The 144,179-nt window shown below is 42.4% G+C and overlaps 2 protein-coding genes across 4 annotated transcripts; one reads left to right on the forward strand and one right to left on the reverse strand.

The window, feature by feature from the left end:
* Positions 1-19,601: 19,601 nt before the first annotated feature.
* Bltp3b (bridge-like lipid transfer protein family member 3B) lies at positions 19,602-93,229 on the reverse strand. 2 transcript variants are annotated; one of them, XM_052164768.1, is made up of 22 exons: positions 92,933-93,229; positions 83,159-83,291; positions 60,116-60,278; positions 58,927-58,965; positions 56,911-57,002; positions 53,899-54,088; positions 52,654-52,794; positions 51,165-51,335; positions 47,979-48,159; positions 45,960-46,043; positions 43,968-44,150; positions 43,049-43,167; positions 41,509-41,650; positions 36,206-36,399; positions 32,493-33,985; positions 31,933-32,105; positions 29,322-29,464; positions 28,252-28,402; positions 26,867-27,120; positions 26,455-26,563; positions 23,065-23,267; positions 19,602-21,888 (listed from the first exon to the last, which is right to left on the reverse strand). In XM_052164768.1, the coding sequence occupies exons 3-22, from the start codon at positions 60,176-60,178 to the stop codon at positions 21,769-21,771; spliced, it is 4,245 nt and encodes a 1,414-aa protein (XP_052020728.1). In that variant the 5' UTR covers positions 60,179-60,278; positions 83,159-83,291; positions 92,933-93,229; the 3' UTR covers positions 19,602-21,768. The 2 variants fall into 2 exon arrangements, with proteins under 2 accessions (XP_052020728.1, XP_052020727.1); XM_052164767.1 differs by lacking the exon at positions 83,159-83,291.
* Positions 93,230-108,397: 15,168 nt separating this feature from the next.
* On the forward strand, positions 108,398-130,809 carry Actr6 (actin related protein 6). Of its 2 annotated transcripts, XM_052165564.1 has the most exons (11): positions 108,398-108,532; positions 111,670-111,787; positions 112,491-112,559; positions 114,566-114,689; positions 115,774-115,909; positions 116,019-116,075; positions 116,518-116,616; positions 116,709-116,787; positions 124,367-124,538; positions 127,180-127,318; positions 130,222-130,809. In XM_052165564.1, the coding sequence occupies exons 1-11, from the start codon at positions 108,465-108,467 to the stop codon at positions 130,349-130,351; spliced, it is 1,191 nt and encodes a 396-aa protein (XP_052021524.1). In that variant the 5' UTR covers positions 108,398-108,464; the 3' UTR covers positions 130,352-130,809. The 2 variants fall into 2 exon arrangements, with proteins under 2 accessions (XP_052021524.1, XP_052021525.1); XM_052165565.1 differs by lacking the exons at positions 108,398-108,532; positions 111,670-111,787 and having other exon boundaries at positions 112,489-112,572; positions 130,222-130,808.
* The last annotated feature ends 13,370 nt before the right edge of the window (positions 130,810-144,179 follow it).

Raw genomic sequence — 144,179 nt, forward strand, 5'->3', positions numbered from 1 at the left:
TCCCTGTCATGATGGTCAGGGACCCACCCTCTGAAACTGTGAGCTCCCAATAAACAAACTATTTATTCCATAAGTTACTTTGGTCATGGTACTTTGTACAGCAATTAAAGTAGGGCAATAGAAAATTTAGTTACTTCTATTGGTTGATTGTTAAAAAATGATGATGGTTTGGGAACATTTATGCAAAAAAGTATTTATGTGGAAATGCATTTTTACCTCTCTGAGGTCAGCAGCCTGGAGTAGACTTGATGGGTCATATGGTAAGTATAGTTTCCATTTTGAAGACTCACTCAAACTACCTTACAGTAATTGTACCACTTTACACTGCCACTAGCAATAATGACATTCCAACTGTACCATATCCGCACCAACACTTGGAAGTCTGGTTGTTTGAAGCTATTCAAATAGAAATGTGGTAGTATGATGCGGATTTAATCTAAAGTCTCTAATAGCCAAAGTGTTTATGTTTCTTTCTGTTAACCATCTGTACAAATGTCTCGTTTGGGCTTACTGTTGTTTGATTTGATTTATTTCTATCTTGGTATTAAGTTGTATACACTCTCAATTAGAGATGAAAACAAATGTTCAGTCAGGAAAAATGCTCAGCAAATATTTTATCCCTCGTCATGGCTTGTCTTTTCATTTTTCTAATGATTTTACAAGCAAAAATATTTTTGAAATTTGTTTAACATTCTTTGGACATATTTCCTATTTTCTGGGTCTTAACCCAAGATGGCAAAGTTTTTCTGGTGTGTCTTCATATGTTTTGGATTAATTTTGATTTGATACAAATGAGAGCATCCCAGTTCACTTCTTTTTCTTAATTTACTTAAATGCATCTAATGCCTGTGAGTGTTGTACCTGCACGTGTGCCTGGGCTCCACCTGTGTGTAATCCCTGCAGAGGCCAGTGGAAGGTGTCATATTCCCCGGGACTGAAATTCTAAATTACTGTGAGCTGCTGTGTGGATCCTGGGAATCGAACCCAATGTTTCTGGAAGAGCATCATCCAATGTCCTTAACTGCTGAGCCATCATACCAACCCCCTTATTTTTTTTATCCAAATGAATATCTCGCTATTTCTCTCTTTCTTTCTTTCTTTTTTTTTTTTTTTTTTTTTTTTTTTTTTTTTTTTTTGATTTGGTTTTTTCGAGACAGGGTTTCTCTGTGTAGTCCTGGCTGTCCCGGAACTCACTCTGCAGACCAGGCTGGCCTTGAAATCAGAAATTCTCCTGCCTCTGCCTCCCAGAGTGCTGGGATTACAGGCATGCGCCACCACCGCCCGGCATATCTCGCTATTTCAAAATCACTTTCTGAAAACACTCTTCTTTACCCATTGAATTTAATTGGCCATTTAAGTGTGGGTCACTTCTGGATTCTCAATTCTGTTCCACTGATCTATATGCTTATCTTCATAAATTCTCCATGTGTAATCAGCCAGAAGAGGATCATATTTAGAGAAAATGAGCATATTGATACTTTCCACTGAAGCAAATAATGCATCAGAATTTAAATATAGTAATTGTCAAAGAAAAATAATCTCTGTAAAAAACATAGTCTTACCCACACATCTTAAAACAAAAATAACAAGTCAATTTCAATAATTTTTACTGGGGCCTAGGGAAAAAAACTAGAAAAGAATACTGCTTGAAAAAATAACCTCCTGTTAACAACTATCAAATTGCTTATATTCATCTAGAAAAATAACATATTTAAAGAGGATGAATAAATACTGTTATGAGACAGTTGTAGCATAGCAAGAATATATCTTCAAAATTTGGGCTAAGTCTTTAGGGAGCAGCAATTACATTAATGGGTATAAAAGAGTAAGACTCAGGATAGCTCAGTGTTTACCTAGCATTTGGGAAACCCTGGGTCTCCATCCCCAGCAATGCCTGCGATCCTCGCGCTGGGAAGGCAGAGGCAGATGGATCAAAAGCCCATGGTCAGTCTTGGCTACATGGTGAGTTAAAGGACAGCATAGAATATATGAGATGCTCTCTCAAAGAAAAAGACTCACTGACAGAAGCAAACCATTGTCAGAAATTTTGAGTTGTGAGAAAGAAAGGTCCAAGAGTTGCCATAGGCCTGGAGATGCTCAGATGTTTCTATTTCAAAGTATATGCACATGAATGCTAAGAAGCCATGTTATTGAAAGCTACAGTCACAGGACAGATGAAACATACAGTTTATCAATATGTTTTTGGTAGAAGATAAAAAGCTTTTCTTCACCACACTGAATGATTGAAATTAATATCTGAAGATACCAAACATAAATCCTGAATTATTTAAAGGAGCCAGTGAGTATGTCTTTATAAAAACAAAAAAAACAAAAACAAACAAACAAAAAACAACCTCAGACCTATCTCTGGAAACGTCATATAATAAAATGAAAACAGAGGTATAAAAGCAAAAATTCAGAAAGGAGCCAGTGAGTATGTTTTTATAAAACAAAAACAAAAACAAAAAAAACAAAAAACAACCTTAGACCTATCTCTGGAAAAGTCATATAATAAAATGAAAACAGAGGTATAAAACCAAAGATTCAGAAAGATTTGCATATTGATTTTTTTTGCTATGCTTAGCTCTGATATATATATATATATATATATATATATATATATATATATATATATATATATATAGCTCATTATTAGGGAGTGCATTCAATAAACCATCCCTGTCTAACTGAGTAGGGTGTTTGTGTGGTTCGTGGAGAGACTCCTGGACCCCAACAAGTGGAATAATTAAAGAAAATGCTTAGCACAAATGCCAAAAAAACCTGAGACAAATGGCTAAAGATGCTGTTAAAAAAAACTTTAGAATATTTTTACAATACTGCTAGCAATCAGGATACATGTCATAGGTGCAGGAACACATACTATTGGTAACTTATAAACATTAAAAACCAGTTATCAGTATATCCACACATATATATATATACAAATGCATATGCATACATACACACAAGTACAAGCTGCTCAGTCTGTATAACATTACTTGTATGTTTATATCCAAGGTGGACCATTTGATATTATATTGGTGTAGTCTTCCCTCTCAGTGTTCCTTAGTTGTCTGTAGTTCTCTGTGAAGGGTGGAAGCCTTGGGGTGATTCCTCTCTCCACTTTTGCATATCTATTGCTGTTCTTGCCAAGCTTGTGATTGGTAAGCTTCTATGGGTGTAGCTTCTGACGTTTCTAGGAAACACAACCTCACAGCAAAGGCCCTCTGGCTCTAACAATCTTTCCATCCCCTCTTCCTCAATGATCCCTGAGCCTTACACGTGTAAGAGTTATGTTGTGATGTATACACTTGGACTGGACTCCACAACTGCATTTGGCTGGTTTTCTATAATGCTCTCTGAGTCTGTTGCAAAGCAAAGTTTCTCTGATTTGTGGGGTGGGGAAGAGTGAGGGGGTGTGGGGGTTAAGAATTACATTTATCTGTGGGTGTAAGTACAAACATTTAAAATGTAGTTATGGATTATGCTGGTTTGCCAAAATGGTGGTTGTAGGTTCTCTTCCAAGATCTATGAATTTGCAAGCCCTAGGTAGTTGGCTTTCCAGTACTAGAATTAAGCCCCACTAGCCAAAGGAAGTCTGCGATTACCAAAAGCTAGAAGAGGCAAGGAGAAACTCTGTTCAGAGAGCATAGCCCTGCTGACCACTCCATGTTAATGTTCTATTGCTGTGATAAAGCAAAGTAACTTGACAAGGAAAGGATTTACTTTAGTTTACAGTTGCAGTTCATCATGAAGAGAAGTCAGGGCAGAGACCCAAGGCAGAGAGGTCTGGAGATAGGAACTGAAGCAGAGGCCATAGAAGAATGCTATTTATTGGCTTGGTCCCCATGGCTTGCTCAGTTACCTTTGTCATGTAACCCAGGACCACCTACCCAGGGGTGGCACTGCTCAGAGAGGGCTGAGCCATCCTATATCAATCATTAATAGAAGAAATTTCCCCTATGACCTGCACACAGGCCAATATGATAGAGACATTTTCTCAACTGAGGGTCCCTTGTTCTAGATGACACAATTTGAGCCAAGTCTATAAAACATGATACAAAACAAAACCACACTCACCAGCATGCACCCCTATTTGACTTCTAGCTTCTGCAATTGTGAAATAATACATTTCTATCACCATAAGCCACCCAGTTTGTGAGGCTTTGTCATGGCTACCCTTAGAGATTAATATATGAAGTTAATCCCTACATGATCAAATCATGATGGAAATTATTAAAAGGTCAACTAAAACCATTCCCTTGCATAGACTCTGAATTCTCATTTTTCCCTCTTGGACTTGCACACCAATAAAACATCATTAAGTTTGGTTTTAAACCCTTCCCATGATGACATCTGCCCAGTAAAACTAGCCAAGAGAAAGACATGATTACACTGACCGATTTTACTTAAAACACATGAGAAATTGGAGATGGATTCAGAGGCAGGTTGACAGTCATACTGTGGTCCTCCATTACATTTATTCTTCCACAAAAGTCTTTCTCCTCTTCCTTTCTCAAACTCTTCAATACCTACGCCTTAATCCCTGTAACAACCTGTCCCAAGAATACAAAACATCATGAAGATGTTTAGGCAAGCTCTCATAGCCACATCAGCCCACCTACCTTTGTGTGTTTTCATATTCCATTGTCTGCTTGTGCTCCTTGCAAACACTGACCCTCTCCATTGTGCCCTATATACGGTGTGACCTTCTTATGACAACGTAAAGAAATTGCTCCGAAATTCCCCTTTGTTCCTCTAACACAAAATATTTCCTGGTGAGTCATTCTCATTATCCAATATTTGACATACAACTACTACTACTACTACTACTAATAATAATAATAATAATAAGTTGTATGTAATATATTTTACTATATTACATATCTATTATATAATATTTATTATATACTCTATGTAATTATGTATTATTTTATTATATTATTTAATTGTAATATATAAATATATAATAATTAATATATTATTATTATTTCTTTTAGCCTACTTCTCTTCCAATCACAAACATACCCCTTTCTTCCACTGGGTGACATTTACTCTAGTTTATGCTTAATTAATTAACTCGTGGCTTAATTATTAATGGTGCCCTTTTCAAATGCTTCAGTTAGGACTTCAACCTTCTAAATGTAAAACATCTTCAAAGAGTTCTCTGATCACTCCGAGTTTCTCTACTCTTACCCTCCAGGGACTCACTGCAAATGGGACCCCTCCCCCATTACTGCTCCTTTGCAACTCTTGTTTTCACATCATCCATCTTGCTCATGTTGTGTAAAGGAACTCTTGGTTCTGGCCTTTGGGCAGCTGACCGTTCCCTTCCTCTCAGTCCCTGCGTTCAGTTGGCCGTCATGGCTGTCCCTTGTTCTCGGCTGTGACTTAGGAAGAAACACACGTTCCAACCAGTATCCAGGAGAAAGGAAGAAGAAGCCCAGACCCCTCCCTTTAAGGAAAGGCCCCTCAGCAACATAGAACTCTTCTCCTTTGTGAACGGGGACGCCACACTTGCATCAAGAGGCCTGGAATTGTATATACTCACGTATGTTTTATGCATATATATGCAAATACATCTTCAGGTTTGTGCACGCTCCAGAAAAACCACCTAAGAACTGGGAATTCCAGTCCCAAGTGAACATGCATGGTATGTACTCACTTGTAAGGATATTAGCCATAAAATGTAGGTACTCCACAGACCCAGTGAAGCTAAACAAGAAGGAGGGCCCAAGCAAGGAAACTTGAATCTCTCTTAGAAGGGGGGATAAGATAGTCATAAGAGGCCGACGGAGGGAGGGAACTGGGAGAGAAGAGGAATGGGAAGGGAATGGGGGTTCGTGATCAGGTGTGGGGAAGGACAGGAGAGATGGCTAGATGGCCGTGAAAATGAATGAAAATCTGCAACTGACGGGGGTGAGGAGGTGGGGAGCATCTCCAGGACGAGACAGAGACCTGGGGTAAGGGAGGCACCCAAGAATCAGTGGGGGTGAGCTTAGCTGTGACTCACATTGGGAATATGGAACTTGAAGAAGCCGCCTCTTGTAACCAGGCAGGAACCTCAGTGGCACGATAAAGACACCAACCCACCCACAAAGCTTTCAACCCCAAATATATTCTGTCTACAAGAAATGCAGGCACGGGGAATGGAGCAGAGACTGAGGGGGTAGCCAACCAATAACTTGAGCCAAATACCAATCCCCAACACTATTAATGACACTCTGTCATGCTTGCAGACAGGAGCATGTTGTCTTCTGAGAAGCTCCACCCAGCAGCTGACTCAGACTGATGCAGACACCCACAGCCAAACAGTGGGTGGAGCTTGGAGACTCTTATGGAAGAATAGGAGGAAGGATTGCAAGCCCCTGAGGGGATGGGAACTCCACAGGAAGACCAACAGAGTCAGTTAACTTGGACCCTTGGGGCTCTCAGAGTCTGAGCATACACAGGCTGGACCTAGGCCTCCCCACACCTGTGCAGCAGATGTGCAGCTTGGTCTTCATGTGGGTCTTGAACAACTGGAACAAGGCTGTCCCAAAAGCTGTTGCCTGTCGGTGGGATATGTTCTACTAGCTGGCCTCAGTGGGAAAGGAAGTGGCTTATTCTCACAGAGACTTGAAGTGCCAGGGTGGGGGGGGGATCCACAGGGGGCCCCCACCCACCCAAAAGAGAAGGGGAGAAAAGGTTGGGGGAAGAATTGTGAGAGGGGTGACCAGGAGGGGAGCAGTGATCAGGGTGTAAAGTGAATAAGTGAAAAATAAAATGAAAAAAAAGTGGGGATTTGAGTTTTATGGAAAAATGGAAAATATCGGAGAACAATTAGCACAATAGTTTTCAAGCTTACTATGGTATTTTTTTAAGAACATGATAAAAAACAGCCACACTTTAAAGACATGATGATGAAATGAGTGGTAAGCAAAAAACAATTCTGTTTCCCAAGCTTCGGTGAGACAGATCTGAGAACCCAGATGTAAGTTCATGCTTTTTAACAAAGACATCTATAATATACACTGCAGAAAAGACAGCATCTTCAACAAAAGGTGCTGGGGAAACTGAATTTCAATGTGCAGAAGAATGAAACTAGATCCTTAACATCACTGTGCACAAAACTCAACTCCAAATGGATCAAAGACCTTAACCTAAGACCCAGGACTTTGGGGGGGGGGGGGGGAGAGGGAAGGGTGCATCAGCTTTTGGGCACTGGCAGCAACGCTCCAAATAAGACGCCCATAGCTCTGGAAGGAAGACCCACCATCAACGGGTGTGATGTCCTGAAGCTAAGAAGCTTCTGCCCAGAAAGGAAGGTGTGACGTGACGTGAAGAAACGCACAGCCCGCAGAACAGGAGAGAATCTCCCCAACCATTCCCCTGACACTCGTGAGCTTTCATAAAGAACTGGGACACAAAACATTAAGAAAATAAACAGCCTGGGGCCTGGAGAAATGGCTCAGCGGTTAAGAGCACGGACTGCTCTTCCGAAGGTCCTGAGTTCAAATCCCAGCAACCACTTGGTGGCTCACAACCACCCGTAACAGGATCTGACGCCCTCTTCTGGCATGTCTGAAGACAGCTACAGTGTACTTACATACAATAAATATCTTTTAAAAAGAAAGGAAACAGCCCAATTAAAAATTGAACTATGGAACCAAACAAAATTCTCAAAAGAAGAAAATGCGTATTTCTAGGAAACACTTTAAAAAGTGCTTAGCACATAGGGGCTGGATCTAGTCCCCCAACCCCTTATACACATAGGTAGCAGGTGAGCACCTCCAATCTTCAAGGGGGGTGAGGGCTGTCCCTAAATCTCTTGCCTGCCTATGGATCTCATTTCCCTAACTGGACTAGTCCTACTGATGTGTCCGTAGGGGTGTACCCAGGGGGAGGCTCCCTGTTCTCAAAGGAGAGGGAAGGGGAAAGGGGGAGGGGCTGTGTGAGGGGCTATGGTAACCAGGAGGAGGGGGAGCTGTGATTGGGATGTAAAGTGAATAAAAAGTAATGGGAAAAAGGTGCTCAGTATTCATAGGCTCCAACTAAAACTACTTTAAGATTTATCTCACCTGGGTAAGACTGAGCATCCTCAGAAACACATGGATGTGTGGTAGAAAACACACACACACACACACACACACACACACACAACCTGATGGTGGGACTGAAAACATATGCAACCACTTCGGAACTCTAAAATGTAGACCTGTCACATGACACAGCTATACCATCCCAAGGACTTTAGATACGACTACAGAGATATTTGCACATCTATGTTCACTGTTGCTCTAATCAAACTGCGAGGCTATGGAATCCAGGCTGATGTCCATCGAGAGATCAGTGGGTATCTGGGCAGAGTGGCACACACCTTTAATCCCAGTACTCGGAAGGCAGAGGCATAAGGATCTCTGCGTTTACAACCAGTTTAGTTTACAGAGTGAGTTCCAGGACAGCCAGGGCTACACACAGAGAATTCTGTCTTGAAGAAACCAAATGGGATGGGTAAGAAAAATGTGACACATGTACGTGGTGTCATTTACTCAGCTGTAAAGAAAAAATGAAATCCTAAAATTCACAGGTGAAGAGATGGAACGGGAAAAGCTATTATCCTGATAAATCCCCAAAAGACAGATGTAGGTTTTCTCTCCTATGCAGATCCTAGCTTCAGAGTTTGGTTTGTATTTAACTTGGACTCAAGTAGAAACCAGGACGCTGGGAAGGAGCTTTTTGGTGGCATGTTAAGGGATCGAATATAGCAGATTCCAAGGAAAACAGAAGCAGAGATGTCGACTATTGGGGTGGAAATGCTTGAGGAGGCACAGGCATGGGGATATGTGGAGAAGCAGAGGGTGGAGGAGGGCTCACTCAAAGGAAGGCTATATGTGGAAACCAACGATTCACAATCGAATCTGAAAACTAACTGGACAGGCCAAAGGCTACATGGGATATGAACAAGGGGGAGTTCACGGAGTCGGAGGATTAAACAGGAACCCTGGCAGGAGTGTGTGAGAAAGAGAGGCGTTGGATAGAGGAACCAAAACAAAGGGGATCCCATGGGTCTCCCAAACAGCACACAAGATTGCCACTGCTTTGTTACTCTCTGTAAGAATGCATGCGGGAAGATGCTAGTGGTGAATAAACCACATACTTTGGCTGCAGTATGTTGGGGGGGGGAGGCGGGGGCTTGTACACACACAAAAGACCATCAAGGCAGCCAGGCACTTCTTCCCTGCTTGCACTCACAGCGGGGGAGGGTGCTACATAGGCTGCTTGAGGGAGAAGACCCAGGGCTCCTATCCCAACACTGCCCATCCCAGCTCAGGGCACACCACGGGAGAGGAGAGCCCAGCACAGAACCCACCCAGAGAGCCTTTAGAGTGCTGCAGAGAAAAACGCTGCCTTCCGGACGCGCAAGATCATAGCACTCCTGGGAACACAGCAGCTGTGGTTGCCTGCACAAGATCAAGCCAGCCAAGATCCTCTAGTGGATGGGATAGCCGGTCTCCAAGCTCTTTACCCTTCACCCTTCACAGAGGAGCTACCAGTAGTTGCTAGTTGCTGTGGGGGAGGGGAGGTCGTTCTTTAGATGTGCCGCTGGAAGGTTTCCCGGGTTCCAGTGGATGGTCCCACAGCCATGCATGTATGGGAAGCACTAACTGGGCTTTGTGGGTTATCAAAAACAAACTAACAAACCAAATACCCTTCAGTGCCGTTGTCATTGTCGTCGTCCTCCTCCTCCTCTTCCTCATCATCTTGGTTTTGGCTTTCCAAAACAGGGTTTCTCTGCGTAGCCCTGGCTGTCCTGGAGCTCACTCTGTAGACCAAGCTGACCCCAAGCTTATAGAGATCATCCTGCCTCTGCCTCCTGAGTGCTGGGATCAAAGGTGTGTGCCACCACGGCTTGGCTCTTCAGTCTCAATATTTGACAGATTTCCCTTTTGCTTTTCCTTCAGTGGAATTTAAAAGCATCAAATGTGTACGGTAGCAGATGTGCTGGATGGTATGCCCAGTAAAAGTGACCGTGTGTCTATGGCACAGACGCAGAGTTAATACAAAGATCCCAAAATAAGCGATTTGCACCCTCCGTCTCAATCTGATGCGCAGTAGCAAAAATCTACCACTATTTTTGTAGTAGAGTTGCCTACTATTTTAAAAACTCATTGCTTTTCAGGAGACTTTCATCGGTTCTTCCCATTCCTGAAGACAAGCTTCACGAACCCTCTGGAGAGAAAGCCCTGTGTCAGGATCAGATGGCTAGATGCAGCTATGATACAATTGAGAATAGATCCTAAGAAGCAAATGCAACAGACACTCTTTTGGCACAGATATGTGTGCTCAATTACGGAGCTGTGCACAATAGTGTGTGTATGAAAACGCCAGGTAACACCTACACAATAGAGGGACAGATAAAGTTTATTCCACTCCAGGAAGTATCACACAATAGTTACAAAGAGCTCAATCGTACTGGGAAATGTTCACAAGGAAAGAAAATCATGGTTGAGTAAGTGCAAATGTTACGTAATTAGTGTAATTAGGGAATAAGAAAATGAAAAAATCCTGAATATGCTCAAAAATATATTAAAGTGCTATTTCCAATACAAGCGGAGAAGCCAAGCACTTGACACATTCTCCAGTGGGCAAACGAGGCCAGAAGCATCAAAGGTAAAAGAATGTGTCCTGCTGCGGCCTCAGATAGACGGGCCTGCGAGCCCAGGAATGCCTGTGCTCTCTACAAGCCGGGGAGGGGAGCTCCGTCATGAAGCTAAAAGAGAACCGATTTTAGTCAACAGTCTGCAGGAGCTTGGAAGCGAGTTCACCTTGGGACCCCAGAAAGCAAGGCAGCCTTCCATGTCACCTTGATTTCAGCCTTCGTAACTTTACCAAGTGTGGATCCAGCTGGGCCACACTGGACCAGAAGATTGTATTGTGAAATAAACTTCTGGTAATTTATGATAGCAACAACAGAGATGAATAGAGAGAGAAATGCACAGTCTGTTGAATAGATGCCTGCGGCAGGTGTGAGGAATGCCTTTCAGCTTAAAGAAGTATGGAGACAGAGCAGACGTAACCTGCAAGAAAGCTTAGTGTCGGCCTTTCCTGTGTGCACATGGTTTACAGGGTTGATAAACTAATTAGAACATATGTGATTGTGGCTACTTGGAACGTTGGAGGTTCAGAGCCATATTATCCTACACTATCTTTTTAAAACTCAATCATATCGTGTGCGTGTGTGTGTGTGTGTGTGTGTGTGTGTGTGTGTGTGTGTGTGTCCCAGCACGTGCGTGTTTGCGCATGAACTCAGATGCCCATGGAGGACAGAGAAGAGTGTCAGAGGCCTGGGAGCTGGAATCACAGGCAGTTGTGAACCACCGTGTGGATGCTGCAAACCAAGCGCCAAGCGGCCGTCCTTTTGCAAGAGCAGAGAGCACTTTTAATCTCTGCACCATTTCTCCAACCCTTGAGCTATTTTAGTCCCTTTAATCGGCACGCGCTGCCCATCTCTGTTTGACCTAACATAATTGTGTTACATAAGCCCTTTCCAAATGGACTAACAAACCAGCAGTTTCCATCCACCCAAAGGCTACCTAGTAATGTCACCAGATAGCATCCAAGACCCAGAGCTGAGATCTGCCTGCTTTCCTGGAACCTGCTCACATGGTGTCTTCACCAATGTATTTAGAAAGTGCCCCAAGTTAGAACCGTTTGTTCTCTTACTACAATCACTTCAGTCCCCATGTTAGAACACAGGATTTGGGGCAACCTGAATTTGTGTTCCCAGGTCAAAGTTGCTCATACTTGGCTCCAGAACAAACTTTTATTTCCTTTGAGGCGAGAGCTGTGTTTTCATAGGGGCAACTGTAACATGATCATCAAGGGGGAAAAGTGTATGCTCATCCAAAGTGAATCTGGGTAGATCTCAGGCACGTAAGAAATACAACGTTGACTGGGTAAGTTGTTCTCAGCCGTGGGTCCTGACCCCTCTGAGAACCAAGAAGACTTTCACAGGGAGCTGCATATCATTTATTTACAGTATGACTCATAACAGTAGCAAAATTAGTTATGAAGTAGAAATAAAAATAATTTTATGGTTGGGGTCACCACAACATGAGGAACTACATTAAAGGGTCACTGCATTAGGAAGGGTGGGAACCACTGGGCTAGGTCAGTAGGCTAACAGAATCGTGTATTTATAGACCATTGCTTCACCCCATCGCTGGCCATGGCCTTCATATAACAGATTGGTAGGGATGATAGGAAAACTGACTTTCCTAGGTCTGGGTGTAAGTCACCAGGGGTAGTAGAGAGTGCCTTCTGCCTACCTATAGAGAGTTTTATGGACCACAGTATAGCTATTCATTTACATGTTGCTGATAGCTGACTTCAGTATTATGGCAGAGATGGGTACCTGCAACAGAGTCCACAAAATCCGTACCCTTACCCTCTGCAGGAAAAAAAAATGTGCTGACTTCTGTCCTAATTACCGTAACTACAGAGCATCCCCCAAATGATATAAAGATATTGTAAACTTAAAAAAAAAAAACCACAACTACAAATGTATATATATATATATATATATATATATATATATATATATATATATACACCCCATACATGTGTATATTTAGGGAACGTGACTCAGTAGAAATGACCATGTATAAATCACGGATTACACATGGAGGACAGTGGAAAACCAAGTAGAACTACTCATTGAAGACCCTAGAAGAACTGTGTGCTCCAGCAGCTGCTGCTCACCAGCCACATAGCCACTGTCTCCATCTTTGTTCTGCCTCACACCTCCTGGCCTGCAGGTGGCGCTTTTCAGGTCCCGTGGCACCTTTTTTTTTTTTTTTAATCTCAGTAAATCATTTTATTTCTGACTTAGTACTTAAATTTTCTATTCTAATGTCACATGACATTAGCTTTAAATGCAGGTGTTGCCAAAATTGAGTTTTTCAAATAGGATTCAGAATTACCATCTGCTGTTAAAGGATATTAACATTTTCTTTTCTTTTTATTGATATATTTACTTATATTTCAAATCATTTCCCCTTTTCTGGGTCCCCACTCCCCGCAAGTCCCATAAGCCCTCTTCCCTCCCCCTGTTCCTCCATCTACCCCTTCCCGCTTCCCTGTTCTGGAATTCCCCTATATTCTTGCACTGAGACTTTCCAGAACCAGGGGCTACTCCTCCATTCTTTTTGGACATCATTTAATTTGTGGATTATGTCTTGGGTATTCAAAGTTTCTAAGCTAATATCCACTTATCAGTGAGTGCATACCATGATTGATCTTTTGAGACTGGGTTACCTCACTTAGTATGATGTTCTCCAGCTCCATCCATTTGTCTAAGAATTTCATGAATTCATTGTTTCTAATGGCTGAATAGTACTCCATTGTGTAAATATACCACATTTTTTGTATCTATTCCTCCGTTGAAGGACACCTGGGTTCTTTCCAGCTTCTGGCTACTACAAATAGGGCTGCTATGAACATAGTGGAGCATGTGTCCTTATTACATGCTGAAGAATCCTCTGGATATATGCCCAGGAGTGGTATAACAGGGTCCTCAGAAGTGTCATGCCCAGTTTTCTGAGAAACCGCCAGACTGATTTCCAAAGTGGTTGCACCATCTTGCAATCCCACCAGCAGTGGAGGAGTGTTCCTCTTTCTCCACATCCTCGCCAACACCTGCTGTCTCCTGAGTTATTGACCTTAGCAATTCTGACTGGTGTGAGGTGAAATCTCAGGATTGTTTTGATTTGCATTTACTTAATGAATGATGTTGAACATTTCTTAAGGTGTTTCTCAGTTCTCCAAAGTTCTTCATGTGAAAATTTTTTGTTTAGCTCCGTACCCCACTTTTTAATGGGGTTATTTGGTTCTCTGGGTTCTACCTTCTTGAGTTCATTGCATATATTAGATATTAGCCCTCTGTCGGATTTAGGGTTGGTGAAGATCCTTTCCCAATCTGTTGGTTGACGTTTTGTCCTTTTGACAGTGTCCTTTGCCTTACAGAAACTTTGTAGTTTTATGAGGTCCCATTTGTCAATTCTTGATCTTAGAACGCCTCCAAAAAGAAATTCGAGAGAGCATACACTAGAAGATTAACAGAACAACTGAAAGCCCTGGAACAAGAAGAAGCTAATTCACCCAGGAGGAGAAGAAGACCGGAAATCATCAAACTCAGGGCTGAAATCAATCAAGTAGAAACCAAGAGAACCATACAAAGAATCAACAAAACTAAGCTGGGGGGCAATCCAAGAGGGCAGACAGCATCAAATTCCAGCTTCCATACACACATAAACGAAAGTATGTGTACACTCACACACACACACACACACACACACACAAAATCGCATAGCACCTCTAGGGATCAGCTAAAAGAAGATTGTGCTTCAAGGTCTTAGGCACAACTGAGATTGGGAGTGTCAGCCCCTTTTCTCAAAGAGAAAGCATTTCAGATGCTGCTTCCTAGACCATTTGCACTCTGTTTAGCAAATAGGATTGGCAGCTCTCAACAGCCGTACCACCATATGTCACCACAGATGCCAGGTGACACTCAGGGCAGCTTCCACAGGGATGTGCTGATTTTCCACCCTGTGACAAGCCAGCCAGAATCTCAGAGAATCCACACACCGAGGGCAGTGTGGCTCCCACTCCCACGCCGCTGCTTTCTCCACTGTGGACACAAAACCCCTGCATCCGCTTCTGATGACTAACCACCTCTCTGTCCGGGCTCCATCTCCCTTACATCCAAGTAAGGAGGAAGGGAATACCCAAAAAACCTCCTCAGCATCTTATCTTGGGTGTAATTCAAAGGTTCAAAAACTGTACTGAGCATCAGCGCCCAGCACTGTGTGAGGCACAAGAAATGCAGTTTAATGACACCAATGACAAAACCCTCCTGTCCTCGTGCAGGTTACCATCTAGTAGGTCAGACACTAATCAGACAGACGTGTCTAAGACCACAAAGGCATGCAGCAGCAGAGATTTGTGATCAAGTGAGAAGGTAGAACCCGGGAATGTTTCCCTTGAGAAAGGATGGAGGGGCTACGATCTGAGAATCAAACAGGGATTAGCCAGGCAATGAGACAGGACAGATTTCAAACCCCTGAAACACGCGTGCACAGAGTTTTCATCCCAAATGCTTAGAGCAGGATGATGAGGACAGGGGACAAAGTAAAATATGCTTTAAAAAACAAAAACAAAAACAAAGAGGCTCACCGGTAACAGGATAAGTGCTAGTCTCTCCTTTAGGTGTGCTGTAAAGATCCATTTTAACCCTTTGTGTAGTGAGAATCAATTCATTGGACAACGGTACTTACACGAGGCAGACTTCTCCTAATAGCAAAAAAAGTGTTTTAATTCTAGGGAGTAGAACAGCTTTGACTAGAGCTGCTTACAAGGCAGCTCATGGTCTGGTTGGCTATTATCCCCTGCTACAAGGAAACACCTTTTAAATTCTTGTTTAAATGTGAGTATGTATATATTTTAGGAAGCTCCTGTACTAGGTTTCCATATGGCTTTTTCAAGAGGATTTTTTTTTTAACTGCTGGTTATCCCTCCCAATATGACACACATATGAGCCCACAGTCACTGTGAGAGTGGCCACAGGAGTTATACATGCTCCAGCCAGGCAGAATTCCACCACGGAAGAGGCAAGTGGCGCCACAGCTCCACCCCAAGCTGACAAGCTAAGACAAGGCTTCTGATTGGCTTTAGCCTTTCCTTTAAGAAAGTCAGTTTTGTTTAATGATGTGACCCTGGTATACTGACCATGTCTAGGAACAGTTGGTCAACACAAACTGGATTTGATGGGTGGAGATCATAAAATTGGGTGGGTGGAGCAGCGGGGAAAGAACTAGGAGGAGTTGGGGAGGGGATGAGTATTATGAAAGTGCATTGTATTAAATTATCAAAGAATTAATACAAACATTATCAGATGGTAGAGAGAGCTCTGTTTAAAGACCATGAATGCAAGGAGAGTCAGAATCACTATAACCAGGCCAGTCAGGAGACAACTGCAGCAATGCAGAACAGAGTTGGTCATAGCCACTCAGGTGAGAAACGAAGCAAATTTGTCTACAAAGTGAAACCTAAGGACTTGGTGAGGAAAGGAGAACGTGTGTCCTGGTACAATGTAGGTAAGCGTCTCCCGACCAGGATTGGACACACACTGACTGATGCCCTGGGTATCATGGTGTGTACATGAGTATACTCATAGGCTCAGGTGTTTGGACCTTTGGTCTGGTCTCCAGTTGGTGGTGCTGTTTGGCCAGGTTTGGGAAGTATGGCCTTGCTGGGGGAAGTATGTCACTAGGAGCAAGCTTTGCAGTTTCAGAGCCAAGCACCATTTGTAGCTTGCTCTCTCAGATTCCTGCTCTGTTCAGACTGTGAACTTTTAGCAGTTTAAGCCGTGCCTGCCGCCTGCCTCTGTTCTGCCATCATGGATTTTTAACCGTAAGCCCAAGTAAACCCTTCTTTCTGTAAGTGCCTTGACCATGGTCTTTCATCAGAGGAATAAAAAGGGAACGAGCACTGGGGTTCATGTAGGGCGATTAGGTGGAGTGGGCGGTGATTATCATTAAAATCCATTGCACACATGTATGAAATTCTCAAAGAATAAAAAATACTATACTAAAAAAGAACTTAAGCCGGGCGGTGGTGGTGCAGGCCTTTAATCCCAGCACTCTGGGAGGCAGAGGCAGGCGGATTTCTGAGTTCAAGGCCAGTCTGGTCTACAGAGTGAGTTCCAGGACAGCCAGGGCTACACAGAGAAACCCTGTCTCAAAAAAACCAAATCCAAAAAACCAAAAAAAAAAAAAAAAAAAAAGAAGTTAATGCCTTGATTAGACAAAATATAACTTTCATACTAACAATACTACTCTTCTATAAGTAATATCAAATGGTATTTCTAAGATATGAGAAAAAATAAATATAATACACCAAATGTTTTGACATGTTAACTTAAAAAGCAAAGCATACCCCACAGACACACACACACACACACACACACACAGAGAGAGAGAGAGAGAGAGAGAGAGGTAAAGGCAAAAGGAAAATGATACAAATTATAAAATATAATGAAAAATAGGAAGCCCATAAATAAACCTGTAATTTATAATCAATTTTTTTTTACAAAAATACCAAGAATATTATAGAGAAAAGACAGCCTCTTCAATAAACTGTGCTGTGAAAAACCAGTCGCAGAAGAGTGAAATCAGACCATCATGTTACACTAAATGCAAACATCAACTCAAAATAGATAGGATACTTAAACAAAAAAATCAGTTGTCGGGGGCTGGGAAAATGCCTGAGTGTTAAGAGCACTGGCTGCTCTCCCAGAGGTCATGAGTTCAATCCCCTGCAACCACACGGTGGCTCACAACCATCTGTAATGGGATCCAATGCCCTCTTTGGTGTGCAGATGTGCATGAAGACCAAGCACACAAATAAATATAGCTTTTAAAAATCAGTGTCAATGTACTAGAGGGGGGTAAACACAGAGGAAAAGTTCTTTGACATCAGCCTTCAAAAAAAATTAGAATATAATTCTTGAAATACATGTAACAAAGGCAAAAACAGGCAGATGGGATAAAATCAGACTGAGAAGCTTCTACACAGAGGGCTATGAAGAGGCAGGCTACAGAATGAAGGACTCTGCAGCTATGCATCCAACAGGGGGTTAACAGCCATGACATATATAAAGAATCCAAGCAGCTCAGTAACAAGAAAGAAGCTTTTTCAAAATATGCAAGTGGCCTAGAGAGATAGCTCTGACAGAGAGCAGATGCCAAAGAGGACATGAGAAATGCTCGGAATCTCCACCATGGGAGAGCCCAAAAATTCTAATAAAGAAGCTGTGGTCGTGAGTATGCTCCGCCCAGGGAGTGGCACTATCAGGAGGTGTGGCACTGTTGCAGTAGGTGTGTCACTATGGGTGTGGGTTATAAGACCCTCTTCCTAGCTGCCTGGAGCCAGTCTTCTGCTAGCAGCCTTCAGATGAAGGAGAACTCTCAGCTCCTCCTGCACCATGCCTGCCTGGATGCTGCCATGCTCCTGCCTTGATGATAATGGACTGATCCTCTGAACCTGTAAGCCAGCCCCAAGTAAATGTTGTCCTTATAAGAGTTGCCTTGGTCATGGTGTCTGTTCACAGCAGGAAAACCCTAACTAAGACAGAAGCCAAACAATAACAAGCTCTGGTGAGGACGTGGAGAAAAGTGAACCCGTGTGTACTGCTGGTAAAAATACAAATTAGTATGGCTATTATGAAAAGCAGTGTAAAGTAAAAACAACCAGTGATCGCAGACCTGGATAAAGATCTAAAGAATACAAAACCAGTGTACTCAAGAGAGAGATGCAATGCCATGCCCACTATAACAATATTTACAACAGCCCAGATGCAGGATCCCCTAAATATCCACTAATAAATGGAAAATGTGATTTACACACAACAGAAAAATACTTGGTACTCAGAAAAAAGTCGCATCATTCATGGCAACCTGGCTGAGTCAGGAGGATGCAATGCAGAGTGAAATAAAGCAGACGCAGACAAATACCGCATGAGCTACACTCAGCGCACAAGAGACACACGAGACAGGCACTAGACATTAGGGTGTCTGAGGAAGTGGGGAAGAAGGCGTGTACTGATGGGTATAAAATTTCCAGTAGGAAAAATAAATTCAAGAAATTTATATCAGCTGGGCAGTGGTAGCCTGTAATCCCAGCACTCTGGGAGGCAGAGGCAGGTGGATTTCTGAGTTCAAGGGCAGCCTGGTCTACAGAGTGAGTTCCAGGACAGCCAGGACTACACAAAGAAACTCTATCTCGGAAAAAAAAAACAAAATCCAAAAATCCAAAAAAAATAAAAAAAATAAAAAATAAAAATCTGTATCATGACAACTGTAACTTATAATATGCTATATACTTGTAAGCTAATGAAAGAATAGACTTTATGTACTCTTGCCATACAATGTATATGATATAATATATATGTTAAATACTTTAACTATTCCATAATGTATATGTGTACATATATAAACATGCATGATTTTTAACTTATCGATTAAAATTTCTAACTTTCCCCAAACAAAACAAAAAGCAAAATATAATTACCACTTTCCACTTGTGACCATTCATATATATCTACTAGAGATTTAACCAAAATAAAATTCAAGATACAATCTGATTTCCAATTAATAGTATTGTTAAAATTCCTGCTATGTTTACGTACATTTACTTTTTTTCTTATTCTACTAAATATGAGATTAAATTAATGAAATAAAACTGTCCCAGTATCTTTCAATTAGTTTGTATAATACACAATGACACCTATATCGACACGCACGCACGCACACACGCACGCACGCACGCGCAAAGGAAGCTCACAATTTCCTGCTAAGCTCAGCCCCTGAGGGGTGGGGGGTCCCAAAACCCTCTTCTGGCTCCCACAGGTACTACGCTCACATGCACAAACCCACATTCACATACCTACAATCAAAAGTAAAACTGAAATCTTTAAAAATATATAGTCCTCTTTAAATAAAAAGAGGTAAGACGGTGACTCGTCTGTGGCAAAGACTGCCTTAGCAAAGTCTGGAAACAGATGACTGTGCTGAAATAAAGCATTTAATGGTGCACTTTAAATCAAAGCCACATCATTAATTGTGGTTCCACTAAACGTATTTTAAGCATCAAAGGTCTCTTTCCTCTCAAATTTCCAGCATCCCAATCACACCCACCTTCCACGTTTGTGGGGGGAATATACAGGAATATTTTGGGAGATGTTTCCTCAATTGTAAACCACTACCAAAACAGTACTTTTATCAATAAATAAAATGAAAAACCAATTGGACAAAATATATGGAACGCTCAGCATATTATCAGCTCTGTTGTTTATACGATTTCATGGGAAGGCCAAATACATCTTAAAGGAAGAAGGAAGACATTCAGTGTCTAGTAACATTAAACAGTCTAACATTGTTCCATAGAAAATTTGTATGTTTATGTAGAACAGGTCAGTCCTGAGAAACAGCGTCAGCTCGGAAGTTCATGTCCCATCCGTCCTCTGTACTCTTGCTGAATCCACACCAGACATCAAAGGTTAGCAGGCTGTGCATTCTGCAGCTCTGATTAGACCTCCACACTTCATCTAAGGCTACATACAGCTTAGAGTAGCAAAGTGTTCCCGTGGTGGTGTAAATACTCTGAGGTAATACAGTAACGATTTAATTTGTTCTTGGCTGTATGTTGGCTCCCAAACAGTGCCTGTTTTTTGTTTTTTTTTCCCCAAATGATGTCAACTGAAACGGATGATGTGGGGAGGAAGGAGGTAAATACCGTTCACAATAAAACACAACACGTGATGTCATGAAGTATGTGATTTCTGCCAAGTCCTTGGATACAGGGATGGCAGTAATTCTGGCCAACATGCAAAGCACCGTGAATGTCCCAGCAAGGGACAGGGTTCCCAAGTACCTCAGAGAAAGAGCAGCCCGGCTGTCTCATGGCCTGTCTGGGTATAGTTATATTGAGGAATGTGAGGTTTAAAATAGACACCACTTACTTTAATTCTATCAGAAATATACTGTCTTCAAAAACCTGTTTCTTAAAATATTCATGTACTTTATTTCATAATTGAGATTCTCTCATGGTGTTTTCAACCTGACCCCATAGAAAATAGATTTCAAAATTTACCAATAACTCTTATAGAAGACTGTGTGTGTGTATATATATGTGTGCATACACACATATATATACACACATAGACACGCAACACAGAAAGCTAATCCAAACTAGCCTTATATATTCATATGAGCAAACATGTGTGTAATATGATGCTACAGAAATGATATGAAATAGTTTTATGTGTGTAAAAAAAAATTCTCTGAAAACATTCTCCTTAAAGAGGAAAGATAAAGAATTATTAAAATAGTAATAATTAAAATTTTTATAGTTACAAATACTGCCAAATATAGCAAGATAAATTGCCTTTTTCCTTCTAATGACACACATCTAGTGGAATGTACAAGTAATGCTTTTCAGTCACTTGCCCATATGCCCTTATATTTGTGCTTTGATTTTGCGTGAGTGCCTTACTGAAGCCTCCCCCATCACGTAAGGTGATTTTCACATCTTCAAGTTGCTTCATATGCTCAGTAGGGTCAGGAGTTTTTCCATTTGTAAACTCGGTAATTATATAATTTATTAATCTGATTGGACTTTTTACAACAATTAAATAATTATAGATTAAGTACATAATTTTAATAACATCTAAAATGTAAGCCTACTTTTCTTTTACATTAGCCCTAAAAGCATCTGGTTTTTTGTTTTTTTGGAAATAATAGTAAATTATTAACAAAGAGAAATAATTCAACAATCTGCATGAGCACAACAGGTCTTCGTTTTTCTTATAAAAATGCATCTGCTGAGACACTGAAGCAGGAACTGCCAGGTTTCATAGGCATGTGCCTGGGTTCCGGTGTGCACACGGCCAGGTTTCATAGGCATGTGCCTGGGTTCCGGTGTGCACACGGCCAGGTTTCATAGGCATGTGCCTGGGTTCCGGTGTGCACACGCAGCCTTCACTGGGCCACCCAGCTGACTGTACCGCTTGCACCCAAGGTTTCCTCAACAGGGTTTGGAACAGCCACCACTTCAGCACACGCTTTATTTTTGTGTAAAGGAAAACGTCCCACTAACTGGTTACACCCTTCATGTAAACATAACCTTGCTTCTCCAGAGCTATAAGCCGTGCTCTCATGGCCACTGCAGCTACTCCAGGGCCAGCCTCTTCATCTGAAGGAGGAGCTCGTCTCTGGCCGAGCGAGCCTCCGCAAGCTCCATCTTAGCTTGAGCCAGCTTCTGCCTGAGACACTCGTTCTCCTCCATGAGCTGAAATGACATTTGGAAACAAGAAGTTTTAATCACTTCCGGAAAATGTGACTAGTTCATGTAGCATCACTTGGGACGATAAACCACCCAGTGCGGGTGAGGGGCCCACCCAGTGTTGGTGAGGGTCTACTTGAGCTGAAAATTGCTTCCAGGAGCTATTGGAAAGCATTTACTATGCAAGTAACGGTGTTCCTAAATTTTGACCCAGTAATTCAAAATACTCTTTAACTTCTCAGTTGCAAATGTAACGTGACCCTGTGTCACGCACAGCACTACCCTCAGGCCTCTGTCTTCACAGGCTGACTTCCCTCCTCTGACACAAGCCCCCATCTCCGCCTATCCCAGCCAGTTTTCAGCTTGCCACCTCCCCACCGCTCCTCTCCCCTCCTGGGATCCCTTAGGCTTTCACATTCTCTTACACTTCACAGTTGCCCGCTTTCTCTTTACGGAAGTCACTCTCTTAGGTGACCTTTACTAGTCCTAGAATTCAACTAGCTCATAGGCAAGAGACAGCCTGGCCCGGAACGGCACTCTCCTCATCCTCAGACTCGTCGCAAATACTCCACTAGGCATTTTCTTTCAGACAGTCAACACTTTCTAAGTCTTAATCCAGGTATTTTGCCGCCGTCTCTGAGCTACTTCCTATGAGGATAAAATAAAAACTAAGGGCGGGAACTCCATGTTCACAGAGCTCAGTTAGAGAGCTCGGCTTCTGTGCCTGGTCAGAGCAGCATCCAGCATCTCCTCCAACAGATCAGTGAGTTCCTTCTACCACCCTACCACAGAGAAGTAAAACTCTGCAGGACATTTTTATGTATAATTTCAAATAATCAGAGACAACTTGAATGTTAAATGTCAAACAGAATGGTCAGAAATGCTAACACATCCACATCACATCGCTCAGCCATTAAAATAAGCTTAAAGCAAATGTAATGATATGAGTGCCCGATGCTTAGCTGAATGTGGCATCCATTTTGTAAGGAATTGCTGAACAACAAGGTTCTGGAACGATAACAAGACTGAGAGAACTTCAAGAGAACAGGAGGCATTTTTTTTCTTATCTTGCTGCACACTAATAACTGTAGCATCTACTGCTGCCTAACTGAAATACATTAGGGGTGTTTTAACTGTTAGTAGTTTTGTCAAGTGCTGGAATTAAACCCACGGTTCCATTACCTGTTCCCTTGTGATGTCAGCCGGGCACTCGGGAAAGGCCGCTGGCTGTGAAGGCAAGGGAGCATCTGGGCTTGACAGGCTTGTCTGGGTGGCTTGGGTGACACTGCCTTGCTTCCTCACGTCACACGTCCCCTGGGCCCGCACCACTGAATCGCTGCTGGCACTGTCTTTGATATCAGTCCCAGGGTTAAAGAGGTGAGAATCTGAACAAACAAATAAAATGCTCAGATAACAATTCCAAATCATCTGACAAATCTTTACAGTTCTATTATGAAGAACTAATTTTAAAATGAGAAAGTAACTTAGTGTGAGGACAGTAGTTAATGATAAATAGGGGAAACACAGTAAACGCAAAAGTTTACTCTTTCTAAAGGTCCCAAAACAAGAACAACAACATGCTTAGAAATTAAAAAATAACATCAAGATGCTTGCAAACAGAGAAATAGCCATCCTGTACTAATTATCAGTGAAGTGAATATACCAACATATAAATACATAAACCGACCCTAGGCACACAGTATGAAATACAGGAGACTTAGATCTAAAGAAAGTGAAATACTTGTATATATCTACAGAGTAAAAAGAGCTTTGGGATAACTTCAAAGCCTATGGAAAGGGCACTTGAGGACCAGGTATGGGGCGCATGTCTTTAGTCCAGCACTTGGGAGACAGAGGAAGGTGGATGTCTGACAGTTCTAGGACAGCCTTGTCTACCTGTGAGTTCGAGGACAGCCAGGGCTATGTAGAGAGACTGCCTTAAAAAGCCAAAATAGTACAAAAAAAAAAAAAAGAAGGTACTTGAAAAATCCTACACCTTACTATGATAAAGTATAGACAAGTTAGGAGCAGAGAAGGACCTTTCTCGGACTGATGATGGATACAGGAAGACAACCTACACTTGTGCACTTAATGGTATTTTTTCCTCTTTGCCAAAATAAGGAACAGGACAAGGATGTCTGTTCTCACAGCCTCAATACTGCCCTAGAAGGTCTTAGCCACCACAACTGGACAGGGACAGGAAATCAAGAGACCCCAACTGAAAGGAAAGAAGAGAGACACTTACAGATGATGTAATCTTGTACACAAAAAATATAGAAGGAACTGGAAAAAAGCAATTGGATGGCTAGAGGGGAGGCGCAGCATTTAAGAGCACTGTTACTCCCCCATCAGTCCTTAATTAGACTCCCAGAATCCACATAGGAGCTCACAACTGTCAATGGGACCTGATGCCCTCATCTGGTGTGCAGATGCCCATGCAAACAAAACATTGGCTTATATAAAACAAATAAATCTAAATAAATAAGTAAATAATTGGAACTGGTAACTGTTCAGCAAAATTGTAGATTAAAAAAAAAAAACAGTGGCATGAAAAATAAATATTTATGTACCACTCTATGTAAAGCCTTAAAATGAAATTCAGAAAACACTTCCATTGAAATGTCTTCAAAATGGGCACAAGCCCTGGGTTCATCCCCCAGAACATATTTTTAAAGAAAAGAATACTTCAACTTAGAAAGACTGTAACATATCTTTTGATCTAGGTGCAACTGCAACTGAGCATGTCTGTAACCCAACCCTAGAGAGGCAGATGGGAGACTCCAAGTCCCAGGCTAGGCTGGGTTACAAAAGAATACAGGTAAAGCAGACTTCCTTAAAATCAGATATGGCTGTGCTTCAAAGCTACCTAAGTTCCTAAGACTTGTTGTATTCTCATCTTACACATGAGTGTTTCGCCTGCATGTGCATCTGTGTGTGTGGTGCTGTGGGAGCCAGAGGAGCACATTAGGCCTCTAAACCAGAGTGGGTTTACCCCTAGGGCCTATGTTCTCTCTCGTCTCAGGTCCTGGCCTCACTAACAATGCCAGGTATGGGCCCCATCTCACACAATGGGCTTATGTCCAACTGGGTATTGGCTGGTTACTGCCCTATCATTAATGCTACCACTGTAACAATGGGCATATCTTCAAAGAACACTGTCATTATTATAGCTCACAGGGTTTGCAGCTGGGTAAGACACATGTGTGTCCAGCACTGTGGCCATGTGTATAGGCGTGTGCCCAGCACTGTCCAGCACTACGGATGCCAGCTAGGAGGGGTGAAGCTTTCAGTTGAGCGCCAGTTCAAATTCGCCACTGTCTATGCCACAAATATGCAGTGTCTTCAGCAACAGGTCTAACCTTCAAACTGTGGAACGTAACCAAGTTGGTTACACTGTATGGACATAGGCTGTATTGTTTAGGTGGAACCCCGTTGGCCAAGAATTTAAGATTTAACCCATTCTGGGGGTTTTATTTGGTAATACATTATACCTAGCTGGGGTACTATCTTCTTCATTCTATGGTGACTATATATAAACTCTTTTCTAGGTGTAAATATTTTAGAAGCCTTCTATACTTTCATACTATATGGCTTTCCAAGAGGCCTTTAGTGTTAGTTATCCCTGCCTCATGCCCCTCTTCTAACCTGCCCTCCCATCCCCATCAACCCTCCCTTCTTGTCTCCTTTATCCCTTTATAGGCAGGGGAAGAACCATTCCTTCCCCTAGTCCCTGTCTAGCTACCTAACCCCTGTGCAATTCTCAATCAAGCACTCGCATCCAGAGCATATCCACATACCGAAGATACACGCAGGGTTCACCTCCCTGGGCCTCCGTTACTTCACACAGGGGGTTTGTTTCTATCTCCATCCATTTCCCTGCGTATTTCATAATTTTATTTTTCTTAACAGCTGAACAGTTGTATACTCCACCTATGGGGAGGTGGGAGGCAGAGAGCAGAGAGTTTCTGCCTTGTAGGCCAGGCTGCCTGAAGTGGGATGTGGTAAGGGACAGAGACTCTGCCTCAAACAAGATGGAAGGTGAGAATGATACTCGAGGTTTCTCTCTGACATTTGAGCACTCACTGTAGCATGAAGTATGTACACAGAGGGGGAGGGGGAGGGGAGAGGGGAAGGGACAAGGGAGAGAGGGGGAGGGAGGGGAGGGAGGGGAATGGGGAAGGAGGGGAAAAGGGAAAGGGGAGGGGAAGGGAGGGTAAGAGAGAGGAGGGGGAGAGGGGAGGGAGCCGAGGAAGGGAAGGGAGAGGGGAAAGGAAGGGAAGAGAGGGGGGAGAGGGGAGGGAGAGGGGGAAGGAAAAGGGAGGAGTCACACAAAACCACAAACGCCTTTCTTATTTTAATTCCAGACATATCTGCAGCACAGGTATGACGCTAACTCCTCCTGAGTTACTGCTGGGCTTACACATGGATACTGTAGACTGATGTGGCAAAAGCAATCCTCAATCATTACTACTGACAAGCCGCATACAGTGACAATGAGTGACAAAACCCAACAGCATGTGACTGCTATGGTGGCCGGCACACCGGTGCTCACTGGCCTCGTTTTCAGGGTACCTCTGATGTGGAAAGAACCATCATCGTTCCGCTCCACCACAAGATGGTCAATATGCACAGTCACGGGACTTGGCTGAAGGGACACTGTGCTACCCCGGGGACTGTCATCCTACAGGTAAGGAGAAAATATTGGCATGTTCTTATAAAAATAAATTAAAGTGTTGAAATAGTCAACTTGAATAAACATGTTATAGATTTATATAAATACCTTAGTTACTAATATCAAAAAATTGTCTGCACTATTTTCCCTTTCTAAAAAGGATTTGTAGCATTCACTGCAAATATGAGTCGTTCGATTTCATAAATTCTGACAGAGGACACAGTTTAGAGATACCACAATTTAAACACAAATCAAAGTCCAGAAAAGGTAATGTGAACATTTATGAAAATAAAAACTTAACTGTTAACGTACTTTCAAGTTTATCTGTGTGTTAGAAACTTGTATCTTCATTGGCATTACTGTTGCAACAGTTTCATCTTCCAGAAAGTGTTGAATATTCAAAAGGGAAGATGTGAGAAACTCAGTAGTAAAGTTCTCTATGTGGCATTGAAGAAATCCATTTTTTTCTGCAAGCAAAGAGTGTACGACAGCACCTGGGCCACTTTCAAACCTCAGAGAAATCTCAGGAGAGGATTTGGGATGAATTATAGCTTTCCGGTCAGAACCTGAGAAACAAACATGAAAAATTGTAACTTTGTAACTAACACTACCAAGAACATTATATGCCATTAAGATTATAGTAAAAAATATCAGACAGTGCATATTATAGAAATCTAGGAAACAGCTTTAATATTTACTCCTAATTTAAATGACTCTATATTATAAATAAAATATATCATAAACACCATAATTTCACTTTTTCTCTGCAATTTTCAAATACACTACTGGCAATTTTTCTCTATTTTGCACATTTTCAGAATAGGGAAAAATTCATGATGAACTCTGATAGGATACAGGCTTGAGATTCAACACCCACATGAGAACCCGACTCCTTAGACAGGTGACTGTGGTGAAGAGAGTCTTATGTAAGCCTTGCTTCTTCTTTATTTAATTAGGGTCTTAAACAATGTGAAAGTCTATAGGAGACATGTCATTGAAACATTCCCAAAGAACACTTAAAAGTGGAATTAATAGTAAAGAATACGTACTTCATGTATAATTGCATTTAGTTCCCCTCTCTCCCTCCCCTCTTCCCAGAGCCACTGCTCCTTCATTCTCCTTCAGAAGGGAGCAGGCCATCCCGAGGATAGCAACCGAACACGGCATAACAAGATACACTAAGCCTAGGCATAAACCCTCCTATATCAAGGCTGGGTGAGGCATCAGAAAGAAAAGGGTCCCGAGCAGGCAAGCGTCAGAGACACCCCCACTCCCACTGATAGGGTTCCCACAGAAACCCCAAGCTAAACAACCACAGCAAGTATGCAGCGGGCCGAGCACAGACCCACGCAGGCTGGGATGGCCACGCAGACCACGTGGGCCCCTGTGAGCCCTGCTTGGTTGTGTTTTCTTCCACCTCCCAGGATGAGACGTGACAGCATGCTTTCTGGGACTATGCAAAAGTGTATTCATTCTATACATTAGGTATCATATCATATAGAATTCTATACACACAGCAAAAAAAAAAAAAAACAAAAAAACAAAAAAAAACTACTGACATTTTATTCAATATGGTCTCCTTCGAGCTGAGCCCTAACGACAAGGACAAGACTATTAGTGAGCTGTGTATAGAACACAAAATACACTTAAACATATTTCAGCATTCTGTGTGAAACATGAGTTCAGAAAAACCTTACCAACTGGCCGGTTACCGAGGTAATGCCGCAGACTGATGTTGCCTAGCTGACTTGGCGTCACCTGGTTCACCTGAAGACAGACTTCTGTATCTTCCCCTCGGATGTCAATTTCCCCATTAACGCCAGTGATGTTAAACACCACAACTGACATCTGTCAATGGTTGTATAAATACAGTTAGTACCCCATGTAATTCCAAAAGAATTAAAGAAATAATTAGCAAATATTAACCTCAGCAACTACGGTTCTTACTTATCAGCCCAGCCACCCTCAGGGCCCAGAGCCCTCTACAGCTTAAGCATCTCTAGTTCAAAATTAGAAATGGACTACTCTCCACGGACAGGGCAAAGCCACGGGTAAGGACCTTCATGGCAACAAGTGCTTCACAAGACTCTGGGAACCTGTATGACATTATCTAGAGGCTGTGTGCAAGGAATCTATAAAACATAATCGACTCTGATTTAGAATTGGGTTCCATGTCCAAGACAGCACATAGGAAAAAGTTCCAAACCCACAAAACTCTTAAGTCCAAAAGCACTTCTAGACCCAAGAATTTTGGACAAAGGATGTTCAGTCTTTGTAGACGATCTCCAGAGGCTTTTGTTTCTAATCAGTAAAGAGAAAAGTTTACAAAGACGTATAGTATGGCATGTCCGTATGAATGGATGGTCACTAAACGTAAGATATGTCTACAGTCTTTTTCATATAATTTCACTGTGTCAGCAATGTTTAAAAGAAACTAGCATCCTATCTCCTTTGTAGAATGACTCTTACTGTAAGGACTGGCTGCCATCTGTGCTGTCAAACTTCTAAAAAGTTTACATGAAAGGCACTAAAATATCAGTCAAAACATAAATGGGAGAGAAGACAGAAAAAATGAACAGACCATTCCGCCTCCCTTCTTCAATACAAACAAAACAGACTTAAAAAGGTACAGCCCAGCAGCAGCCAGCTGACTGCACGGAAAGAACTGTCCAGAGAGAGGCAGGAGCAGATTGTCCAGCATCTTACACATGCATGCAGCAAGCACAAAGGCCAGGTGGCATTTCTCCCCCAGAGCCTGGGCTGTTACCAGATCATCACGGTTCTCCTGCGTGCCTTCTGAGTTGGTGCTGATCGCATCTGGAGAGGCCTCCCCGCAATTCTGCACATGTGCGCTGGTGTTCACACTCTCTGCAGGGCTGTGGCAACTTGTATTTGAGCTCCTTTTCATTGCTGAAATAATACAAGGTAAAGCAATGAACTAACATCTGTTTATACATGTTCCAACAATGTTTATATTTATCAAAAACTGGACTAGACCCTTTAATTCTTTCAAGCAAAGCCTTGTTTAAATATCACTAAGCAGTCTGGGTCAAATTATGGCCCCTTAGCAAATGAGAAACGATTTCCTACAGTAAAATGCCAGAGATACTGCGCTGACTAGATTTATGTCAACTTGATACAAACTGCAGTCATCTGAGAGGAGAAAAACCTCGTCTAAGGAAACGCCTCCATCAGATCCAGCTGGGGACCGAGCGGTAGAGCATGTTCTTAATTAGAGATTATGGGGGAGGGCCCAGGGCATTGTGGGTCATCCCGTCCCTGGGCTGGTGGTCCTGGGTTCTGAACGAAAGCAGGCTGAGCAAGCCATGAGAGCAAGCCAGTGAGCAGCACTCTCCAGGGCCTCTGCCTCGGGTTCTTGTCCTGTCTGAGCTCCTGCACTGACTTTCTCCATTGATGGTCTAGATCTAGAAGAGTGAGCAAGTTAACCCTTTAGTCACCAACCTGCTCTTGGTCATGGTCCTTTGTTACAGCAATAGAAACCCTCACTAAGTCAGACACTAAGGCCCTAAATGTAATAAGCTAACAAGGACAGTGATAGAATGAGCTGACACACAAACCTCCTCCCGCTGGGTGACACTGCTGTAATGGGGAAGCCCTGTGAGCCTCACATCTCCCTCCCCACACCGCACAAATCCAGTCTGAGTCCCTCCTTTCTCTTCTCCCCATTCTACTGCAACCCCCAGTCACCTCTTGCATGAATTGAATACCATGTGACTGCGCTCCATTATTTTCTAGCTCCCTCAAGCTATCTATGAGAAAAGGAATAAGATCATTAATTTTTTCTGTCTATCACAAATTAATACTGTAAATTGCCATAAAAGAACTAAAACTCCGATGAAGTTCAAGACACAAGAACTATAAGCCCCACTCAGCACTGTGTTTACTACTGCGTAACCAACTGGCTTCTACCCGACACTTGGCAGTGTGGAATGTTCAATAAGTTATCCACCAGATGTGGCACCAGAGAAGGTGTATGTGGCGGTAACTGTGGTGGATGAGGTTAACAGATCATTTCAGAATCTTTCTCAAAGTCCAGGGTAAGATGTCTATGATAATTTTTGCTAAACTGTAGAGGAGTAAAACAGCTGTCCAGGCAGAGATGTAACAATGGGAAACAGAAAAACATTCATTGCAGGAAAGTGAGGCCTGGGAACAGCAAGACAGCTTGGTGGGTCAGGGCCACCATGCCTGGTAACCTGAGTTTGACTCCTGGAATCCACACGGTGGGGGAGAGACAACTCCACAGATTACCCTCTGACCTCTACTCACGCCATGGAGCAAGTGTGCTACTTTACCCCACACACTCCAGTACACACATGAATGCAATTTCTTGAAAAAGAACTAAAGGAAGGAAAAACCACATGTAGAAAAACTAAACTTAGGTCAAATGATAAAAAACATGTTCAAACTGTATTAAGAATTCTAAATTTCACAGCCTTAGCAATGAGAAGTTCCTGAGATTAAACTGGAAAATAACATGATCAAATTCATACCTGGGGGGGTAATCTCTTTCAAGGGGTGAAAAATAATGCAAATGAACAGAAGTAGACATGAGGAGACCCACTAGCAAAAGGACAGCCACTAGGAAGTCACAGCTAGGACAGGGCTGGACGTACAGAACTGAGTCGTTTTGCCTGTCTGTTCGATGTCATTAATAACTGTGGGGTATAGCTATAGCTTTAAGTACTTACACAGTCCTTCTTGTAGCGTGCTAGTACCTAGCAGGAAGTCCTACTGTATGCTGACTTACCTTCCCCAGCAGGAAGTCCTACTGTGCACTGACTTACCCTTCCCCAGCAGGAAGTCCTACTGTGCGCTGACTTACCCTTCCCCAGCAGGAAGTCCTACTGTGTGCTGACTTACCCTTCCCCAGCAGGAAGTCCTACTGTGTGCTGACTTACCCTTCCCCAGCAGGAAGTCCTACTGTGTGCTAACTTACCCTTCCCCAGCAGGAAGTCCTACTGTGTGCTGACTTACCCTTCCCCAGCAGGAAGCCCTACTGTGCACTGACTTACCCTTCCCCAGCAGGAAGTCCTACTGTGTGCTGACTTACCCTTCCCCAGCAGGAAGTCCTACCGTGGGCTAACTTACCCTTCCCCAGCAGGAAGTCCTACTGTGCACTGACTTACCCTTCCCCAGCAGGAAGTCCTACCATGCGCTGACTTACCCTTCCCCAGCAGGAAGTCCTACTGTGTGCTGACTTACCCTTCCCCAGCAGGAAGTCCTACTGTGTGCTAACTTACCCTTCCCCAGCAGGAAGTCCTACTGTGTGCCGCCTTACCCTTCCCCAGCAGGAAGTCCTACTGTGTGCTAACTTACCCTTCCCCAGCAGGAAGTCCTACTGTGTGCTAACTTACCCTTCCCCAGCAGCGCGTGGCTATCACTTCCCTCGCTCTCCAGCCGCTCGTCCAGTACCATGCTGTCCAGGGAAAGGGTGTCCAGGGAGATCTGGGAGGCACTCCTTTTCATGTTCTTGTAGGAAACTGAGATTGGAGCTGGGGCGGGTGGGCAGCGCTCCTTAGATTTAACACTGTTAGCAAACAGAATTAATAGAAAATTACCCCAGGGATAGAAAGGACTTCACCTTCTACTCTTAGAAGGGGTGGGGAGAGTGGGGTGGAGTAGCCCGGGCAAAAGGAGCACTGGAGTCCTTTGTGGTCCAGCCAGACCACAGCACACACAGGAAGCAGGGAAAACAGCCTGTCGGAAAGGTAGTGTATTACGTGGCACCCCCAAGCTAGTACGTGCTAAAACGTATACCAAAGCATACCTGTTCAAGGGCTTTCTCAGATTCTACACACAGACTCTTAATCCTAACAATGCCACATTTTGTTGTGAGTTTTTCTGCTCCCAACAAAACAAACAAGCCAAAGAAATAAAAAAACTCAAACCACTTCTATTCCAGCTGCACCGTTACCTTAAGGACGGCTGGGATTTAAGTGCTCTGACTGGGGGCGCCTCTTCTTTACCACTCCCCTGCGTCTCAGGGAGCGAAGCTGCTTCAGGAAGGAAATCTTCAGCTTTGAAGATGGAGTATATGGCTTCATTTCCCTTACCAGCTACAGTATTTAAAGGAGGGTTCTGGTTGATGTCATTATCCAGGGAAAGCACAGCTGAGTTGTCTCTGTAGTTTAAGACACTATCTGAGTCTGTGCAGGCCACATCCTTCGTGTGACTCACTTCTGAGGCCATCTCTCCTGAGCCACTCTTGTAAGCAAGTCCGCTACTTTCGTCTTCACTTATTTTCCCTAAATGTTTATCTGATAAGTAGTCTAGAAAAGAAGTGCCTTTTTGCAGGTTTGTGTCACTGGCTGATTTAAAAAGCAAAGGATCCTTTAAAGGGGCATGGCTAAGGTCAACACTCATCGACCTGTTGTCTGACATATGATTGAGAGTAGCATTTCTAATCCGATGTATACCTTGTTTTCTCTTTGAAGACAAAACCCCCCCATTTTCTGCCGGCAGGAAGTCAGGAAGCAGCGGGCTCCCGCTTTCAGAAGCAGGAGAGCGCAGAGTGCTCGTGTGATTGACTGGATGAAGCAGCAAAGCCAACTCCGCGCTCCGAAGTAAAACTCCAATGCAAACAGAAGTCTGGGTAGCAGGGCTGCCAGTCACAGCTTCTACATCCTTCCGCAAGGTATCCGAAAGCAGAACGAGGGACTCGTGTATGAAAAGCAGCAGCAGATATTGGTAGTGGTTGATCTGCATACTGACATGTTTATGAACACGGACCAGGACGTGAACATCCGCGTCTGAAGACGAAGAGGAAAACCTTAAAAATGTGTCCGATGAAGGGCTCTGACTACCATTTGTCAAAGGCCCAGACTCTGTACTGTAATACTCCTTCAAGAGTTTCTTCCTCTTCATTCGGCCGGCCAGATCACTAGACTCACTTTGTGAGGTATTAAGGGTCACTTGATCACAAGTCTGTAGCTCTTTCTGTAACTCTGCATATCGTGTTGGCTGGCAAATCCAGATAGACAGCGGGAAAGCATCTACAAAGCTTATTGGCCGCCCCTTCCCGCTCTTCATCCCTTCATAGTCTATCCAAAATTGGGAGAAGTACACCGCCCACACATCGGTGGCAGCAGATGTTTTAAGAGTGTTTTTATTCAATTTGGGGATAATATTCCCTTTATAAACCTCATGCATTTTGGTATCTTGTTCGTGGGCATGTCTCTGGAAGATCGGATGTAGAAGATTAAAACTGTCACAGGATTTGGGGAATCTAGTATAAGTTTTGCTAAAAAAGTCACAATCTTTAAAGTCTTGAAACAAAGCCTCCAGGTCGGAGTGGCGGCAGTTTGGGCAGTGCCTCGTGTTGGTGGCAGTCATCTCAGAGCTCTGAATGGACACTGTGTGAGGCTGATCTTGATGGCAGCCCGGCTTCGCCTCAGAAGGAATGACAAACTGGAAGAGAAGACAATTTAGTTCAGCTTATACATCCCTACATCTTGAAAAATACAAGACTTGATATTATTTTTATTAAATCTTTCCTCTACAGATATAAATCACAACTTTCCTTCTGTCACATCTAATAAATTCAGTAAAAGCTGGCTAACGAATTAACCACTGAAGAAGACATAGTGTGTGAGATATCACATGTATTAACAATGTTCATGACTATGTATTTAATCATGCAATAATCAGAAAATGAAAATGCAGGTGTGAAGGCTGGAGAGAGGGCCCAGTGGTTAGAGCACTGACTGCTCTTCCAGAGGTCCTGAGTTCAGCTTCCAGCAACCTTACCTGGTGGCTCACAACCATCTGTAATGGAATCCGATGCCCTCTTCTGGTGTGTCTGAAGACAGCTAGTATGTACTCATATATATAGGTGTGTCTGAAGACAGCTAGTGTGTACTCATATATATAGAATAAATAAATAATTCATTAAAACTACAGGTATGGAGGATGTAGCTGACTGATAAAAATGTAAACTAGAATACACAAGGCCTTAGATCTGACATCCGGCACCACAGTACCTAAATGAATAAACAGATAAAAAGATGCATTTCTCAAAACTTACTAAATGTTTGCGTGCAAGAAGAAAAGCACTAAGTGTGAAAAAGCGATATTCGCTATTTTTGTTAAGCTATTTTTAAGTCCAAGTGTTCTAGGAGATGCCTGAAAGAAAGACAGCAACTGCACAAACAGATGTCACCGGGCTCTGTGTTCCGGTTACACAGCCGTAACCGAAGCCCTCTGGAGAACAGGCAGGGGTCTACCACGACAGCAAAGCTAAGATGGCAGCTCAGACTCACTGCAGGACTTCTCAGGGATAACCTGAATCTAGCCTGTGAGTGTTCCTAGCAAACGGTGCAAAATGGCTTCTGGGTACTGCTCACGCCCAGAAAATCTGATGATCACCTGTAGCTCTGCCTCACACACTGCTACAGATAATGTCCCTTCAGGCTAAGTTGACAAGATTTTTCCTTATGCTAGGAAATGCGGAATACGATCTGCACAATTAATTTTAAACAAGGTTACAGTACATAATCTATCAATAGGGACCCTGCAGTAAATTTTCAGTTATGTCCACATCTTATTCCATTTACCAAACTGTGTTGTCCTTTAATCTTTTCCCTTTAAAATCCTAAGATTGTACACAGATCAGATTAGTGACTAGTTACTTACAATACAAAGCAAGCTTTATTAACTTTGGATACTAAAACGGAATAATATGAACAAATGCAACCTATATACTTTAAAAAACTTTGTTGTATACTTAACCTTTTCTAGAAGAAAAAAAAAGTGTATAAACCCTATAGCAGGAACAAAAAGGACTGAAGATATTTTCAAACCATTTTTGTGACTGTCTGTCTGTCTGTTTATATGGGGTCAGAGGACAACTCGCAGGAGTCAGTTTTCCTTCCGTAATGTGGGACCTGGGGACTGAGCTCGGGGAGTCAGGCTTCACCACAAGCCCCCTTTCCTTGCTACGCCATCTCACTAAAGATTTACATTCTACTGCTATCTCTTACTTTCAAATGAACAGAAGTTAGAAAAAAATTAAAATCAGAAGTACACAAAGGTAGGGAAGCAATCTCTTAGATCTCCTAGAGCTGTGAATCAAAATTCAATCTTAAATTTCTTAAATTATAAAATTAAGATTATAATTAAGCTTATTGACATCTGAACAGTATGTTACATCCTGGGATTATAACAAGCAGTCAGTTTTATACCTATAAAGGTGGCTTTCCTCTCAGCTGGGTGTGGTGCACACCTTTAAACCCAGCACTCAGGAGGCAGAGGTGGCCGGGTGGGGCTCTGTGAGCTCCAAGCCAGCCTGGCTCACTCTACTGCAATCTCTCTCTCTCTCTGTCTCTCTCTCTGTCTGTCTGTCTCTCGTGCATGTGCACAAGACACACATACTCTCTCACAAACACAGACACATACATACTCACACAAATACACACACTTCCTCACATACACACTGACACATACTCACATGCACAGACACACACATATACACACTCTCACACAGTCACACACACACACACACACTCATGCGCACACGCACACACACTGGCACACACACACACACACACACTCATGCGCACGTGCACACACACTGGCACACACACCGGAAAGCAGAGGCTCTGTTCCCATGTCCACTTGTGCCCACAATACCTTGAGCATTAAGCCGTCTACCCGAATGTCCACATGCTCATCAGATTCTGAGCTGTCATTCAATTTGTACACAGCCATGAACTGATTAAGACTCTGCTTTAAATCCAGGATGAACTGGTTCAACCACAGAATGCTTCTTTCATCCACAGTAAACTGGAGAGCATTCAGCTGGCTGTATAGGTTGGGAGATGGAACTGTGGAGGAGAAAAACAGTGTTAAACTCCACCAATGAAAAGACAGTTATGCTTCCAGAGAAAAGACATTCTTAAGCTATCTTCTACCTTAACCAACATCCCACATGATATGTGACTAGCTAGATATGTGACTAACAGCAAATATAGACACAGAACATTTTTCTATGCTTCACTAGCTGAAAAAAATAGTTTAATGTAAAGTAAATGCATAAACAGGAAGTACTGTTAGATTCACAGCGAAGCAAAGTAATAAACATCACCTTCTTAAAACACAGTGTCGAAATCATGGCCTGCATGGCCTGCCTGTAAAGCCTATCTATCTGCATCACACTCTGCGTCCTCTGAAGAGGTATGCTGGGCAGAAAGCCCAAGAGGAGGGGGCATGCACCGCACACTCTCCTCTTTAAAAGGCCTAGAACAGAGCTCCGGTACGGCGGTAACTGAAATGTCTCAGACCATCTGTTACTACACGCTCCGTTTCCTCCTGCTAAACTAATGCTGATGATTACAGGTTATATCTCTTCTGAAACCACGAGTATATTAATCATAAAAACTACAGGGTTCAGAACAGCTTGATGAGGTCTTTTATTCTACAAGACTAAGAATCCTGAGAGAGGACCCCAATTTTCCAGTAATACCTGATACACCAAGTGAAGCTTTCTTCCCACAGTTTCTGATAACTATGGATATCCTTCCAATGTATTGGCACTGCCTCCTACAGAGCCAACTCTTGTTTTTAACTGGATACATATAGGCTTGGGTTTGTTTTTTTTTTCTGAAGCCCCTTTCTCCTAAAGATGCGGTCTTCCCCACCATACCTCTCCACCATGATGCTCTGTTCTCCCAAAGCCTAAGGCCAATGAGTAGGCTGAGGATGGGCTGAAACCTCTGCTACCACCCCCCAGCCATCCGCAGCAGGAGGTAAAGGCCCCGTGGTTGGAAGAACTTGAAAGACGGAAGGAGTAGACAGTGAGATGATTCAGCAGGGCCTTGAGGATGACAAAGGCACGATGCAGGTGGGCAGGCACAATTACTGGTCCAAGGATAAACCCTAAGAGCAGAACGTACGGCCTGAAAGTAAAATGAAGGCCTAGAGAGCAAGCGCCTTCTTCAGTCTGACCAAAAGTTGGTAGGAATGGAACAGGCCATTCTAGTGGGATGGTGGATGGTCAGAGCACATCACTGTTAACAAAATGGCAAGCTGACAGAGCAGGAAGTTCATATGCAGGACTAAGATATCCCAAAGACATCCCAAAGCTTCGACAGCCACCAGGACAGGCATACTTCATTTCAGTGATCTAAAGTTGTCTAAGATCAATAACCTTCTTTGCATAAAGATGTCTTGATCATTAGGTAAACATGCGGAGACATCTGTTAAGGACACACATGCTTTTAGGTACTCAGAGGGGATGCTGTTGTCAGGCCTGTAGTGTGAACACCAACCTGAAGTACAGGAAACCGCATTCAGGTTCACAGAGCAAAAACAAGACAAAGAGTTGTCAAGAGGCAGAAACTCTAAATGTTTCTGAGAAGTACAGTCCTAAGAAGTTGACTGGTTGTGTTTTCTCCATCCTGGAGCTACAGTGAAACCTTCTCAAACAGCAGGCTGTCACAGGCTATGGTAGGTCTTCACATGTCGTGGTGCTGACCACCGGAAGCCATACAAATAGGCTCGAGCTCATTCTGGAGTCTGCATTGAAGTCCAAGGTTTTATGGGACCAGACCATCGTTATGGCACATGCTCTTAATTCCAGCACTGGGAGTGGAGGCAGGAGGATCTCTGTGAGTTCAAAAGCCAGCCTGGTCTATAGAGTGAGCTCCAGAACACCAGTAATACATAGATGTTGTTTCCAAAAAATAAAAATAAAAAAAATAAGGGAGGCAAGAAAATAGGTATATGAGGTATGGATATGTGATGCTGAGATTAAGGCCAGTCTTAACAATGTTATTAAAAAAGAATGCATACATAGAATTTCAGGTCAAATTAGGAAAATGAAATCCCAACATGTAGAAAACCAGAATACTGTAAAAGATGATCTGTGTTTGACTTTGTGATGATCTCTTCACTCAATTCACAAAAGCAAAGATTCCCTGAAGGTCTACCCCATGTACTTTATGCTACGGACACAGAAGACAGAAGAAATAAGGTATGTCCAATTCCACTTAAGTTTCTGTACATGAGATAGACATAAAATGAAAAAAACTGTGATTCGAGGCCAGCTGTGATGCCGAGGTGCTCGCCTTTGGGGCTGAAAGGAAGCAGAGTGCACAGAGAAAGCTTCACACTCAGGAAGAAGGGGAATTTCTAAATAGACCATGAGGGCAGCAGCCATAGAAGACAGACGTAGTCCCCACACGGACAGCACAGGGCTCCGTGTGGCATTTCTAACAGGGTCTCCAGACGACCCCATAGCTCAGGGATACTTACCTGTTTGTTTGTTGTTTTGGGTGGAGTTTCTGCTTGTCTTGGGTTTGGTGGTACTGAGGACTGAAAGCAGGCATCACAGATGCCAGGCAGGCATACCACAAAGTTACACCTCAGCCCTCAGCCCAGTTCAAACTAGCTAGAAGGAACCTTTCCTGGGCTCCTAATATTAAGGGAAAGGGGCAGGATCCAAATCAAACAAAACATGACAAAGAGGTGCACGTATTAAAAACAAGATCAAGAATACTAAACTTTTTTTTTTTTTTTTTGGTTTTTTTGGATTTGGTATTTGGAGACAGGGTTTCTCTGTGTAGCCCTGACTGTCCTGGAACTCACTCTATAGACCAGGCTGGCCTCAAACTCAGAAATCCGCCTGCCTCTGCCTCCCAGAGTGCTGGGATTACAGGCGTGCGCCACCACCGCCTGGCAAGAATACTATTCTTATTTCTTGAGCAGAACTGTACACTCTACCCCATGCCTCTAAAGTGCTTCTGTTGACCTTTAAATTCAGCAACTCAGAATGTGACTTTGGAGACAGAGCTCTTGAAGAAATGAAGGCAAAGTGAGCCCACGAGTGGGTCCTTGTCCCCCACGGCTGAAGGATGCACAGTGGTGCACACTAATCCCAGCATTAGGAGGCTGAGGCAAGAGGCTAGCCTGGTCAACAGAGCAGGCTGGCCAGCCAGGGGTACAGAGTAAGGCAGTGTCTCAATTTGTTTTTTTAAAAAAAGTCACGCAACCTGGAAACTAGTCTCTACTCCAAAGAAAAACTATTTGGAGAATGAATCATTTTAGCTAGGCACAACAACACGGAGGGATTCCAGCAAGGTCAGAAGACAGTGAACATCCACGACGAATGCCCCGGGGGTTCACAACGCTGTGGGAAGGAAAACGGACAGACCGCGCCTGCGTTTCAGGTGTGCTCTTCGGTCACTTCTGGGACCCTGGGAATACACTTCAACCGATCTTAACCTTCTTAGTTAGAAGAGGAGCTGAGAGAAACAACTCTTATATGCACACACAGAAGAATGTTAAAGCAAGAAAATGAAGGATTCTGTGTCATCCATTTGGCGCAAATAAGGAATAGCATGGTAAATACATTTCTCTAAAGAGAGTTCCAAAGTGCCTTATTTTATAACAAAAACAATTATTTCAGAAGCGTAAAATTCCTGCTGAAACTAAGAGCCTACATTAATATTCCACACTGGGCTGGGTTAGTCGCTCTTTCAGAGGACCTGGGTTTGACTCCATGTGGCACCTCACAACCATCTGAAACTCCAGTTCCACGGGATTTGACACTGTCTTCTGGCTTCACTGAACACTATATGCAGGTGGTGCACAGACATACATGCAGGCAAAGTGTTCATATCTATATAATTATTTTTTTTAAATAAGTAAATCAGCATTAAAGAAAACAGGCAGTCTTACAGGTATGAAGACTTGAGTTCTTAGAACCCTGTAACAAAGATAGGTATCCCCACCTATAATCAATCCCAGGATAGGAGGCAGACAGAGGTGGAGTCCCTGGGATAGGCCAGTCAGCCAGCCTGCCTGACATACTTGGGAAGCTAGAAACCAGTGAGATGTCCTGTCTCAAAAACAAACTGTGTCAAGCATGGTGGCACATGCCCTTAGTCATAGGATTTAGGAGGCAGAGATAGATGGCCAGCCTGGTCTATACAGAAGGTGTCAGGCTAGACTGGTCTACAAAGCAAGAGTACCAGGATAGGCAGGACTACATAGTGAGACCCTGTCTAAAAAGGTCAAAGCAAAAACAAAGTGGACAGACAGAGAAAAAACCCAAAGTGGACAGTGCCTAAAGAATGACTTCAATGTGAAGTTGGTCTCTGACCTCCATGCACACAAACATCTGTGTACCTATATGTGTGCACACACACATGCAAAAATTACAATATAAAGGAAGATTTCATTTCAGATAAAACAAAACAAAGGTGAATAATTTTAATATTCAAATAAACAAATACACAATCGTTTTAACTTTAGGAAGCTAAAATAGCTTACAAGCGCCAAGAAAAATTCTTAATAGCTAGAGAGAAACTTCAATTATTCCTTCTTTAATAAAACGGATTTTTATACATCTGACTTTGCTGATGGAATTTTATAAAAGAAAATGACCATTGTGTACCTAACATTCATTCATACTTCATTTAACAAATAGCTAGTGAACATAAAAAAAAAAAAACAGGATAAAAGCACAATAAAATCAATCACAAGTGCCACAAGATTCCTGCCATTAAAGATGCCACAGTGGAAGAAAAAAGGACATACAAACGACTATTAACAATGTGTAGAAGTGCCGGGCGGTGGTGGCGCACGGCTGTAATCCCAGCACTTGGGAGGCAGAGGCAAGCGGATTTCTGAGTTCGAGGCCAGCCTGATCTACAAAGCGAGTTCCAGGACAGCCAGGGCTACGAAGAGAAACCCTGTCTCAAAAAAAAACCAAAATCAAAAAAAAACAAAAAAACAAAAAAAAAACCAAAAAACCCAAACAAACAAACAAACAAAAAAAACACCAAATAGTGTGTAGAAGTATAAGGTACAAAGGTGTGCACATGAGAGGGAGGTCATAAACACAGTAAGTAAACTTTCCTGCATGAATTTATCATACCTAAAACATGCATCAAGAAATCCAATATTGAACAAACAATAACAAACTCTCTTACTTGGAAAATCCTTTCCATCTGGATAGTAATATTCTGTGAATTCTATATAGACAGCTGACATTTCTTGTGGAAGATACAGAGATTTTTTGTTGCAGGAAATCATACTTTTAGGGGAAGAACGGCATTGTTCTGCTGTAGAGACCTGAGAAAACAAGTTTGCTTAAATACTGGAAAAAAAATAAAAAACTTTGCAAAGAATTTCTGCAACCTACATACCCATCACTTTCAAGCCCTTAAAATCACCTGTGGGCCAGCAAGAGGGCTCTGTGGGCCATGGGCTTGCTGCCAAGCCATGACCCGAGCTCAGCCCTGAAAGCCACACAGTGAATGAAGAGCACTGTCTCCTCCAAGCTGTCCTCCGATCTCTACACAATTCTAAGTTGTGTGCAGGGGTTTGGGTGTCAGTGACACACTAAATATATAAATAAATGTACAAAAAATAATACCCAAAATGACATATCCATGAGACATTCAGAAAAATCTATAATCAAATGTATCTTTATCAACTAAAAACCCTATTTTTATACTATCTTCAGTAAACTTACTATTTTGAGTCTTTAAAAATGACAGGGAAATAGTAATAAGTATCTATTATTAGTTAATATAGATAAGTAAGTGGCAGATTCAGGACACAGATTGGAATCAAGGTCAGAATGTTTTCAGTATGTTCTTTATAATGCTTCATCAATTGTCTATTAACATGAGTTTGTGTCCTCTTAGGCTATGCTGTGTATCACAGTGATGACTGCGTACAGGACGGTTGCTCACAGTGTGACCGAGGGAGACAGGGCATGTGAGGCAGAGCTCGACACAGAAAAGTCCATCCCAGCAGTTAATCCAAAAGGGCTGAGCACAGCAAGAAAGGTATTTCAGCTTCTTCCACACATACCACTGTCTCTAAGAAACTTGGTCTCCAAGTGCTCTGGGCTTCGCTCCTGCTCCCTAGAGATAACCAGAAACTGTGGGTTGTGCTGGTGACACTGGATGAGGTCAGGGAAAATGCTGGGTCATCTGCCATCAGCCTACTCCAGGATGGGTCAACCACAAAGGCAATACTCCAACCAAGCACACAGCACACACCAGGACTGTGGAGCGAGTGAGGAGCCTGGGCCTTCTGGAAGCTAAGGAAGCTCTCGACCACTAGCTACACGGACAGCCTGAATTTCACTCTAGGTTCCCAGACTGCACCCTGTGCATTGTTTCTGTGGTACAGGTACATAGAATACAAAGGTATTCTCTTTCTTTCTAATCAAAATGAACATATCAGATTTCAGTGAGCCCTGTGAGGCTTTTAAGCACAGCACTAAGCTGAGTTAGGTAAGCCCAAGACTAACGGGTGAAGAAGCCTCAGCGATGATGACAGCCTCAGAGGACCACTCTCTAGACTTCAGCTTGTGTCAGATAACAAAAATCAGCGAAAACTGATACTTTCTATCCCATATAATTACATTTCATAAAAATTAGTCTAGATCTTTAAAGATAAATGGTGGTATTAGTTAACTGGGTTGCTGATACAATGAAAAGATTTATTAATACATACCTGATATATATTGAAATCTGCAAGTCTAACAACAACAGAACTAGACATCAGCTTAGCTTTTGATGGTTGAGATAATACTGAAGGTGCTTTAGGGGTTCCTTTCAGAGTTGAGTCTTTCTCTGTGAAAAACAAAAACTCCTTTTAATTTATTATGAAATTACTTTTCATAGGTAATCTGCTGGAGAGAAAGCTACTAGAAACATATGAAAGCTAAATTTCTCAAACAAGGTAATACATATAGTACAAGAATGCAAGCTTTATAATGATTATTTTTAAAACAAGAATCATATTTTTAATTATATTTTAAGCCACTCTCTCAGAATGTTAAAGTGAAAAATTAACAAGCCACTTAAGAATATAAATATTATAAGTGCTACTACTGCCGGGCGGTGGTGGCGCACACCTTTCATCCCAGCACTTGGGAGGCAGAGGCAGGCGGATTTCTGAGTTCGAGGCCAGCCTGGTCTAGAGAGTGAGTTCCAGGACAGCCAGGGCTATACAGAACCCTGTCTCAAAAAACAAAAACAAACAAACAAACAAACAAACAAACAAAAAGTCCTATTACTATTACTGGTTATATTAACCTGCAGAGCACTGACTCGGCAGGTAAAACCCCATAGTTCTCTTACAGAGGACCCAAGTTGGGTTCTCAGCACCCACATTAGGCAGCTCACAACTGCCTGCAACTTTGATTCTGGGGGATCCCATGCCCTCTGACTCCACAGGCACTGCACTCATGAACCCATATATAAACATACACACATGCACATTATTAAAAATAAAATTATTTAAAGGTGTTTCAGTCTATACAACTTAAAATTTTAAAATAATGCTTAGAAAAAATATTTATAAAAATATATCCTCATCCCCTTTTCCCTCTCCCCCCCATTTGAATATCAGAATTCATTAGGTGAAATACCTGTCTGTGTGTGCTGGGGAGAGGCATGTGTTGGGGATTTCGGAGGTGAACCTAAATTATGGTCCTTCATCGCCTGCTTAAGCATTTCAACGTTGCATTCAAATTCATGTAACAACTCGTTAGCCCATCCGTTTTTTGTTTTAGTTGCATCACTAAAATACATCCAGTGATTGCAACTGTCTCCTGCAAAGTGAATACGAGGAGCTTTACTGCAAGCGTGATTTTTATTCTGTTACAGCAATTCTTTTTACAAAACAGCCAGTTTACTTTTCTTTTGAGACAGGGTCTTGATAACAGGAGAGCTCACCATACCAGGCTTAAGTTATACACACACACACACACACACACACACACACACACACACGTAGGTTTACTTCTCTAACAAAAACACGAGCATGATAGGAAGAAAGTATCAAAAGCAGACACTTGGGGAGACGATGCTCAATTGAAAGCTAAAGTATCGGCCAAGTTTCATTAGATGCTCAATTAACTGTCAATCATCAACTATAAACAATCTTAGAAAAATACGAAAGGAAAAAATCTTTCAAAGACTTATTATAAAGTGACTAACCATAATCTAGGACATGAAACTTATAAGCTGACAGTTATCAAAACATTTAAGGAAACAATAAAACTTCACAATACAGTTACCAATCACAAACAGTTACACCTTTTGAGAGGACAAAAATCAAGGGTATGCTTCTTTGTAACAACTTGGAAAAGTTTTAGGTACATACAAAAGTTAAGAAAACAAATCTGGTCTATGATTAGTCTTGCCCATAAAAATGATCTCCATAGTCAGAAGGCTTTTCTCTTCCTTTAAGATAATGCTTCCTAGTGTGCCTGAGCCTTCTCAGCTATCATCCTCCTGCCTCGCCAGTGCTGGAACTAAAGGCAAGTACAAGGCTCACAGGCCTGTGACAGCACAGCATCCAGAGGCCAGGTTCTATAAACCTTACCCATTAGGACAGGACCGGAACACAGCCCTTCACAAGAAACCAAGACAAACAGCGGCGTTCCTTAATCTGTCCGTGCTGATATAGAAATGTCAGGTACGGTCAGGGAAAGCCTGAACAAAACATTGTGACTGCTTTTTAAAGTCCTGTAATATTTTGGGGTTTTTTTCTTGTGTAAATTACAAAACAAAAAGTGATATACTACCAAAATTCAAAAGATTGGTATGATTGTCAAATTACTTAATTTGGAAACAAATTATCCTATTTTAATAGTTTCGGATATTTGGAAGAAAAGGATATATATTTTATGACTAAAGAGCCTATTAAATCTTACTGATAAATTTATAAAATATAAGAAAATGGAAAAAAGTTCCAATATCATTTAAAAATTAAAACTACTGACTAACGATTTGATTTGTCACAAATAACAAAATAATACAAATTCATGTTGCTATATTCTAAATTTTTATAAGCTGTAAAAAATGTATTTATGGTGGGTGTTACAGAAGATGCCTTTAATCCCAGCACTTGGCCGGCAGAGTCTCTGTGAGTTCAGGACAGCCTGGTCTACAGAACTAGTTCCATTGACAGCCAGGACTACAGAGAAACCTCTCACAACAAAGCAAAGCAAAGCAAAACAAAACAAAACTGTACTTATTATTTAGATAATTTTAATTATTCTCCCCCCCCACTCATGTGTGTGTGTGTGTGTGTGTGTGTGTGTGTATGTTTACGCACGAATGCACATGCATGTGTGTGATGCTGTGGATCTAACCCATAGCCCAAACACACTATTCAAGTTCTCAACCATTTAGTGATACTTTAACCCAAATTGGTCAATTGCAGTTTCTAATAATCTATACCTCAATACGTTTCTAAGGCAATTTCTATATTCTTGGTAAAATGCTGCCAGAAGAAAAATAATAATATCTGATCTCTTTTCTTAATAAGTTAAAACATACAATTAAATTTGAAAAGAAACTGGCTATGCCATTTTAAAAGCGAGATTTGCATATTTTAAATCAATTCTACACACCTGCTTTATGATAAGGATAGTAGTCTACGGTCAGCTGTGTGAAAGAGAGCTGCATAGCACCTCCGCTAATGCGTCGATTTGACTCTGGGAAGAGGAAAGAGGGAGGGAGAAGGAGACACACAAAGCAAGTATGAGAAACACTGCATTTACCGTTAAAAAAGCATCACGAAAGTCAGAGTCCAAATAGCAATGGCATGCATACACAGCCCATGCCACCTGTTAGCCCAGTTTCCATCCGTCAGCACACTGTGGCAAAGTCCACGGTCCTCGCCTGGACCTCTGAAGCAGTCCGTGAGGTCCTCGGCAGTCAGAGCACCTGCCCTGCGCCTGACCTCAGGGTGGAAGGACTCCCACATGCTGTCCTCTGACCCCCACGTGTTCAGAGTTGTTTCAGAACTCAAAATGTTTTCTGTTTTGGTTATTTGAAAGTGGTATGATACGTACATAGCACACTGAACAGTTTCTGAGCTAGTGCTCAGTAATAAAAAGTATTCTGCAGCAAAACCTGCCACACAGGTAAAATAAGTGCGGTAATAGATACGTCTTGGTTAGATTTTACCACAGATGAGTTTTCTGCAAACTACTGAGTGTTTCAGAGCATTTAGAATTTCACAACAGCGGAAGTAACATGGCAGGGGTAGAGAGCAAAGAGACCATGTGGGGTTTGTAAAGCAATCTGTGGTCATTTTCTTTATTTTGTGTCATTTGGTTTATAGTTGTCATTTTCTGCTATAGAGATTGAACCTTTAAAGCACAGTAAGACAACGTGACGTTAAAGCTGAGTGCTTTTGCTCAGTGCTTTGTAGGCTCCACATTCCTGCTTGACTTCCTCCAAAGTCCACTGGATGGTGTCTTCTACACGCATGCTTTGTCTGATAACTAGAATAACTCTGAGTATGATATAGGCCTGAAGAACCCAGGTCAAATATCTCAGTCTTACAGAGACTTGGTCCTGAACTCTCCCCGTCCCTGAGTCACTGACACTGTGACAGAAATACCAAGCACTGCATTTCCTAACTGACCCACAGCAGCTTTCTGCCTGCCCGGTTACCCGAGTCTACTTAGGATAAAAACAAGGGATGCGGACTAACAGGGATCTGCTTCCTTACAAATGCTGGGAAGACGGGGCAAGGACAGAGGCACAGGCAGTCGGCCTATGTGTATAGAGAGCATGCATTCAGGGCTGAAGAGAGGCTCAGAGGTTAGGAGCACTCCCTACTCTTGCAGGTGGGTTCAGTTCCCAGTGCCCACAGAGCAGCTCACAGCCATCTCTAACTCAGTCCCATGGGATCTGGCATCCCAAGAACACCAGTGCACAGACACACTTGCAGGCCAAATACCAATAGAATTCAGGTTCACGACAGTTGAGTTAATCACGGTGCTCAAAGCATGTAAATATTCATGATAACATTCATGGAGAGTTTCAGAAGAGAATTCTAAGTTATTCAAGGATGTCATAAAGGATGTGTTAAATCTTTGTTGTTTTCAGACAGGGTTTTACTATGCAGTTGTAGCAGGCTGGCCTGGAATTCAGACATCTGTTTGTCTCTGCCTCTCCAATGCTGGGAATAAAGGTGTGTGCCAACACACTGGCCAATCTTAGTTTTTTAAACCTAATTTTATAGTTAGCATTGACAGCCAACAGTTAATTAACATTAGGACTCTAGTATTCTCTAGTATTAGGACTAGAGAAGTGGCTCAGAAGTTAAGTGCTCTGATTGCTCTTCCAGAGGTCCTGAGTTCAAATCCCAGCAACCACATGGTAGCTCACAACCATCTGTAATGGGATCTGATGCCCTCTTTTGGTGTCTGAAGAGAGCAACAATGTACTCATACATTAAATAAATAATTAAATCTTTTTAAAAAAGATTAAGTATTAACTATTAAAGCCAAATAAAATTTCATACCAATAAAATATCTCAAATAATGTTTCATATTCTATAACATGTACTCCACATAATAAACAATAGTTTAGTAGTTGATTTGTACAAAAGCCAAAATAGACTGGTGTGCGATTACCTTTTTCTTTTGCATGGATATCATCACAGATGTGTAGATCTAGATGGGAAATCACTAGATGATGGGAGGTTTCCTTCACATCGAAGTCATTGAACAGTTTCACAATCGCATCGCTGAGGTCGGGAGCATTGGCGGCCTGTGGGGTCTTGACATGCTGTGCAGATGAAGTGACTGTAGAACTCTAGAAAGTGCAAACCACACTATCACTGCCCACTCGCTCCCTCCGTAGTGTCACACAGCACACCTGAATGTTTCCAGCAATAAACTCATGGAAAATGAGCATGATACAGTGCATCTGGTACCAGTGGCTCGGCTGCCTTGAACTACCTTCTGAATTATATAAAAATAAAATTTAGATTAAAACACTGGAGAATTATACATAATTCGACTGTAATTTTGTGTAAATTTCAGTACACATCTGTACATACTTACATTCCTAGCTTTCTTTACCCTTTACCTCTTCAAAGTTGCTTCCTCCTCTGTGTTTCTTTTTATGGCCAACGAAACAAGACACTATCATTCTAAATCCCTCAGGTCCTTACCAAGCTATTTTCAAAAATCCATGTACAACACTTCTTCTGAACTAGCCCTGTCCTCTTACTCTAACCCACCCTAAAACAAAAAAAATATTTATCTTTTTTTCAGAACCTCATGGTGCCTTCTCCAAAACTGACCACATAATAGCACACAAAACAAGCCTCAACAGATACAAGAGGATTGAAACAGTCCCACACATCATCTAAGATCACCAAGAACCAAGCTAGTCTTCGACAACAACAAACACAACAGAATACCTACATATACACATGGAAGCTGAACAACTCTCTACTCAATGATACCTTGGTCAGGGAAGAAATTAAAGACTTTCTAGAATTTTATGAAAATGAAGATACAACATACCCAAACTTTTGGGACTCTGTGAAAGCAGTGCTAAGAGGAGAACTCAGTTCTGAGTGCCTCCAAAAAGAAACTGGAGAGAGCATACACTAGCAGCTTAACAGCACACCTGAAAGCTCTAGAACAAAAGAAGCAAATACACCCAAAAGGAGTAAACAGCAGGAAATAATAAATCTCAGGGCTGAAATCAACCAAGTAGAAACAAAGAGAACTATACAAAGAATCAACAAAAGCAGAAGCTGGTTCTTTGACAAAATCAACAAGATAGATAAACCCTTAGCCAGACTAACCAGAGGGCACAGAGACAGTATCCAAATTAACAAAATCAGAAATGAAAAGGGAGACATAACAACAGAAACTATGGAAATGCAAAAAAAAAAAAAAAATCATCAGATCCTAGTACAAAAGCCTATACTCAACACAACTGGAAAATCTAGATGAAATGGATGGTTTTCTAGACAAATAGATACCAAAATTAAATCAGGACTAGATAAACCATCTAAAATGTTTTAATATATGAGGAATTTGTTTTTAAAATGGAGTTTGGTTCTTTAAACTCCAAGTTATATGCTAGGATTCATAATGCGCTTATCATATTATGTGACTTTCAATAACCCAATCCTTCTAGTTCCTCCTGAGATATATTAGCTCCTCCTCCAAATAGATTCAAAACAAAGTAATGGAAGTCATTTGTCACTTAGTCAAGAGAATCATTCATTTTTGTCAACAAATAGCTCAAATTTCCTGTCTTGGTCCCAGAAGTACTTGCTCTTCCTGGACAAGCCCATCACAGACTGAAGATTTGTAACAGTACCTTTCATTTCTTCGTTGTGATTGTGGCACAGGAGATGTCATGTAACATCTAAAACAAGCATATTCCTAGGCCATCAGGAGAAATAAAGAACACATAAGGTGTGGAACTCAATTTCCTTAAAATGCAAGTCTGAGAAAGGGAGTGTGGCATGTGTGGGTGCTGTGGAGGCCTCTGCCCAGGAAGGCTGGGACTAGAGATGATCACATTACTCTGGCCTCACATGGTGCTGGGGATCCCAACTCGGACCCTAGCATGGCCCCGCGGAGCCATCGCCCTAGCTTGGCTCCTCCTATGACATTCCTTATAAAACATCTCCAATCCTACAGCACAGGCGCGACTTTCCACTCCTTCCATGTCTCCATATTGCCTGCGTGTGCTCTTCCCTCTAGGCGTCTGTGGAACTGACCTCTCCGTCACTCTGAGGTCCTTGAAGGCAGGGTCGCATGCAGACAGAGGACAGCGCCACTCTCAGCAGCACTGAAAGACTTCAATGGCACCACTGCATGTACCAGGCTCCGCCACATGCAATGGCACCACTGCATGTACCAAGCTCCACCACATGCAATGGCACCACTGCATGTACCAAGCTCCGCCACATGCAATGAGCTAGATTGCTGAGAGGTATCACCACGTCAAAAAACAAAAGCCTCACAGACGTGTGACTTTGTAACACCTCATAAAAATTTTACAAGTTGTAAATTTTTTTTCAACTTTTAATAAAATAATCAAAGATACTATACACTGGAATTTTCCACATCCCTTCTACAAAGATGTTTCTGTATTAGCAATCAGAATTTAACACTGGGAAAAACTTAAAATTTTGTTTTCTTCAGATAAAATGATGTTTCTTATTCCTTCCACTGGCCATCAGAAAACCCCGAGAGATGTTCTGCTTTCACCGTCAGTGTCTCCAGACAGCTGTCTATGCTGTCAGCCTTCAGTGACTTCTATTATCCTGATTTGGTTTCTACTTCCCTTGATTTTTTTTTTAACTTCCTAAAAAGCATTATTGGGCTAGAAGATAGCTCAGCGCATGAAAGCAGTTACTGTACAAGCACAAAGACTTGAGTTCAAGTCCCCAGGCCTCATGCAAACGGTGGTGTGCTGCCAACGCTAATCCCAGCACTGTGAGAGGTGCAGCCAGGATGACAGCGTGCCATTCTTTCAGCAAGCGCAGGGAGAGACTGTCCGCAGGAAACGGGAGCAGCTAAGGAAGCAGGGACTCAGCGGACTCCTGGGTCCTCCATGCACGATATCATGATATGCTGTCAGTGATTGATCCTCTACACAAAGAACTCCAAGCAAAATAAGCACTAGACACACAGTAATGTCATATATAACATTATCCTGCATCAGATTTAGATAAAGGAGATACTTATGTCAATGTTACGATTGCATAAAAAGGAAATACCTGCTCAGCAATCTAACTGGCTAACCTAGTCACATGGTCGTTATTCTGTGAATCAGTTACGTACCTGAGTAGGTTCAGGAGCCAGGCTCTTCCTTTGCTCTGTTGATTTTTCTATTGCTTCACTGAGAGACTTTGCATATTGTACCATAGCCTTCAACTGGGAATCCGTTAAAACCCATAACAAATCATCCAGTATTAGAACTAACTTTGTTGCAATGACATTGCAGTCTTTTAACTGTAAGAAAAATGATTGAGACAATTAATCCAAGAACAGAACTTATAATACACTTACAATTTTTAAAAGCACCAAGTGTTTTAGTTGGACTAAATGTGAATTTGAATACTGGCTTCATTTAATAAGGGTGTAAGCCATCAAGCTGGCTCAGCAGGCAAAATCACCTGCCACCAAGCCCAATGACCTGAGATCAATCCTCAGCACTCACAGAATGGAAGGAGAGACCCAATATCCCCAAATCATCCTCTCACCTCCACACGCAGTATGGCATGGGTATCACTTCCCACAAGATAAACAAAAAACAAGAACGAAAATATAACAAATATTTATTGAGTTCCTACATAATAGAATTTTTCTCAAGGCTAGAAATCATGCTATAAGAAGACTGATAAGTTTCTGAAGTACATATTATATAACATGTATGTAATTTCTATGTGCAGTGACACAGATCATAATCACTTCTATTAAATGAACTCATCCTACCTGAGAAAGAGGAATTAACAATTCATCAAATACCTGACAGCCATTTCGACCACACTTCACATTTCAGGGAAGCTCTCTCTGTTCAATTCACAGAAAGGCCCTTCAGTGGAGCTTGCCACCGTGATGTAGGTTACTGTGCAGTGACACCCAGCAGAGGACAGAGCGCGCTGCAGAGCCTGTACACAGGCCTGTGTCTAAAAGAATCATCTCCTCCCTAGGCTCACCACCAGCCCCAGCGGACCCTCAGGCTCTAATCCTCTTACTGTGGTTTCTTCATTTATTTATGTTACCAGCAAAGTTTTATTTTGTTTGAGACAGGACCTATCTATATAACTGGAACTCTGCCTTCCCAGTGGTGGGCTACAGGTGTGTGCCGCCATGTTGCCCCTCTGGAAAAATCTTAAAAACTTTCTGACACTTTGGCTACTGATTAAATAAAGATCAATGTTGAGCAAAATTCAGGAAGAGAAGTATCTTCTTTCTCTTCCTCAACTTCTTTCTTCTTTTTTTTCCTAGCTGCATCTGAGGACTGAACTCAGGGCCTGACTGATGCTGTTAGCATTCTACCACAAGTTATACTCCCAGCCTGTGAAATGAAATTCCATCACAGGAAGTACCCAGCAAACATGTGAATCTGAAAGAATCCATTCCCTCATCTATTACCAGCCCAAGAGTGCTGTAACTATGCTAGCTTTCTAGAAGCACAGGCGACAGGTGGCACCGCGTCCCCTCACCTGCCAGCACTGTCTGAGAATGGCATGCAGTGCCAGAGTGCCCCTGACTCCCCTGCGTACTCCATCAGCTATCACAGGAGGGAAAAGACCATCGTACTCACTCTTCTTTTAAGGGTGACTCGGATTTTTGACTGATTAGTTATTAATCGAACAGGAGCACACATAATTTCAAGATGTGAACTTTGGGTAGCATCTGCCTCAATTCGAATCATCTGCCAATTTATTTCTTTAAATGTCAAAACCTAAAGAGAAAACAGAGATTAGCTGCTTCTCGTGCAAAATAGGAAAAGTGTACATTTATGAAAGCAAATAAAACATGCACATTCCCAACTAATTGTTGTGACATTCTAAAACTATTCATGCTACTTTTATATGCAGCATCAAACTCAATAACATACGTTCAGAATCGTACTCATCTGATGTAAGATTCTTGGTAATTTCATTTAGAAAACAACAACAATAACAAGTAGCACTAGAATCATCACTAAAACAATGTTGGAATAAAACGCAAAGATGCTAACAGCGCTTGCTCACTGTGATTGGCTGACCTCAGCTTGACCCCTGGAACCCACATAAATATGGAAGGAGAACTAACTCCAAAGTTGTTCTCTGACTTCCACATGCATGCCACAATGAGCACGCACACCTGCATGTGCACCAACACACAGCACACATGTTTACAGAAACAGACAGACACATACACAGATACACACACACACATGTGCAAACACATGCAGATACAAATAAGTACACAGTCACACAAAAGCACATGCACATACATACACACACACACACACACACACAAAACAGGACTCATTACTTTCATAAGGTCAAAGATTTATATAGTAAAACAATAAAGTACCAGCTTTTATAATTAAATAATTTAGGTTAATATAAAGGATACTTGTAAGTCCAGAAGAAAATCAACTAGAATATGACCCCTGGCAACCACAAATGCACACATGAGTGTGTGTGAGCGTGCCGTGTGTGCATGAGCCTGCGGAAGCCAGAAAAGGGAGCCAGATCGCCCTGGCCCCTCGCAGTGTGGGTCCCAGGAACCAACGCAGGGCTTCTACAATAACACCATGTATTCCAACTGCAGAGCCGCCCTTCAGGTGTTCTACCGTGTGCCTGCGTGGATGTGTGGACACGTGTGGGCATCCACGGGCCTCAGCGGGAGTCAGCTCTCTCCTGCCACCATGTGGGTTCCAGGGATGTATCAGGTCATCGGCAGCAAGTGCCCTCACCTACTGAGCCATCTTTACAGGTCCCAGAGGTGATTTTAAATTGTCTCTGTTTATTTAGCACGGACTAAAATGGGGTTGTAGTAAGAAAAAGCCTTTTACCTCTCCTCTCTGTGGATCTTGAATCCGAGTAAATCTCAAGTCTCCGTGCTCCCACTGTGCGTTGACACTGTAGATGCGGAGCTGAGAGAGTTCAAAGGAGGCATTGAAAGCTTTCGCTCCAATTCTGATGACAATGGAATTGACAGACACAGTAATTCCCTCAACAACCTTTTCAGCAAAGCCGTACTCACTGGAAAACAAAGCAAAACAAAATACAATGCACTAAAGGAAGAGTAGTCAGTATAAAGTGTTGGCTAATGATCGCATGCAAGTCCACATTCGAAATGCTGAATATCCAACTCACATTTCCCAAAGTGAAAAATGCAAACAATCAGTCTTACTATACATTTCCTCTTTGATAATCTTACAAGTGTTTCTGCTTTTTCTCCCATTCTTTCAGACAAGCCCGGCTAAAGATGAACCACTCTATCAAAGACGATATTTTAGTTCATACTATAAAAGAAGTTTCTAGATAGAGGAGAAATTATAGAATTAACATGAAAGCCATTTCCCTGTCACTGTTACATGTGGTCCGAAGCCAAGCTCTACAACCAATAAACACAGCTCTTTCCGGCCTCTCAGCACAGAATGGGAAACATTAGACAAACACATGGGAAGTTGTGATTAGTCTGAGCTGCTCCTCCCCGCCCATAGTGTGCACCCCTGTAGCCCTCACCCACTCAGCCACCTTACCAGTCTTTTTTAAGATTTATTTTCGCCGGGTGGTGGTGACACATGCCTGTAATCCCAGCACTTGGGAGGCAGAGGCAGGCGGATTTCTGAATTCGAGGCCAGCCTGGTCTACAGAGTGAGTTTCAGGACAGCCAAGGCTACACAGAGAAACCCTGTCTCGAAAAAAAAAAACAAATCCAAAACAAAAAAAGATTTATTTTCATCTTATACATATGAGTATTTTGCCTTCATGTATGTAAGTACACAGAGGCCAGAGGAAGATGCTGGATACTGCTACAACAGAAGTCTGAGAAGGTTGTGAACAGCCCTGTGGTGCTGGTAACCAGACCTGGGTCCTCTGCAAGAGCACCAGTGCTCCTCACTCCAGCGCCAGATCTCCAGCCTCTTAAACAAGTAATTCTTAAAATCTGTTTCAACTTTGCAATAATGTTGGGGGCTTCCCAGGATCAAAGTCCCCAGGAAAGCAGCTGAGGGGTGTGCCACTGGCTTCTGGCAATCTAACTCCTGCTGAGAGCAGCAGGGCATTGAGAAAAAAAAAAAAGGCTTAGCTCTTTTCTCTGTCCCAAGCCTGTTTCTCTTCTTAGTATAATTTATGAAAACTCACTGCATTCCTTATCATACAGCCTTTACTTACTATCCCACGAGGAGGGGCACATTCTAGTCTTTATTATAACTATATTACTATTACATCTTTCCAGCAAAACAACTAAAACCATCTCCTTAACTCTCTTCTTAAAATTATTGGAATCAAATCAGGAATGCAATAAAGTAATTAATTCATCTAGCATTAATTCATGAAAGTTCATCTTCATGTTGATCTGCAGGAAATCTGCCCAATAAGGCGGGCCGATGCCCAGGAAGCATTAGGCTATGTAATGGTGGCAGGAAAGGCACCTCAGGAGCAAGAAGGAATCCTGGGATGAAGCCTCGGGCTGTGCCTCTCCAGGGGGCACCCACCACAGCCATGGAAAATAGCTGCCATCTCCAGGAAACTCACTCGCTTGCTATAAGCCTGTCCTAGATGGCTTCTGTCACCACCAGAAAGCTTTATAAAATAGTCCACATGATACTATCTTACTAGCATCTAATTTTATCTATCCAAATTTAACTTGTGAAATGTGACGGTTTTTGAAACTGACATTTTATACTTCTATAAATTACCAAGACATCAGTTAACTAATGACAGAAGTTCATTAATGCACAGGAAATGAGGTATAGAGAAATATTAATTTCTATAATTTACCAAGATATCCGTTAACTTTTAGAAATGACAGAAGTTCATTCATGCCTAGGAAACGAAGTGCACAGAAATATTAATGCTCCAAGACACTACTGGTTGCCTAAAATCACAGATTCTACCAGACTGTATAATACTAATTTTTTCTGTACACATATATCTATAATGAAGTTTAATTGATAAGTCAGACACAAGAGGCTAGCAGTGAGTAATGATAAAAGACCAAGTATAACTATACACTGTAAAAAAAAAAAAAAAGTTTGAGATATGGACGTTCTTAAGACATTTTTGGTTTGAAACAGGATCAAGAGTGATCTTGAATTCTTAATTTGTCTGCCTCTACTTCCTGAGGGCTGGAATTCCAGTCACATCTCATCACCTTTGTTTGTAAGTAGTGCTGTATAAGTCCAGGGCTTCCAACATGCAAAGTTAAATAATCTATCAACTGAGTTACATCCCCAGATCAAAATATCTTAGGCTAAACATACCCTTCTTATGATAATATAAGAAAATGCAGGCTACATGATAGATTAAATAAAGCAAATAGAATATTTATTGTGATTTTCATGAGTATTGCTATGTTAAAGTTACTTGACCACAAAACGCTGTCACCCAGACAAATGACCAGAGAACCCTGGCAGCGGCTGACTGACTGTCCAGCTATATACCGTGTGAATACACTGGACAAAAGAATGATCTGCATGTCCAGTTTAATTTCAGTCTTTAATGACACTCATAATGTCATAGATTTTGAAATTTATTATTTCCAGGACTTTCCATCTAGTATTTTTAGACTGTCTCTAGTCTGAATACATGGAAAATGAAAGCACAGACAGCTACTGTAATGAAAAATTAAGAGAGGATCTGATTTATAGAACCCTAAGCTCTCTGCACTGCTCTAGGCTCCTCGTTACTATTTAACAATTCAATAATCAAGAGGAATGGACTTTAAAATTAACCTGCTACTGACTGCATGTGGAGGCTGTCTAAGGAAGAGGAGGCCTAAGTAGAGGGTATCTGGAGCGCCTACTACAGAACACAAGAGTCTACAACAGCTGCACAAAGCAGTGGCCACGGCTTACCTCTGTCCTGACGCAGTGGCGATGGGGGATGGACCGTTGGGGGCTCGTGGCTCCTCACACGTACTCATCTCCATTATTACCTTATCTAGAGACTAATAAGAAATTAAATAAGTAGAGATGTGTGTGATCTGTCAAAGTAGGAAGTGTACTTTGTCTCCCATTTATTTAGGATGAAAGCTAACAACTGCAGAAACCCTGAGGGAGAAAACAGCATCCAGTCCTACACTGGGCACTGATGTACTGGTGGGAAAATTACATTGTATGAGTGGGGAGAGAGTGCAGAAGCAGCCGTCAACTGACCAGGTCACTGGATTTAATGAAGCTTTATCTCTAATCCCATATTACTGCACTATTGATAAATTATATATTAACTAATGGAACTGAACTACATCTGAAAGTCTTGAGACCTAGGATATGAGACACAAAAGCAAGCACATTATGTAGTGAGAAAGGAACACACTGCATAGTAGGAAAAGTTCTTTGCCACATAGTTTTTTTCTTGAAGCTTTATCTAAGTCTTTAACAGTGAGTGTATCTACAAATTCAGAAGGTCTTCACTTAAGTGCAGCATTTATCATTATCTAAAGTCAACTTAGTTTACTGTGTGTTCAATCAACCTCTGTTAAAATATAAATTGCTTAAGATCAAAATCCAGGTAATTTTAGTCAAGCTGACAGTTAATATAACCCATGACAGGAGGCTAACCAGATTTTTGATTTATAAAAAATATTTACTAATAATTATGCTTTCATTTTAGAGGAGAAAAGAGAACAGAGGCAGGAAGGGCACCGAGAAGGTGGTGACACTGTTTCAGGCAAGAGATGAGGAAGCAAGATCAATCACAGATTCCAGAGATTCCAGTGACAGACAATGACTGCAGAGTCCAGCTTGGAGCAGTGGGTGGAGCTTAGAGCACGGGGTGGAGCTTGGAGTACAGGGTGGGGCTTGGAGCACTGGGTGGAGCTTGGAACACTGGGTGGAGCTTGGAGCACGGGGTGGAGTTTGGAGCACGAGGTGGAGCTTAGAACACCAGGTGGAGCTTGGAGGAACAGCAATCACTGAGATGAGTACAGCGAGTGCAACAGTGATTATGGGAAGGTAATGTGTATGCAGTGTTACGTTTCCTGTGTTTAAGGCTTTCTCAAGATTTAGGGATAGAAACAATTAAGATACGAATTTCTGGTTTAGGAATTATCTTATTCATCAATAACTAAAGTCAAGAACAAGAATAATCTTCGCTGGGCAGTGGTGATGCCAACAGATGCAAGCAGATCTCTTTGGGTTTGAGGCCAACCTAGTCTAAGGAATTCCAGAACAGAGGCTACACACAGAGAAAACTTGTCTTGAAAAACCAAAAAGACAACAGGTGATTTTATAAAGAATATTTATGGAATGAGGCTAAGGGTAGAAATTATTTCAACATGCTCAAGGACATAGATTCAGTTTAGAACACCACATTCAGAATTATGGAATGGATGAACAATGAATCATTAAATAGTCCAGGGCTGGGAAAATAGCCCAGGTAAAGGCGCATGCTGCAAACCGAAACCGAAACCTAAGTTTCCTGGCTGGAACACACGGTAACACGGTAGGAGGAGAAAGCCAGCTCCTGCAAGGTGCCTTTAACTTTCATATGCCTGCCATGACACACACACACACGCACACACACACACACACGCACACAAAACAAAACTTAGGTTAAAAACAAAGGGTCAGCGATCCATTTCATTCCATGTTCTTTAAAAAGTGAAGTTCATTACAGAAATAAGTACTAAACTTATTAGATCAATAAAAGCAAAAACACAGAAAGTGTTTATTAAATTTAAATTAAAAGATAAATTTCTCTTAAAGTTCAAGTTTCTCACACAATGGCTAAAAAAAAAAAAAAAACTAAGTCAAATAAAAATAAAGTGGAAGCTAAGAGATGGAAAATCCAAGAAATAAAATACTAATGTTTACAGAACAGTTAATTTACATATATAAATTGCTTATTTTTTAAACAGTTTCAATACTCACCAAACAGATGGGGTGTGTTTTCAGTTTTGTCCATGGAATCTACAAATAAATTTTTTTCTTTAAAATTAATTATTAAAACTTTATATGAGATGATAATCAACAGATATCTCTCCATTTAAAAGATAGCAACTAATACTTCTCTCAGATTGTGAAATAATAAATTGAGGAAATTATTAATACTATTGAAATCAAAGTATCTATGTTATATAGGAAGAGTTGACTATTTAGAGAATTTTAAGTTCTGTTAGTTACATGTTTTTACCAATCCTTAAAATACGTTCTATTTTCATAATTTAAGAATCATTTGAAATGTAAATAAAAAATACATCGAATAAATAAAAAAAGAATTATTGGCAATGCATAATCACTCTTCTGTTTATTAGTTTATTTAACTTTAGAATTCCAACCATTTTCAGCTCCTTTAAAATAAATTCAAATTAAAACCATTGATAGAAAACACCAGCTACATCACAGAGACAATGTTCATATACCCAGTCAAGGATCATGGACACAAATTAACAAATCAAGAACAACAAAGGATACAGTACCCTTTTCCAAAGGAAGCCCAAATTTTATTTTTTAAAAAAAACATTAACATGCACTGTCTCTCCCAAGCAACCTCTCACCTAAACCTGGTCTTTAGCAGCAAGAAGTTATGAGATGTAAAAACTGACATAAGATTAGAAACAAAAATCAGTAAAATAATAAGAATAAAGATATTAGTAGTAATAAAGCAAATAGAAATCCCTAACCTTCTCAAAATAACAAAGGAATAAATGAAAGATATAAAACTCTAAAACAGAATAATGTCTATAATAATAAATGACAATTCTTATATATGTCTTTAAAATAAAGTATTAAAAATTTAAAACATTTCATTTGACAATAAAACCTAAGGGGGGAAAACTATCATTGAATATATGCCAAAGTAAAGCAATTAATTCATAACAAATTAATTTTATTAAACTATCAATAAAAATGTTCTAAACAAAATGTAAATGTAGGTTATTAATGTGTTGCTTCAATTATACTCATAAGGGATGAAAGCCACTCATGCAGCTATTTTCTGTGTAAATAATAGGAATACAATGATTCTGTATAACCACCAATCTGAAGCTGAGTATTTATTCTAACAGACAACAACGAAACAAACGCTGAGAGCGGGAAGCCTCCTGAGCCCGCGTCTTACCCTGATGGACGCTTTATTACAGAACACCTTGCTGATGGCCAGCCAGGTGGGCAGATCCAGCATGTTCTGCAGCACCTCCTCGTCCAGCTCCAGGTTCTTCAGCTCGCCCTCTCCTTTAAGGGTGCTTAGGTTTATTTTGTCAGGAGATAAGTTTTTGGTGAATCTGAAAGAGACCATAGTTACATTACTTTAGTGTCAGCTAATGTACCCTACAGACAGCCTAGCAAGTACAGACTATTACAAGCACAACAGCAGACTAAAATCCAAAGGACACAGAGATGGACTTGACTTTAACCCGTGCCCAGGGTCTGTCACTGTCGCTCTCATCTCTCCTGGCCGCAGCTCTCTAATAGTAAGTCTGCAATTTGGGGGCACAGCTCTGAATGTCATATTCCTGTAAACAGATGAAGTCTGGTCCTTACTTCCTGTCTGACGGATGAAAACTCTGTATCTACCATTGTTTTCCACGCACTATGCAAACCCATCCCCTACCACATTTTGCTCACCATAGACCCTATCAGAGAGTGGAGACAATGCTATGCTATTAACCAAGCTACAGGAAGGTAGGGGAATTGAGAGGACCCTCTTAACAGCAGCTCACACATCGTAGATGTCAGCCATCATGCCAGTAATAGTCAAAAGTGATCCCACTCCTCGGAGGGTCACCTCCTACTCCCAACATTAGAAACCAGCCCAAACCATTTCAGAAATAAATCCTGATGTATAGTGTTTTTAAATTTTCTGAGGAAGGAAATTACACGGTCCCATTTAGAAGTTGGTTCTGATATTCTCCAGGTAACTTTAAAACTCAGCTATTTAAAACTCTGACTTAACTCTAGAAGCATCACTTGTCCTTCCCACAGGTTTACCTATAGGAAGTCAGAGAAATAAATGTATTTACTAAAAGTACAAGAAATCATAAAAGAATAAACACTGAACTATAATGAAGACTACGAGCTCTTTTTCTGAAAAACGTTTTTTCTAAGTTTTGGAAGTATTAAGGACAGGATACGCCGTAGCTCAGAGGTCAAGCTTGCCTCCCATGTGTTGGATTTGTTCCCACAGTTTGCAATCAACAGCTTTTGTAATGAAGCATCTCTTAAGGGGTATCTGTGGAAGACCTTTCCTATTTTCATTTTTAATTTCATCTCTGCTTTTTAACATATTACTTCAGATGATTCAACAAGACATTTTATTGGTATTTTTAAATTTAAAACAAGTTGACATAACAGTGAATTCCTCATAAGAGTGTACACGAGAGGGGAGTGGAGGGAGAGACGGTTGGTTCAATGACTGAGCGCACTTGCTGCTCTGCCAGGAAGACTGAAGTTCAGATCCCAGCACCTCCAATGCAGCTCACCAGCAGCTGCAGCTCTGTGTCCAAGAAATCCAGCATACATTCACATAACACACTTCAGATGTATGCTTATACAAACATAAGAAAAGCATAAGTAAATTATAGATATAGTGTGTGTGTGTCTGTGTGTGTGTGTGTGTGTACCTGCAGAGCCCAGAAGAAGGAGGCATCAGAGCCCTCTAGCTGGAGTTAGACAGTTAGTTGGGTGCCGCCTGATGTGGGTGCTGGAAACTGAACTAGTGTCCCCAGAAGAGCAGCAGTGCTCTTAACAGCTAAGCCATTTCTCCAGACCCTAAAATAAAATCCCCTTAAAAATTATTTTATCCTGTGTGCCAGACAGAACAAGAAACTTGAACTTCCATGCTTGGTATTGCAAACAATAATAGTAAACTGCAAACAGATTTTTCAATACTTTCAGAGATATTTCTGAAACCTAAAAATAGTCCCTTCTCCCAAACTAAAATTTCAAATTTTACCCAGCTAGTCTTCAAAAGTTACTGAGCTGGGTGGTGGTGCTACAGGCCTTTAATCCCAGCTCTCAGGAGGCCGAAGGATCGCCATGTTAGAGGCCAGTCTGACTACAGAGTGAGTTCCAGGATAGCCAAAGCTACACAGAGAAACCTTGCCACAGAAAAAAAGTCTGTGGGGGCGCTGGGGCGGTCTGCAAGATGGCTCAGCAGGTAAGGCACTTACCACAGCCTCCTCCAAAGGTGGTGGAGAGAACTCTCTCACAGCACTGGCCTCTGACATGCCACAAGCACAGAGGCAGGAGGGTGCCTCCCAGCCATGCATACACAGTGTACACAAGAATTATAATAAAGAAATGCTTTTAAAGCCCTGTGATTGTGGAGAGCTGGAATGTTAACAGTTGGAAGCCAAACTATCTTGGGCTCTCTAAGGCCCCTAAATATCCCTCACCGCCCACCTGTTTCACTTAACACCTCTAACTATTAAGTAAATCCACCGGAATGTACAAAGACCATTGCATTTCACCAACCCAGAGACTAAGCGTATCAGACAATATCTGGGGCCTACAGAAGAGATGTCCTCCACTCTGCTGTAATCCCCCTACCTAGTGTTCCCACCAATGTACCTGATGTGTCTTGATTTATGATTTTCTTTGCTATTTTACTATAAAGACTTCATGAAACGGCTACCACATTGGAACATGGTATTTGAGGTATACTAAATCTACACTCCTAGGCCATGGTCCTGACAGCTGCTTTTTCTATGTCAACACTAGGAATGTCAAAGTTCATGGACACCAAAATCACCAATCACTGTCATAAAACTGTTATACTTCATGTTAAGAATTTAATACAGTCTCAGGAACAACCACGAACTGGTGAATAATCACATGGGAAGAAATCCTGCTTGCTATACACATAAGCACTCCTCATCCTGTGGAGTGGCTTTGCCAGACTAACACAGCTGCCGAGAACAATCTTCTTCCCTTTTCACCAGCCCAAAGTCCCAGAATGCCTAGCTCTTCCTCCACCAAGCAAACTCCTACTCCCTGTTTAAGGTCTAGCTCTGTAGTCTGGATGATGGGTGTTCCCCCCAAAGAAATACTGCAATATTACAGAGGTGAGGCCTAAGCCAGGTGGTGGTGGCACAGGCCTTTAGTCCCAGTACTCGGGAGGCAGAGGCAGCCTGGTCTAGAGAGAGTTAAGACAGCCAGGGCTACAGAGAGACACAGAGAAAGCCTGTCTTGGGGGTGGGGGTGGGGCGGGAGGAAAGACCTAAGAGGAATCTCTCTCTCTCTCTCTCTCTCTCTCTCTCTCTCTCTCTCTCTCTCTCTCTCTCTCTCTCCCTCTCTCCCTCTCTCTCTCTCTCTCTCTCTCTCTCTCTCTCTCTCTCTCTCTCTCTCTCTCACACACACACACACACACACACACACACACACGCACACTCCTGCAAATGTCACAATGGATAGCTAAAAACAGGAAAAACTCTGGGTTTTCATTTTATATCTGGTCTCTTTCAAATTTCAGCTGAGATTCCTGCTCAAATCTGTACACAGGTAAGTTAATCATTTAAGAAGTATCTACATAGAAACTGGTAATTCAAGGTTGGTTAGCCCTAAATATACCTATTCTATTTCAGCTCCCTTCCGGACTAAAGGCACCAAGATAAAAGTAAAGTATTTGAAAGATTTCAAGGATATTCAAAGGTCAGCTTTTACATCAGGTTCTACGCGTCCTGCCGCATCTAGAAAGTTCTGGTCTTTTCTGCTAACTTGCAGTCACCTAGACAGAATTCAAGAACAGATCCTCTGTGGTGAGAATGCCTCTCTCCCCCATCCCCCCCACCACCACCCAACCCTCACCAAATGGAAGACTACTCTCTACTGACTTTTCTAGAGCCTGGAAAATCCAGAACTGAAACAGAGACAAAGACAAAGACCAATCAGATCACACTATGACAGACACCTTACTTAAAGCTTCCCTCTCACCCCTGGGCTAATTTAATTCTTGCTGCTGAATGCTTGGTCTCCTGTCTTTATCAATGGTCACACAGCTCCTGTACCTGCCCCACCTTCCCACTACTATGATCCTTCCTTCATGATGGCTGAATCAGGTCTCTGTCCTATGGCTTCTTAGGTCCTTTGGGTTGTCAGGACTCCAGCCTCTCTGTCTTGCTCGCAGTATTTTCTCCTGCCATTGCTCTCTGCCATTTGCCCCCTGGTGATACAGCCAGGGCTCAACCAGGAGCCACTAGGACCTTGAGCCTTCAAAGCTGTGAGCTAAACACTTGCTGCTCAGCCTGTGTCAGATACTCTGATACAGACTGCCAACTGATACATGCAGGTCAAATGGAACAAAGAAATACTCCCTGATGTCTACAGGTAGAAAGCCATTCTTAAAGATTTATTTATTTATTATATGTAAGTACACTGTAGCTGTCTTCAGACATGCCAGAAGAGGGCATCAGATCTCATTATAGATGGCTGTGAGCCACCACATGGTTGCTGGGATTTGAACTCGTGACCTCTGGAAGAGGCTCTTAACCACTGAGCCATCTCTCCAGTCCCCTAGACAGCCATTCTTTTCTGCATGCTCCTTTGCACTGTAACAATGGCCTCTGTTTATCAGCTACTGTCAGGTGCTTTATAGTGCTTTACAGACTTCATCGCAGCTTATAACTTTCTGAAGTATGTATAATTATACCCTTCATCCTAAATGTGGAGAAACTGGGCTGGCAAGAAGGTTTGTGAGAACTCAAGTTCAATTTCTGGTACCCGCATGGTGAAAGCTAAGAATCAAATTCTGTACGTCATCCCTCATCTCCACATTCATGCTACAGCACACAGGCATGCATGCACACAGACATGCATGCATACAATGAACACATGTAATTTAAGAAACTGAGTCGCTAAGATGTTAAATAATTCAGCCAGACATGGTGGTGCACACCTTTAATCCCAGCACACAGGAGGCAGAGGCAGGTAAAGCTCTGAGTTTGAGACCAGCCTGGTCCACAATGCTGGTTCCAGGAGAGCTAGTGCTGTTACACACAGGAACCCTGTCTCAAAAGAAGAAAAAAAAAAAATAAACAAAAAAACAAACAAAAGAACCCAAAGATGCTAAATAATGGGCTGGAGAGATGGTGTGATGCTGCTTTTCTCAAGAACCCTGGTTCAGTTCCCAGCATCCACATGGCAATTCACAGCCACCTGCTCCTCCAGGTCCAGGAGATCTGACGGCCTCCTCTGGCCTCCCTGGGCACCAGACATGTATATGGTACACACACACACACACACACACACACACATGTAGGCAAAAAGTCTGTACACATAAAACAAAATAAGTTTTAAAACTTTAAAAATATTAACTAACACGTTCACAGATATACAAAGGACTAGGGCCAGAAACTGAACACAGGTGCTCTGGTTTCTTAAGCTTTAACAATGATAATAAGGAAGCCAGAAATACATACAGGAAAAAAGACAGCAGTGCTGGTCAAACCCGATGTCTGCATGTAGGAGAATGCAAGCAGACCCATGCTTATCATCCACCACAAAACAGCTCCAAAGGGATCAAAGCCTTAACATAAAGCCAGATACCCTGGACCTGTTCCTAGTTCTCCTAGCTGTATTTACAAAGTTGGGTAAGGAATGTCAGTGGACCGGACAGTCCATCCCTCGGATGCTCGGCAGCCCAGACACAGGAGGAAAAAAGCACTTCCCTACTTGAATAGGTAGGGTTGGTTTTTGTTTTTGTTTTTCCACGTTGGAATACAAAAATGTTCCCCTTTATTTGTTAAGAGCAAATAATTCCAAGAAATAATTCCCTATCACTTATTTTATAGTGCACTGTACTAGACTATAACATATTCTCAATCGATAAAACTTCCAAGTTCAATTTTTAGAGACTGACTCACATAGTCCAGGCTGGTGTCAAACCTGCTATGTAGCTAAGCATGTCCTTCATTTCTGATCATCTTGCTCCCACCTCCCGCATGTTAGGTTACAGACAGGCATCAGTGTGTGCCGTGTACAAGGAAGGGGATCCAGGACTTCACGAACACTAGACAAGCGCTGGGTAAACAGACCAGCTGGGCTACACACCCATGTTGGTTACTTCTCATATGCTTCACTTTCAGAAGTGATCATTAACTGGTTTACACCATACATGAACTAAGAGAAATGTTTTGCCTATATGGTTACAAGGCACATTTAGATATTTACTCCCTAATCATCTTTTTTACTAGGCAAAACTGTTTATCTCCAGAAATCATCTCAAGTGTAGTTTGCTGAGTGTTTTACCTTATTATTCTAGATGGGTATTTTATCTCCATGTGTGCACACCAGGTGTTTGCTTGGTGCTCAAGGCCAGAAGAGGGTGACAGATTCCCTGGGACTCGATCACAGTTCCAGTTGGGAGCCAACGTGTGAGCTTTGGGAATCAAACCCTGGTCCTCTGAAAGAGAGCAGCAAGCGCTCTTAACTACTGCACCATCTTGCCTCCAAAATCTTATTTTTTAAAAAAAGACTTTTTGTTTGTGTGTGTGTGTGCTCTGTAAGAACAGTAACCCAGGCCGGGTAGTGGTGGCGCACGCCTTTGATCCCAGCACTTGGGAGGCAGAGGCAGATGGATTTCTGAGTTCGAGGCCATCCTGGTCTACAGAGTGAGTTCCAGGACAGCCAGGGCTACATAGAAAAACCTTGTCTGGGGGGGGTGGGGACCAGTAAACCACCCCCACACCTTCTTATTTTATCAGGACCATCTCTCCTGATAGCTCTGGCCAGCCTGGAACTCACTATGCGATCAGACTCGTCTCAGACTCACAGAGATCCACTAGCCTCTGCCTCCTGTGCTGGGATTAAATATGTGCATCAGCTGCCCGGCTTAATGTGCAGCAGGAAATAATTCCAACCCTCCAAGCCTGCCTTGTACTAGAAGCTGCTAACTTCAATTACACATCGTCTACCCTGTAAGACCCAGAGAAGAATATACATCAAAAATATGCTTCCATAACTAATCCATGAAGACTGCCCTGTACCCTTTAGAAATGGAATGATTACCGGGCGGTGGTGGCGCATGCCTGTAATCCCAGCACTCTGGGAGGCAGAAGCAGGCAGATTTCTGAGTTCGAGGCCAGCCTGGTCTACAGAGTGAGTTCCAGGACAGCCAGGGTTACACAGAGAAACCCGGTCTCCAAAAAACCAAAAAGAAAGAAATGGAATGATTCCTGCCCAGATGTCTTGTCTATCTTTTTCAGGGCACATGGACCATATCTTTTTGAAGACCTAGAAGACAAAGTAATAATCTCAGAGCTCTTCCTGACTCCCTTTTAACTGCTTACATGGTACTCGGAGATATCAGTGTTCTTTTTCCTCTTGCTTTGACTTGGGTTTTGCTTGATGCGGACTCTCATGCAGTCGGCCTGACCTCAAACTTCCTAGGCAGCCAACCATGACCTTGGGCTTCCGATCCCTGTTTGCTCCTCCCATGCTCTAGGCCGGCAGGTGTGTGCTACCACACCAGACTTGGGCAACACAATGAGCACTTTACTGTCTAAACCTTCTCCCAGACCCCTAAGGTTGCTTTAGATGAAAACTAAAACAAAACCTTGGTCCCTGATATTATATTTACTTGCCATTTAAAAAGCAGGAAGCATGTAAAAGGAAAAGAATGGGGAAAGGAAGGACTAGAAAGTAAAAGCCTGCGCAGACCACACTCTTCTCATCGGAGCCTTCGCCACTTAAACAGGCTTCACTCTGCTCTGGCTGGTCTGGAATACAAACATAGCTTTACATCATTTGTAAACGTTTTGCATTATCAAGAGATAAATACTACGTTAACTCTTATAAAAGAGAGAATAAGACACCTGAAGCTGAGAGGCGCCTCACACCTAAAGTCCCAGCACTCTCAGGCTGCACCATGAGTTTGAGGCCAGCCTGAGCTACTTAGTGATATCCTCCTTCAACATTTTGCTTAAAAAAAAAAAATAAATGAGAAGAGAAAAAACCCAAGTTGAAGTTAACAGAAATAGATAAACTTATTTTAAAATGCTCTAACAACACTGAAGCCAAAGTAAGAAGAGAAGACTGGGAGGAGGGAGGAGGAGGACAGACGAGGAGTGAAGAGAAGGAGGGCACAGGTGCAGACTAACCAGAACACCACACACAATGCTAACACCTCACAACACACACAGGAACGCTAACAGCTCACAACACACACAGGAAACGCTAACAGCTCACAACACACACAATGCTAACACCTCACAACACACACAAGAACGCTAACAACTCACAACACACACAAGAAGGCTAACAGCTCACAACACACACAAGAAGGCTAACAGCTCACAACACACACAAGAAGGCTAACAGCTCACAACACACACAAGAAGGCTAACAGCTCACAACACACACAAGAAGGCTAACAGCTCACAACACACACTGCTAACAGCTCACAACACACACAATGCTAACAGCTCACAACACACAAGAACACTAACAACTCACAACACACACAAGAGGGCTAACAGCTCACAACACACACAAGAAGGCTAACAACTCACAACACACAAGAACACTAACAGCTCACAACACACACAAGAAGGCTAACAACTCACAACACACAAGAATGCTAACAACTCACAACACACCCAAGAACACTAACAACTTGGACGTAGCACTTCCCTGTCTGAAAGGAGTGTTTATGACTTCCGTGCAGACGAACCAACAGAGTACAAAAAGAAAAGTCCACCAAGAAGCAAAGGAAGGAAAGTCTCAAAGCGCTTGTATGTAATTCACAGCACACTGGTTTCAGTTTATTTTTTTAAAGATTTATTTATTTATTGCATGTAAGTACACTGTAGCTGTTTTCAGACACACCAGAAGAGCATCAGATGTCATTACAGATGGTTGTGAGCCACCATGTGGTTGCTGGGATTTGAACTCAGAACCTCTGGAAGAGCAGTCAGTGCTCTTAATTGCTGAGCTATCTAGTCAGCCCAAACACGTAATCTTATTTTAAAAATAATTTTATTTTTATTTTTATTATATTCAACACAATATATATTTTGATACCAATCATAAAAATGATGGACATGTTATTAAATGAACATAAAAAGATAGTTTGTTTGATTGATTGTTTTATTTTGTTTTTAGTAGAGTTTAAAATCTTGACTCTTACTGTGGTACAAACCCAAAATAAGAATAATTTTTAGACATTGGATTTCATTGTAATAAGGCTGTACTTCAATGTCCCTCACATCACCAAAGGATTTTACATCCATAGTAGCAAAGAGTTGACAGTTCTGCTGTGCCAAGGAATGAATTGTAGGCACAATTATTTGGATACTGATTTCCTGTTTTGGTCAAAGCTATTTGACTTGAGTGATTGTCATCATTCTCAGCCCACAGGAAACAGGTCACATTCATTTAAGGAATGTTGTGTGTTTTAAGATGGCCTAGCCATGAACTGATTCATCAACTGTTTCAATGAACAACAGTTTTGCTTGAAAGGTGGCACAGACATTAGGTGAGGCTAAGATTTTGGTTCATTGGCTGTGATGATTTTGAAAAACATTCATGATGATTTTGAAAAGCATTCATCTCAGAAAAAGAGTAACTTATAAGGTCATCTTCTTCAAAATTGATACAATAATTGTAAATACCAAGCAAAACATTCAGTCTTATTCTTTGTTGCTCTCTTACAAGCCACCTCCCAAATTGTCTACATTTCTTTTGGCTATATAAATAATTTTGAAATATGTAAGCTGCTCTGAAAACCGTAATATAGTGTAAAAACATCAAATAAACAATCCTACTAATAGAAAGGCTGAGACAGGAAAAGCATGATTGCAAGGCCATTATGTGGTGCACAGCAAGACACTGTCCTATACAAACAAGCAGAAAGTGTGTATGGATTGTACAATATTGGACCTATTTCTCCAATTACCAAATTAGACAGAATACTGGGTGATAGCCAACAAATTTCTAATTCCTCATATTTTTGAATTTCAATCAATTAGGATATGTTGGTAATATTAATTTTCATATTAAGAGATATTAAGGAAAAGTGATTGTTACTTCCTCTTATTTTTGTTGTTAGAAGTGGAATTATATTTGTGTGGCTTTGTTGAAAGGTTACTTTATTGCTTTCTTGCTTTTTCTAGGGTGTAGTTTCCCTCCTTGTGTTGGTGTTTTCCATCTATTATCCTTTGTAGGGCTGGATTTGTGGAAAGATACTGTGTAAATTTGGTTTTGTCATGGCACTTGAAAGTTTTGCCTGGGCTGGAATTTGTATCCTCTTAGGGTGTGTATGACATCTGCCCAGGATCTTATAGCTTTCCTAGTCTCTGGTGAGAAGTCTGGTATAATTCTGATAGGCCTACCTTTATATGTTACTTGACCTTTTTTCCCTTACTGCTTTTAATATTCATTGTTTAGTGATTTGGTGTTTTGATTATTATGTGACAGGAGGAATTTCTTTTCTGGCACAACCTACTTAGAGTTCTGTAGGCTTCTTGTATGTTCATGGGCATCTCTTTCTTTAGGTTAGGGGAGTTTTCTTCTATAATTTTGTTGAAGATATTTACTGGCCCTATAAGTTGGGAATCTTCACTCTCTACATATTATCCTTAGGTTTGGTCTTATTGTGTCGTGGTTTTCCTGGACGTTTTGGGTTAGGAGCTTTTTGCTTTTTGCATTTTCTTTGACTGTTGAGTCATTATTTTCTATGGTATCTCTGCACCTGAGATTCTCTCTTGTATTTTGTTGCTGGTGCTTGCATCTATGACTCCTGATCTCTCTCCTAGGTTTTCTCTCTCCAGGTGTCTTAGTCAGGGTTTCTATTCCTGCACAAACATCATGACCAAGAAGCAAGTTGGGGAGGAAAAGGTTTATTGAGCTTACACTTCCACCTTGCAGTTCATCACTAAAGGAAGTCAGGACTGGAAGTCAAGCAGGTCAGGAAGCAGGAGCTGATGCAGAGGCCATGGAGGGATGTTTCTTACTGGCTTGCTTCCCCTGGCTTGCTCAGCCTGCTCTCTTATAGAACCCAAGAGCACCAGCCCAAAGGTAGTACCACCCACAAGGGGCCCTCCCCACTTAATCACTAATTGAGAAAATGCCCCACAGCTGGATCTCATGGAGGCACTTCCCCAACTAAAGCTCCTTTCTCTGTGATAACTCCAGCCTGTGTCAACTTGACACACAAAACTAGCCAGTACAATTGACCCCTTGTCAACTTGACACACAAACACATCACTATTAAGCCTCAACCCTTTCTTATTCATCCCCAAGACCAAAATTACTTTAAAAGTCCCACAGTCTTTACATATTAAAAGTTCAATCACCTTAAAATGTCCAATATCTTTCAAATTCAAAGTCTTTTAAAAATTCAAAGTCTCTCAACTGTGGGCTCCACTAAAATACTTTCTTCCTTCAAGAGGGAAACATATCAGGGCACAGTCACAACCAAAAGCAAAACTCAAACTCCAATGGTTCAATGTCTAGGATCCAACTCACAATCTTCTGGGCTCCTCCAAGGGCTTGGGTCACTTCTTCAGCTCTGCCCTTTGTAGCACACAGCTTGTCTTCTAGGCTCCAACTGCCTGTACTCCACTGCTGCTGCTGTTCTTGGTGGTCATCGCATGGTACTGGCATCTCCAAAATGCTGCTATCTTCCACTGTAATTAGGCTTCACCAATAGCCTCTCATAGGCTCTCGTCAGGGTGACAAGCCTCTGCTCCTATGCATGACCCCTTCAAGTCCTGGGCCATCAATTGCAACTGAGGCTGCACCTTCACCAATGGCCTTTCATGGCCTCTCACTGTGCCAAGAGCCTCAGCTGCTCTTCATGACCCCTTCATGTCTTCAAAACCAGTACCATCTGGGTGAGTCTTACACAGTACCAAGTCCAGCCACAGCACAAAATACAACTGTGGCTATCTCTAGAATATACTCTCTGTGCTCTCAGAAAACACTTCCAAGAAGATTTCATCTCAGTGATGCTGGTCTCTTCTTAATCACTGCTAATTTCTTAGCTCCAGCTAACCAGCATCAATAGCCCCAATAACACAAAGGTTTGTTTTAGTGGTTCTGGTATCTTGTTACTCACAGCTGATTCTTCAGCCCCAGCTAACCAAAACCACAGAATCTTCACACTCAAAACATGGCCACTGTAAGAGTCTTTAATCTTCCCTCTGAAATTTCACAAGCCAGGCCTCCATCTTTTGCACTGTTCTTAACACTGTCTTCCAAGCTCCTACAGAACTTTCCACCGAGTTCTTAATATTCTAATGGCCTTTCTAGCTCAAAGTTCCAAAGTCCTTCCACAGTCTTCCCCAAAACATGGTCAGGTTGTCACAGGAATACCCCACTACGCTGGTACCAATTTGTCTTAGTCAGTGTTCCTATTCCTGCACAAACATCATGACCAAGAAGCAAGTTGGGGAGGAAAGGGTTTATTGAGCTTACACTTCCACCTTGCAGTTCATCACTAAAGGAAGTCAGGACTGGAACTCAAGCAGGTCAGGAAGCAGGAGCTGATGCAGAGGCCATGGAGGGATGTTTCTTGCTGGCTTGCTTCCCCTGGCTTGCTCAGCCTGTTCTCTTACAGAACCCAAGAGCACCAGCCTAAAGGTGGAACCACCCACAAGGGGCCCTCCCCACTTGATCACTAGTTGAGAAAACGCCCCACAGCTGGATCTCATGGAGGCACTTCCCCAACTGAAGCTCCTTTCTCTGTGATAACTCCAGCCTGTGTCAAGTTGACACAAAACCAGCCAGTATACCAGGGTTGTCTCCCTTTGTGATTTATTGTGTCTAGCTCCATTTTTAGGTTCTAGATGGTTTTGTTGAATTCCTTCATCTGTTTGATTGTGTTTTCCTATAATTCTTTAAGGGATTTTTGTGTTTCCTCTTTAAGGGCTTCTAGCTGTTTACCTGTGTTCTCCTGTATTTCTTTAAGGGAGTTGTTTATGTCCTACTTAAAGTCCTCTAACATCATGATGAGAAGTGATTTTAGATTTGAAGCTTGCTTTCCCAGTGTGATGGAGTATCCAGGACTTGCTATGGTGCAAGAATTGGGTTTTCATGATGCCAAGTAGCCTTGCTTTCTGTTACTTATGTTCTTTCCCTTGCCTCCGGCCATCTGGTTATCTCTAATGCTACCAGCCCTCTTAAGTCCTTCCTGTGATCCTGGTTATATCAGAACTCCTCAGAGTCAAGCTGTCTCTGTGATCCTATGATCCTGGGATCCTGAGATCCTTGGTGTCCAGGCTCCTGGGAGTCAAGCTGCCTCTGGATCCCTGAGATCCTGTTGTGACCAAGCTCCCTGGGATCCCAGGATCCTGGGCATATAAAAGCACCTGGGAGTAGAGTTTCCTCTGAGTGTTGTGGGACTGGCTGCGTAGTTTGCGCCCAAGGTCCACTCAGGGATCCAGCCCAGACAGACCAGAAGAACTAGTGCCACTGGTCTGGTGGAGTTCCTGAGTCCTGGGTCCCACTGGTCCCAGTTGCTCCCAGTGTTGGAACAAATGTTGTGTCCTCCTCACCTCTGATCCTGTGATGTGGTTTCAGTTTATAATACAGGGTGAAATTCTGCAAAGAGCTTGGTCTGAAAATTAGACACAAACAGGTCTGAACACCAGTTCAGCCACACACATCTCTCTGATGCTCAACTTGTTCATCTGTATAATGGGAACTAAACTGATCTTCAGTGTGGCTTCAAGATACATGCTAGGTAAATCATCCGGAACCTCTTACGCACGCCCAGCTCTCTACTTACTATTGAGCTATGAATGCTAAACTAAGATCATAGTCTGATCAGAGAAATATCAGAAGTTCCTACTTTCCCAAGAGAACTTCAAAACTGCTGAGCTATGAAGCTAAGCTTGTAAATACTAATATTGCTCATTCATCAAACTATTTTGGATAGGTTATAATAGATGGAGACACAGGTGACTGTCACATTCACAGTTACACAGCAGCTGGTTTCTTATACTAAGTATTCTAAGCTATCTATTTTCTGTTATCCATACATTGGTTTATTTTACATGTATTTCACTTACGCACAAATGCTTACCAGTCACTTAATATCATACTTCAGGAAGTGATTTTTTTTTAGCCATATTTCTGTGATACTAAAAGAGGAATGCAGACTTTGGTTAAGTGTATACTGTGTGTTTCCCTGTCTTCACAAGGGAAAGATTACAATGAAGTCTATGGCATGGGAGACCGATGTGTCGGCCTGTGCTTCCTGAGTGTGCTGGGGACTCTCTTATCTAAGGTTCCATCTGAAGTTCCCAGATAGGACAGGAATTACCATAAGCATTATCAATGAAAGGGTAATAGTCACTAAATATTTGGAAAGGCACATAAATATTTAGAGCTTAGGTATAAATATTTACCTTAAGGTGTAAAGGGGGAAGAGGGGCATGATGCCTACCCTGATAACTTAAACTGGTGAATATTTATTTGGAAGACAGAGGAGAAAGAATGGAACCATAAAATCCTAAGAGGGTATGTTAACAGGAACACAGATGATAATAAAGAAGAAAATTACCTGGCCCAAATATGTCAAAGTTGAAACAGCTGCACAGAAGGGAGTCACACGATATGCTAAAGATAAAAGCCAGCAAAACTCTTACTCATTTCCTTTCCTTCTCTTTTCTCTTTTTTTTTCAGTGTTGAGGATATAACCTGGTCCTTCATCTATGCTAGGCAAGTGTGCAAACCACTAACTTTAGCCGCAGCAAATTACAGACTAAAATTTCAATATTATGTCAACGTTATGGCAAGCACAGTAGCTTATTTTAAAACTATATGGGCAGGCTGAAGAGGCTCAGTGGTTAAGAGCACTGGCTGTTCTTACTGATAACCCAGGTTCAATCTCTACACGAAAGTTCAAACTATCTCTAACTGCAGCTCTGGGAAACCAAAATCCCTCTTCTGGCTTCCACATGTGCCAGGCACATTTGTGGGCATGTCATACACAGATACACATACTGACAAAACGGCCATACACATAAAATAAAGTTAGAAAAAATAGAAGTATATGGCCAATGAAATAGCTCGGCAGGTAAAAGTACTTGCCACCAAGCTGACAGCCTGGGTTATCCCCTGAGACCCACTTTTGGAAGGAGAGAACCAACTCCCACAAGTTGTCCTCTAACCTTGACACACACACACACACACACACACACACACATCCACTCTCCACAATAAATAAGTGCTTTAAAAAGTATACATGAGTCATGTTTCTACCACTATAATAAACAATGTTAAAATGAATGTCTGTGTACCACATGAGCGCCCGGTGTCTGTTAAGTGAGAATGGGGTACTGCGTTCACCCCCTGGAACTTTGCGATGCAGACAGCTATGAGCCAACACGTGCATGGGTTCTGGGAACTGAACCTGGGTCCCTAAGAGAGCAAGAAGTGCTCCGAACCACTGAGCCATCTCTCCAGGCCTGTCTATCATATTTAATATAGTAATTTTTTAAAGTAACAAAAATAGCTTCTATTTAAACAAAAATAGCTTCTACTTTTAACAAGCATCTCCTTTAATCACACATAATTTATGAAAACAAATTTACTAGCTTCTTAGTATAACAAAAATATCCAAACTTCAGCACTAAAATTTACAAGCAAATGTATGTTATGTAAATTACACATTTTACAATCAATACATACTTATTATAGGCTAAATTATGTCTAAAACACTGCCTTAAGTAATGACTTAGGGAAAACAAAGGAAAGTTTCTCATAATGGAAGGTTAGCCATTTGCTTAAGGGAGCACATCATTAACAAATGGCAGGTAAAACTCGTGCCTCTGTTTCCTTCCATGTAAAAAGGGAGATAACAGAACCTCCTTGGTAGAGTATTCTGAGGACTGGCCAAGTTAGAACATGTGAAACGCTAGAATGAGCCCCACCCAACACACAGTAACTCGGTGAGCGTCAGCAATTTACCCTTATTTTCTTTCTTTCTTTCTTTCTTTCTTTCTTTCTTTCTTTCTTTCTTTCTTTCTTTCTTTCTCTCTCTCTTTCTTTCTTTCTGTCTTTCTTTCTGTCTTTCTTTCTATTTATTTATTTATTTATTTATTTATTTATTTATTTATTTTTGGTTTTTTGAGTCAGGGTTTCTCTGTGTAGCCCTGGCTGTCCTCGAACTCAGAAATCCGCCTGCCTCTGCCTCCCAAGTGCTGGGATTATAGGCGTGCCCCACCACACCCACCTTACCCTAATTTTCTTTACAAATGTTTTTGGGCTTCAAGAAACTTCATTGGAACATACCTTAACTTAGAAGACACACATTTTTATTTCTGATTTTTATATCTGATATTTACATACTATAAATCTTAACCATATTTATATCCATTTTCATCAAAGTAATTTTCAGTCTCATCACAAAAGAAAAGCTTTCCAGGGCGGTGCAAGCCTGTAACCCAGCACGAGGGAGGCTAAGGTGAAGGAAGAACAATTCAACAGTGGCCAGACAGGGAACTTAGCCAGAAACTACGAAACGTGGGCTGGTGAGGGCTCAGGGGGTAAAGTCCCTGACCCTACCCTTGACAACTCAGTTCCACTCCTGGACCCACAAAGTGAAAGAAGAGAACTGACTCCCACAAGCTGTCCTCTGACCTCCATGTGCACACATGCCCCAACACAAAAACAAATACAACTGAATAAAAATGTAATAAATTCTAAAATAAGAACACAAAACCTCCAAATATCACAGTTATTTGTTTGCCAAAGCAACAGGAGGTAGCTATTTGTTAAGTGAGCCCATGTCCTCACGTGTGAAGGACAATGTGAGATTCTAGAGCTATTGGAGAGTTGGCCCTAGTGACTTATGCCTGTAACTCTTAGGAGATGGAGGCAGAAGGGTCAGAAGTGCAAGGCTAGCCTGGGCTACATGGTTAGTTTAAGGTTAGTCTCTAAAAGGAACAACAAAGCACGAAGTAGAGCAGGAACCTCAGAACATAATGCTTATCCTAGCGCCTCCCGACTGACGGCTCGCTTCCCTTCCTTTGAAACACCTTCTCCCTCCACACACCTCCCTCCCAAGACACCGGTCTAAGATCATACCAGTAAGTGTGCATCTCTCAAATATCCTAACTACTCAGGAAGCATGTTTCTGACTGCTGTGCTCACGTGTTCACACACCTGCACTATTCTTCCAAAGAGCTCATCCTAGGTCTTGAAAATATGTTTATATGAAAATAGCAAATGTTATTGAATATCTAAGTTATTAGATACAAGCATTTCTGTGTGACTGTATTTCACAATATAGCATGAAAGTCTAGATTATACAGAGAATTTAACAATACACGTTAAACAGTTTAATTTTTTTTCTAGTAGTTATTCAAACTGCAGTTCTTAAGTGGGGTCCATATTTTAGCAAATTGTTAAGGGTTTTAAACACAGAAAAGGCAAAATACCGCTGTACTGAAAACTGACTAAATTTAGCCATACAGAAAATAAAGCAGGACAGGTGTGGTGGTGCAGGCCTTTAATCCCAGAGTTTAGTAGGCAAAGACTGGCAGGTCTTTTGAGTCACAACCAGCCTGATCTACAAATTAAGTTATAGATCAGCAAGGACTACATACGGAGACCCTTTCTCTAAAGCTTAAATGAAATAAAATCACTTCAAATTTGTTATTTTATTTTTGTTAAATTTTAAAAAATTAATATTTATAAGTAAATACTTTTTAAAGATGTGGTTTTTTATGTATATAAGTACACTGTCACTGTCTTCAGACACATAAGAAGAGGGCATCGGATCCCATTACAGATGGCTGTGAGCCACGGTTGCTGGGAATTGGACTCAGGACCTCTGGAAGAGCAGCTGGTGCTTTTAACCACTGAGCCATCTCTCCAGCCCAAGCAAATACTTATTGAGTGAGTGCCCTCCATGCTTTTCTAGGAAGCACCACAAACATGGAAACACATAAAACATTTTGCAATGTGTCTTCCATTACACTTAGTTCACGTAGAGGTTGAACACAATGCTTCAGGGAGGCAATATTAAATCCTCAGTCCACAAGTAATCCTGACAAGAGTTGTGACTGAGAAAGGAACAAATCAGTATTGTAGAACGGAAGCCTTCAGAGCCACCCTTCTCATGTCACCCAAGCTGGACACGATAGTGACAACAACAGAAGCTCACAATGAGTAGGAAAGTGCCATCATCAGGTAGATCTCAGGACTGTCTGTCTTTACACAGAGCTGAGCACACACTTCAGTGGCAGAGCTCCTGGGTGACAAGCACGAGTCCTAGTCTGAGTCCTCGCACTGAAAAAGCGAGTCACTACCATTATAAAGTGTGTGCCCCACTGCACTCCTCACGCTATTTCTAGAAAGATAAAACGCCTTCAAACCACTGGCCTTTTTGTTTTGTCTTAGGACAGTGTCTCACCACATTTCCCTGGCAGGCCTAGAGTTCTAGAACTCCCTTCATAGACCAGGCTGGCCTTGAACTCACAGAGATCTGCCTCTCTGCCTCTAAGTGCCACCACACCTGGCTTACAATACCACATTTTAAAGTCAACAAGAAGGGATACTTTTGGAAACATTTTCCCTAATCTGATAGATTATTTAAATTAATCTATTTAATTATTTTCTACATTATTAATTTTTTAATGATTTATATATTTTTATTTTATATATATTAGTGTTCTAGCTGCATGTCTGTCTGTATGTATGAGGGTATCAGAACCCCTGGAACTAGAATTATAGACAGTTGTGAGCCACCATGTGGTTGCTGGGAATTGAACCTGGGTCCTCTGGAAGAGCAGCCATCTCTCCAGCCTCTGAAAACATTAAATCCTTAATCAACAATTAACTGCAGCTTTCACAGTCCATGAAATGTATTGTGCATCCATTACCACGTCTCCAACGGAGCACAAGGAACACAGGAGCCTCTTCCACTTGTTCCCTCGCACGCTCTTCCCCTGGGCCCAAGGCTATGCAGGCCCTCCAGCCAGTCATGCCTTCCTCTACACCAGTGCTCCCTGCCGAGAGGTACCGCTTCCTTCCTTGTCTTTAAAGGGTTCATTTCTACTCTGCTTAGTGAATGCGTCCATATGTGTGTATACACATGCATGTGTGCATGCGTGTAGTTGTGTGAGAATGCATGTGTATGCAATGGTCAGAGGATAAATGTCAGCAGCTGGCCCTTTCAAGTTGCCAGGCAAGGTAGCTGGGGTTATAGGTGTGTCAACATAAGACCACAGAAAAGATGATATTTTGAGCTATAAATTTAAGAGGGCATATAACATGTATAAATTAAAGATTTAAATAAATTTACATGGCTTCATGACTCAATATCACTAAGAAACCAATTCTCCCCAAATAGACATAGATTTAAGATAACTAAAAGTAAAATTTCATTAGGATGGTAGAAACAACATGCTGATTTAAAATTCATATAGAAATGCAGAAGACCTAAAATAGCTTTCAAGAAGATGAACAAAGTTAGTGGCATTATACAAATTCAATATTTATAAAAAAGATACAGAAACCAAATTAGCCTGATACCAGTGTAAATAATGGATCAATAAAACACAATACAGCTTTCAAACCACAGATCCAAATTTAAAGTGAATTGATTTCCAACAAAGGGACAACACTAATTCTCTGTGGAAAAGGATTTTGTATGTTAAGAGCCAGGGGCCAACATGCATTAACATAAAGGGTTTCAGTGGGATCCTAGTCACCCCACATCTCCCTCATTTCCCTCCTGTTCTCACCATTTCCTGCCTTTTGCCAACCAGTTTCTCATCTATGTTTCTGTCTTGTTTTGGTTTTTGGTTTTGGCAGCCCGGTAAATTTAATAAAGGTTGCTTACAGGACCACGGTTGACAGACTATCTACATAAGTCTACATGTCTTGCTAGTGGCTGCACTACTGAGGAAAACCTCTCTGTGTTCAATCTCTCTGTGTCCACTCTGCTTTCCAATCTCAATTTACACTGTTTGCTCTGCATGGTTATTTTCGTAAATGCTAGAAAATAAAACAATTTTGAATAGCGAGTTTTTCGACATAAGCGCTTAAAGCCCAGAAGAGGATGGGGACCCATAGACCACATGGTGTCTTCTATGCACAGATACATCTTGTTCAGCTTGCAAAATTATTTTCAAAAAATATGAACATGGTTCTAACATTAAAAATAGGGACTGGTTATTAACATTGTGACGGGGTATCTAGACTGCTAAAATATCAGGTGTGGCAAAACCCCACACTTACCCTTTGTGGGAAAAGCTCAGCAGGCTCTGCAGAAACTTGAACAGTGAGACACAGTCACTGCTCATTACTAGAGAAGAGCCCCTACACACATCACCACAGAGTGTGACAATGCAGTGTGGCAAGAACCGGACCAAGACACTACCATACAAATGAAAATAGGAGAAAAAGGAGATGGGGAAGAGTGCTCGATTGGTGGTGATAAAGAAGACAACTTTAGCTGGCCAGTGGTGGCACACTCCCCTAATCCCAGTACTTGGGAGGCAGAGGCATGTAGATCTTTGAGTTCAAGGTCAGCCTGGTCTACAGAGTTCCAGAACAGCCAGGGCTACACAGAGGGAAAAAAAAAAACAAAAAAACAAAAAAGAGAAACAGCTTTGGGAAAGCATTCCCTGAGACATGCTTATTTAAGATAAAGTTTCTACTCGGAAACAAGACAGAGGACATTCAGACAGAGGCAGCAAGTAATATGGCTGAGGCTTATGAAGGGTCCCATACAGTGGCCATATGCAGCTGTGCTGTAATATAGAACAGTATACCGTAGTATAAGGTGCTTTCATCAGAGAACAACGGTACACCTTGAGGAACCAGCACCAGCAGGGCAGACTTTCACTTTACTAGGACATGCTGTCTTCCTGTGAATCAGTTGCTCCTGTTCTCAGCAGACCACTGGCTCAACCCAGGTAGGAGAAGAATCAAAGAAAGACATGCATGCCGCGTGACTCTCGGCCCCACTGCCAACCCAAGAAGCTGACTTTCGTCAACCTATGAGCTAGAGAAATTCTTTGGGGCCAGGAGTGATGGTGCATGCCTTTAATCCCAGCACTCTGGGGGCAGAGACAGGAGAATTTCACTGAGTTTGAGGCCAGCTAGGTCTTCACAGTGAGTTCCAGGATACATGGTCTATGTAGAGAAACCCTGTTTCAAAACAAAATTCTTTGAGGGTAAAGAATGTTATAAGAAACTTTTTCTTGAAAACTTCAACATGAACCATTAAAAGATTTAGCAAAAGCTAAAGTCAGATTAGCTCCAAAATACCTCTCTGCTAACAGAGCTAGGGCTGAAATAAAGAACTGTAAGACCAGAAGGAAATGAGAACATTTAGTTGCAGAAAACTGATACAAAAACTGATAAATGTGGGTAGTGAGAGCAGAGATTCTCAAATGTGTGCCAAGCAGTATGCCATGTCCTACTTTCGGAACACGATAACCTCAGGGATCAGGCAGGTGGGATGGAGAGCGTGCTGCTCTGCAGAAGACCCGGATGCAGATCCCTGCACCTGTGTGGCAGCTCAAACTGTCTTAACTCGGTCGCAGGGAGCTACTGCGGTTCCCCTGGGTCCACAGTTACCAGGCACATAGAGTAAACATGCATACACAGGAAAAACACTCACATAAACATAAACTCACATAAACAATAAATACTTCTTTATCAATGTAATGGCCATCTACTAAAAGGGACCATGACTGATTCAAATGAGGAGCTAATCTGGGTCTGGGGCACAAGCCTGGAATCCAGCTACCCAGGAAGCCGGGCAAGCTCAAGACATGCTTAGGATGCAAAGAAAGTTCAAAGGTCTCCCTGTCTGGAAAACTTAGTGAGATCTTGTCTCAAAAACAGAAATAAACCTCAAAGGGCTAGGGCTACATCTTACTAGTTAAGCACTTGCTTGGCATCTATGGGGTGCTAGGGTCTACTCCCAGAAATGGGAAGAAAAGAAAAGCATAGGGAGGTAAATGAAAAAGATTAACCCTGAAAATAACGAGTAGTGACACACAGTGTTCTCACAATGCTGAAGAGGGGTCAGCAGGTAACAGTGCTGATTATTCTTTTGGAAGATGATTCCCAGCACTCCGTGTGACTGTTGGGAACCATGTATACCCCCAGTTCCAAGAGACCAGATACTCTCTTCTGGCTTCCATGAACACCAGGCACACACATGGTTCACAGACAGACATGCAAGCCAAACACCTATACACATAAAATAAATACATCTTAACAACCACCAAAAACCAGAATACAATTAGAATAGCTCATCTTCAGTAAGATAAGCACTGACCAGCAGACGCTATGTTAAAGAGGGCAATGGAGAAAATGCACCAGATTGTGGCTGGACTATACATTCTGAGTGCCTGACCCAGACGACTTACTGAATGTACACACAAGATCAGAGTTGTCCCTGAATGCCTGTATAAACAAAAAAATTGTAATTGCACTACAGTAAAGTAATTTCAAAAGTTTCTAAAAGTTTGACAATTTTGTGGTGAGATCCAGATTTCTAAGTGTCTACAGAGGAGCAAGAGGAGCAAGAATGGCAAACAAGACCACTGTGACAATTGACCACCAATGCTTATTAACTGTCCCATTAGTCCAAGCTATGTAGTGAGTTGCATAATGTCATTGAAATATTTTTTGTCTTTTGTTTGGACCTGGTGTGTGTGTGTGTGTGTGTGTGTGTGTGTGTGTGTTATCTGATATCCCTATTTGCCGGAGCTATGTGCAGGTGGCACAGCTCGCCACTGATGAAAGGCTACCCAATGGCAAACGGAACCAATACCATGATTATGACTCTATTTAAATTGTACAGATCAAAATTGATATTAAGCACACAATAATCTCTTAAGGCCTTCAACGGAGAATGAGAAGTTACCAAAACATTTTTATGATCAAAAAAAGTCTTTGGACCTTAGTAATCACATTAGACTACGAAGCCATACACAATAAAACATCAAATGCTAGTTACTATTGCCTAATACCTGGCTGTAAATTATCAAACTCTCCTTTGCAACATCAAAAAAGGATGGTGACAACTTTCTGAGTTGCCAAACCTTGTCCTTTAACAAAAACAAAGAACCATTCTAAAGGAGTATTTACATGAACTTGTAGCTATCTACTTTTTTAAAATGAGGTCATTTTTATGTGGGGCACAATCCGTGCTTACAGAAAGGAAATGAAAACTGGGGAACAGAAGTATTACCTGAGGGACCAAAGGTCCCTTTTCCTGGAGAAAGCAGGCAGTCAGCTGCCAGGTCCTTAGATGCTTCTGGTACTCACTTAGGTGATGGTGCAATTCACAGCACACCAATCTCCACCACAGCCAGCAGGGACCGCTGTAGGGAATGGGGACACAGGGGACACAGAAGGGGGCAAGTTTAAGGGAAGGAAGGAAGAGGAGTGAAATATTCAGCTGTGATGTGCTTAGAAGAACAGTTGTATCTCACACCAGATCACCTGCAGGCAGACACTGCTACATCTGCAAACACACTAACCACTTGGGCTCCTCACCCTCTCCACCATGCCATTACTCTCCTGTGGAACAACCACTTTCAAATGCATATAAAAGTACCAACAAGGGACTGGAGAGATGGCTCAGCAGTTAAGAACACTGTACTGAAGCTGGGCGGTGGTGGCTCACACCTGTAATCCCAGCACTTGGGAGGCAGAGGCAGGTGGATTTCTGAGTTCGAGGCCAGCCCGGGCTACCTCAAAAAAAAAAAAAAAAAAAAAAAGAACACTGTACTGCTCCTGCAAAGGTCCTGAGTTCAAATTCCAGCAATCACATGGTGGCTTACAGTCATCTGTAGTAATGAGATTTGATGCCCTCTTCTGGGGTGTCTAAAGACAGTTACAGTGTACTTGCATATAATAAATAAATAAATCTTAAAAAAAAAAAAAGCACCAACAAAAATGAGACTGCTATGTGGAATAAACCTTATATAAAGACTGCAGTGAATAACTTAACATTAAATAAATTCAGACACTCTATAAAACAAGCAACTTACAAATAAAATTACCAAGTCAGTGAAAACTGTAGTTCTCATGTCTGAATACCGAAGCATACATACCATTACCTATGAAAAATAGTTCAGCCTAGTGTGGTGGTTCACATCTGTACTGCCAGTAGTCAGGAGGCAGAGGCAGGGGAATTATTGTGAGTTCAAGACCAATTTGGGGTACTAAGTGTGTTCCAGCCTAGCCTAAGTTATGGTGCTGGACCCTGCCTCTTAAAGAAGGAAGGAAAGGAGACAGGGAAGAAGAGAGGGGCAAAGAAGAAAAATAACTCATAAACCAGAGAATGTTCCAGTAATGAACTGTATCTGTATATCCAAGTTTCTTAAAGGGTCTGGAGAAACACATCAGCTGTTAACAATACTGGCTGCCCTTTTAGACTCAGGTTCAATTCCCAGCACCTAGAGTGGCTCAATTTTTTAAATCTACCAAAAATCTGCAACTTTGAGAACAAGCAACTTATATCCTATGCACATGTGTGCGCACACACACACACACACATGTATAGGTACTACATGCTTATCTGGTGCCTACAGAGGCCAGAAGAGGGCGCCAGATCCCCTCGAACTGGAATTAAAGATGGTTGTGAACCAGTGGGTGGGTGCTGGGAACTGAACAAGTTCTGCATGAACAGCAGCTGCTCTTAACTCCTGAGCCACCTCCCCACTCATATAAACTTATTTCTCTAGGCAATCAGTGTATTTCTGAACTTGTACATTCAGTTTCTACCACAGAAGCTAAAGGAGCAATAAGGAACAAACCAATCAGTACTGGCCTTGACCATTAGGACTGTCTGTCCATAAAGAGAATGCAACCACAGAACTAAGGACAACAACCAAACAAGTGTTGTTTTAATACGCATGCACGCATGTATGCATGCATACATACATACATACATACAAAATAAATACCAATCAAATCTTAAAAATGAAGGTAAGTAAAGACTAGCTTCATTAAAACTGCTCACAGGAAATGTCCCTGTAAATGAGGCCTGTCCTAAAAGGACATAAACAGCCTTATTTATAATAGCTAGAAGCTGGAACCCAGATGTTCCTTAACAGATGAATAGATACAGAAAATGTGGTATATTTACACAATGGAATACTATTCAACTATTAAAAAACAATGATTTGGGGGCTGGAGAGATGGCTCAGTGGTTAAGAGCACTGACTGCTCTTCCAGAGGTCCTGAGTTCAATTCCCAGCAACCACATGGTGGCTCACAACCATCTGTAATGGGATCTGATGCCCCCTTCTCGTGTGTCTGAAGACAGCAACAGTGTACTCAAAAAATACAATAAATACAAAAACAAAAAACAAAAAAAAAAAACAATGATTTCACAAACTTTGTAGGTAAACAGATTGAACTAGAAAATATCATCCTAGCCAGGCAGTGGTGGTGCACGCCTTTAATCCCAGCACTTGGGAGGCAGAGACAGATTATAAGTGTACCTCATAATAATGCAATAAATAATATAATAAAACCAAATGTCAATTACAAACCTTTAAATCTAAGTTATGTGGACCTGAATGGAAAACTTTTGGATTATGTTCAGGGAAAAGGTAATTTAATAAAAATTATTCTTAGGATATACTTAGGATTTCTGAGTTCGAGGCCAGCCTGGTCTACAGAATGAGTTCCAGGACAGCCAGGGCTACACAGAGAAACCCTGTCTCGAAAAACCAAACCAAACCAAACCAAAATAAACAAACAAAAAAATCCAGAAAATATCATCCTGAGTGAAGTAGCCTAGACTCAAAAGGACATATATGGTAAGTACTCACTGATATCCCCACTGATAAGGGGATATTAGCCCAAAAGCTCAGAATACCCACAATAGAACTCACAGATCATATGAAGCTTAACAAGAAGGAAGACCAAAGTGTGGATGCTTCAAACCCACTTTAACGGGAAACACAATAATCATGGGAGGCAGAGGGTGGGAGGAACCTGGTGGGAGAGGGAGGGGAGGAAAAATGGGGGGCAGGACCAGGTATGGGAAGAGACAGGAGAGAAGTCCAGAGGGCCAGGAGAATGAAGTGAAATAAGTTGCAGTGGGGGTTGGGAATCTTGGGGAACCACTAGAAAGTCCCAGACGCCAGGGGTTAGAGAGGTTCCCAGGATCCAGTGGGGATGACATTAGCTGAAATACACAACAGCAGGGAGAGAGAACCTGAAGAGACCGCCTCCAGGAGGCAGACATCTAGAAGCTGACCCTCAGCAACTCTACGGCATCTATCTACCTTGCTACTAGTTTTTCACCTGCATAACTAACTATCTCCATTGGCCTTTTCCTTCTTCTCTTGTCCCATTGCTCGCACACCGGCCAGGGTGAGCCTTTGCTTAAAAATTATATATATATAAACTCCAGTGATTTCCAACCTCACTTCAGTGTAAAAACCAGTCATTACCAGTTTCCACATTGATTCTGGTTATTAAGAAACTTTGTCCCAGCAAATACAGAAATAAAACCTGAAACTCAGGGCTGGAGAGATGGCTTGTGATTAAGAGCATTTATTTGCTGCTCTTCCAGGAGGCCTGGGTTTGGTTCCCAGGGCTCACGAGGAAGGACAGAAATTCCCAGTGGGTAACAGGTTGTAGAGATGAAGGATACAAGGGGCCCTGTCTTCTACCGAGCCTGTGCTGGCCTCCAGCCCACAAAGTAGCCAGGAATGACCTTGAATTCCTGAGTTCCCTTCTCCACATGGCACACACTAGGGCTGCAGGCAGGCCCTGCATGGCTCTGCACTTCACAGCTGGCGCCCTACATAGCCCTCAGAGCCCTGTGCACACAGCCGAGCATTCTAGATCTGAAGCTGGAGAGCCCACGTCTTTTTCTCCCTGTACTTCAACATGATCTGGACATCGTCATTGTCGTCCGGTGCAGATCAAACTCGGGGCTCTGAGCATGCCAAGCAAGCTCCTCACCACTGAGGTCCACCCCACAGCTGTGGCCTGGGCTTTCTTCCCTACTTCACTCTAGTTGGCCTCACTGAAGACCTCAACATATTTCAAAATAACAAGCAAGCTACCACCGTCAGGGCTGTTTGCCTTGGCTCCCACCACCCCTTTCCGGTCTTGTTAACTACATTCCAGTTGAGCATTCCTGACTGCCACAATCGGGACTAACTACGAACCCCATCCCTACCTTCCTATCCCCTTTTTGTTACTGTTTAAACTGCACTCAACACGGTTACATGTTCTCTGTTTACTATTTATTGATTACCCTCATTGTCGGATTCAACATAACACCCTGAGTGTGTGCGGAGGGTTCTGTCGAGCTTTCTCATTGCTATGTTCTCAGTGGAACAGAGTAGGCATCTAGTAACTTACTTGTTAAAAAACTAGCATAGCTAATGTCAACATACACGTACTACTAGGGATTCCATTCAAATGAATACTATAAAAAAACAAAATTACTTTTAAATAATCTCAATTCTTTTAAAAGTAAATTCATTTGTAATCCAAAAAGGAACCAAGTTTTCTCAGTTGCCTAATCTAAGGAAACCAACTCACAAATTTCATACAGCAGTGAAGTTTAGAAATAAGCTAAAATCCCTATTTATGCTTCCTAGAACAGAACAGAATCAATTAAAGTCATCCTTGCATCTGTAGTGCTCTAATATGTGGGGTGTGGCTGTATGAGCGCACATGCGTGCTCAGGATCTGAAATTTCCCTTCCAGAGGTCCTGAGTTCAATTCCCAGGAACCACATGGTGGCTCACAACCATCTGCAAAGGGATCCCATGCCCTGTTCTGATGTGTCTGAAGACAGCTATAGCAACAGTGTACTCACATATATAAAATAAATTTTTTTTAAAAAAAAAAGGCTCTGAAATGCACATATCCCTACAAACTGTCCAGCTTTATTACAAAATGTGGGCCAGAGGTCCGGGCTCAAGCCTGAATTCATAGCACTTGCAAGCTGGACGCAGGAAGATCAAGAGTCCCAAACAAGGGCTGATGAGATGGCTCAGTAAGGACGCTTGCCACTAAACCTGATGACCTGAGTTCCGTTCCTAGGACCTCCATGGAAGAATGAGATCTAGCTCCCACAAGTTGTCCTCTGACTTTCCACATGTAAACCACAGCATGCAAGCACCCAACACACACAGTAATTACCTAGAAATGCTGAGTCCCAAGCAAAGCTGTGCTAAATAGCAAGACCTTACATCAAAACAAGACAAAAACAAAAACGAGAAATCATGAGAAAACCCAGTCTCTGAATAGAGATCTAGCTACTTGTGACTTTGTGCAGGAGTTTGTATACGGACACATATATGTGCACGCAGACACTAACACCTGACACCTTCTTCTTTACCCGCTCTCCTTTTTGCTTACCTTTGGGGCAGACTGCCTCACTAAACATGAAGCTCACTGTGCCCACTGGACCAGCAGGCCAGCACGCTCCAGAAAGCCTCCCAGCCTTCCCAGCCCTGGGATTACAGACACTCACTGCTGCATGGGGTCATGTGTGGGTGGTAGGGATCTCAACGCAGGTCTTCACAGGTGTGCAGCAGGCGCCTCGCCCACAAGCCAACTCCTCAGCCTGTACTCACCCTTTTAAACTGTCCTTTCCCCTTAGTTTACAAAATGACTCCTACTGAGACATTCAGGTTGTCTCTCCTACTGCTATCCTTGGAGCAGGCCTGGACCCAGAACCTTTTCAAATCTGGTTCTCCAAACACACAGTTACTGATACTAGGTTCTGAAGGATACAGCATCCTTCCAATGCATAAGTTACTCCAAGTCATTTGCAGATGTTATATTTCTCCTTTAGATAGTGTTCCTGGACCCAGATGCCACAAACAAGACTTCTATACTAACTATATCCTTGTATTAGCTGGAATTACTTATTAGCAGTCAACCACAACCCAGGTATGAAGTTCAGTTTCCTTAGCAAATGAGGCCCATGAAAATCTAATTTAGCTAAGCCTATTATTGACACCAAAGTGAGCAGCAATCTCGATTCAAAATAATTCTCTCTCTAACCAGATCTTTGCTGTCTGTGACGGTTTGAATGTGAACACCCTCCACAGGCCCCTGTATTTGAATGCTTGATCCTTAACTTGATGGAACTATCTGGGAAGGATTAGGAGGTGTGGCCTTATTGGAGGAGATGAATCGCTGGAGGTGTGGAGGGGGCAGGCTTTGGGGTTTCAAATGTCCATGTTATTCCCGGTTGGCTTTCTTTCTTTGTCGTGTGCTCATGGATAAGGATGTAAGCCCAGTGTTACATACCTGCTGTCATGCTCCCTGACGTGACAGCCACAGACTCATCCTATGGAAATGTAAGCCCCCAGCTAAATGATTTCTTTTATAAACTGCTTCACTCGTCATGTCTCTTCACAGCAGTAAAGGGAACTGAGACACTGCCCCACTCTTTACCATGACAAACTGATCTATGAATAGCTACAACTGGGCCATAAAAATTTTCTCTCCCAAGAATTTAAAACTTGGCAGGAAAGATCAGAGAGTAAGAGTCCTAACTCCAAAGTTGCAATTTTCAATCAGGTGCAATTTTATCCTCTGGGGAACTTTTGGAAACTCCTAGAAATATTAAACACCCCACACTGCATGGAGTAGTCCTCTACAGCAAAGAACTGTCTAGTTGACTATCTGAAACTGACAGGCTTTGCTCTAAGATGAAGGCCCAGGGAAATTCTGTCTTCTGCCTGTCTCAGGGTATGTGGTCAGATCTTCCTCTGAACCTGTGACCCACCCAATAGCTTCAAATAGATTTCCCTTTTTACTTAAATTGACACATTTCTGTTGCCTGCAGACAAAATAACCATAGCTACCAAAGTTATCAAGCTCAATCATTTGATATACATCTACATATTTTAAACCAGTTTCTCAGCCTTTTGACTGCTGACATTCAGGCCAGATGGGATTTCATCTTAGAGGTCTGTGCTGGCTGTGCATGGCAGTGTCTGGCAGCATCCCTGGCCTCTACCTACCAGGTCACAACCTTCCAAGTACGGCACAATAATCAAAACCATCGCCAAATGTCCCAGAGGAGCAAAGTACCAGTGTTTGACAGCCACTGCTTCAAACAGGACAAAGACTCCACCCCAGGAGGTACAGTCTACCAAGGGAACTCTTAATCTGCAGAAAAACCTGTGTAGCATATACTATGTCCTGAGGCTAAGCGACGGGAGGCAAGCATTTGTACTGAGATCTTTCTTATCTCTTTTCAGGCCCCAGTTTAATTAAATGTGTACTTTTTGTCCCAGTCTGTCTTCTGCCTACGTCAGGGTATGTGGTCAGATCTTCCTCTGAATCTGTGACCCACCCAACAGCTTCAACTACATTTCCCTGCACATATACCTACACACATGTGCACAGGGAGACTAGAGCAACAGATAAAATGGTGTAACAAGGGCGAAATGACAGGTAGTTCCTGCTCCATCTTCCTTTCTTAAATGTGAATGTTTTAAAGAACTTCCTATTTCCTCGTGGGGGAAAAAAAGAAGATTCCCTTGTAACCTTCCACCTTCAACACATACTCGGTTCTGACCTAACAAATCTGGGTACTTTATCAGTCAAGGCTTTTCCTGTTTCATTTCTCTTAAAATATAACACTTCTAACCTCTTCCTGTCTCTCTTCACACACCCCATAGTTGGTTCAGAGCAGTCAAGTCTATAAACTTTCATTAAAGCAAGAGGTATTTAGGAAACAAACATTGGGCAAGAAATAAAGATACGACTTACAACACTCAAGCCATGCAGTATTTACTTAAAGCATAAAGTGTGTATCCACACTTGTCCAATATGCCAACTTCAAAAGTGCCGCCCAGCCTCCAGTACTGCCAGTTTTAATCTTAAAATCTTAAGTTTCACTCAGAGTGACCATTCTATTTTTCTAGACAGTCTTCTTCCTGGAAGAGTCCCTGCAGGAAAGCCTGTAAGAACTTGGACATTTTCCTAATTTTTCCTCTAGGATGGTACAGGTTCCCCCTCCTCCAATGCATTCCAGCATTCAGGGCTGGCCTCAGGCTACGCTGTCAAGAATGATCTTGATCAGACAGCTTCTACCTCCTGAGTGCAGAAACTAGAAATCTGTCATCACACCAGGTTTATAAGCTGGTTAAGGTGTTAGGCATTGAACCCAGGGCATCATTCATGCCAGGCCAGCACTCTACCCAGCCTGATAAACTGAGTTCCACCTCCAGAATACACGTGGTAGTGAGAACCACTTATCCTCAGACTTCCTTTCATAGGCTGGATCAGGTACATATGTGCACACTTGAATGCATACATAAGTAAATAAAAAATATAATGATTTTTTTTAAAAAAAACTACCAATGGTTTCTCCATTTAAAAAGAAAGAAAATGCTAATGTTTTAGAAACTTTCTAATTTAAAAAGAAGTCAGAAAGATTATAATGTAATCCTAAGGACTTAACTCTAAGTATGTGGGAGTTTATCTATGTGATAGAGTAAGCCATTACACTCTTGCTCTTAAGAGGTCTTCCCAAATGGACTTATACAAGAGAATTAAAGGATAATGCCCTAAGGCACTTATCGACTGAATTAAATTTTCTTTTAGGCATACAGAGTAGTACAGTACCATTATTCTTGGGAGAGAAATAGACAATAAAATCCTTGTCTATGGATCTGAATTTTCTTATGGATCTAGAAATAGGCAATGGTGAAGTATATCTCATGAGTCAGACTTATGCTAAGTAATAGACATTATTCAAAATAAGGTGACTCAGTATTGCACTACCTATATAATTAAAAAAATATTTCCAATAAAGCATGGTAGCACACACCTGTAATCTTAGCACTCAGGAAGGTGAGGCAGGATGACACCGAACTTGATTGAGGGTAGCCTGGGATTTGTTATGAGTTACAGGACAGCCTGAGCTACATAACCTGTTTCAAATACACACACACACACACACACACACTTTCTAATTAGTGATATTAGAGAACCAAACACACGGTCACAAACTTTGCTATAGTTCGATACTTTATGTATAATACTGTGTGTATTAAATTTTATTCAATATGATTGATGTCAGGAAAATATCTGCTGAATCATAGTATTGTTTTTGTTCAATATGTTCTCAACTGTAAAATATATACATACATGTATACATATACACATATTCAGAAAATGAAGACTTATGTTTACTATACAAGTCTATCATTAAACCCGAGAATCTTCCTTTAATCAGTTAAAAGCATCCATTAACTTACAAATAACAGAGGAGAGAAGGAGATCCTAACCAAGAGCTTTTAATTCCCTGTCACCAACTTGGAACAGGATCCTACATTTAGCCTGTGTCTTGAGACAAATATGGAGAAGCCAAGAGCAGCAACAAACTGCCAGTTTCCTGAGTCATGTTTCTGACTAAAAAACTGTGTTATGAAATGGAAAGAATGACACGTCTGGGGTTTAAACACCAGAGGCGTTAACTCCCTGAACTCAAGGGTCTCGGAGGCAAAAATCGGAAAACTCTCCAGCAAGAACGCCGCGGGACTGAAAACCACTTCCATGGGGAACTTGCCGAAGCTGAGAACTCCCTGCCTATTTCCCTAAAACAAATCCGAACTGTGCAAACAACACACCCTCCCGTGCAGCGGAGCGGGAACGCCAGGTAGGGGGGCCTCCCCCGAGAACAATCACAAGGTTAACGTTTCCCTGGCACACACACGCACACACACCCCAGTCCTCCTCGGTTAACGGAACCGCTCTGCTCCGAGCCCGGGGAGCTTCCCCGCCCGCCCGCCCGGGTCCCAGCCCGCCCCCATCCACCCAGCACCTGGGTGACGCCGGGGACGTCATCAGCCCCGGCCCCCAGCGGAGACCCCGGCCCGCCGAGCCCCGCCGCCCTCCGCGTGACTCCCGAGGCCGGTCGGGGGCGCCTGCAGCACCGGCAGAGCCCGAACCTGCGACCTGTACCCCGGAGCCGGCGGCCAGCGGAAGGGACAGGAGCCGCGCGCTCGCTGACCTGGAGAGGTGCTTCAGGATCTGTTTCTTGATGATCCCAGCCATGGTGCCTGCGGGGCTCGAGCGCCGCTCTCTCGCCGCTCCTCACAGCCTCCTCTCTTCGCGGCGGTCTCCTCTCGGTCCCGCCTCACCGGGCCGGAGGAGAAGCGCCGGAGCGCTCACTCTCAGGAGAGACTCGAGGCCCTGGCCGAGGCCACAGCCGCCGCAGCCGCCGCCGAGGACCCGGAGCATGACGCTCAGGCCGCCGCGGCCGCCGCCAGCGCCATCTTGGCTGCACCATCACCTAAGAGACCGGGGGCGGGGAGAGCGGCCGGGGGCGGAGCGAGCTCGAGGTGGGCGGGACCTGTGGGAGTTCCGGGAATCTTCAGCCGCCCACTTCGGACTCCCACTGGGTCCCCGCTGCCCGGATTCTGCGGGACCAATCGACTCCTGTTCCCAGAAGCTACTTGGGCTTTCATCCTTTCTTCATCTCCCCTTCATCTTGTTTGCGTCTCTATCACCGACTTTCTCTTCCTAGTCTTGCTTCTTCATTTCCTCCGAACTCAACTTTCTGCTCTACAAATAGCTCTGTTTGCGTTACTTTTTTGGCCATCTCAGCTTTTTATTTCAAGTTTCTTTTGTCAAGATCCTTCCCTTAGACTAACGGCTGCAATTTAATGTTTCCGTTCGTTAGTCTAACCTTAAAGGAAGTAAAATTGACAGCATGTCAGATTTAACCGAATATATCTAAACACCTAGAACTTAGAAAGTCGAGGGCCAGTGAGATGGCTTAGCCAGAAAAAGTACTTTTCTTTTCTTTTTTGGGGGGGTGGGTGTGGGGTTGAATCAGGGTTTCTCAGTGTAGCCCTGGCTGTCCTGGAAATCACTCTGTAGACCAGGCTGGCCTCGAACTCAGAAATCTGCCTGCCTCTGCCTCCCAAGTGCTGGATTTTAGGCGTGCGCCACCACTACCCGGAAAAAGTACTTTTCAAGCAAGCTTAATTATCTGAACTTGGTGCCCAAAGCACCCTGAAGGAAAGAACTGTTCTCGAAAGTTAAACTCTGGCCACACACACACACACACACACTCAGTAGAAATTTTACAATGGAATGCCCAAATTGAAGTCCTGGTTCTAATATTTTTTCTAGCGATGTTAACCTGGAAAGATCTTTTTCACCTTTAGCTTTACTTAGTGTATGTATGTAAATATGAATGTGACTTTGGTCACACAAGTAGGGGTCACACAAGAGAGAACAGCCCTGGGTATAAAGCCTCACTTTCTATCTCTTCCTTAACAGCTGCTTGCATACTGGCTCCTGGGATCCTCTTGTTGGTCTCTTGTTACCTCTCCCATATTGCCTAAAGAGTGCTAGGATGCCGGCCAGTGGTGGTGAACACCTTGGGAGGCAGAGGCAGGCGGATTTCTGAGTTCGAGGCCAGCCTGGTCTACAGAGTGAGTTCTAGGACAGCCAGGGCTATACAGAGAAAACCTGTCTCGGAAAAAAAAGGGGGGGGGGAGGCAGGAGGGCTGGGATTACAGATTTCTGGCTTTGTGTGAATTCTGAAGACTCAAGTTCAAGTCCTCATGCTCACATAGCAAGTGTATTGTCTGCTAAGCCAGCTCTCCCAGCCAGTTAACCTCGCTTTTAATCATCTTTGAAATATAGTGTCTGCCCTTAGAGATGGTTTGGCAGGGACCCCACTAGGTACTGTTGATGGGTCTGGGTCATATTGGCTAGCCACCCTTTGAGGAAGCAGGTATAAATCACTAAAAGATTTCAAAAACAGTTGGGAGATAGACAGTTCAGCCATTTGAGGTGGGAAGAACCTGTATTAAAGTTAACAGTGCTTGAAGCATGCCATGTTTATCAAACAAGAATTTGCTAACACAAATACTGTGTAGGAATGAAAGCAATCTGAGCTATTTGAAAGGAATCAAGCTGGGTGTAGTGACACATGGGTCTGTAATCTCAGTACTCCCGGAACAGAGGCAGGAGGATTGCTATAAGTTTGAGGTCATCATGATCAACACCCTCTTTTAAAAAAAAAAAAGGAATCATGTTTTAAAAAATAACTACAGGGCGGTGGTGGCGCACACCTTTAATCCCAGCTCTTGGGAGGCAGAGGCAGGTGGGTTTCTGAGTTCAAGGCCAGCCTGGTCTACAGAGTGAGTTCCAGGACAGCCAGGGCTATACAGAGAAACCCTGTCTCAGAAAACCAAAAAAAAAAGAGGCTTCCTTCCTTCTTGGGGCTGGAGAGGTGGCTCAGCAGTTAAGAGCACTGATTGCTCTTCCAAAGGTCCTGAGTTCAATTCCCAGCAACCACATGGTGGCTCACAACCATCTGTAATGAGATCCCCAATGCCCTTTTCTGCTGTGTCTGAAGACAACAACAGTGTACTAACAACATATATAAAATAAATACATCTTTAAAAAAAAAAACTACAAAGCAGAGATTTTTATTATTTGGACGTAGGATTCATAACAACTCATAAAAATGCCTGTCCTGGGACTGACTCCCACTTGGAAGCTGGCACGACAGACGTGTGCTGTGCTTCAGAGCCTTACTAGACTAGAGAAGACCGCCTGTAGCTGGCCATGTCCTGACCCTGGCCAGGTGACTCATTCACAGTCTCCACCCAGAAGCCTGCTTCTCTCAGTCTCTGAGCTTCAGTAAGATAGCATTCCTTATCCCCAGGCCCATCCCTTTCTTCAGATCACCTGGAGTCCCTCATCTTAGAAATAACTGTAGGTGGAAATCAGCTGTATTTACAGAGGAGTAAATGTTAAAAGTAACATGGGATTGACAAAGAAAAAGCTTTGGATTAACCTAACCTGCTTTGACCTGATTAAGAACTATTAAGGACAAACAAACATAGAGGAACAGAACTCAAGGAAGTTCTTGAGGCCCAGACAGCCTCTGACCTCAGTACAAACTGGATAGTCTAGTGTACTTCAAACTGCCAACGCCCACAGGCACCTTTCCTCCGCCCTGGAATTCCTACAGAGTCATAATAACTCTGATTATAGCAGCTCGCTGTCATCATCATTTTAGTTTAAGGGCTGGAAATATGGCTGAGTGGTTAAGAGCACTGACTGTTCTTCTAGAGGAAGTGAGTTCGAATCCCAGGATCCACAGGGTGACTCAGACCTGTTTGTAACTCGGAGATCTGACACCCTCACACAGACATACATGCAGGCAAAACACCAATACACATAATAGTAAAATTTTAAAAGTTTAGTTTATGGGGCTGGAAAGACAGCTCAGCTGTTGAGAGCACTGACTGCTCTTCCAAAGGTTCTGAGTTCAAATCCCAGCAACCACATAATGAAATCTGATGTCCTCTTCTGGAGTGTCTGAAGACAGCTACAGTCTATTGCCAGACAGTGGTAGCACAGGCCTTTAACCCCAGCACTTGGGAGGCAGAGGCAGGCGTATTTCTAAGTTCAAGGCCAGCCTGGTCAACAGAGTGAGTTCCAGAATATCCAGGGCTGCACAGAGAAATCCTGTCTCAAGAAAATAAAAATTTCGTTTATGTGTACTCATAGTACATACAAGTGTATGCAAAGGTTAGGAAAAAGATTGGTGCAATTAATCTTTAGTATCTTTAAGATTATTTGGAGCCCTTTGATTTTAAAAACATTATATCCAAAAGGACACTTACATACCATTTATTTATTGGTTAATTGAGGTATAATAATTTGTATGGATCTATAACCCACATGTCAAATCTAACTTGGCTATGGTGTGGAAAATTAATTTTAAAGTTTAAAATGAGCCAGACAATGGTTGTGCATGTCTTTAATCCCAGTACTGTGGAGGCAAAGGAATTCAGAGCTCTTAGTTTGAGACCAGCCTAGTCTCCAGAGCAAAGAGTTCCAGGTCTCAAAGAAAGGAAGGAAGAAAGAAAGGAAGGAAGGAAGGAAGGAAGGAAGGAAGGAAGGAAGGAAGGAAGGAAGGAAAGGAAGCAAGGAAGAAAAAAACTTTTTTTTTTTTTTGATTTTTCAAGACAGGGTGTCTCTGTGTAGCCCTGGCTGTCCTGGAACTCACTCTGTAGACCAGGCTGTCCTTGAACTCAGAAATCCACCTGCCTCTGCCTCCCAAGTGCTGGGATTAAAGGAGTGTACCACCACTGCCCGGCATTGTTCATTCTTTAATCAGCATATTTACAAGTTATAGGCAAGCTGGGCGCTGGTGGCACACAACTTAGATCTCACCACCTGGAAAACAGAGACAGGCAGAATTCTGAGTTCAAAGCCAGCCTGGTCTACAGAGTGAGGTCCAGGAAGCCTGGGCTAAGAGAGAAACTCTGTGTCAAAAAACAAAATGAAACAAAGAAACAACAAAAACAAAGAAAGGAAGAAAGAAAGAAAGAAAGAAAGAAAGAAAGAAAGAAAGAAAGAAAGAAAGAAAGAAAGAAAGAAAGAAAGAAAGAAAGAAAGAAAGGAAGGGAGAGAAAGAAAGGAAAGGAAGGAAGAAAGAAAGAAAGAAAGAAAGAAAGAAAGAAAGAAAGAAAGAAAGAAAGAAAGAAAGAAAGAAAGAAAGAAAGGAAGGAAGGAAGGAAGGAAGGAAGGAAGGAAGGAAGGAAGGAAGGAAGAAAGAAAGAAAGAAAGGAAAAGATGTGATAAGCAGATCCTTAGTCCTGCACCTTAGACTAATCCAGATATGGATGTATATCAGAAAGAATTGTTTTTAAAATAGGCTAGGAAAAAAAATGAAAATAACCAAGGGAGTTATATACCTATAGCCGGGCGGTGGTGGCACACGCCAGTAATCCCAGCACTCTGGGAGACAGAGGCAGGCAGATTTCTGAGTTCAAGGCCAGCCTGGTCTACAGAGTGAGTTCCAGGACAGCCAGGGCTATACAGAGAAACCCTGTCTCAAAAAAACCAAATCCAAAAAAAAAAAAAAGAAAAAAAATTATACCTATAATATAAAAAAAAAAAAACAAACGAGAAGAATTATAGGGTAATCCTATCATCTTATCTACTTGGCTAGGTTGTTGTATCTAAATAAATGCATATGTAAATGTCACTTAAAATTTTCTGTATTAAAAAAAAAGGAAATTGTTGGAATAGGAAAAACTGTTACATTCTATTCCTCTTTTTCACCCAGCCACAGCGCGGTGTTTTTAAGAGACGAAAGTGACCACAGAGTTATGTCTACAAAAGGAAAAGAAATTGCACTACGTCCTGGGGGTGCATCAGGAAGGTGCACGGGTCTAGAGGATAGTTTGTACACAATCGAACAGCCTAACCTGTTTTGATGGACTCGTATGTAGTCAAGACCGTCGCACATGCCTGGAGTCCGCTCATCGAGTGAAAGCAGGGCCATCTGAGGCCTGGGGTTTGCGGTCGATGAGCGGGAGAGTAAAGAATAAGAGGAAAGGGCAGAAATGATGAGAGCAGAACCAGAGGCAGGGAGTGGGGGGGAAGGAAGGGAGAGAAAAAGGCCCGCCCTTGAGAATGGGAAAAAAATAACGTGTGGGGTTGACTACTCATGTTAACATTTAATCATATACTATAAATCAAGGCGTTAAAAATATCTGTAGCTTTCTGGTAGTGACAACCTTCCTACAAGAACACACCTTTTCAAAGGAACGCCTCCATCCCTTCCAGAAAGGGGGTGGGGAGAGCGCAAAGTTGTGGGGGGGGGGGGGGAGGTGGGATGGGGGTGTGCTAAGTAAGTCCTGCCTGCTGCCGAGCCCCAGCTCCTAACCCAGGTTGGTGTAAAGTCAGTACAGGCCTTAGCAGCGATTCAGAGGGGAGCCCTTTTCTCTTTGGGCTGCTGTATTCTCTGCTGGCCTCTAGGAAGAGGAGCGAGGCCGACTAGAGGATGTTCCTTCCGGGAGATGCAGCAAACACGTTTTGGATATTTAAAAAAAACAAAAACAAAAACAAAAACTAGGTTTTCCCAAACAAACAACAATAACAGTAAAAAAAAGTAAAATTCATTCCTGTCCCTAAAAGTTGACAACCTAACAAGCATATGTCTCAACTGTTGCCTTAGGAAGTTTTTGTAGTGTAAATTTAGACAAGATTTAAAAAAAAAAAAAAAGGCTTACCCGTAGGAGATAAAAGTATCTAACTGTAATTTGTGAGGGCTAAATGAGATTCTGCACATCTTTTAACAAAATGCCTAGTGTGTAGAAAACATTGTAGACGGTGGTGTTACTATCCGTTATCAGTTTTTTAGAAGGAATTGCGACAACACAGGAAGCAGAAAGATTCATTCATTCAGAGGAGGAGGTACAGTCTCCCACTGTACCAGGCAGGGTCCCCCAGCACTTTTCGCCCCGCCCCCTACTCTCCTGCCCAGGGGCTGGGCTTCCGTTCCCTCCCCCCAACCTGATCCCTAGATAACCTTAGCCCTTTTAGCCCTCGGTCCTTTTGGCTGGCTCCCCTCTCTCTTTTGGCCTGTTTGACTTTCCTATCTCCTTCTCCCTGCCTACCTCTCCTCTCAAAGCCTGGTTCTCTTACTTGTTCTTGTAGTTTTACTGACTCTATTTGCCAGGTTCATTCTGGAACCTTCCAGACGCCTCTGGCTGTTTGTTTCCTTCCTTCTATCTACAATAAATCTTTCTCTTCAATCACTTTTTTTTTTCCGATTTTCCATTCAGAGGCATTAATTCAAAAAACGAACAAGCCACTTCAATTTGCTTAAAAACAAAACAAAACTGACTTTGAAATCGAAGACTTGGGTTAGAAAGACAGCTTTGCAGAGTTTTATACAACGACAGGAAAGGAAAAGAACTGAGCCTTTCAGAGCCCAGCGGTGGGAGAAGCCTTCACAATGATGTAGGAAGCACTCGAGCTAATAAAGCTAAAGTATTCAGAAAAGTGCAGGACACAACAGAATGGAAGCTATTGGTAATTCAGTAGGCAGAAAAAACGTTCACAGCTCTAAATGGTTGGTGATCTTATGTTGCTGACAGAACACCATCTTAAAAAGTTCCTTTTCAAAATAGCAACTGTTAAAGAGGCTACATCACTAATTATAGTTACAGTTTCATTGTGGGAATTAGTGATAATAGTTTCACACTTGTTCTTCCTTGACGGAGAGAATGCACAGTACCTCAAAGTAGTATAAATGTAGTAGTGCTTTCAAATTAATTTATATTCTTAGTAATTGACATTTAAACCGAGCGGTGGTGGCACACGCCTGTAATCCCAGCACTCTGGGAGGCAGAGGCAGGCAGATTTCTTAGTTCGAGGCCAGCCTGGTCTTCAGAGGGAGTTCCAGGACAGCCAGGGCTATACAGAGAAACTCTGTCTCGTAAAAACCAAATCCAAAAAAACCAAAAAAAAAAAAAAAAAGTAGTTGACATTTAATTTGCAGAGTGTAAATTTTAAATTCAGCAGCAGAGCACTTGCCTAGAAAGCCATATTGGGGGGGGGGTATGATTTTTAAAAGGTTGAAAACATGATTGACGTAACAAGTTCATAACGACCATTGTCCTAATTTGCCTCTGTTACTATGACAAAATATTAACCACAACAAGTAGAAGGAGGAAAGGGCTTATTTGGTGAGAGTCCCCCACTAAGGGAAGCCCAGGCAGGAGCTCCACACAGGAACCTGGAGGCAAGATCTGAAGCAGAGGCCACCACAGAAGAGGAACAGCTGCCTGTCAGCTTGCTTCCTCCTCCGACTTGCTCAACAACTTGTCTTACAGTACCCAGGCCTACCAGCCCAGGGACGGCCAAACTCACAGTGGGCTGGGCTGGCCCACATAATCAGCAAGTATAAAAACTCCATAGAGATGTGAGCATGGTCTTGCCAACCAATCGAATGGAAGAATTCCTCGGCTGAGATGCCCTCTTCCAGGTGACTCTACTTTTGGGCAAAATGGACAAGAACTTAACCAGCACATAGATCAAAGATTTGTTAAATAATGTTAGTACAAGAACTTGAGTCTATGATGTATTCATCATAGACTTACGAGACCCGCTTAAATGCTCTTAAAATCATGCATCATTTAAATACCTTTGTATTTGAAAAGTTGGATTGACACACTTGAAATTATTTGTGAGAAAGCATGGGAAGCCAGTGTGGAAGGTGTGAGGGTGAAGAGAGTTGGAGCTCTTACTGAACAATTTGTGCTGAAGCTGGTTTGTCTTGCTCCTAACGATCAACTGTCTCTTTTTCCTAAAAGTTTGGTAACTCCCACATGGTTTGAAATCTGCTATATAGCCAGGCAGTGGTGGCGCACACCTTTAATCCCAGCACTTGGGAGGCTGAGGCAGGCAGATTTCTGAGTTCGAGGCCAGACTGGTCTACAGAGTGAGTTCCAGGACAGTCAGGGCTATACAGAGAAACCCTGTCTCGGAAAAAAAAAAAATCCAAAAAACCAAAAAAACAAAACAAAACAAAAAAATCTGCTATACATCACTTCTCGGCCTTTTGCCTAAGATCAAGTGAAATGTGCTATAATAATGGTACTCTATTCACACAATAGAAATTATTAAACACTACAAACCAAGGCTTATTTCCTCTTTAGAGAGCTAGTTGTTAGACATTTTACTATCATGCTTCTGTTACATGGGCTAGAGGGTAAATTATGATTGAAGAGTTGGCTTAGCAGATAGAAGCACTTTATAACCACAAGCACACGGACATTACACAAATGGAATGAAAATTATTTTGAGAGAGGCTCTCTCAAGATAGCCCTGTCTTGGAATTCATACTGTAGACTAGGCTGGCCTCAAACTCACAGAGATCCACCTGCCTCTATTTTCCAAGTGCTGGGATCAAAGGCATTTACTATGACACCCAGCTAACAATTCTTTAAGATTATGATAATATAAGAAAATATAAGGATATTGTTTCACAAATATTAACAAGCCAGGGCTATTTCTATGATGTGATCTGAGATTTATCAGTTACTTATCTCATTGCTATGATAAATGTTAGGAATAAGCAAGAGAAACTTATTCTAAATACTGCCGTTTCCTTTTGAGACTCCATTTAATCATAGGGAAAAACTAAATTCAAAGCCCTAGTCCCTAGGGATTGAGGACTGCCCTATATCTGAATAGCTTCTGAACAGTTGTCTGAGTCCAGACAATTTCTCCATCTTGCTGCTAGGATCAAACAAATTCATGTTCCTAGACCTAGAAATGAACACCTATCCCACTTCTCCAAATGTTTTCTTTACAAAAAAAAAATCTTTTTTAAAAAATATTTATTTATTTCATATATGTGAGTACACTGTCTCTGTTTTCCGATGGACATCATTTCAGAAGAAGGCATCAGATCCCATTACAGATGGTTGTGAGCCACCATGTGGTTGCTGGGAATTGAACTCAGGACCTCTGGAAGAGCAATCAGTGCTTTTGACCACTGAGCCATCTCTCCAGCCCCTCCAAAAGTTTTCTTAATTGACTGTTAACTGGTAAAGAATATAGAAATTAAGCCGGGTGGTGGCGGCGGCGCACGCCTGTAATCCCAGCACTCTGGGAGGCAGAGGCAGGCGGATTTTCTGAGTTCGGGTCCAGCCTGGTCTACAGAGTGAGTTCCAGGACAGCCAAGGCCACACAGAGAAACCCTGTCTCGGAAAAAAAAAAAAAAACAAATAAAAAAAATATAGAAATTATTGTTACCTAAAACAAGGTGCGTAAGTTATAAAGATATATAACTAATTGCTCGTGATGCAAAAGCGACTGCAGGAGACCCGACTGTGAAAGCGGAGTTTAAGGACCTTGAAGCCAAGAGTCCTGGATACAGTCCAGTCTCCAAGCAAGGGTCTTCCTTTACTTAACCTGTAATGTCAAAATACAGTTGGATAACACTGCAGCTCCACCCACCCCCTTTTGTGTTTCTGTTCTTTAAAATTGTTATACAATCTCCCTTTGCGGGGACTCGGTTTAGATCCCTAACTGACCACCATCCTGTGTACTCAGAAAATAAAGCTTTCATTTTTAAGCTTCTGTCTTTAAAGTGAGTTTTCTCAACTTCCACCCCGAGCCCAACAATAAAATAAAATAAAGCTGACATAAGCAACTTGAGAAAGGGTTTATTTCAGCTCACAGTTTGAAATTACAGCTCTTCACACCAGGCCCTTAATTTCAGCACTCGGGAGGCAGAGGTAAATGTCTGAGTTCAAGGTCAGCCTGGTCTACAAAGTGAGTTCCAGGACAGCCTGGTCTACAAAGTGAGTTCCAGGACAGCCTGAGCTGTAAAGAGAAACCCTGTCTGGAAAAACAAAACAAAACAAAAATACATTCTATCAGGTTAAGTAAATCTCAGCATCTTTAGGCAGGGGTCACATAGTATCTATAATCTCAGCATCTTTAGGCAGGGGTCACATAGTATCTATAATCTCAGCATCTTTAGGCAGGGGTCACATAGTATCTATAATCTCAGCATCTTTAGGCAGGGGTCACATAGTATCTATAATCTCAGCATCTTTAGGCAGGGGTCACATAGTATCTATAACCTCAGCATCTATAGGCAGGGGTCACATAGTATCTATAACCTCAGCATCTATAGGCAGGGGTCACATAGTATCTATAACCTCAGCATCTTTAGGCAGGGGTCACATAGTATCTATAACCTCAGCATCTTTAGGCAGGGGTCACATAGTATCTATAACCTCAGCATCTATAGGCAGGGGTCACATAGTATCTATAACCTCAGCATCTATAGGCAGGGGTCACATAGTATCTATAATCTCAGCATCTTTAGGCAGGGGTCACATAGTATCTATAACCTCAGCATCTATAGGCAGGGGTCACATAGTATCTATAACCTCAGCATCTTTAGGCAGGGGTCACATAGTATCTATAATCTCAGCATCTATAGGCAGGGGTCACATAGTATCTATAACCTCAGCATCTATAGGCAGGGGTCACATAGTATCTATAATCTCAGCATCTTTAGGCAGGGGTCACATAGTATCTATAACCTCAGCATCTATAGGCAGGGGTCACATAGTATCTATAACCTCAGCATCTATAGGCAGGGGTCACATAGTATCTATAACCTCAGCATCTTTAGGCAGGGGTCACATAGTATCTATAACCTCAGCATCTTTAGGCAGGGGTCACATAGTATCTATAACCTCAGCATCTATAGGCAGGGGTCACATAGTATCTATAACCTCAGCATCTATAGGCAGGGGTCACATAGTATCTATAATCTCAGCATCTTTAGGCAGGGGTCACATAGTATCTATAACCTCAGCATCTATAGGCAGGGGTCACATAGTATCTATAACCTCAGCATCTTTAGGCAGGGGTCACATAGTATCTATAATCTCAGCATCTATAGGCAGGGGTCACATAGTATCTATAACCTCAGCATCTATAGGCAGGGGTCACATAGTATCTATAATCTCAGCATTTTTAGGCAGGGGTCACATAGTATCTATCATCTCAGCATCTTTAGGCAGGGGTCACATAGTATCTATCATCTCAGCATCTTTAGGCAGGGATCACATAGTATCTATCATCTCAGCATCTTTAGGCAGGGGTCACATAGTATCTATCATCTCAGCATCTTTAGGCAGGGGTCACATAGTATCTATAATCTCAGCATCTATAGGCAGGGGTCACATAGTATCTATAATCTCAGCATCTATAGGCAGGGGTCACATAGTATCTATAATCTCAGCATCTATAGGCAGGGGTCACATAGTATCTATAATCTCAGCATCTATAGGCAGGGGTCACATAGTATCTCTAGGCAGGAAGCAGAGTGCAATGAATGCTTTTGTCAGCTCGCTTGCTCTGTTTGTTTTTATTCAGTCTGACAGAGTGGGTCTTCAGACCTCCGTCAGTCTAATGCAGAAAATCTTTTACATCCATGCCAAGAGATTTGTCTCTAAGGGGCGTCTAGATCCTATTATGTTAGCAATCAATACAAACTATCTTTTGTGAACATGGCAGTCACCTTTAAATCTTAACCTTCTGTCCCTTGTCCCCACAGCTCATGGCGTCTAGCAGAGCACAATGTATCCATTCCATTATTCTTTTAACAATCCACACTGAAGGGGCTCTATCAGGCCATACCAAATACTGTAGCCAGGTTTTGCTCTTATACCCCTTTTCCTCTCCCTAGCCAAATCCTGTTACATTTCTAAGGCTACCTCTCCCCCACCCCCAAAGGTCTATTCCATGATTTGGCCATTGACTCATTCCTGAGACAAAAACACCAAGTTCCAACCATTAAAATTCATTATTTGGAAAAAAAATTTTTAAAAATTCATTATTTGGGTTGTATGCCCAGTCCGGATTTACCAACACACAGACTCCCTGCCCTTTTTCCTTTAAAAACCCACTCCTCCAGAAATACTGTCTCTTCTCTTGCTTTTCTTGCTCGCTGCCGCCGCCTTTTCATTCTTCTTGCAAAGCAGTTCCAAAGCCCTAGGAATACATGGCTACTGTTATCATAGGAACAGTCCCACTTCTTGGTACCAATAATCTGTATTACTTACCTTTTCATTGCTGTATGCAATACCTGACCAAATTCTCTTAAGGAGGAAAGTGGCCATATCTGGCTCACAGTTGTAGGGTGTCATCATGACAGGGAAAGTCACGGTGGCAGGGGATGGAGGCAAGTGGTCACAAGGTCTCCACAGTCAGGGATCAGGAAGCAATTAATCATTTCAGTCTGGGAAGTTATTTGGGGTCTTTATAACACAATTAACCAAACTAGAATAACCTCTCACATACATGCATGGAAATCTGTCTCCTGGATGATTCTATATCTTGTGGAGTTGGCAGTCAATATAAACCATGACAGGAGGCTAACCAGATTTCTGATTTATAAAAAATATTTACTAATAATTATGCTTTCATTTTAGAGGAGAAAAGAGAACGGAGGCAGGAAGGGCACCGAGAAGGTGGTGACATTGTTTCAGGCAAACGGTAAGCAAGCAAGATCAATCACAGATTCCAGAGATTTAGTCAGAGTTGACAGTGACTGCAGAGTCCAGCTTGGAGCAGTGGGTGGAGCTTGGAGCAGTGGGTGGAGCTTGGAGCAGTGGGTGGAGCTTGGAGCACGCGGTGGAACTTGGAGGAACACCAATCACTGAGAAGAGTACAGCGGTGGAACAGCATAGAAAGACAATAAGTATGCAGTGTTACATTTAGGCATTCTCAGGATTTGGGGGTGGAAACAATTTAGATAGGAATTTCTGGTTTAGGAAGTATCTTATTCAATAAAAACTAAAGTCAAGAACAAGAATAATCTTGTTCAAAAAGCACGTAAAAGGCGAGGAACGCCAAAACAATGTTTAAATAAGAAAGATGCACAGAAGAAGAAACAGGATAGAAAAAGCGTAGTTTAACGATGAGAAACAAATAGAAACGATGGTTGCTGTGTGATAGAAAATTTAAAAGAGCTGTGTCGCTTGACTGCAGAAAAAGAACTGATCACTTTGTTGTTGTTTTGGGCAAGCTTTTATTTTACTGGTTTTGAGAGTAGAACTCTACAAGTAGTACCATCCCTAGCCTTGATATGTATCCCAGGTTGGGCCAGAGCAGGTGATCATCCTGCCTCAGCCTGACTAATTACCACCTTACTAACTGAATTGGATAAAATCAAATGTTGATGTTGGTCAGAATTAACTTTAGACAATCAGAAAGGTTTTACTTTTATTTATAGTACTAGAGATTAGAACCCAGATCCCTTGAATATGTTAAGAAAGAACTCCACCAGGGCTGGAGAGATGGTTCAGTGGTTAAGAGCACTGTCTGCTCTTCCAAAGGCCCTGAGTTCAATTCCCAGCAACCACATGGTGGCTCACAAACATCTATAAAAGGATCTGATGCCCTCTTCTGGTGCTGTCTGGAAACAGCTAGAGTGTACTCATGTAAATAAAATAAATCTTAGAAAGAAAGAAAGGAAGAAAGGAAGAAAGGAAGAAAAGAAAGATAGAAAGAAAGAAGAAAGAAAGAAAGCACTCCACCATTAAGCTTCATCCCCGCACTCTTATTAGCTTTTTTTTGGTTGGTTGGTTGGTTGTTGGTTTCAAGACAGGATTTCAGTGTAGCCCCAGCTGTCCTGGAACTAGCTCTGTAGACCAAGCTGGTCTCAAACTCAGAGATCCAGCTGCCACACCTTCTTCCCCCAGCAGTGCTGGGATTAAAGGCATGCACCAGTACTGCCCGACCCTAATTAACTTTTTAATCTAAATCAATATAGATATCAAAAGAATACGCTGCCTGATTTGAAGAAGTTTGACAGGCAGGTTGACAGAAGGTACACGAAGCCCTGGATTTTTGTCCTCAGTACCAGACAATCCAGGCAAGGTGTCACAGGCCTGTAACTCCAGAACTCCTGCAGGTGGAGACAGAACTATCCCAAGTTCAAGAGCACTCTTTTATATAGTAAATTTGAAGCCGGCCTGGGCTATGTTAAACCTTATCTCAAAATAAATATTAAGCAAACTAAAAAGATGATAACAGTATCTATTGACAGGTAGGTGCTTGACTGAGAAGCACTAATATCAAACCATTCTAAACCATATTGTGAGTCATATTACTTTATTTTATAATTGAGATAACCCAAGGATGATTAAGTTGCTTAAACATTTTTTAATGTTATAGTCACAGTTTAAATTTAGAAGGCTATGCCATTAGCTCTTTATCTCCTGGAATTTTAAACCCTAGTTAATATGTGTAAAGAGAGCGGAACAGCTTACTCTTTATGCATTCATTTTTATCAGATTCATTCCCTGAGATTATTTTGTATCAGAGTCTAGATTCCAGTAAAACATTTTGCGACAGGCTGTCTGTATTATGTATCTCTGGCTGTCCTATGTAAACCAGGTTGGTTTTGAACACCCAGAGATCCACCTGCCGCTCTCTCTCGAGTGCTGGGATTAAAGGCACGTGCCACTACGCTCGGCTCCAAAATTCCTTTTCTTAACATTATGAAGCACAAGCCCTCCATGGTACAGAAACACCCAGGGAGGATACCTAATTCCAGGAGTCAGAACAGCCAGGGAACATATCAGATGTCAAGAAGTCCTTTGTAGATAGGATACATAAATAAATGCTGGAGAAACAAGTAGACGGGGGATTCGTTGGAGAGTGTACAAATAAGTTAAAGCACAACGCAGATAACAACACAGCACATACATAATTTATTGTGACCAAGTCCTACAAATGACGAGTGCCAGGAAATGAAGGTGAGGCTGAAGAGACCTCGTATCCAGTTCCATGATGCGTATGGTTTTGTACTCAATTCTTCAAGGCTAGGAGTGTCTTAACAACTCTATTCGGATACACGCAGCGCAGCCCACCAAACGGCTCACAAGAAGCTCTCATTCGCCAATGTGCGCAGTAAAGAAAAACAAGAGAGATAAAGTACTTAGCAGTTTCTACTATGGAATGTCGCAGCCACCGAAAAAAAGACGCGCTTGGGAACTGGATACAAGGACAGGAAAGGCTGCTCCGCTGCTAGACTTCCGGCGTACTCCGTTGTCAGGGTAACCGGAAGTTTATGCTACGGCCACGCCCCCATCAACCATAGAGTACCGGAAGACGCCTAAGCAGAGGCGGCCCAAACAGTGGGAAAGCCGCTCGGCTGCAGCGTGGTAGGGGCCGAAATGACGACCTTAGTTCTGGATAACGGAGCTTACAACGCCAAAATCGGTTACAGCCATGACAGTGTCTCGTAAGTGGTCGTCGTTCCCGAGGGACAGGACATGTACGGTTTTTGTTTTGACAGGCTGTGTTTGCGTGATCCACAGAGTTAAGTAATCCACAGACGCCATCGCGCGGCTCTAGCCTCAGTGGAGGATGCTCTTATCTAGAGCTGGGTTGTTTGGGTGGTTGGTTTGATGCTTTGAACTGAAATTGATTTGATTTTTGTTTGGGGCTGCGGGGCTCCGGAAGTGGAATGTATGTTTCGTTTGGTAACGGGAAATAGATTTCTCGAGATTGACTGGTGGGGACCAAAGTTTATGAGATTCAGAAATAGTGGGCAACGTGTTGGGCACGTTCGCCTTTAGAGGAACATTTAGAGGAACACAATTATAGGTTTTCATCGGATCCTCAAAAGGGTCAGTGCCCCCCAACCTTCCAAATTGTAAAACCCACATTATTAGGGCCCAGGAAGTTTGAGGGCATTAGGGAAACAACTTGAATAACCTGGTTGGTAAAATCGGGAACGCCACGGTGGCATCTTAAGATGTGTTTTGTAAAATGTATGTTTGAATAAATAGTAGACTTTTCTCAGTGCTAGATCTGAAACCTAGGATCTTGCATAGTACCTTCCCGCAGAGCTACACCCGCTGCTGCCTTGCAGCACGGCGTGTAATCCAGGATCACCTTAAACTTCAGATCCTCCTGCCTCCACCTCCTCCTGAGTGTTAGGATTACAGCTGAAAGCAACTACTTCAGGATTCAGTGGGCATTTGACTGAAATTTTTTTTCTTTCGTTCTTTTTTCTTTGGGGGGGGGGAAGGGGGGTTGGGTTTCGAGACAGGGTTTCTCTGTGTGGCCCTGGCTGTCCTGAAACTCACTCTGTAGACCAGTCTGGCCTCAAACTCAGAAATCCGTGTGCCTCTGGCTCCCAAGTGCTGGGATTAAAGGCGAGCGCCACCACCGCCTTGCCATTCATTTATTTCTTTAAAAAAATATAACAAGCCGGGCGATGGTCTTGCAGGCCTTTAATCCCAGCACTTGGGAGGCAGAGGCAGCCAGATTTCTGAATTCAAGGCTAGCCTGGTCTACAGAGTGAGTTCTAGGACAGCCAGGGCTATACAGAGAAACCCTGTCTCGAAAAACAAAACAAAACAAAACAAAACAGCAACAACAAAAAGAAATGAATGAATGAATGAATGAATGAATGAATGAATGAATGAAAACCTAGCCACTAGAATAAAGGTTAACAACTGAATTATCCTTTATGCCTGCTGGGAGAGGGAAAGTAACTTTCCTCCAATTGAGTGAAGCTGGGTATGTCACCCACTCCAGGACAGGCCTCACATTCAGGTGTAGTTGACCAACATATAATAGACTTCACAAGTTTGTTGTTGTTGTTGTTATTGTTGTTTTTGTATGTGTGCTTTTATTTGGTTATAGTTGTGTGGGTTTTTTTGGGGGGAGTTATTTTGTGTTCTTGTTTTGGGGGGATTTTGTTGTATTGCTTTTTGGGGGAGTTGTTTTTGATAAAGAACTTAAAATTGGGTGGGGAAGGAAGGGCTGGAGATCTGGAAGGACTCGGAGAAGGGGAAGAATGATCAAAACATATTTAAAATTAAAAATTGTATTAAGTATAAAAAGACAACAAAAAAGAAACCGAGAAGGTGCCTATAAATTGTTACTTTCTTCTTGAGAACATTTCATCAGTATGTATCCTGTTCGTGTTCTTTGACGACGGTTTGTTAGCACTTGAGGAATTATTTAGAGATATAATTCTGAAGACTAAGTAAAGGCACCTTAAGATTATTCGTAGACACCATGTATAGTTAGCAAAATCAAATGTGTGAAGGGAAGCAAGGTAAATTAGTCAAGAGTAGCAAACTCTTGTATATCAGAAGGCATTAGTGTGATTGACAGCAGGGTGGCTTCTTTTAACTGTGGCGTTAGGATCAAAGCTAGGTCCTTAAGCGTGCGCTTTATCACCGAGCCGCACCCCTTTCTTCTGAGAGGCAATATCTCACAGGCCAGTTTCCAGCTCCTGGCTCCAGTGGTGGTCTTTCCTCAAGTGCCCAAATATCTGGGATTACAGGCAATACTACCCTGCGCCCAGCCCATGCTGATCTTAAAATCAGACCTTCCAAGAACATTTAAACAGGCCGAAAAAGAAAAGAAAAATAGAAAAAGAAAAAGTTGCAGGTGTATAGTAAGTGAAAGAAGGTGCAACATTTTTATGGCATCATCTTAGTATCACGGCGTGTGTGTATGTATATGTGTGTGTGTGTGTGTGTGTGTGTGTGTGTGTGTGTGTGTGTGTGTATCCGTGTGGGTGTGGTGTGGTCTGACTTCCTGTCTAGATTGTGAGCTCATGTAGGCCGGCATCCATCTTTAAAGGTAGTGCAAGTAGTTCTTAACTTTGTCTTCTGTGGCATGGTATGCCAAAATTTTGAACTTGGCATTAAGAATGTCTACCTTAAAGTTTGAGGGGGAAAGTAGCTAGAAATTAGGACTGCCGGAGACTATGACCTTCAGTCTTGCTAAGGGAACATTTCTTTGTCAGTCTTCACTGTGGTTTTTCCACAGTGCAGCCTCTGTACTAACTTGTGGTTATAAAATAGTTAGTACAACAGCTGATATTTATATTTATTTTCTGTTCTTTACTTTTGAACTTCCTGTTGCAGGGATCAGATTCTTGAATTTGCAATAAGCTTTTTGTTGTTGTTGTTGTTGTTGTTGTTGTTGCTTACTCCAAATACCTTAAAATAAAAAGGGAAAAGAAAGGCAACCACACCCACCCCAAGAGTTCTTTAGGATCCTCTGAGAAAGACAAGGGTTCAGGGTTGAACACCAACCAGCACCTTGAACCCAGCAACCCAAAAGTGTTGTCGTAGTTACCCAGAGATGGTGAGAAATGCTAGTTTGTGAATGCAGTAGTCTTTTTTTGTTTGTTTGTTTTTTTAGATTTGGTTTTTTTCGAGACAGGGTTTCTCTGTATAGCCCTGGCTGTCCTGGAACTCACTCTGTAGACCAGGCTGGCCTCGAACTCAGAAATCCGCCTGCCTCTGCCTCCCAGAGTGCTGGGATTACAGGCGTGCGCCACCACCGCCCGAAATGTACCTTTTAGGGACTAAGTACCTGGAAGGTAATTCTTTATTTCTTTGCATCCAGGGTTATTCCCAATTGTCAGTTCAGATCCAAAACAGCACGTCTTAAGACATTTACTGCTAACCAGATCGATGAAATAAAAGACCCTTCAGGACTCTTTTACATCCTTCCTTTTCAAAAGGTAATCTAATTATGGTTCATTTCTAATATTATAAGCCTATAATTTGTGTGGTGGTGGTGGTGGTGGTGGTGGTGGTGGTGGTGGTGGTGTGGTGTGTCTGTGTGTGTGTGTGGTATGCATATATGTGTGTCTCAGGGATAGGGTTAGCATACAACTTTCTGGAGTTCTCACTTTCTACCCTGTTGAAGCAGGGTCTTGTTTCTGCCAGCATGCCGTGTACTGTAGGCTAGCTGCCTCTCCAACTTCTGGAGACTCTTCTGTCTCCCCCACCCATCTCTCCAGTAGGAGTGCTAAGAGTAAAAGTCTGTGAGCCACTGATGCTCCTGGGGATCAAACTTGCACCGTCAGATCTGTGCAGCTGGCGCCTGTGGCAGATGAGCCATTTCTTCAGCCTATAAGCCTAAATTGAAAGGTACTTATTTTTAGGTGTGTGTGTGTGTGTGTGTGTGTGTGTGTGTGTTTGTGAGTGAGTGATATGAGCGTGCCATCCCAGGGCTTGCGTGTGGCCGCCAGGGACAGCCTTGTCGAGTTGGCTCTTCTCTTTTATCTGTCTGTCAGCTCTGGGGATGGGACTCAGGCTGCCAGGCCTGTGAGGCGGGCTCCTTTACTCCCTGAGCCATCTTGCTCTCCGTCTCGTGTTTAACAGTTACTACAATAGCCTTGATATTAAGTTTTCATTTTGTTTTTGTTTGTTTTATTTTAGGGATACCTGGTGAATTGGGATGTCCAACGACAAGTTTGGGATTATCTCTTTGGAAAAGAAATGTATCAGGTAACAAGTTAGAGTATGTATTAAAATCTATTTCTGTGTTTTAATTCAAATGAAAAAATGGGGACTTACATTTATGAACTTGTGTGTATAATATTTGTAAACATTATGAACATATAGTTGCATGTATGTAAGGCACTTGGATATAGATTTCCTAGATTTTATTTATTTACTTTTGGAGAAAGAGTCTTTCCGAGTTGTCCTGGCCAGGCTAGAACTTGCTATATAGAACTGAGCAGCCTGGAACTCTGCCTGGGTGCTGGTATTAAAGGTGTATGATCTTCTGAATATTTAGGAAACATAACTAATAAAACCTCCAGGTTGGAAACTAAGTGCAGTACAGATAATCTTTGTGAAGTTCACTATTAAGTTTTTACTTCCTGCGTCTGCTGTTCTTCTGCGTATGCTAGGGAATGAAACCCTGGCATGTTGTGTGCTGGGTGCCCCTCCGTCAGTCACCCACATCCTCCCTCAGGCCAGTATTTCCACCATCACCAGACATACACCATCCCCATTCTGTCTCCCAAAGTGATATGTGTGCCTACATATCTGAATATGACTGGTACAAGAATTTTGGTTGGTTTTTTTTTTTTTTTGAAGATTTTTTTTAAAAGTGTGTGTGTGTGTGTATGTTTTAGAGAGAGCCACGTGTGTGCAGGTGCTCACAGAAGCCATGGAAAGTGTTGGATTCTTTGGAGCTAGCGCTACAGATGGTGTGAGCTGCCTGGTGTAGATGCTGAGAACTGAATTCCAGTCCTCTGGAAGAGCAGCAGGCACTTTTGACCCCCCAACCACTTGATCCCTGTCTTCAATCCCAAGAATGCTGTGATTATTTTCCGTAGATTGATTTATTTTACCTTGTGTGTGGGTATTTCCGCTGCACACATGTCTGTATACCACAGGCATGTAGTACCCATAGCAGCTAAAGAGGGTGGCACATCCCCTGGCTGGGATTTGAACCTGGCTTCCCTGGAAGAACACCCAGTGCTCTTAACCTCTGGACAGTCCCACAAGCCCCAAATTTTATGTCTTATCTATAGTGTAACAAGCTGAAAGGATGGTCAAATTTTAACTTATTCCAAAGATATGGAAAAACTCTCCAGCTGTCACCCATGATGTTAGAAGGAAAGAAGCCTGGGGGAGAAACGAAGCCGAGAGCTTCTGGTTGCCAGGAAGCCCTGCACCCTGGGCGCCTTCCCTCAGGCTAACCCTGAAGACAGGGAGCTCTGGGTAAAGCTTGTAGACAGCGTCAGAACTCGTTCCTAAGAACAGCCCCCAGTGGCGGGGCTGGGGGAGCGCTGTTCTCAGGGGTCCATAGTCCACGGCCTGAACCTTGAACTGCCAGTACAGAAAAGGCAAAGGATGAGACACCATACAAGGCTCCGTGTATGTTGCTGAGTTACAGTCTGCAGGTAACAGTCCTCCAGAAAGACCTCTGGAAACTTCCTGCCTTCTTCCTGTTTATAACAGAGCAATATGGCTACCCTATTTGGGTTGCTTCAGCGCTGACTTTTCTCTTTAGCAGTTTGACAGTTGGGCCAGCCCATGTTAATTTTTATTTTATTAAGGTAAGATTGCAACTAGATTCTCTTAAGCTCAGACCCTAAGTATGACCCTAAGTTACTCTATTTTATTTTATTTATTTATTTATTTAATTTATTTATTTATTTATTTATTTATTTATTTGGCTTTTCGAGACAAGGATTCTCTGTATAGCCCTGGCTGTTCTGGAACTCACTCTGTAGACCAGGCTGGCCTCGAGCTCAGAAATCCGCCTGCCTTTGCCTCCCAGAGTGCTGGGATTACAGGCATGTGCCACCACTGCCTGGTCCTAAGTGACTAGAACATTTAGGTTTTTCTGTAACTCTGTTCATGTATTAAATGAGGATTACAGTCAGTATTCTTATTGTGAGTATTAGATAATTTTGTTTATTACATACACACATATACATTTTTGTTGATAATCACTATAGATTATAAAACTTTTGGGATTTTTTTTCCTCCTATAGGTTGATTTTTTAGATACTAATATTATTATAACAGAACCATATTTTAACTTCACTTCAATCCAAGAATCAATGAATGAAATCCTATTTGAAGAATATCAGTTCCAAGCAGTATTAAGAGTAAACGGTAAGTTAAAAGGTTTTATTGAAATTAAATTATGAATAAGGTTATAAGTTGAGTAAAGAACTCAAGGTCTTGAGAATTAGGTGGTAGCTCTTAGGCCCAAGGGATATAAAACACAGAATTGTTGTTTTAAGCATAGAACTTTAGCTTAGCCTAGTGGCACAGGCCTGTAATTCTGGCAGCTTGGGAGGCTGGGGTGGGAGGATTGAGAATTCAGTTTGTCTGGACTGCAGTCTGAGTACAAGGCCAATCGAAGCGACTTGGTGAGAAGCCTGCTATCCAGTAAAAAGAGGCTAAGCTGTGAGTTCCAGCTCCACCAAACCGTAGGGTTAGCTTCAGTCTCTGGTCCCTTCTTCCATATTAAAGCCTGCAGTGACAAAAGGAAAAGATTGCATTCTTTTCTTTCTCTACCTACCACATAAGTGTGACCTTTAAACATTGAAACATGGATATGTTAAGATAGTTATAAAGGGACTGGAGAGATGGCTCAGTGGTTTAGACCACCTTACAGAAGACCCAGCTTGCTTTCCAGCACCGATGTCAGGTGACTTCAACTACAGTAACTCCAGTGCTCTGGCCACTGCAGGCACCTGCACTCACATGCACAGACAAAGGCTTAAGCCGGGCGTGGTGCCACACGCCTTTAATCCCAGTACAGGCAGAGGCAGGCAGATTTCTGAGTTCCAGGACAGCCAGGACTACACAGAGAAACCCTGTCTCGAAAAACCAAAATAAATAAATAAATAAATAAAATAAATAAATAAAAATAAAGTCTAAAAAAACCCAGACAATTATACATACAATTTAGAGGTATTTTTTTTTTAATTAAAGGCTTTTTTTGCTGTAGCCTGTTTGTGTGGTTTTGTTGTTGGGTGTTTTGTTTAGAGACAGGGTCTCTATATAACCCTCACTGCCCTAGAACTCCACCTGTCTCTCCCTGAGTGCTGGGATCAAAGGTGTGCGCCTCTATACCTCGCTTAAAGGCAGCTTTTTGCTGCCCTTTCTGTTTGCCTAGTTCGCTCCCTTTCTCTATTAAAGTGCTAGCCTCTTCTGATGTCTCATCTTCCCCTCTGCATCCTGCTAACAGCTGGCGCTCTTAGCGCGCACAGGTATTTCCGAGACAACCCTTCTGAACTGTGCTGCATCATAGTCGACAGCGGCTATTCCTTCACGCACATTGTTCCTTACTGTAGAAGCAAGAAGAAAAAAGAAGCAATTATTCGGTGAGCGACATTTAAATGTTATTTTCTTTCTCCTTTTACGTCATCTTCCTGCTGTTTCTTAGGATGAAATATGTGATAACTGAGCCAAAGTTGATTTCTCTAATTTTAGGATAAACGTGGGCGGAAAGCTCTTAACGAACCATCTAAAAGAGATCATATCCTACAGGTAATACTGGGCTTTGAACTTGGGAAGGATGAGGTGCCACCATACCCAGCTAGAGGTTGGCTAAATTTAAAAAAAAGGGGGGGGGAGCTGGAAAGATGGTTCAGAGGCTAAGAGCACTGGCTGCACTTCCAAAGGACCCTGGTTTGATTCCAGGACCTACATGTAAGCTAGCAACTGTTCATAACTCTAGTTCTCTGGTCTCTGGAGACTGAACACAAGTAAACAGATATGTATGCAAGGAAAAAAAATATTTATATATATTTATTTTATATATATATATATAATAAATCTTTAAAAATAATTTAAATGATACTTTAAAGTTATGTTCAATTGCTGCTCATTTCAAATTTTATCCATTTATAAACTGCATTGCAAGTGTGTGTGTGTGTTTGGTATATGCACATGGTGTGTGCCACCATGATATAAATTTCTGTTCTGTTAGGCAGCTGCACGTGATGGATGAAACTCATGTGATCAATCAGGTGAAAGAAGACGTGTGCTACGTTTCTCAGGATTTCTACAGAGACATGGACATTGCCAAGTATGTACAGTGGTAATCCGTTGTTTGGGAAATTGATTTTCAGGTGATGTTAACAATGACGGAGTTTCATCAATCTCTACTTTGTCTTTAAGGTTAAAAGGAGAAGACAATACAGTGATGATTGACTATGTTCTGCCTGACTTTAGCACAATTAAAAAGGGCTTTTGTAAGGTAACTTTATATTTCCTTTTTGCTTTTTATTTTTATGTGATGTATGTGGGTATTTTGCACACATGTATGTCTGTACACTATGCATGTGCAGTACCCACAAAGGCCAGAGGAAGGTGTCTGATTCCCTGGAACTGGAGTTACTGACAGTTGTGAGCCACTGTGGAAGTGCTGGGAATCGAACCTGGGTCCTCTAGAAGAACAGCCATTGCTCCTAGTTACTAAGCTACCCCTCTAAACTCTGTAAGGTGATTAAGAACAAAATCCTTTATACAATCTTCTTAAGTGACACCCTTCACTGGAATTGTAAAGCATTTCACATCTATCTAGATCGACAGGGTATTGCAATGCCTGCCTTCCTTCTAGCCATTCTTTAGGCACAAGTAGAGGAATTTAATAAGTCTCACCTTAAAAATGTTGTGGAGAACAAACGCCACTGCATGTTCCCAGTGTTAAGAAGCAGTTTGTCCTGATCGTCAAGATAATTTCCCTTTGTCTTTGATCAGCTCAGGAAAAGACATTTCTGAGTTGGTAAATGTGAAGTCTGACCTTCTAGTTACTGGCTTGATAAAGACTCTTGGGAAATTAAAAATTTCAGACTGAACAGTGGTGGCACATACTTTTAATCCCAGCACTAGGGAGGGAGGGACAGACAGATCATGTGGGCTTGAGGCTAGCCTGGTCTACAGAGTGAGTTCCTGGACAGCTGGAGCTACACAGAAACCACCACCACCAACAATATAAAATTTCTATTCAGAAATGTAAGGAGGTGGGCTGGAAAGATGGCTCAGTGGTTAAGAGCGCTGACTGCTCTTGTAGAAGTCCTGAGTTCAATTCCCAGCAATGATGTGGTGGCTCACAGCCATCTGTAGTGGGATCTGCAGCCCTCTTCTGAAGATAGCTACAGTGTACTTGTATACATTATATACATACATGCATACATACATACATACATACATAAATGTAAGGAGACATGATAGTATTCATTTAGAACTGTGAGAAACTGGCAACAGCCTAAACATCTAATAATATATTCATATAATAAGCAGTAATGAAAGTAGTGCAGCGCTACATGACTAGTATGGCTCTGCCCCAAAATGTAATGTTTAATAAGAAATAATCTGTAGAAAGGGGTGTATACTTTCAGGGCATATGGAATACCTTATTTAGAATTCAGCAACAATAGCGTAGTTTTATATAGTTTCGAAAGATTATGTGAGTGATGAGCATTGGAGTTTAAAAGACATGATAATTTATTTGTCAAGTTGCATCAAGCTGTGTAATGGGTATTTGCATTTTATGGAAGTATTTGTATTTAGCATACCTGAGATCTTTTGGTTTTTTCCTATTGTAGAGGAGAAATACACATCCAAATTCAGGAAGGAAAATCGCCCCAAACATTTTGACTGCAGAGCTGTCTTCATTAGACATGCTTGGCCATCTGCACATTTTGTATCCAATTATAATGTGTATCGAGTGGTGATAAGAGGTGCAGTGGGGAACATGACAGTGGTAAAGCTGTCAGTTCTGCAGGGATGGCGCCTGCATCATGTCACAGTGATGTCTAGTCTCTCCCGACTGGAGTCATTAAAATCTGTGTGGTTCCCATTCTTCTTCCCAGGAGTTCCTAAGTCAGAAAACTTAAATGTTTTTGCTGCATAATGGACAGCCACCTAGGAATCTTTCTTTAAGGACGTTTCCCTCCACGTGAGTGGCATGCCATTAGATTATCAGACATGATCTTCTGAGTTCTGTCCATTTCTTCCTTGATTTCTCAGATCGGCACCAGTGAGCCAGCATCAGTGAGGTCGTCCTCACAGTTGACCAGTGTTTGCTCTCTGTGCTGGGGGAGAGGCAGGGCGGGAGGTGACATACAGACAGTCATGTGACCGTTAGTCACAGCACAAGAAGCAGGTGGCATTAAGGCTGCCAGGAGATTTTCGTTGATCTGACCTTGCGAACAGTCGAGTAGGAGCTTGAATCTCTTTAGCTTCATACAGACTTCTTGGCTTTGGCCTGCATAGCTTGGCGCCTTGACCTGAGTGGGCATGGCAGGGGAGTGAAGCAATCTGTAGCTCAGCTCTGCGGGGACAAGGTCAGTAGGAGGATCTGTTACAGCAGCCCCAGGTTGGAAACATCTGAGGGGAGGAAGCCATAGCTGCTGGGCTTTGTGCACACTGACCGATCATTAGGCTCAGATGGATCAGAAGGAGGCTTTGCCATTGCAAGCCTGGCCCTTGAGGGGACTGCATGGCCAGTTCCCCGGGCATTGCAGCATCGCTCCTTTACCTGGCAGTGTCTGTAGCTTCGCATTTACCCGGCTCCATCTACTCCTCACAGTCACTCTGCTTCCTAGGCGCCTCACACTGACCATCAAGGGCTTTCATGCGCGCTGCACGCCTTACCAGATGACCACATAAAAAGTTAATTGAGGGGACTGGAGAGATGGCTCAGTGGTTCAGAGCACTGACTGTTCTTCCAAAGGTCCTGAGTTCAAATCCCAGCAACCACATGGTGGCTCACAACCATCCATAATGAGATCTGACGTCCTCTTCTGGGGTGTCTGAAGACAGCTACAGTGTACTTACATATAATAATAAATAAATATTTTTTTAAAAAGTTAGTTGAATTTTACTAAATGAGCTATTATATTAAGTATATTTTTAAAAAGAATATTTTACTCTTTATTGATAAATTTAAATTTTTATGCCTTACGTACAATCATGTTTAGTCATTTATATGAAAGCTGTATATGTAGTAAGCTTAATTTAAAATTTTTTGGGTGCTTTAATACTTGATTTTGTTGTTTCCTGCTAGGAAAACAAAGACATATTTATGACATTAGGAAAAACACTCTTGCATAAAATGACAAAAATGTCTGTGATACTTTGTATCTTAGTTAGGGTTTCTGTTGCTGTGAAGAGACTGAAGTAACTCATAAAGGAAAGTTTTTGACTGGGGCTGGCTTACAGTAAGCCTGTTATCATCCTGGTAGGAAACATGGTGGCACACCTGGTCCTGGAGAGGGAGCTGAGAGATCTGCCTCTGGATCAGCAGGCAGCAGGAAGAGAGAGACACTGGGCCTGGCTTCAGCATCTGAGACCCCCGAAGCCACCTGCAGTGGCACACTCCCTCTGACAAGGCCACACCTCCCAGTAGCGCCACTCCTTGGTGACAAAGCATTCAATCTATGAGTCTGTGTGGGCCATCCTGTTTAAGCCACCACACTTAGGATAGTGTTGATTTGAACCGTGATACATTAGTCAGGAATGCTTGGGAAATATAAAGCCTTGATTTTTCTCCTGCTAATAAAAGGAACACTAACAACAAATAGAGAAATAAGATCTATAATATCACTGGACAAACAACAGAAATTCTAATTTTACTTCTTCTCAGAAAGAGGGTGCCTGGTAAAGTATAAATTGTCAGACCTAAATTGAGAATATTCCTTTATCTTTAGTGATAACCACTTTCTGCAGAACCATTATAACACAAACTGACAGTTTCTTTAATGTACTGGAAATAAATGTCTGAGGGCCATTGAATTCAGTAAATCACAGAAGCTTCTCTGACCAGCTTCTCACATCCTTCTAAATTCCTTCGCTTGCCTATGTCTAAAAACAGGCTTTGGAATTGTACCCTTGAAAACAGAAACTCCTTGTGCTTCCAGATTACATCTTAATGACTAATGGCATTTGTGCTGACTTTCAGCGAGGACACCGAGTGCTGGCTCTTTTCCCTGGTTAGATATTTGGCCAGTCAGCCTGGCCATCATCTGTAAATCAGGGCTTTAAACAGCCGTAAACCTTTAATGTCCTTCAGTTTGTACTGGCCTCAGGTATTTTTCCAGAATTGAAAACATGAACTATCCTTTACTCAGTTTAGTGTGTGCCTTTTTTCCTTTTCTTCTTTTTTTTCCTTTTTTCCTTTGAACAAGGTCTCATACTGTAATCTGGGCTAACCTCAGACTTGTACATTTCTTCTGCTTCAACCTCCCACGTGTTGAGATTACAGGTGTATGCACCATACCAGGCTGCGGTGGTTTGAACACGCTTGACCCATGGGAAGTGACACCATTAGAAAGTGTGGCCTTAGTGGAGGAGGCGTGGCCTTGCTAGAGGAAGTGTGTCACTGTGGAAACAGTGCTTTGAGGTCTCATATATATGCTCAAGTCTGGCCATTGTGATCCAGACTCTTCTCCTGACTGCCTGTGGAAGCCAATGTCCTTCTGGCTGCCCTTGGATCAAGATGTAAACTCTCAGCTCCTTCTCCAGCACTGTGTCTGCCTGCATGCTGCCATGCTTCCTGCCATGATGATACTGAACTGACCTCTGAAATTGTAAGCCAGCCCCAATGAAATGTTAACTTTTATAAGAGCTGCCTTGGGCATGGTGTCTCCTCACAGCAATGAAACTCTAACTAAATACAGGCATAATGTCAGTTGTAAGTTAATTAGTAAATTTATAGGGAATCTTTTCCATTTTACCTAAAACAGGATGCTACTTCTTCTATGGAGAATAATACAATTTTTCTTACTACAACAATTATTTAATTGGGTTAGATGTGACTTTTATTTATACTTTCTTTGTTTTCCTGGAAATATTATATAATGATCTGGAACGTTTTGTTTAAAATTTATCCTATGAACAGAGTGTTCCCAAATGATAGCAAGCTGAATCATTCGTACCCAGGCTATAGTGTCTGGGCATATTTACGGTGTGCTTTGGGCTGGTATGATAGACCTTGAATAAGACACGTGACCTTCCTGAGCCTAATTATACTGTGAATGAAAGACAGCATGCCTGTTGTTAGTGCTGTGTGAGACTTGTGGAACACTACATAAAATGTCTAGTGCAGTCAATGGCACTGTGTCATTGTGCATGCCACTGCCCAGGAGGGTACTGAATACCCACCATATACAGTGGACAGTGTGGTGTACTATGTGATGAACGCCATAGGTTAGGGAGAACTACATGTGTGTTAAGGAAACGTGTGTGTGTGTATGTACTTGCATATATGTGTGTGTGTATACTTGCACATATATGTGTATATTCACATACATTACTCATTCGTTTTGTTTTGTTTTGTTTTTTCGAGACAGGGTTTCTCTGTGTAGCCCTGGCTATCCTGGAACTCACTCTGTAGACCAGGCTGCCCCTGAACTCAGAAATCTGCCTGCCTCTACCTCCAAAGTGCTGGTATCACAGGTGTGCGCCACCACTGCCCAGCGCATTAGTCATTCGTAATACAAACATTTTCACTTATTTTGGGTGTGTTGTGGTGGAAAACTGCATCTGTCAGCTGGATGAAGTGAGTGACCGTAGCTGGATCTATAGGGAATAGTGACTGTAAGCCTGAGCAGGAACTTCGTCTACTGATGTGGATCCCAGCTCACTGACTGGTAGGCGAGCAGAGAGAACAGGCTTGATCATGTACAGTTTGTGTTTGCGCTATAGACCCAATGCAGTTGGCGTTAAAGGGGACATTTCAGGAATGTAAAGCGCGCCTTTGCTTAGTTCTTTGGAAATGGATTTTTTATGGTTTGAGAGTTTCACACGTGCATTTAATGCCTTTCAGACCCTCTGTCCTTCCTCTCCTGTGCCTCCCTACCCTGACCCTCTGTCCTTCCTCTCCTCTGCCTCCCTACCCTGACCCTCTGTCCTTCCTCTCCTCTGCCTCCCTACCCTGACCCTCTGTCCTTCCTCTCCTCTGTCTCCCTACCCTGACCCTCTGTCCTTCCTCTCCTCTGCCTCCCTACCCTGACCCTGTCCTTCCTCTCCTCTGCCTCCCTACCCTGACCCTCTGTTCTTCCTCTCCTGTGCCTCCCTACCCTGACCCTCTGTCCTTCCTCTCCTCTGCCTCCCTACCCTGACCCTCTGTCCTTCCTCTCCTCTGCCTCCCTACCCTGACTCTCTGTCCTTCCTCTCCTCTGCCTCCCTACCCTGACCCTCTGTTCTTCCTCTCCTGTGCCTCCCTGCCCTGACCCTCTGTCCTTCCTCTCATGTGCCTCCCTGCCCTGACCCTCTGTTCTTCCTCTCCTCTGCCTCCCTACCCTGACCCTCTGTTCTTCCTCTCCTCTGCCTCCCTACCCTGACCCTCTGTCCTTCCTCTCCTCTGCCTCCCTACCCTGACCCTCTGTCCTTCCTCTCCTCTGCCTCCCTACCCTGACTCTCTGTCCTTCCTCTCCTCTGCCTCCCTACCCTGACCCTCTGTCCTTCCTCTCCTCTGCCTCCCTACCCTGACCCTCTGTTCTTCCTCTCCTGTGCCTCCCTACCCTGACTCTCTGTCCTTCCTCTCCTGTGCCTCCCTACCCTGACCCTGTCCTTCCTCTCCTCTGCCTCCCTACCCTGACTCTCTGTCCTTCCTCTTCTGTGCCTCCCTACCCTGACCCTGTCCTTCCTCTCCTCTGCCTCCCTACCCTGACCCTGTCCTTCCTCTCCTCTGCCTCCCTACCCTGACCCTCTGTCCTTCCTCTCCTCTGCCTCCCTACCCTGACTCTCTAACCTTCCTCTCCTGTGCCTCCCTGCCCCGACCCTCTGTCCTTCCTCTCCTGTGCCTCCCTGCCCTGACCCTCTGTCCTTCCTCTCCTCTGCCTCCCTACCCTGACTCTCTGTCCTTCCTCTCCTCTGCCTCCCTACCCTGACCCTCTGTTCTTCCTCTCCTCTGCCTCCCTACCCTGACCCTCTGTCCTTCCTCTCCTGTGCCTCCCTACTCTGACCACCAGTTTTCCTTCCTAACAGAAGAAGCTGTGCTTGTTTTAACCAAGTCTACTTAGTGCTGCCCATGCGTGCATGGGCGTAGGGCCACCAACTGGATCGTGACGGCCACATGTGCGAGTGTGGCTTCATCACATGGTCACTTCTGAAGTAAGGGAAGAGCTAGATGGGGTGGGAACACAGGAGAGCAGATACTATTACTGCATCTTCTTTATTTAGCAATGGAATCACTGTACAACTACAGGTCAACTCCTCTTCTGCGGTCTCCTTTCCTTTCTTTCAAAAATGCAGAGTATAGCTGGGCGTTGGTGGCACACGCCTGTAAAATCCCAGCACTCTGGGAGGCAGAGGCAGGCGGATTTCTGAGTTCGAGGCCAGCCTGGTCTACAGAGTGACAGCCAGGTCTATACAGAGAAACCCTGTCTCGAAAAAAAAAATGCAGAGTATAGCTGGTAGACTGTCTGTAGGGCGAGATTGCCATAGGACCATTTCTTTTCTTTCCTTTCCTTTCCTTTCCTTTCCTTTCCTTTCCTTTCCTTTCCTTTCCTTTCCTTTCCTTTCCTTTCCTTTCCTTTCTTTTCTTTTCCTGTTTTTTTTGGAGGCAACTCTCCTCCACCCACCCCTACACCTGTTCTGGAACTCATTATTTAGCCTAGGCTGTCCTCACATTCACAGAGATTTGCCTGCCTTTACCTTAAGATAATTTTTATTTGTATGCTATGGCATCAGGAAAGGAAACACATTTTCTAACTTTTGAGAATCATAAGACTTCAAATAAGGTAGTTACTAGTATTAGATATTTTCTAATTACTATTTGTCATATGAACAAGGTAATGTAGCTTAAACTCTCTCTACTTTGCTTTAAGCCCAGAGAAGAGATGGTGCTGAGTGGGAAGTATAAATCTGGGGAACAGATTCTTCGCCTTGCCAACGAGAGATTCGCTGTTCCAGAAATACTCTTTAACCCCTCTGACATTGGCATTCAGGAGATGGGGATCCCAGAAGCCATTGTCTATTCAATTCAGAACCTACCTGAAGGTACGTTGAAGGTCAGAATAAAGTGTTAAAGAGAAACAGTTTTGAAAAGTACTGTTTGTAAGTAATCTAAAAAAATAAAATCTATATTATTGGCAGAAATTTCCAGATCCTATAATGCATTTAAATAATTCTTGTTTGATTTGTTCTGGATCATAAATTATATTTGGAAAAAGTCATTATAGTCTATTTAAGCATGAATATATCTTCTTTCCTTAAGTATTAAATTGCTGCCTTCATTTTAGAAGTCTATTTACATATTGATTGATTGATTGGTTGATTGATTGAGGCACATTTTTGCTATGTAGCTCAGACTGGTTTAGAACTCAGGATCTTCCTGCTTCAGCTCCTGAGTATTAGAATTATAGGGGCGTGCTAGAAGGCTTGACTGAAAGTTTTAACCTAAATCTACATAGAGTTGAAATTTAGAGGTTTTAATGGATTGCTTTTTCAGCAATTTGTAAGGCTGATTTATTCATTCTGTGATATTTAGAATGACCGGATTACTTTTTATTTCTCTTTTTTTTCCTTTTGTTTTTTGGCTTTTCGAGACAGGGTTTCTCTTTCTCTGTGTAGCATTGGCTGTCCTGAGTCTGTAGCCTCGACTTCACAGATCTGCCTGCCTCTGCCTCCACCACCACCCAGCAGTCTAAAGTACTCTAATAAGATAGACAGGAAAATGGCTCTGGCCTTTGTATATGAACCTGACCGCCTGAGTTAATTCCCCAGAACTTACGTAATGGTGGAAGGAAAGAACCAATGTCACAGAATTGTCCTCTGACCTCTGCGCTTGGTCTGTGCAAGAATGTTCCTCCCCTATCGTGTGCATGTGCACATAGGTATGCACACAGTAATAAAAAAATCAAAATGACTGGAGCACAGTGTTTCACAGTGACATCTGGATTTTTCTTAAGTGTCCTCGAGTTTTAGAATACATTCATATGCTGTCTTCCTACTGTAAAGGTATATATATATATATATATATATATATATATAAAATTTGTGTGTGTGTGTGTGTGTGGTCTGTCTGAGTTTGTGTGCCACATGCATGCAGAGGTCCTCAGTAGCCAGAAGATACCCTGGAGCAGGGGCCACAGGCAGTTTCAAACCACTGGATGGGAAATGACCTGGGGATTTTTGGAAGAGCAGTAAATTCTCTCGGCCACAGAGCCATCTCTCCAGCCTTTGCTTCTTTATAAGGAGCAGTCTTGGCACCAGAAGACATGTAGTGCACACAGTGCGCTTTCCCCTCACTGAGAACAAAGTCAGTCCTGCTATTCCACTGCACAGATGTTCTCCTGCTTCACAGTTTATATGTAGTTGTAGTCATGACGTATAGTAGCAACACAGGTTTTCTACGTTTTTCTACAATTTTATCAGAAATATTTTCCATGTAAATCTTCAATTCTATCATAAAATGTTTGTATCCCATATTTTGATTAATTTAGCAATGTTTTGCGTGTCTACCACTTTATTCTTTAATTTTCCATGAAAATTGTCAATTTTAACGTGTTTATGTGAAATATTTTCCATGTAAATCTTTAATTTTATCATAAAGTGTTTTTACTTCCCTTAAAAAAAAAAAAAAAAAAAGCCAGGCGTGGTGGCACATGCCTGTGATCCCAGCACTTGGGAGGCAGAGGCAGGCGAATTTCTGAGTTCAAGTCCAGCCTGGTCTACAGAACAGCCAGGGCTACACAGAGAAACCCTGTCTCGAAAATCAAAGGAAGGAAGGAAGGAAGGAAGGAAGGAAGGAAGGAAGGAAGGAAGGAAGGAAGGAAGGAAAAGAATGAAAGAAAAGAAAGAAAGAAAAGAATGAAAGAAGAAAGAATATCAACACAGGGCAGCTTTACCTTGATGAGTAGAAGTAGGCTTGGGATGGCCAGTGCCCATTATTTCTTGGGTTTTCCAGTTGTGCTCTAGGTTTTTCATACTGGTACAATTGATAATGCCTAGCGTGCTTGTTCACGCCGGCCTTCTTTGTTTAAAGGCCATATAGATTATACGTGTTTCCTCATCAAAGGTCTGCATCATGCAATAGATATATCTGTTTAGTGTGAGAACATAGAAATGTGGACTAGCAAGTTAAAAATACCGAGGAAGGCCTTTTTATTACAAAAGTTTATAATCTCATCTCTAGAAAAGAGATTCCCTTCATTTTAGGAAAGAAGAATGATAATTATGATTCAGACTCTGCTGCAGAAAGTTAATTTATATATGGCTTCCATGCAAATATAATTGGGAGCCAGTAGTTCACCCACCTTAAAATGTTCTGTTTTAAAGGCCCGTGAGGTCACTTTTCACTGTCTTAGTGTCTCCACCCGTGTTCACTATTGCCTTGTGGTAAATCTTAAAATGCAGCCTCGGGTGGTGGGGCAGATCTGTAATCCTAGTACTGTAGGGAATGAGGCAGGGGGATTACTGTTCAAGACCTTCCTGTCCTATATAGTGGGGCCTTGTTTTAACCAGCAGCAACAAAGTCTTCATAGTAAAAACAAGAAAAAATTTTGAAATCTTAGCGATGGGCCCCAGGGTGTTTGGTTTCCTGGCCACGCCCACACGCTCAGCTGGGTCTTTCCAGAGACAAGCAGATTTTCTAACTCTGTTTTTCTTCTCTTCTTTCCTTTCTTTTTTTCTTTTAAAGAAATGCAGCCACATTTTTTTAAGAACATCGTTTTGACGGGAGGAAATTCCCTTTTCCCGGGATTCAGAGAACGTGTTTACTCTGAAGTTCGCTGCCTGACACCGACTGACTATGATGTCTCTGTCGTGTTGCCTGAGAAGTAAGTGTTTGTTGGTGTATAGGGCAGCGAAAGCCAGCTTGCAGGGAGGGGGCTTGTGGGAGATGTGACGTTAAGGCGAGACTCAGTATAGAGACTGGCACATTTATTCCCCAGTGGGATCCTTGTTCTCTTTCTTTCAAAGCTGAAATCTTGATTTCTGAGTGGGGTAGAAGAGGCTCCATGCCAGGCACAGCGTGGACACACTACGGGAGCTCAGCAGCAGGAGCTCTCCGTGTGTCTCCACCCTGCTTCCCAGGCTCCTTATATACAAAGAAGCCAAACTCTTCCTAGATTTATCTTAGATGTGCCACCTCAAGATAGGATCTCTCAAGAACAGAAGTTTAAGAGTTGAATTATTAAGAGTGGCACTGCCACCTTGGGTTTTTTTGTTTGTTTGTTTTTTCGAGACAGGGTTTCTCTGTCTAGCCCTGGCTTTCCTGGAACTCACTCTGTAGACCAGGCTGGCCTGGAACTCAGAAATCCACCTGCCTCTGCCTCCCAAGTGCTGGGATAAAAGGCATGTGCCACCACCGCCCGGCCTGGGAATTTTTTTTTTTTAAGTTCTAAGTGTTTTTGGTGAACCTTTATAGTTAACTAGACTTGTTTGTTTGGTTTATTATTATTATTATTATTATTATTATTATTATTATTAAAATGGTGGTGTTGTAAGACCCAAAAAAACCGAGGGTGCCCCAGCACCCCACGCCTCAGAAGGCGACACCCATATCACTCTCGAGAAACGGTCTTGATGCAATTAGCAAGAGGATTTTTATTCCAGAGCTCTGGGGTCCGCAGCCGTACACTGCACAGGGGTAGAGGACTGTGGGCCCTGAGCAACTCAAGTCAGGGGTATTAAAGGGAAAAATCACAAGGCAAGGGGTGGAATACAATCATGCACGGGACGGGAAGCACAGAATGAGCAAGCCAGGCAATAGTTCAGTCTTAAGGAAGGTTAAAGATTATCTAGAGCAAACATCCTTGGGGCATTGCATAGTTAAACATTGGGCCAGTCTTCAGATGAGCCATTTCCTGGGACTGTGTGGGCTATCTCTCGAGGCCAGAGGTCTCAAGCTGAGGGTCGAAAGGCAAGTTACTCAGTGACTCAGTGCTAAGATAATTGCTGGGGTCTAAAAATAGAGTTGGGGGGTCTCAGTGTGGTGCTTGTCCGTAACCACAGCTTTGGGGATTTAGAGATGGGGAAAGCAGAAGTTCAATGCCAGCGACTGTTTCAGAAAACTGAGAGAGAAAAAGTTTAATGTCTCCTACTCCTCTTATGAGAAAGACAGTATCATTCCATCCTAAGCTGTAAAAGTTAAGGCAGGTCTTTAGAGCCATAGGAGTGTGCTGAAAGAGCATCCTACTCCGAGTTTGCATTGGCTGTTGGAGAGAGAAGGCCCATGCTCTCTTTACATGCTCAGTTTACAGCAGGGACCGGAGTAAAGCCCCGTTACATCACCTGAGCCAAAGAGCTTTCATTTTAGTGTTACTGTATGTGTGTGGTGTGCGGGGTTGGGGACGTGTGTGTAGAGGTCAGGGGACAACCCTGTGGAGTTGGTGTCCCCGTCCACCTTTACCTGGGTCCCAGGAATGAAACTCATGATGAAAGGCTTAGGCAGCCAGAACTAACACTGTAAGCTAACTACCACACCTCTCGGAAATAGGAGTTCTCTTTTATTTGTTTCTTTGAGATAGTCTCTCTGGCTGGTCTGAGACTACAATAGCCTCAAATTGCTCTGCCTCTGCCTCCTGAGTGCTAGGATTAAAGGCCCAGCCACCACACCATGGTCAAATCGGGAGTTCTTAACTAAAAGATTGCCTAGTGTTAGTGGCAGAGTTACAAATGAGATCCTATTCTGTTTAAATTTAAATTTACACTAAAGTAGTATTTTTCAAGGTCAATAGTAATTAATACAAGGTCCTTATCTATATCATTTTTAATTTTCCTTTTTGTTTATTTGAGACCTGGTGTTGCTTGTTATGTAGTCCCAACAGACCCAAACTGACAATCATTGTGCCTGTGCTGCTAGTGCTGGGGTCACAGATATGAACCACCTATACAACGTCCATTTGTAGCTAGTAAAGTTTAACATTTTTTAAGTTAACCTTTAAATTAAATCCTTATCGAAATCTTTCAAAGGATTAAGGAATTGTTAAATGCTGGAATAATTTTTGTCAGCCGCAATATTCATATACTTCCTGACCTTGGGTTTTTACCTTGTGCATACATGCCTGAGGCCAAGGGACTGAAACGATTCACTATTGTTCTTTAATTCAAGGAATCATAATGTGCATTTTTCCTTCCAGAAAAAAAAACCATACAGGTACAGATACAAAGATATAAATAAGCCTGTTAATAAAAGGCTGCAAATGCAGTGTGTAAGGACAGTACTCTTCGCCTGTTTTGATCTCAGCTGGGAAAGCTTAGAACTTAGCACAAAGCAGGCGTAGCTGTGGTCAGCAAAGCCCATTGCATGCTTCCGTTGGTTGGCTGTACCTATTGTCTGGTACAGTAGTACAGTGGCATTATCAGCATTGTTTTATAGCAGCCACAGCTGCTAGCTGGCTTAGAATCTTCTGTTCCCATCTTAGCCAGCTGGTCCATTGCTTCTGTGAGAATGGTTAATATATCATCACTTTAGGTCTGGAGTTGGAACATTTTCCCCTTTACTCGTCTACAGCTTCTGTTTATGTGCTGCTGTCTTCAGTTAAATAGAGGGGTCCTGTGTAGGGCCCAGAGGGGAAGAACAAACCCACTGTTTGTACCAGTGAGGAGGAGCTCATCTCTAGACCTTAAGTGGAGTTGCATTGAGTTGAGCAGAGCTTCCGGCTGTTCAGTTCATAATTGACTTGCTCTGCAGCCGGCGGCGGCTGGGCTCACTTGTGCGGTCACGTGTCTGTTTCAGCCCTATCACTTACTCCTGGGAAGGTGGCAAGTTGATATCCGAGAACGATGACTTCGAAGATATGGTGGTTACAAGAGAAGATTATGAAGAAAACGGACATAGTGTCTGTGAAGAGAAATTTGATATTTAAGAAATATTTCTGAATGAGGGTCTTGGAAAGTTTATTTCAAAGTTCCTTTTAAAGGAGGTTAAGATCTATGTTACTATTCATCGTAAGATAAAGTCTTGGACTTATGTAAACATTCTGAGTCATGGCTTCTGTGCGCAGGCTTCTTACGTCAGTTATTGCAGTGAGCAATAACTGTCATTCAGCCGGGTTTCATTTAGTAGTTTCTACTAAATGTAGACTACTAAACGATACTTATTCTCTTCCTGAGAATAGATTATTTTTCATGAGAAAGTGAAAGAGCAAATGTTTAATTCTTCATACTTGAAAACACAAATCTGAATATCTCACCCATCAGTTTTCCTTAGAAGATACTTTGTGTAGTTTCGACTGTGTCTAGCTAAAGTATTTACAGACTGTCAAGATTTTGCTGTCTTAAAACCAAGTATTTTATTTAAAGTTTGTTATTTTTATTTGTACATAATAAAATTTGAAAGATCAATATTAAATGTGTCTGTGTAATGTTTATTTTTTTACTTAGTGAAAGTCCGAAAGAGGACAGGTGTCTATAGTGTATGTGGTTACCACTGTTTTGCAGAAATGTACTAATTTTAAAGTTCTTTTATATGACACTCTTCAGGGGCAGCTTATTAAGATAAGATGCTCAGTGACGACTCTTGCCAAGCATGCTCAAAGCCTTGTGTCTGAGCTCTGTGTTTCCAAAGCAATAGCTTTCCAATTTAAGGAATGAGTTGGTAATGTCCTTGAGTTAAAACATGGCATCACCCGGTGGTGGTGGTGGTGGTGGTGGTGGTGGTGGTGGTGGCGGCGGCACATGCCTTTAATCCCAGCACTTGGGAGGCAGAGGCAGGTGATTTCTGAGTTCGAGGCCAGCTGGTCTACAGAGTGAGTTCCAAGACAGCCAGAGCTACAGAGAAACCCTGTCTCAAAACAAACCAAACCAAACAAACAAACAAACAAAAAAAAACACGCCATCTTGGAGGGAACTCAAGGAGAACTAAAAAAAAGGCTCATTAAGACTCAAAAACCAAACAACTCAGAAGTCTCAAAAGGTCTCTAAACCTTAGCAGAAGAGGCACAAGGCCTCTTCCTTCCCAGCATCTGTTAACAGTAAGGCCTTCTGGGAATATGTTTCTGACCTGCCAGTCATGTAGAGCACTCCCAGGTTTCAGCTTTTTCTGAGTTGTTGCCCATGCTGGGATGGGCTTTCAGTGACACAGCTGCCTTTGAGACATCCGTGCTGCTATATGTGACCCCTCACCCATACTCCTGTAAGTAACCCCAGTAAACGCCTTGATTCCCCCAGTTGTACCTGGGCAATATTGTTACTTTGATCTGTCTTCCATTCCCTATCTGGGATGAGTAGATATTTATATAGACCTTGCCCCTGAATAGTGTCAAACAACACAGTGAATGGGTCAGAGAAGGTGCCGGGACTGCATGAGTAACAGAGAAGTCCTGTATCTGTAGATGTCAGAACTGTCAAAAACAGAAAAAATATGTGCCCTACCACGAGGCTGGATAGCTGCATGAAGAATGAAACCAAACCAACTCTTACCTGCAACTCTAAGTGGATCAAGGATCTCCATGTAAGAGCTGATCCTGGAATCTGATACAGGAGAAAGTTGGAAATGTGTTTCAACTTAGAGGCACAGAAAAGAACTTTGTGAATAGGACCCAGCAGCCCAGACATCAGGACAAACAACTAACAAGTAGGACCTTGTGAAGTTAAGAAAACTTCAGATCACCATCCTTTGGTGAAGAGGCAACCTATAAGAATGGGGGGCGGGGGGGGGGGCGGGGAAGAAACCTTTGTCAGCTGTATGTCTGATGGAGAGTTAGTGTTTGACGTACATAAAGTCATGCACCTTTAACTCCTGCACTCGGGAGGCAGAGGCAAACATCTCTGTGAGTTCAAGGCCAGCCTGGTCTACAAAGCTACTTCCAGGATAGCCAAGGCTACACAAAGAAACTCAGTCTCAAAAAGTCAAACCAAACAAAAGAATTAGAAAAATGTCTTATATGTCTATTAGTACTTTGGAAGTGCTATGTTCTTTTTAAAAACAAACAAGCAAACAAATCCTATTGTTCCAAATCATTAGTGTAAGAGAAAATGCTAACAGTCTATGCAATGCATGCTGATGTAATTACAAGAAGTCTGTGTGTACAGGTTTTCTAACCTAGGTGCTTTGCAACTTGAGAGACAGTGGTTTGTTTCAGATTTTCCAGCTTCATCCCAGTAAATTGATACCTTTTATCTAGAAGAGCTTCACTGGATAACTAGCATTCTAGATAACTCTAGTGCAGATAGACTGTTACCACACTGTCTACCACACAGCAGCACTTGCCTACAAAGAGTCACTTATTCAAATAGCCTACCTCATGGTGAGTGCCTGTGCTTCCCTTTTTTTGAGACAGGCTCCTGGTATACTGCCTAGGGAGAGAGCCTGAGGGTTATAGGCTCTTTCTACTTCTGACCTGCGGAGACTGGAAGAGTCCTAGCTGTATCTCTCTGCAGCCTTGACCCCTACCATTCCAGTATAAAACCATCACAGTGAACTGCATTCTTTTAAACAGTGAGCCAGAATAAATCCTTACTCTTAAAAAAAAAAAGTCTCATGATGTAACTACTTATAAAAGTTCTACTTCTTCTAGAAGAGCTCTCATAAATGCTTTTCAATTTCCAGTTCAGACCTTAAGCCTAGGCTTAAATACTGTCACCCCTCTGGAGCCTTTCGGATATCTTAAGACATCAATCAGTTGTTTCCAGAGTTGCAACCACAGCTCTAAATGGTTAGCTTCATGTTTATGGGTCTTCTGCTGGATTTACTTTTCTAAGAATAGGACCATGACTTGTCCATTTTATATCTCCAGCGCCATTCCTGGTGTAGAGAAATGCTTATTACACCCATGATCGATTAATTTGGTAGCATTGTCAGTCATCAGGTTTGCACAGTGAAATGAGCCAATGCAAACTCGATTCGATTACATTAAATGCAAGTTTATTGGGAAGCTGCTCTCTGGGTGGGCATTTTCACTGGTCCCAAGGAAGGAGGCAAGGTAAGTCACCATGGGAAGGGGGAGAGACAGGAGAGGGGGTGGAGAAAAGGGGGTACACAGAAAGAAAGAAGAACCAAAATGTCTGGATTATATAGGCAAAAGTGTTTGGGAGAGGGGGAAGGACATCTCAGCCCCTGGACTGGAAAGTTCAGGGTTGGGGTCAGGGTATATCAGGTAGGGACTGAGGGATGCTGGGAGAACCTGGGAGCTGGGTCTGCTTTGATATGTAAAATATACACCTCAGTCCCTGACCTTGTTGTGTTTTATAAAAAGAAAGAGAAGCTAGTGATGTGTTTACTGGATGCCAGCAGTATGGTGTGGGGGGGGGCAAGGGTGTGCCTCTGCAGGTGTGCCCGCGCAGAGGCATCCCTTCCCCCTGAGGTACCAGCCACACGGAGGTATAGTATAGAATATAGAGTTTATTTAGGGTATGTGGAGAGGAATTGTGGGGTAGTAGGGACAGAGAAAGGCAGGGGGGATGGGGAGAGGGAAGAGGGGAATGGAGTAGGAGCAAGAGAAGAGAAGCAGCAAGAGAGTGAGGAGGGGGTAAGCAGCCCCTTTTAGAGTCAGGTGGAGGTGTTGTTGCCAGGTAACTGTGGGGCGGAGCCTAAGATGGAATGCCTACAGTGGGGGGAGGGGGGCGGCTATGAAACCAAAGGAGGCTAAGGGGACAAATCTGGGTTTGGACAAAACTGGGTGGGAACACCCCCTCCCCCCAGTGTTTTGGTGTTTAATGTTCAAAATTCTTTCTGGCACCTGACAAGCAGAATCAAAACTCTTCCAATCCACTTAGAAACTTCCAATCCACTTCTGGGAGTTTTCAGAAGGAAAAAAAAAGTCGGAGGATGGTGGTGCCTTGTGTGTGATTTAAAGTATGTGAAAGGATAAGAGCATCACCTCTAGTTTCTTTGAATTAGAAAACCATCCGTTTACTCGGTTTTACCTGGCAAAGAGAAAAACTATTCAGTGGTTCTCGTTAAAGGAGATGTTTTTGCCAGGACCGTCGTGGTAGGTTGAAGGCACTACTGCTAGGGAAGTTTGCACTGGTGGAAAGCCACTGGGTGTGCATACAGGCAGGAGGAGGGAGAAGAAAGGCAGGGGTTGAGTGTGTCCTTGAAGCGTGTGTGTTGGAATGTAATCCAAGTGAAAGTGCTTCTGAGGTGGGGTCGTCAACAGATCTTTAGGGCATGGCAGGGCAGGGTCCGCTCTCATAAAGTCAATGCTGTTTTTGCTGGGGAGGTTGGGTATCATTAAGAGTGGGTCTCAGATAAAAGAATATGGCCCCACCCTCTTATGTACCATGGAAGATGAAGAAAAGAGTCCCTTGCTAGATCCAGGTCTTCGAACCTTGACACTCACAGCCCCCAGAACTCCACATAATGCACTTCTGGTCTTTGTAGTTATTCAGTCGTTCTGCTGTTGTAGCAAAAAACAGTAGTTCTGAGCCAGTGGATAGACTTGCTCAGGAGTAAAGAGGATTCTAAAGTCTCTAACTTGAGGAAGACAGACCAGGGTGATCAGATAACACCTGAGGTGTGATGGGAGAAGCAGAATAATCTGCTTAATGGGATTTGGTATGGAAGGGCACAGATGGGCCCTGGAGAGAGTTTGGAAGTCTTAATATCTGATCGAGCAAAGAATCTTTGCCATACCTCAATCTGTGAATCATAGGTTAAATATTGCTTGAGCATTACAATTCAGAATAGATTCTTGTGGAAATTTACTGAGTATTTTTTAACTAGAAGATAAATATTTATTTATTTATTTATTTATACCCACCCCCCAAAAAAGGTTTACATATAAGCATCCTTCTCCAAAATTTTTAGTCTAAAAATTGTATGACATTGTCCTTAGGATTTAAATGCCCTTTAAGCCTTCTAATAGTAATATATACAGCTGTCACTAGGTGGCAGGAAATTGCTGGCACAGGAATTTCTGCTTAGAAATCATGCCCAAGGATGCAAAAGAACCACTTAGGAGAAGCAAAATTTTCTCTATAAAAAAAAGTTTGAATTAATAAATGTGTGTGTGTGTGTGCATTATATATATATTATTATATATATGTTATAATATATATATAAAATACACAGGACACCATTTAGTTTAAATAATATTACATTTATATAAAACACGACCCATTTCCCCCAGTGAGGCCCTGCTTCTTCAGGTTCCACAGCTACTCCGGCCACCACCACCATCAGGAAAACCTTGTTTAGAGCATAAGCCCATAGGACACATGTCAGAGCCGACCCAAGCTTGTGTCTTTGCTATCATCTGCTCCAGTCTTGAATGTAAATACAGACCTATGTACACACGCGTGCGCACACACACTCACACATGCACACACTTTTTTTTTCCTTTTCTTTAAATAGGTCTCACTCTGCAGCCTGAAGTGACAAGGAACTAACCCTGTGGTGCAGGCTGCCCTCAAGCTCAAGCTGGTCCTTAGCCTCCGGAGTACTGGGATGTCCAGGCATCAGGGTTGGCATATTTGTTTTATTTTATTGGGTTCTTATATCTACCGCCCTTCCAACCCATATTCCACCCTGATCCCTTCCAACCCCCCAATGCTAGGGAGGAGAGAGAGAAGGTTAGTGGGGAAAGGTGTTATAAGCCTCTGTAGGCTTCTTCCTGTTGATTAGGGTCGTTGGCTTTCTTGGGGCAAGTCTAATTTTTATTGTGAGGATATCCAGCAGTCCAGCAATAGCAAATGCAGCAAATGCAGCAGCAGCAGCAGCAGCAGCAATAGCAGGAGCTCCACAGATGCTTGCATTTACACCCTCTCCAGAGTTCCCAAAATAAAACTATTTGCGGCTGTCAAAAAATCACCACCACTCCTCACCCAGCATGAGAAAATCATAGTTAAAGGCTGTGGACAAACTGAAGCAGCCCTGTGTCCCACACCTGGATTAAGACAAAAACACGTTCATATTCATATAACATAACTGGGTTTTTAAAGAAAACAAAATTCTCACTACTCGTTAGTCACTGGGTCTGATAAATTTGTGTCTATGTGTATGTGGGTGCATGTACCTGTGTTCACAGAGAGGCCAGTAGACACCATTGGGAATCTTTTCTCTCTCTTCACGTGCTCCTTTGAGGCAGAGTCTCTCCTTGAGTTGGGACGCAGTGCTTTCCCAGCTGGTCTGAAGCCCCAGTGACCCATTTACCTCCACTGCCTTTGTGTGATGGTGTGTGAAGGACACCTGGCTCATTATGGGATTCAAACTCCAGTCCTCTCCTCTTGATTTTTGTGCAGCAAGCACTTCTAACCACATCTCCAGTCCCATTGTGCTTATTTTAATTAATTGGTTAATGACTTAATCAACTTTTGAGATAGCGTTTCTCCACAGCCCCGGCTATCCTGGAACTCATTATGTAGATTAGGCTGTCCTTGAACTCAGAGATCCACCTTCCTCTGACTCCAGAGTGCTGGGATTACAAGCATACCACCACCATGTCTGGAGGTACGTTTTTATCCTTTGGTATGTTTAATCTTTACAAATTATTTTCAGGGATAATAGGCCAAGTTTGGGATAGTTTTATTTTAGATTTGAAAATACATGAATTGGTGGGCCTGTCAGCTCTCCGGTGCTCATGCCATTGGGGCAAGCTCTCTAGCACTGTCAGCTTGAATGCTGCAGCCGGTGAGGGGCAGGGCTAGATCTCCCACGCTGGCCAGGCTTGGGGGTGGGCCACTCTCCCACAGAAAGTTAATCTTCTTTTTTTTTTATTTTATGTATATGAGTACACTGTACTGTTTCCAGACACACCAGAAGAGGGCATCAGATCCCATTACAGATGGTTGTGAGCCACCCTGTGGTTGCTGGGAATTGAACTAAGGACCTCTGGAGAAGCAGTCAGTGCTCTTAACTGCTGAGCCATCTCTCCAGCCCCCAGAAAGTTAATCTTTTAATAGCAAAGTATCACTATACTTTGTTTTCTGCTTCTTTTTTCAAGTTGGAAGAAAGAAACCTACAGCTTAAGGTTCTTATTGTAATAGAATAATCTGAATATTTGATAACATCTGTTTGCAGTTTTGAGTGCTATTCTGGGTCGGTAGGAGTCAATGCCTTATAAAAATTCTTTTAAAAATTTTTCTGTAAAAAAATTCCTCATTCATCCCTCATACAGTGAGTTCTATACTGTTCAATCAATACAGAACAAAATTCTTTCTTAGGGACAGACAGCAAAGTAGGCAGACATTGCACACCCATACCCTCCCAAACACCCCACCCCACCCACCCACACTCACATACCCATACCCAACCCCCCCCACACACATAACACTTCAGATACGGCAAGCACATGGTATAGACACAGATCATAGACACCAGAGAGAGGCGGATGACACAGGGAAGTAGAGAGTTGAAATCTGTGTCCATTGTTGGTCTAATCTATTCCAAGACAAAGAGTTGTTGGATGTGGCATGGACGCAGTACACCAGACTTGGGATATTTGAAATCTTTTCATGGGCATTCCTTTGAGACTGGGTCTCTCTCTGAACATGGAGCTAGGCTGCCAGTTAGCCAGTGACCCTCCTGTCTCTGCCCCTAATTGTTGTAGAAATTTTTAATCCCAATCTGGGGTTTCTACTCTGCCTTGATCATTCAGATCCCGGATAAAAGAAACACAACTTTTATAATTTACAATAAGCCTCAGTCAGCACCATAGCTAGGCAGATATCTACTCTCTATGCTATTAAAATCTATTTCCTATTGACAACCCCGAGTTGTTACTTTCTATGGTTCATCTGGGCTGCTCTTAAGTCCAACCTGCCAGCCGTTGGGGACATGTTTTCTTGTCTCCTAACCCATGGCAACTTTCTCTTCTTTACTTTCTTCTCTCACTTGTGGTTGTCCTCTGACCTCCCACAGGCCCAGGAACCCTAAAACCCGTCTATGTCTCTTCTGCCCAGCTATTAGCTGTCGGCATCTTTATTCACCAACAGAAATAACTTAGGGGTGGGAGCAAGGTCACATAGCTTCACTTGGGTCTACATGAGGAGTCTCTTGTCTCTGGGGCAACCAGGTCTTGGGGGTCTGCACTTAGCATGACAATACACAGCAAAATACAATACCAAACTTCCATATCTAATAGTCCTGGGATTTCAGGTATGTATAGCCATACTTGGCTTTAAAATATATATATATATATATATATATATATATATATAATGTATATGACTGTAGCTGTCTTCAGACACACCAGAAGAGGGCATCAGATCCCATTACATATAGTTGTGAGTCACCATGTGGTTGCTGGGAATTGAACTCAGAACCTCTGGAGGAGCAGTCAGCACTCTTAACCACTGAGCCATCTCTCCAGCCCAAAATATTTTCATTGTATTTTATGTGTATGTATATATCTCTGTGCAGTACATGTGCACCCAGTACCTTCAGAGGTCAGAAGAGAACATTGGCTCCCCTGCAGCTAGAGTTAAACACAGTTGTAAGCCACCATGTGGATGCTGGGAATTGAACTCAGAACCTCTGGAAGAACAGCCAGTGCGTTAAACCACTGAGCCAACTCTCCAGGCCCATACTTGGCTTTTTAAATCGAAGTTGAGGATTCCTGTTTGTGCAGCAAGTGCCCTTACCTGCCTCTCATTCCCTTGTTGACCTTAAAGTTAGCATACAAAGTAATGGATTTCATCATGACCTTCTCATAGACACTTAATTAAGAGCTTGACTCTAAGCACTCAAACCCAAGACCAACGAAGCAGCTTTCATATAAAAGGTTGAGACTGATACCAACTCTGTGAGTTTTTTAAGCTCTTACATTTTAAACTCCATTTTCCTCGTGACTAGTGACAAAAAAAAATGCAATTACAAAATGCTTTCTATTTCTGTGTAACTTTCGGTGGAAATGGAAATTGAATCTGTAACCTATGCCTGCCCCTTAAGAGAAATTGAATCTGTAACCTATGTCTGCCCCTTTAAGAGAATGGTGTCAGTGAGTGAGCTAACCAGTGTGACAGAGAGCTCGGAAACAGAGTAAACAAGGGAGAAGTAGGTTGCTAAGAAGATGCGAAGGAAAGAAGGAAAAACAAAAAAATGCCAAGCATTAAAAGAGGGCTAGAGAGAGTGAGCAAAATCATGGTTTTTAGATACTTATGATTTTTAAATATTTAGGTTTTTTTTTTTTTTTTTTTTTTTTTTTTTTTTTTTTTTTTTTTTATCTTCTACTGGGGCTGGAGAGATGGCTCAGCAGTTAAGAGTGCTGACTGCTCTTTTGGAGGTCCTGAGTTCAAATCCCAGCAACCACATGGTGGCTCACAACCATCTGTAATGGGATCTGACACCTTCTTCTGGGGTGTCTGAAGACAGCTACAGTGTACTTATATATAATAAATAAATAATTAAAATATTTCTTCAACCTAAATAATTTTTAAAGGACTTATTTATTTTACTTGCAGGTGTATGATGCCAACATGTATGCATGTGTATCACATACATGATGAATATGTGTCTGGTGTCATCCAAAGAAGCCATAAGAGGGCATCAGGTCCCCTGCAACTGGAGTTACAGATGGCTGTAAACTGTCATGTGGGTGCTGGGAACGGAACCTAGGTCCTCAGAAAAGAACACCAAGTGCTCCAAACTGCTGAGCCATCTCTCCGTCCTCTATTGTTACATCAGTGAGTCACAATCATTAAGTTCTACCTCAAGAGGATAACTTGAAATAATATTACCTTAAGGAAAATGTCCATTTTGTCCAGAGAGGTCAGGCAAGAAATGGGAAAAGGGGGCTGGAGAGATGGCTCAGTGGTAAGAGCACTGACTGCTCTTCTGAAGGTCCTGAGTTCAAATCCCAGCAATCACATGGTGGCTCACAACTATCTGTAATGTGCTACAGTGTACTTACATATAATAAATAAATAAATTTAAAAAAAAAGAAATGGGAAAAAAGACTTAAGGAAATATACTATATCCTCAATAAGTATTTAGTGTGCAGTGCTAACAATATAAATGACTCAGCAGAGGTAAAGACTAACATGCACTTTAAACTTTTAAAGAATTGTTGATTTACATATATATGTATATATATGTATGTATATGTACACATGTATATTTGGAAGGATCATTCGGATATATATATACACACACACACACACACACACACACACAAAGGATATATACATATGTATATATGTAGCTGTCTCCATACACACAAGAAGAGGGCATAGTATCCCATTACAGATGGTTGTGAGCTACCATGTGGTTGCTGGGACTTGAACTCAGGACCTCTGGAAGAGCAGTCAGTGCTCTTAATCACTGAGCCATCTCTCCAGCCCCTGCACTCCCTCTTAAAGATAACATATTTTAAAACAAGATTCTACAAACATGTTTGAAGGCTAACCTCCCTCTCAGAACCACCACCACCACCGGGCGACAGTTTGTGTTTACAAATTGTAATATTTTGCCTCAGGAATGTTGGTTTAAAGCTTCTGGGTGGTATTTTTTGAAATTCTTAATTAGTTCCTTCTTTTTTTTTTTTTCATTTCAGAGAGATACTGAGGTAAATATTAACTTAATTTTAATTTTAAAGCACCAACTGGTGAAGATAAAGAATCATCTCTCCCGTCTGTTTCTCAAACTCCTTGTCTGTCAAGGGTTGGCAAGTGTGAAACCTTACAAAAGAAAGCAAAAACAAAACAAAACAAAACACCCCCCCTCTCAAAAACAAAGAAACACTGGGGAAGCAAACTGAAAAAAGTCAACAGGGACTGGAGAGATGGCTCAGCGGTTAAGAGCACTGACTGCTCTTCAGAAGGCTAAGAACAAAACTTTTAGGTGTTTTATCAAGGTCCTTCCTCCGGGGAACCTGGCCACCCTTTGTTTTAAGGGATTCTGGGTCTGCAAACTGGCTCAAGACCGGAAATTGACTCACTGACTGAGATTGCCTTTTGCCACGATCCAATGTAATTTTGCCACGATCCAATGTAATTTTTCTTTAATTTTAGTTTTTCTGCTTATATGGGTCAAACAGAAATGCAGTAGGTTTCCTATCTATTTAGTGCCATGACTGATTAGTCAAAACCAAAGGTTCATATGAGTCACGCCATTATAAAATTCCCCTCACCTGGGCTGACCATTATGGGTTAGGTCATTATGAACATAGTGTTTGTCTATACTGCCCATAATAATAACTTCGATTACCCTCCTACCTTGGGGCCCAGTTAAAGCCATCGCATTTAATTTACCCAATTGAGAAGAGCATCTCCAACCCTAAGGTCTGGAACAACAAAAAAGGCAAGAACAAAACTCTTCAAATATGCTGGTGCCCCCTCTCATCAGTTTGTGTCTTATAGGATTCATGAAAGGCATGTCTTCTGGGCCTTCCCATTGTGGAGAATTAGGTTTTACACAGTGGATCCAATCTAGATTGCAATTTCCCTGAGCCTTAAAATCCCTTCGTCAACAATAAGCCATGCATCTCCTACTTCTTTTCAGTAGGCCATTTTTTGATAAAAGCTTCAGCCAACCATTCAAACAAACTTCTGACACCTTTAACTGTGCAAGCTTCCAGATTAAGCCTAGAATCTTCACTCAGAGGGCCCATGTCAATAAACTAAGTCTGCTCTAGTTTTGTTCCTTCCACCATTATCCCACACCCTCAAAATCATTCCCCCACATATTCCCCAGACTTCTGCTTGAATGAATTAGCAAACTCAATAAGCTCCTTAGTAGTGTAGTGCATTTCCTCATGGACTACACTTCTTACCTCCCCTCTAGGGGCCCGCTTTGCCTTGAGTCTGGTGATAGGTCTAGAAGAAACTATTGGTGGGCCCTGAGGAACATCACTATTGTCTTGCCTGCTATTTTCTTCAGAGAAAAAAAAATCACTGTTTGTTTATCAGATAATGAAGGGTGAATTTCCTCAGGTAAAAGGGCAGTATTTTGAGGAGTGGGGCTGAGGGTACTTCCTCAGGTGAGGTAAACCCTTGAGAATCTGAGGATTCAAAGTTCTCAGCGTCTCCGGGCAGTGGTGGCGAGCACACCTTTAATCCCAGTGCTTGGGAGACAGAGGCAGGCAGATTTCTGAGTTTGAGGCCAGCCTGGTCTACAGAGAGCCCAGGACAGCCAGGGCTACCCATTCTTTGCCAATTAATACCTTTACTTTTAACTGCTGACACCCTCTGAGGCTGAGACTTGAATTTTTGCTGTAATTCAGTCAACCTAATGATGAGAGCTTTGGTTTGATTTTCTGTAAGCTCTATGGCTGCTGGAGAGAAGATTCTCTTCAAGGGCACACTTAGAAACCTTTGGATGGTTTCTTTGCCTCTGGGGCCATGCAGTTTTGTCATGAGGCTCAGTCCTCTCCTTTATCAGTTTGTCCAAAGATGCTAAGAGCAACGAGCCAGCAGAGTCATTCTCCTTATTTCCCACCCAACTGTAGAAAGTTTCCTATACCAGGTCACCCGATCCATTGCCCAGTCACAACCGATGGGTCAAGATAATCAAAGGCATTCACTTTTTTAAGTTTGGAATATACTTTCCACCGTGGGCCTTCAATATTCTCCGGGTTCCCACGAGAGTGTTGTCTGAAGAGGTTTTAGTAGTTGAAAGTACTGATGAATTGGAAGGTTCTGGCAAATTATGAAGCCCATTCCCGATATGTATGTTGGAGGAAGTATGTCATTGTGGGGTTGGGCTCTGAGGTTTCCTATGCTTAAGCTCCTCCCAGTGTGGAATGATGATCCCCTTCTGCTGCCTGCAGATCAAGATGTAGGACTCTCAGCTTCCCACCATGATGATAATGGACTGAATCCCTGAAACTATAAGCCAGCTGCAATGAAATGCTCTCCTTTATAAGAGTTGCCTTGGTTGTGTTGTCTCTTCACAGCAATGAGACCCTAAGACAAGTGGTTAGACTAAAGAAAGCAGCTATTTTGGCCAGTAGAGGAAGTTTCCATCTTTCTGAAGGGTACCATTGGAGCAGAGGTCCAAACCACTGTAAAGAAGTGGATCTTGGGTATGTTTGGAAGAAAAAAGTTCTGGATAGTAGACAACATGAATAAAATATCCTGTAACAGAAGCATACTCACACTCTATGTATAAAGACTCCCAATTCAGCCTCCACGAAACACCCCCTTATCTAATCTCTAGGAACCCTGTTTTCCTGGACCCAATGCCCCAACCTCCTGTAGCTCAAGTCAAGTTCCCTCTCTCTCACTGGGATGTACCACAAAATGTGAACCGATATATTTCTACAATATTGCCACTCACAATAAGGAGGAACAGTAGAAAAAAGAACAAAACCAAAAGTATCTGTGTCATATATATGAAGAGGAAAGTTCACTTACACCTCCCGCCTGTATCACTCAGATGCTCCCTAAAATGTGTGATCGCTGTGACCCCGGCTCCTTTATTATCTACCCTCTATGTAAATGCAGAGATGTCTTTATTATAAACAACAGCCAGATCAGGCTTCCTTCTTTTAGGTCTAAATTCCCTGAGCGCTTGGATGTTTATATTTTATTCACAGATACGTTATATTCTAAGCCTGTAGAACAATGCCTAGCTATGTGTACTGGCTAGTTTTGTGTGTCAACTTGACACAGGCTGGAGTTATCACAGAGAAAGGAGCTTCAGTTGGGGAAGTGCCTCCATGAGATCCAGCTGTGAGGCATTTTCTCAATTAGTGATCAAGGGTGGAGGGCCCCTTGTGGGTGGTACCAACTCTGGACTGGTGCTCTTGGGTTCTATAAGAGAGCAGGCTGAGCAAGGCAGGGGAAGCAAGCCAGTAAGAAACATCCCTCCATGGC

The sequence above is a fragment of the Apodemus sylvaticus genome, chromosome 20, assembly GCF_947179515.1.
Source record: "Apodemus sylvaticus chromosome 20, mApoSyl1.1, whole genome shotgun sequence".
In the NCBI taxonomy this organism is placed as follows: Eukaryota; Metazoa; Chordata; class Mammalia; order Rodentia; family Muridae; genus Apodemus; species Apodemus sylvaticus.

Bases quoted from the DNA above. Each gene is read 5' to 3' on its own strand.
- Bltp3b (XM_052164767.1), bottom strand. From the start codon at position 92,976: ATGGCTGGGATCATCAAGAAACAGATCCTGAAGCACCTCTCCAG. The intron at 41,651-43,048 runs GTATGTATTAAT...TTGTTTTCTCAG, and splicing joins CAGATTTCAATATATATCAG to GTCTCTACAGCAGAACAATG. The intron at 21,889-23,064 runs GTAATGGAACCG...ATGTCATTTCAG, and splicing joins CTGACATCACAAGGGAACAG to CTCATGGAGGAGAACGAGTG.
- Actr6 (XM_052165564.1), top strand. From the start codon at position 108,465: ATGACGACCTTAGTTCTGGATAACGGAGCTTACAACGCCAAAATCGGT. The intron at 108,533-111,669 runs GTAAGTGGTCGT...CTTTGCATCCAG, and splicing joins TACAGCCATGACAGTGTCTC to GGTTATTCCCAATTGTCAGT. The intron at 116,617-116,708 runs GTATGTACAGTG...TTTGTCTTTAAG, and splicing joins AGAGACATGGACATTGCCAA to GTTAAAAGGAGAAGACAATA.